A 144179-nucleotide genomic window follows, 5' to 3' on the forward strand; every position below is an offset into this window, starting at 1 on the left:
CATTATTATGGAGATTCTGATTCTCACTTCAGTCATTACCACCCATTCTGAAAGGTAAATACAAAATGAATAAAACCAATGTCGTAAACACTGGCGCATCGCCAAGGCTTCTGCTGTTAAACACATTTGACTTATTTCTACAGTACGTCCTTGCTCCGGACATGATAAATTCATCTGCTCCTGTGCCGCTGATCGTGAAAAGGTATAAAATGGTGCAGCTCTTCCTCTTTGAACTGTTCAATGTGAAACTTTCAGGAAAGATAAAGCGCCGCAAAGAGGAGAAAAAACGTTCCTCGAATTAGATAAATTTTCAGTTGAGGAAAGAATATCTCTATTAGGAGCCGGTGACGATAAACAAAAAGAATTGAAACATCTGGCATCCGTATTAGCACCTTGATCGTTCCCTAAATGTTATCTTGATCCCTTGACCTTTAGGAACCGAAGAAGTAACCCTTGGTTTGAGAAACAAGAACCCAATCGGGCTGCTGATGTGCGCACAAGGACGAAACGTGAGCACAAGCATCCGGGTGAGTCACTTCTAAGTGTTGCTTTTCATTCATTGGTATAACTTGAGTGGCTTGGCGTGGGCGTTAAGATGTCATCCCTATATTAGCCACAGTGTAAATGTGTGTTCGTGCTTCAGTGGGAGGCATTTACTAAAAACATATGCGGCGCCTACGTTCTCTGCGGCGACCGAAAAAACACTGAAAACATGCCTCTAACAAAATGTTAGAACGAAAATATCTGCATGCTGCGTTGTGAGCTGAGTGCAAACACATGTCTACAAATCGCCGGGGTGGCGCAGTGGTTACGGCGCTCGACTACTGTTCCCAAGGATGCGGGATCGAATCTCGGCCTCGGCGGCCGCTTTTCATTGGAGGCGAAAAGCAAGGCGCCCGTGTGCTGTGCGATGTCAGTGCACGTTAAAGAACCCCAGGTGGTCGAAATTTCCGGAGTCCTCCACTACGGCGTCTCTCATAGCCTGAGTTGCTTTGGGACGTTAAACCCCACAAACCAACCAACCAAATCGCCGTCAATTATGGCGTGTTTAACGTCTTGGTATTCGAACTGGAAAAAGACTGCTTGCTTTTGTTTTGCGTTTCGCGTTAAAGCCGACATAGCATCGCCTGAGGATTGCTTTTAGTAACAGTGACCAACGATCCTTACGGGTATAAGTTGTTGGTTGGCTTGTGGGGTTTCACGTCCCAAAGCAACTCAGGTTATGAGAGACGCCGTAGTGCACGGGTATAAGTTGTAGTGTTACGAATAGCACTGTAACAACTAGGCAGTCTTTCTCAAGAATTAGTCCTTTGACCACTAAGTTTATGTTCGCAAATTACGTAAGTACCTTTTTAATAGGTTAATCAGGAAGAACAACCCACAGCAATTTATTTTCTTGCAAGGGTTTGAAGCTGAGAGGTACAATGCAATAATAAGGCTGCCCGCAAGCATATTTTTCGAGACCCATGTATTCATTATTTGATGCTCACTGTCAATTGCCTCTAATCCGCTTGGGAATGAATTTTAAAGCAATTGCGGCTTGAAGCAGTCATCTACGTTCATGGAAAAATTGTGGGCTTGAGACTGTGAAGTGGCGAAGAAATTCTACTGAAATTATTTGAACTGAAAATCTTTGAACCCAGTTTCACGAGCGTTAGCATTACATTAGGCCGCAGCCGTAGTTGTATCCACTGTTGCCTCTTCGATTCTGGCTCGCTTCCGCTTATGGTAAGCTTTTCGGCAACGGGCTAGTGTGGCTTCTCGTTTTCGATGATCACGGCAGCCCGTCTAGCACGTCAGCGATATCTATCTTTAATTATGTGTATGACGTGTTGCCTAGGGTGACGAGAGAGCTATAGGAAACTTCATGAAGAAGGCCATGTTTGCAGCACAGCAAGAGAGTGTACTGCAGTTTTACACGAGGCGCAATCGGCTTCGGTGACAGAATAAGGTTCACGTATCTGTGCACGATGATGGTGAGGACAATATTGACGCGTGCATTAGCAGTAGAAGAACAAGGAGCGCAATCGGTAGAAGTAGAGGACGTTGAAGTGTCGGCTCGTTCCCGTTGCCCGCGTTCCTGGTTCTGCTTTCTCGGTGCCCTCGTTCAGCGGCTGCAATAATTCTTTAGTGTAACAACTGTTACACATTTGGTGGAGTCGTGCTGGTTACGCTTCCCAATCTGCGTGCGCCTACAAGATAAAAACACAGATCTCACACTGGTCCATCAGCGCCAAGCCGCCGCCTCCGCGGTCAGTCATCTGAATTCGGGCCTCTTGCCACCTCGACGAGGACGAAGCAGCCCCGACCGACGGTTCCACAAGAAATAGCCACAGATAGCAGGTGTCCGGCGCCCATCCTCTACCACACGCCACGAACACCGCCATCTTTCCATGGCGATGTGTACGAAGACTCGGAAGACTGGCTGGATACCTTCGCGCGGGTCTCCCGCTACAACGGCTTGAGCGACAACCGTAATCTCCATAACGCGTATTTTGCACCCGAGGGCTCCGCTAGGACATGGTACGAGAACCACGAGAACAACCTGTCCGCATGGAAGACATTTCGCCAAAATCTCCTAGCTACATTCCCCAACGCAGACCGCCGGGAGAATACTGATGCTGCGCTTCACTTCCGTAACCAGCGGATTAACGAAAGCGTCCGCATGTATGTGGCGGACATCACGCGCCTCTTCAAGCTTGCTGACCCCTCCATGGCGAATTAGACGAAGCTTCGTCACCTCATGCGCGAGGTCAAGCAGGAGTGAGTGAGTGAGTGAGTGAGTGAGTGAGTGAGTGAGTGAGTGAGTGAGTGAGTGAGTGAGTGAGTGAGTGAGTGAGTGAACTTTATTAACGGCTCTGGGATCTTTTTCTTCGCCTCTTCAACCGAGGCTGACGAGTGGTTGGCGCCCCCAGTCCAGGGCACCACTGGCTTTCGCCAGTTTGCGAGCTCCTGTGACCAGGTAGAGCTGAGCCTCCGGGTCAGAGCTGGCCAGCAAAGCCTCCCACTGTCTTTCATTTGGGTTTTCAATTTTTTGTAGTTTTGCCGAATTCATAACTGAAGCGACCACCATGGAGACGACGCTCCTGCAATAAGCCCGACAATACAATCGGGATGTAAGCATGCTTAGGCCCACTGTTGCTTTGATGCCGCTAGGGTGTGATGTGGCCGTTTTACGTGATTTAATCGCGGGTCGATCGTCAGGGAGAAATTACAAGCTCTTCTGCTGCCTCTCAGCGCGCCGTCTGTTACATCGCTGTCTGAAGTTGTCCAGAACGAGGTGCGGCTGGCAGTGCAGTTGCAACAGCTCTCTGAGATTCTAGACGGGCTGAAGTCAGACCTACCTATGAATCTGTCTTCTGCCGGCCGCCAGCACCAAGCTACGACGTGAATACCGCGACTCAAGCAGTGCAGCAGTCTGGTCTTGCCCGTGTGCCTGCTCGACCAGTCTATCAGCGGCTACGGAAATGTGATGTATGCGTGCACCGGACCGGCGGCCCCTCTGCTACCATTGTGGTGAGGAGGGGCATCTTTACAGGGCCTGCCCGTACCACCGAGTCGGTCTGCGTGGTTTCGCGCCCGACGACCCTTGCACACGGAACGGCGAGCGACCACTTGAAATTGAAGCTCATCTGTCAGCCTGTCAGAGGCCTGGGACATAAGGCCGCTATGACTATAGATCGTCATCTTCGCTACGGTACTGTTCTTAAAGTCCTCGCCGAGACGCCACCTATCATGAGCGGCGCTCTCCCAGTTCACGCCGGGAAAACTAATTCCAGCGGTCTCCGGAAGCAAAGCCGCTGCGGTCGGGAAAACTGAAGATCCTCTGCCGCCGATACACCGATACGCTGATTTCTCATAGGGGCAGGGTAGCGACAGCATCCGACGCGCTACTTCTGATTTGTATGTGACAATTGACGGAACTGACACGATTGCTTTACTTGATACTGGTGCAGACTATTCAGTGATAATCCACGCCCTCGCTCAGAAATTGAGCAAAGTTTTGAAGCCATGGCTGGGCCCTAGCATTCGCACGGCTGGAGGTCACCTCATTAGCCCGGAAGAAAGGTGCACAGCCCGAACTGGCATCCGCGGTTTTGTTTGCGTCGGTGAATTCGTTCTCTTGCACGACTGTTCGAGAGATTTGATCCTGGGCCGCGACTTTCTGCAGGCAAAAGGTGGTGTGATCGACCTACACGAGGCGCGAGTCACATGTTCGACAAAGCAAGCCGTGGCGCACAGTGACACAGAAGTCAGCGGTCTGCGTGTTGTCGAAGACGACGTAATGCTTCCACCATTGTCCAGTGTGCTGGTGTTAGTGAGGAACGACTGGTTTCCCGACTACGAGGGTATTGCGGACAGTAACCCTTTGCTGTTGCTCGAGAAGGGAGCGGCTATTGCGAGCGGTCTTGTCGAATTGAATGACGGCTGTGCGACAGTTTTCCTGACGAATTTCACACATGAAATTCAGCACCTTGCCAATGGAATGGCTGTCGCCTTTCTCCACGACGTGGATGGGTTGCCGAATCTGTGCCCCGTGGAGGTGAATCTTCACGACGATACCGCACCACGTAACACCCTTCCGAAGCCTAAAATCAACCCGGGTTTGCCACCTCAGCAGAAGAACCTTCTGTTGTCTCTGATATTTGATTTTAAAGGTTGCTTCGCGACGAGCTCCAAGGTCGGACATACACCGGTAGCCGAGCATCGCATCTTCACTAATTCGGCCACACCACCAGTTTGTCAACGTCCTCTACTTCTACCCATTGCGCTCCTTCTTCTTCTACTGCTAATGCACGTGTCAATATTTCCTGCGCACCGCGCGAGTTTGAGGTCAAATGTTCAGAGCCTGATGACCTTGCGGTTTCGCATGGGGCAGTAGAGCAGACGCTCTAATGCCAGCAGTGCCCAGAACAGTTTTACCAGTGACTATGCGAGTGAGGAAGCGCACAAGTAGAGTGTAAGTTCATTGGAGATTTCCCGGACTCCATACCTCGGCAGTGTCAAGCAGGGATCAAGGGAGAAAACTTGCTGGGGATGCCCGCGTTAAGTCCTTCTGAAACTTTAATCTTGCAATTGAAGTTGCATTTTGCAGTGAAAATGCATAATATCGCTAATAACAGCAAACTAGGGAGGAAGCAACTATTTTAACAATTTTGCTGTGGAAACCAAATACCGCTTGATATGTTGATCAATTTCGTCTGCTAATGGGCAGAAGCAGCGATGTTAACTATCGACGGAATGCATGCAACAATTTTATTCCCGTAAAAAAAGAAACCGGTAAACTCGAAATATTTAAATACTACGCCTATTTGCTCATTATACTGTATGCAACAAAAGTATAAAAGTGTATACAAAAATGATTAGTAGGAAGGACTATTAAAGGGTCTTCAACGTATTAGACGTCGACGGCAGGAAGAGCAAGTTGTCGACGTCAAAAAAATTCGTGCGCTTACATGAAGAGGACAGTGGGAAGAAAGCGAGTCGTCTGTTGTTTATTATTGAATACAAATGCAATAGCGCCTAATTAGACACAGCAGGAATATATGATTGGTTCTTTCCGGGGAGCAGGTAATTTACTTGAGCGACCTGCCGTGTCCAAGCATGACTAGCTGTGGATAGCCGATCTCTGCCAGATCTTAGCTCCAGTGTTGCGAATTCAAAAAGATAAAAGAGCCCTAAATCCTCTTAAAACTGTTTAATTAAATATGTACGCCAGAAAGCTACTTGTTATTATTTTATTCGTCGCTTTCGGCCGTAAATATTTTAAATATACTGGAAAGAACTTGTTTCTTTTTTGACTAGAAATATCTGACTGCGAATAATTTAATTGCTACCCTTGTCCCACCTGCCATCCGTAGGCTTAAATTGAAATGGCAAAAGTGTATATTTCTTTCCTGACTAAACTACTGTCTGCAGGCACTATCACTATCGTATAGGGAGCTTGCATGAAGCGATACATGCTGGGCAATCCGCCATGATGTCGCTGGCAGCAGACGGCGGGCACTGCAGCCAGGCTGAATTGAGCAAGTGTCTTGTCGTTTTTGACAGTCCACTGAGCAAATACGCGACTTTTCGTGCGCTGCTCTTACGTGCGTGCAATTGTCGGCAGATTCCTGAGGAACGTATGCGTCGATCGATGCAGTGCCCAAAAAATTGGGCGCGTTGTGAAATGCAAAGCAGTGCGACGCGCACCTAGCTGTTCAAGACGCGAGAACGACTGACAGCACTACGCTTCTTGATCTGGCCGCCCGTCGACGTCGCTGACATTAATTTCTAGTTCTGGCAAGTAGTTTGATACTTGCCCGGATTGGCGTCAATCTCACGTGTGTTGGCCTGCGAGCCATTCGCGTCGGCACCGCTAGAGGAATTCCTTGCCTTCTCTCTCTCGTGCAGACGTATTTTTGGAATCGTGAAGAACCCACAGTCGGCCTGTCTGATCCCGCCAGCATCGCCTGCGCGCACTACGCGACCATGTAGACGAGGCTGTGTGGCAGTGCCGCTGCTTCGTCTGCTGCCAACGACAACATCATGGCGGATTATCCAGCATGCATCGCTTCATGCAAGCTCCCTATATGACTTTGTCTGCTTCATATCGGTTTGCCGTTCACTCTGCGGGCACCTTGTTTGTATTTTATGTATACAATGATGGGTAAAAGCCTCTCCCCTCTATAACGCTTCTTGTAAGCCCTGAAGGTACAAATAAATAAATAAATAAATAAATAAATAAATAAATAAATAAATAAATAAATAAATAAATAAATAAATAAATAAATAAATAAATAAATAAATAAATAAATAAATAAATAAATAAATAAATAAATAAATAAATAAATAAATAAATAAATAAATAAATAAATTAACGACAATACCGTCAGTCCTAGAGAGGATGCGAGCACTGTTACCAATGCACACATCATATTGAGCGGATAGGTGGGGTCACATCTGCAAGCATTTCGCAGTTCTTGTAGCATTTACTCCGGTTTCGGAGCCTGGCTATAAGCTTTAGGAAGGAATTCGTCCTATCTGTTCACATTAGCTTCACTGTTTACAAATGACAACATTTAGATGTGTGAACATGCGTCAAAACTCTGTGCTCGATCAAAACAGCATCACATGGAGGTGGCAAACTCTACCAGCTCCAAGAAGAAATTTTTCTCCGATTCATCCCAGTATCTTCATCTTATAATGCAGCTGTGCTGCCACGGCTATTACAGCTGACGAGAATGTGATCCTTCCATTTCGGCTGACTCGAAGCGATTCCTTCTAGAAATTTAAGGTCCAGCAGCCACACCTTTCAATACTTAAGCTATGATAAAGCAGCCAGCCGTCGACGTGGCATACGGCGTATGTTGCGACGGGGCCGCGGACGTACGCCACGTGGAGAATCGGGCTCCTAACTCTGCACGTACGTGTACGGCAAGATTCACAAGTGTTGGGCGGGTCGTGCGCGGGAATGTATTCAAGCTGACAGCAGACGCGCAGTTTGGCACTAAGAATTTTTTATGGAATTGGTGTATTGAACCAGTTTACCAGAAAGTCCTGTGTCGGTGTTGTCGGCGTTGTGCGAAAAATGTTAAGGGTGTGCCTCCAGGGCTGGGTTGCGTCTAGGTAAGGGTAGGGTTGGCAGGCGATGTGAGCGTGCACAGACTGCTCGTCGGTTTGTTTGATGTGGATACCACATGCACATAAGATGGCTGAGTTGGCAGACCATATCAACACGAATTTTGCCTTTGAGATGAAAGGGTCGTATGAGAACAAGCTTCCCGAGTTATACACGCTGCTCGGGGGCCGAATTCGTGTAACTTGGTTAAACTAAGCCTTTCGTATGATGTAGTAATTTAGCAGCTCGTCTTAGCATTGTATGCTGAAGAGTATGTATGAGATAATCGGGGCAAAATTTAAAGGATTACTGGTTCCGCGAGTGGACTAGGACATCCACGCGAACGATGATACCCATGGTGAGCCAGCAAATAGAAGCCATTCATGATGACGCGTTGCACGCTTAAAGGCGGCGCTTAACTATGCCCTCTGTTTTTACCGTTCAAAAGCACAACTTCTCGGAGTAAATCTGAAAACCGGGAGGTACTTGAAACCTTCACGTTTGAAGTTTGAGCGCCTGTCACATTGGCAGGCGCTGCCAACTTAGATTTCGTGTTTGAGGGTCCGATAAAAAAACAGCCTTCCAGGAACGTGGCATACAAAGTTGGGCAGCTGCCCCTAGCTAGCGCAGGCATGTTTGGTACGGCTGGGTAAAATCGAGGTTTTATATCTTCGTCAGTTCGGCTTTTATTTATTCCGGAAGCCTACTACTGCATTCTAATTAAAAAATATGGAATAAAAAACGTACAAATGAAGTGTTTGATAGCAAAGTATAAGTGCGTGAACTACTAACAGCAAGAGAAGCCGCCAAATAGGGATCGTTATTGGTGTCGCGTCGTACTCTTAAAAACAGAACTTAATTGACTTCCCCCCCCTCCCCCTCCCCCCTCTTCCATTTCAATGTCATCTATTTTTTCCTTATTGTGTGTGAACATAAATGCTATACAACCAGCAAAGAGCACAGAGATGGGCAAAACATCACTTGACACACACCACTAAAACTTCTTCAATGCAGCCAAACTGTCAAACAGGGTCAACCATTCGCGCAGCTCGGGCTCAGCTCTGAAAACTTGCCGCACATATGTAACATTGTCAATGAGATTTTCACTTGTTGAGTGAACATTTTGATCAGCGTGAGTGGCCTGCATTCTTTTCCTTTAAAGGCTGCGCACGCCCACAACAATTATCATGTTGAATAGTGCCTCACCCTCAACTTTATTTATTTAAAAATACTGTCCATCCCTAGAGGAATTCTAACAGGGGTGGGTAAAAAAAAATTTTGAGCAGTAGATAAAATGCCATGAGCCGTGATGGTGTAAATGTTTTTTTTTTTTTGTTCAAGGTTCTCTCAAGGACGTCTAGGTGGAAAATAGCATACCATTGTTCCATCTATCAAGATAATATACGACACCGAACTGGTGCTTTAAAGCCATGTTCACATCTGCTTTTTATATATGAACCACTGCTCTCCCCTTGCCAACCCCCCCCCCCCCCCCCAAAAAAAAAAAAAAAAAAAATCATTCACCCCTCTCTGATAGCTTACAGCAGCATTAGAAGCGAAGTAAATGAGTGGGAAACCGATTTGTGGAGGGACTGTTGCTTTCTCATTACGACGGGTGTAAATAACAATATTCTTCTCACAACTTTGTTGACCCATATGACGCCACTCTTCATGAGAAGCAACACATTGCGCCGTGACATTTTCGGAGGATGAGTACAATGCCAGTCAGGGTGCGCTTCCCATGCCAGCTCTTGTTTGTCATCCAGCTTTATAAATTCGTCAGCACATTCCGTGGCTCAGAAGGTATTGGCGCCCAAGGGTCCATTGGGCTCAATCAAATCGTAAGCGACGTGTTGCTGAAGTGCAGCGAAAGGCGCATCATTTTATGTTTTTTTTGTTTTTTTTTTGTTGGGGTATCTTTTGCAGAGCAAGCATTTCATCAAAGGTATGCAAGCTTAGGAGCGAAACAGTAACTTCAGGCGGCTAACGTTGATCCGGACGTTGAATTTATTTTAACAAAGAAGTTAGTGCGCACGATTTTATACTGTAAGCAGGTTTTCATCTTTAAGAAAGCACTTGTCTTTTAGTTCTGAGTAAACAGCGCCTATTTTTTTTAGACAGCTCAATTTGTTTATGGCGGGTTGAACTGAAAACACCTGTACACAACTTTTACCTCGAGAGCCCGGAGCGTTAGACGAAAAAAGAGGGCAGGAAGCCGATTCTCCATCGAATCCATTTTCTGGAGTTTTCTTGCCTTCCCGTCTCCATCTGCGGCAAAACGAATTCACCACGAGCGCTACAAACAACAGAAGGAAAGAAAAATTCGATGACTCGACGTCATAAATCTTTCTTAAAAACACCTGCCACGTTTTGAAGACTAGCAAGAAAGCCCCAAAAGTGGTGTTCGAACTAAAAGCGATGGAGATAAAAGCATTTTGCCGCACGGATGCATTGGTTATTGTAAAAATATCAAGCTATTTAGTATACTTCAACAAAGGCACATAGGTCTTCTTCAGGGCGCGCTGATATTGAAGGTCTTTCCTTTACGCTTTATTGCTGAGCCTGCTCAAAATAACCAGCAGAATGACGAATGATTGATTCGTGTGCGGCATCATTGACCGCGCACATCGCCACGCTATCAGGCCGAGCACCGACACAAAAGCTCGGCATTTTCATTTTCCCATCGGACATCCTAGAAATTCTTGTTTATATTTGGGGTGATTTTTTATTGCCTCTGTTTCCGCTCTGATTGATACTTCTGTGTTTTATGTACATCATCGCTGCTTTCGGCATGGTAGCAACGTCTCCGCATGTACCCGTTTATCTTTTCCGGGCGCTGTTTTTTGAGTGAGATCAAGGAAACGTAAGGTGAAAGGCCACTTTTATGGCGGCTGTTCTGTATTTCGCTACGGTGCGCTACCGGTCTCGCAATTGAGAGCTGTTTATCAAAGCAGCGGTAGAGGAACAATGGCGTGATTTGAAAATTTGCGGTGCCCCACTCATTGTTTTTGGAGATAGCAGCACTAGGAAACGAGATATGACTACACGAACACAAAAGTCCAAGAAAAGGCCTAGAAAGAGCAACCTGTTTTGAGTTTGTGAGAAGAAGTGGCGGCACAGAAATATCATATATATATTTTATCACGAGCGAGGTTTTATTTGAAGCAGGACTAACGTCGAAGACCCAGCTGTGTCCACTTGCGAATCCGAGTACGAGTCGTTTCTTTGTCGACCGCATCTTTCCTTGCCTCCATTTCTGGCCGTTCTAATACATACACACATTAATTAATTAATTAATTATATATATATATATATATATATATATATATATATATATATATATATATATATATATATATATATATATATATATATATATATATATATATATATATATATATATTGTAGTGTGGTAATCTTCGTCTTCATAGCCACTGCCATGCATCGCGTGCTGACACACTCGAGGACGAAGAAGATGGTCGCTGCCTCTGCCTTGCTGATTCGCCACGCCTGACGCTCCGCAGCGAGGTCCTCCTGAGCGGCTGGATCTATTTGGGTTTACCGAATAAACACACCCCTACAATTAGTGCAGGTGCTGGGTACGTTCCCGTCCACCCTGGAACTAAGAAGCCGCACATTGCCATCTGCTTCCACCTCCTCGCGCTAACCTTTGGAACTACTCTTACGATACCGACCAGCCTTCGCCGAGAACTCCGCCCGGTTCCGACTCTCGCGACAATCAAACATATACCACTCGCCGATCATCTTCCCCTCGTCGCCGTTCGCCATCTCTGCTACGACGTTCTACCGGCACTGTTGAGGGAAGCTAGCAGTCGCAGTTCCCGGGAAAAGAATTGCGCATGGTTGGAACTCTTCAAGTCCTCCGTGTTCTCCCGCTAACGCAATACGAGTGTTTGTCGACGGCGTCGCAATACTCGCTCTTGTCGACATAGGCGCTGCCGTATCCGTCATCAGTGAAGCTCTTTGCCATCGTCTTCGCAAGATGACCACCGCGCTTTACGACGTTTCGCTTCGCACCGCCTCATCACAGCGCATTCATCCCTCAGCGGCGTGCACGGCCCGTGTTCTCATCGAAGACGTCTTGTACACCATCGAGTTTATTGTACTGTCTCCCTGCTCACACGATATCATCCTGGGCTACGATTTCCTTTCCACTCATCGTGCTGTTATTGACTGCGCCCGCGCGGAAGTTTCCTTTTTACCTCTTTGTGATACCCTCTTGTGTGATGTCCCTACTCAGTCTGCAAAACTCCTTGTCGCCAATGACACAGACATTCCTCCATTTTCTGCGGCCCTCGTTCCACTCTCCTGTGAAAGCATTACTACTTCGACTGTCTTCTTCACACCTTCCGACGCCGCTTCAGGCCATCCCTGCCTCCTGCTCCCATTTGCTGTTCTGAAGTTCGAAGATGGCCTTAGTGCAATGTACGTCTCAAATCCATTTTCGTGCCCGTCCGTCCTGCTACGCGGCGAGTGTCTCGATCGTATTGAAGAACTTGATCCTACGCTTGTAAATACTCTTCCTGCCACACCTACTTCATTAGACGTTAATTTTGTCAACTCTTGCGATATAGCGACCGCTTCGACACCACCCGATGTTCTTCAACAAGCTATTGATGCAGATCTTCCACCCACACAACGCGATCAACTCGCCGCTCTTTTACAGAACTTCACTTCTGCCTTCGACCTTCCTCACACCGCGCTGGGTCGCACGTCTGTCGCTACGCACACAGTCGACACTGGTACAAACGCACCCTTACGACAGCGTCCCTATCGCGTGTCGGCCTCTGAGCGACAAGTCATTGCTGATAACGTGGACGACATGCTTCGCCGGGGCATCATACAGCCATCTAACAGTCCATGGGCTTCTCCGGTTGTTTTGGTCACTAAGATGACTCCATCCGGTTTTGCGTCGATTACCGTAGGCTAAACAAAATCACGGGCAAAGATGTCTATCCTCTGCTGCGAATCGACGACGCCTTGGACTGCTTACAGGGAGCAGAGTATTTCTCCTCTTTGGATTTGCGCTCCGGCTACTGGCAGGTACCGATGGCTGATGATGACCGCTCGAAAGCTGCCTTTATAATACCGGATGGCTTATAAGAGTTCAACGTTGTGCCCTTCGGCCTTTGTCCATCAGGCGCTCGAAAATAGCTGGGGCATTGCACTGTTCTTCGTGGACTGAAGTGGCAGATCTGTCTTTGTTATCTAGATGACATCGTAGTTTTCTCTATAGACTTTTCTTCTCATCTCCGCCTAAAGCATGTCATCACGTGTCTCGCCGACGCTGGGCTTCAGTTGAATTTGAAGAAGTGCCACTTTGCCGCTCGAAACCCGATAATTTTAGGCCACGTAGTCTCTAAGGACGGCAATCTCCCCGACCCCACCAAACTTCGCGCAGTTGCAGAGTTCCCGAAGCCAACCTCCCTGAAGCAGCCTCGGAGCTTTATCGGCCTCTGCTCCTACCTTTGACGCTTCATCTTGAACTTCGCCTCTATCATTGCTCCTCTGACCCGGCTCCTTGCCGGCAGCTCCGACCTTTCCGCCTGGACTCCAGCCTGCAATAAAGCCTTAGACACTTTACGCCGCCTTTTGGTTTCGCCTCCCATTCTACGCCACTTTGATCCGCCTGCGCCTACGGAGATCCACACTGATGACAGCGGTATCGGGCTTGGTGCCGTCCTTACACAACGTAAACCTGATTACAGCGAGTATGTTGTGGCATACGCCAGCCAAACATTGACGAAAGCAGAGTCTAATTATTCAGTCACAGAAAGGGAATGTTTGGCCATTATTTGGGCCATCGTAAAATTTCGTCCCTATGTGTATGACCGACCGTTTTATGTTGTGACCGATCACCACGCTGTGTGCTGGCTGGCCTCTCTGAAAGACCCATCCGGTCGCCTTGCTCGCTGAGCTCTCCGCCTCCAGGAGTATGACATCCATGTCATTTATCGATCATGTCTGAAGCATACGGACGCGGACGCGCTTTCCGGCTCGCCGTTGCCAAGTGATACCTCGTCTGACGACGTCTGTGCTTACGATTTGTCGACTCTTGCCACTATCGACATGGCTACCGTGTAGCGGAATGACCCCTGGATCAATGCCCTTTTGGATTTTCTCTCAAGTCCTTCTCCAGATAATTCATCCAAAGCACTCGTCTGGCAAGCCCACCACTTCTTCATTCGTGACGGTCTTCTCTATCGCCGCAATTATTTGCTTGATGGACGGAAGTGGCTTCTAGTCATCCCTCGTCATCTCCGTGCCGACATTTGTGCTGCGTACCATGGTGACCCACAATGTGCTCACGGTGGCGTATTGAAAACCTACACGCGCCTACGTCTGTGATTTTACTGGCGTGGAATGTACCGCTTTCTGCGACATTTCGTACGCTCTTGCGAATCTTGTCAACGCCGAAGCACTCCTCAGAAGTCCCCTGTTTCGTTGCAGCCGTTACCCTGTCCTGCTCGTCCGTTTGACCGCGTTGGCATAGATCTCTATGGCCCTCTTCCTACTACTCCCGCTCGAAACCGGTGGATTATTGTGGCAGTAGACCATCTTATTCGTTACACTGAAACTTTACTGTTACCCTCTGCTACTGCAGGAGACGTTGCTTTGTTCCTTCTCAACAACTTGATTCTTCGCCACGGGACTCCGAAGGAACTGCTCAGTGACCGCGGACGCGTTTTCTTGTCAGACGCTCTTGAGGCCCTACTGAAAGAATGCAGCATCATTCATCGCACCGCTACTTCTGACCGCCCTCAGACGAATGGCCTGACAGAACGCTTCAACCGTACTCTGAGTGACATGCTGGCCATGTACGTCAACGACGCTCATTCCAACTAGGACCAGGTTCTTCCCTTCGTAACCTACGCGTAAAACACTGCGATACAGACAACCACTGGATTCTCTCCCTTCTTCCTTCTATACGAGCGCGAGCCAAGCTGCACAATGGACGCGCTTTTTCCCTACCGCCCTGATGTTTCTGAGTCGACGCCACTCTCGGACGCCGCCCAGTACGCAGAAGAATGCCGTCAGCTCGCTCGTTTGCTTACAAAGGAAAACCAGTGGCAACAAAAACACCATCGTGACACTGGCGAGGCGCCTTCACATGCACCCAACTCCCTGGTTTGGCTCTGGGTTCCTACCACAACCACCGGCCTTTCAAAGAAGCTTCTTGCTCGGTATCACGGTCCGTACCGAGTCCTTCAAAAAACATGTCCTGTCAACTACGTAGTTGAGCCTGTTACGCCTTCTGAGGACTTGCGTCGCCGTGGACGCGAAACAGTTCATGTGAACCGAATCAAGCCCTACTACGATCCGTCTGTTCTTTCGGCTTCATAAGTCGCCAAGATGGCTCCTTCTCTACCCGGGGGGAAAATGTAATGTGGTAATCTTCGTTTTCATAACCACTGCCATGCATCGCGTGCTGACACACTCGAGGACGAAGAAGTTGGTCGCTGCCTTGCTGATTCGCCACGCCTGACGCTTCGCAGCGAGTTCCTCCTGAGCGGCTGGATCCATCTGGGTTTACCGAATAAACACACCCCTACAATATAATATATATATATATATATATATATATATATATATATATATATATATATATATATATATATATATATATATATATATATATATATATATATATATATATACTCACTACCTATAATGAATGCTACATTGTGCAAAAAACACCCCTGTTTTTCATTTCAACCACGAAAAATTATGTCAAAAATAAAATGGGCATATTACTTCCTAGCTTTTACTTCGATCCTTGCATTGATCATTTTTGTTTTTTTTGCCGCTAATGCATGTTCGGTGTAATATTTGCAAAAGAGAGGATATGGCTACAGCCATAAACCTTAAGGGGAATTAATGAACTATCGAAAAACAATGGTTCAATACGGCCCGCAGAAGTCCTGTACATGCACGTTGTTTCAACAGGAATATTGTTACTGGCGAGCACTTTAGCATCACCCCCTCTTCCTGGCCCGGAGCTTCGGCGCCCTGCGACTTCTTGTGCCGTCGGCTGAAGGTTAGGAGGCATCCCATGCCTGTTGCTCGGCCTGCCGGACCCAGCAAGACCTTGACGTTCCTCCGCCCCGTCCCCCCGCCCCGACCACAAGACACGACGAAGGAGAGACTGACCCGAGACGCCACACATGACCACAAGACACAAGAAGAGACCCGAACGACCATATGTGACCTCACTGACCAGGTGTGCCGACCAAAGACCCCACGACCCAGGACACCGCTACACTTGAAGACATCCTCTCCTGCCTATGTCATGCGGTGCGTGCTTGGCCTCCGCCATGGAGGCGTGGCAACGTGTGGCCCGAGAGTGTCCTGGGCCAAGGTTCATCGGGAATCATCGTGCCAGCAAGCCGTTCTTCCTCTTCTTCTTCTTCGTCTTCTTCGTTGATATTTAGCACATACCCACGAAGGGGGATTGGCCAGGGTTCAGTGTGGACTGCCAAATGTCCTACACAAACTGAATTAGTGTATTACAGTAATTGACAACTAAATAAAAACATAAGATTTAAGATCACAAAAGCTATTGAAAGAAAAATATGAAGCAAAATTTTGGAATTTTGTAAATTTGGAATACAATTAGCAAGGTAATCTGTCCGTAGCTGTGATATAGTTATGTAAGTACTGACAAATTTGAGGCAACGCAAATCCTTTCGTACTCGCACCGAAGGAGAGTAGTAGCGGGACTAACAACGTAAATCCCAAGCGTGCAATTGGAGTTCCTAAATGCACCCTCTTCTGATGTGAAAACCTTCGGCAAGCGAGAAGAAAGTGATCAATATTATTAATTTCCCCGCAAGCCTCACAAAGGTTTGAGGGGCTGATCCCGCATCTACATAAAGATTTAGGCGATGAATCCTGCATCTCAGGTTTGTCATCGTTACCTCACACTGCCGTGATTTACATGAAAGAACTTTCCACGAGTATATGAGATGTTGGTATTCGGCTGTAGATAGCAAAGGATCATTGCATGAAACGGCTAGGTATTGATATCGCTGGAAACGGGACATTCCAAAAATGGTGATATTAGGGATAGTACATGAAACAGATGCATCAAGAGCTGATTTAGCCAGGAAATCTGCCGCTTCGTTCTCGAAAATGCCGCTGTGACCGGGGACCCAGATGAAGCGTATTTCTTTCACCCACCCCGGTATGAAATACTTAAGTGAGCGGCTCAACAGAGCATCCCGTGCTGACTCCAGTGACAACAAAACAGAAAGAGTCTGATAGAAACATTATTTTAGATTGACTGCAGGGAACGTTTAGTAGTGCTAGCCCAATTGCCATAAACTCTGCTAGAAATATCGGTGTGTAATCCGGGACACGCACCGAAAAACTCCAGGAAAGAGACTCTCGTCAACACCGTCAACACCACATGATGGATCACAGATGGGAGAACATAGCTCTAACGATTAGACAATCTGATGCGAGTACACTTGCAAGCAGTGGTGATTTTGCCTTCATGCTTTTATGCTGAAATCTAATACAAACGAAGATGTAGCAGTATATTCATCATAGCACAGCGGCTCTCGCATGACAAGCGTGGGAAAAGAAACGGAGGACTGGCAAGCGTATGTGGAGAGCACGAACAACTTTCGTAGATCTCCGCAGGTGCCACCGTGACACAGAGTAGCTCAGAACATCATGACCCCTCCTCATTCCTCCTCGTCGCACTGCAGGCTCCCAAACATTAAACTGCTTCGCCCGCAGACAGGCATAGACCTCAACAATACGCCGACCCGTGTGTGATTGCCCAGTCTTGCAGAGTCACTCACCGTCGACAGCACCGCCCAGCCTGGATCTTCAAATATGAAGGCTAAAGTCGGCCTCGCGAGCTGCAACTGGACGTGTTCTGGAGCTTCGCGTGCGAGGCGGCAATAGTAGCTATTGATCCCCTAGTTCCCCACTCTCAATCATCTGCAGCCTAGAGATATCAATGCAATTAAGACGTATAGAATTGAATTTTTTCGACGCTTCACTTCCGAGCTGGCGCATGGATCACTGCTCTGGGGCTCAGTCTTGCGTAGAAAAGTGACGGTCGCGTAATTACCTTTTGCTATTTATAATGTCACCTTATGATATATGTTAGTTGCATTATTGAGTACCGATGGGATTTAAATGTTTGGGTAAAATCTCGCGCTACCGTTTCGTATCATCTCTGTATGCTTGTGAGATACCGTAAGGGTGGAAGGTGATCAAGGCAGCAACATAAAAGTGTGGCGCGACAATCTGGATGTTCTTCATGCAGAATCTTTAGGTGGGTTATACAAGATACAGCGAAGGAGATAGCACACTAACTCACTATACACTCCCCGCTTTGGTATGACTCAGGAATGAATTTCTAATGGAGAAGGCCTGAGCAATAAGAAAGCATTAGAGTAATATTCTGTGACATGTTATTTAAAATGCCCTATCTCTCGCCGCAGGCCCGCTCGCTTCAACGTAAATATCATATGGCCCATGGCCTTTAGGTAGGAAAAAATATTGTCCCCAGCACCAAGCACTCGCATTCCAATAAACAAGGAAAAGGTGTTTTCTCCCGCAAGCCTAAAATTATGACTTCAGGTCCGGTTCTTCGTCGTTTCAGGGAAAGTTATTTTTAGAACAGCGAATGTTACGATGTGAAGAATGAAGTCACCAAATTGTTCCATTACGAAGAGAGTAGCTAAATGCTGTTGAGATTGTTGTTCAGGGGAATACATAGGTTAGTTCAGGGGGATACAAGGGTCGAAGCTAGGGTTTTATTGTTTATTTCTTATGGCAGTACTGGCAGCCTGTAGCAGCTACATGAATTTGAAATGACAAAACGACTACTCAGAAATGACGCGAAATTCACAAAAAGAATTCATGAACTCTAGAAACTGCAGTTTTTGTGCCGCGCACTGCATCAAAATGTGATCGGATCTTTTACAATTACTTTGTGCAGCGCCCAAACTCACATTGTGATATAACGCGAGTGACAGTGGGCCCATTATTCGTATAAGAACACACTAGATGATACAGAAGTTAAGCCAGAACTGTTTTCATGGGAAGTAGGACTCTTTGTCAAGCATATAATCAGTGTATTATTCAAGTTTCTCCTAGCTTTTTACATAGCCACATTTTATACTCACTAAAATGCCATCGCAATGATTATTATTTTTTTTTGAAATCATCTCGAGCTTTCGAGGAAGTGGTTATGCTTGCTGCAGGTTTTGTTATTTATTGATATAGGTCCAAAAATGTAAGAGAAATACTTGAAACAATAAATAAATATGTTCCTCGAAGACGTTCTAGGGGAAGCGATTTGGAAAACCGTAAATTTAGATTACTCCGACGCGCTATAAGTTATATTTACAACGACAAAGTATTTCACCAAGGGGTATATGTAATTCAAACCTAACGGGGATTTACAGGCAATCTTTCTCAACAACTGCAGTCAATTGAGAAAGTGAAAAATCTCAGCTGGAACGCCTTACCGTCTCCTGTATAACTTAAAGGTGATCTTAGCCTTAGACAAAAAAAATTAAAGATTGAGAAACATTGCCCTCTAAGGCCTTACTTTTGAAGTGACGACCATATTCACCTAAGAAATCTATCAGGCCAGTCCAACTTGGCGCTCTTTTTATTCTTGTACAGCAGCTCCAGACATTGTGAGAGTTAGATTTTAGTTGCAACTGTGGCCATTTTAAATGAATATATAGAGGGTAGCTTTCTTTCTAAGAGCAGCGGATTGCAGCCGCTATCACGCACCGGCTAAACGGAATACAAAGGCCGAATGCTAGCCCCAGCAGAGGCGAGAGGCAGAAATGACCGTGGCTGCTGTGTGATAATAGCAGGCTTCACCATCACTGCTCGCTCTGTATGCCATGGTGTTGACTCCCTTTAGTTTCCTTTGCTTTTGTTCAGAAGGCCGCTTATATATCGCCAGACCCATTGGATGACCACCTCCATATCTTGCCTGTGACGCAGGGCATGAGACGAGAGCCAAGCGGCAAGCTGAGAAAGTTTTGCACAATGGGCAAAGTGACCGAATGCCTCGCCGTGCCATCGGCGGTCTATGGTGTCGGCTGCCAACTACTGCTCCTTGGGTCCTCTTGTGCTCCTTGCTTGCTTGGAATTGTGTGTAAAGCGAAAGAACCAACCCGAAAGCTAGTACTTTGTCTCAAGAGGAAATTTCTTTGGTTTGAAGGAGGTTTGTGTTGGCCTTGATGTGTAATACGAGAACGGCTGGATAATAACCACCGTACAATCAGTGCCTATTTCTGACATGATGAAGAAGTTTACATGGAGGGATAACAACGACCCCACTTAAACCCTGTCATCCCGGTTTCTTTATTCATTCGTTATCAACCCTCGTACATAGACTGGTTGCGCAGGGGCTGCTGTGTGAGTTTAGTCTGCATAAGAGTTTCCTTCATACAACGCAGGCAAGGTAAATATATTTCTTTGTGGCGAATTCTGTCGTGGTATTGAAACAAAGATTTGAAGATATATTCATGGCGGCATCCGTTGAGCTAATAGGGGCCATTCAAATAGAGGACGGTTGGCGTGGAAGATACATATGTTTGGTCACAATACTGAGAACTTCTAGTGGGTTATGTTGTGAAATTCAACTTTGAGCTCAATGTCAAATAATTTTATGTCATCCTAATACTTTAAAATATAACATTTGCGCACTATATAAGACAGTTGATGAAAAAAAAATGCCCAGTGGCTCTAGAACACGCCTCTGCGCTGGAGGTATACGTTTTTCTGTCGAGCCATCTGGTGCTTACGTGTTCTACAAAGAGGGAAGGTTATTTCTGGCCTGTGCCTTGTCTTATCAGATATGAAAAGTCTCTTTGTCCTCAAATATACTCAAGCAAAACAAGTTAATAATCATCATTATCACCGTCGTGGCCATCATTGTATTGTCTTTATCACAGTAATGTCACAATTCTCGTCACAGTCACCATTGTCGCTAACACCATCATCTTCATGACATTCTACAATGAAATAACCTAGGCCCTATTTTTTGGAACGAGGTTTAGTAGCGTAGGATGCACTTTACTGGCTACTTTTCGAACCTGTGTTGTAATCTATAAAGTATGGCCAAATCTCTTTGTTTCGTTCCTCGAATTAGTTCTTTCAAATGAATATTAATTGACGTCAAAACACCTTTCGCCATTGCTTAACGCTAGTAACAATGCGAGCATGCGAGAGCAACAAACGTATAAAGTGACAAGGGCTACAACTTCCTCTCCTTACTTGTATGCTGGAAACGTAGCATACCACAAGGAAAATAGTTCGAAATCTATGGTTCGGCAATTTATTCACGTTTTTAGCCTCGTGTTATTATATCTTCGTGACCATGAAATCGGGGTTACAAACTCTGCAATCCGCTTCTTGGAACGACATAACCCCTTCTCTCACGGGGTACGCACATATGTACGCAATTTATTTCCACCCGCCTTTGGTTACTGCCTGTATATAATTCGACGCGTATGTTGCAACCTTACCTTTTTTTCCTTTTTTTACAACATTCCACACAAAACGATTTTTGTCTGGGCATGTGAAATAAACGCCTATAAATACGTTTATGCAGATTTCTATATGTTTAAAGTGACTAAAGGTGCCTCTTCGGTTCTTTCACTTGCTAAGCACACGTCAGCGCTTCTGTAGTCCAAATAATGGTGTAACTTGGCTGAGAAATGAGTAAAGCTTCGACCTCACGCAAACATTCACGAGGTAAAAAGAAGTAGAATTCAAATCGTGCAACATGCACAGAAATGACGAGAGCATAATAAATGCCGAGTAACATCAAAACTATTTTCAAAGTGGATCGAATATTTGGTTTACTTTCAAGGTCTATAAAAATTTTAAGTTTCAAAGCTTCTGTCCGAGAGCGTCATATTTGATGACAGAATTAAGACATTATGATGATTTCTACCACTTTCATGAACGTTTCTGAGGCCATAGAGCTTGTTTCAAGCCATTTAGAAGCGCTCCTTTGGGGTACGTGTAACTGCCAACTTACCGAAAGATGAGGACAAAACTGCCTATCAGGTTCATTATCTGGAATGACACTGATGGGAAACAAGCTGCACCCTATGACCCAGAATGAAACACTTTAGGTTATTTACGTTGGGTAAATGGCGCACCTATTAAACTTGCGCCTACTAGTTTTAAATAAAGATGGAAATGCTAGATTTGGTTCACAAGAATCAACTTCCCAAACTGATTCAAAGCTACGTGAGAGTTTGTAGTGGGTGGCTCCGGACATTTCGGTTACCAGGGGTTCTTTAAGGTATGCGGAGGTCGGACAGCTCATGGACGCTTTGCGTTTCGACTATAACGAAAAGCTACAGCCGTGGTCGGCGTTGAGCCTACGTCCATAGAATCAGCAGTTGAGCGCCCTGACCATGTCAGCCACCATAATGTGGCAGGAAGATATTCGGGTTCGCGTTAACGGCAGCTTCGATGATTATTTGAGGCATAGCTCTAAAAGCATGATAGCATCATTTAATTTCAGAAACCTCTGTTTCAAAAGCTCGTGAACTATTCTGCTTATACTGCCTGAGAAAACAAGCATCAGTATCTAGTGAGTTCCATTTAGTTACTGTTTTTTACTTCCAATAAATGGATTCGACGCACAAGGAACCGTGTGCTCGTAATTTTCTACTGCACTTGCCAAATTCTACCCAGCAGGAGCCTGTAACATTTGGTAACAGTAAGTTTCAATGCAGTTGTGTGCTGAAAGTTTTCAAAAGCGCTAAGGTTTCAAATTTGACGGGCTTTCAGGGCGACGTGCACAATATGACGACACGCCGCCATGGCCGCTTGAAGGCCACAAAGTTCTCGCCTTTTCAATATTTGTTTTGATCTTGATCAGTTATTGCTCATGCATATATTTAGGCTTTGTGAAAAATACTACACCTTTGGTATTAAATGTTGCATACATAGTGCTATCGTTTACCGAAGACGATACAGTTTTCCTTGAAAATGAATCAAACCCGTTTGTAAAGTTTGCTTTTTTGCATAGTTGCTCAATATGCGGCAGTGCATGCTTTACAGGCAAACAAATATTTGCAGTGAATATTCTGGAAGGGTCACGCTGCAGTGAAGTATAAACATTGTGTAGAACAGATTGCGTTTGCAACATGTTCGGGGAGAAGGTTAGGAAGGACATTGGGCCAGATGTCTTTTCCTGCCAATAAGCATAAACTAGCGTGAAACCTAATCACGCTGCGAACCAGTTCCGTCGCATAGGTTTTACAGCTTTAATAGCTACTAGCCTACACCTATGAACGAGAAAGCGCAGTCATTATACAAACGGCATTCTACCGCTTAAGCACATGTCGAAGTAAGTCAGACCTCAAAATTCGAGCATTATTTCCGCCCTTGCAATCTTGAAATCTGTAGCGAGAGTAAGAAAGGCATAATTCGCCACAAGAAGGAAAAAGATTGAACGCAATCACTTCAATCACAAAAAAAAAAAAGAAAAAAAGAAAGCAGAATAAAGGGGTATTGAAGGAACAAATTACCCAGCAAATATGTTGTGCAAATGGTGATCTGTAGAAAGGTTTTCAGCCTCAAGGAAGATGTTCAGGTTAAGGCCATTACTTTGTTGAAGAAGGGAAAGTGTTTCTAAGAAGAAGAGCCACTTGTGGTCAAAGCATAATCTTACTAGATTTTCTAATTATATAATTTCTTGAAGTATTGAATAGATGACAATATAAAAACATCACTTTATCCATCGTTTTATTGGGTCGAAAAATCTCACAAGTGTTATGCAAAACGTTTAGAGCGCTAAGGGTAAAAAGTTTCAAGCAATGATGGGATTATTCGAATTATTGTTCGCTTTCGGACGGAGTTTAACGTCCGAAAGCGTCTCAGGTTATGAGAGACGCCATAGTGGAAGGCCCCAGAAATTTCAACCCCCCAGGATTCTTTAAGGTGCACTTCATCGAACAACACAGAGGCGCCTTGCTTTTCGTTTCCAATGAAAAGCGGCCGCCGTGGCCGGAATTCGAGTCCGCATGCTTGGGCACCGACGTCGAGCATCCCCAGCCACTGTACCACCATGAAGCGCCCACACAGTTGGGAGCGTTGTTGCCCACTGCATTGCAAAAAAAAAAAAAAAAAAAGAATTAGGGCAGCGATCTCGGCATTTCAATTGTAAAATAATCATTATTCCCTATCAAAATGCTTGACTCCGAATGTGGGATCACTCTCTCTTCTTTTTGGCATTTATATTATATGATGACTTTCTAATGTTCATTTTTTATGGCATGCGGCAGTGACAGGCAGGAACGCACTGCGGAAGAAAAAAAGAAGAGAAAAAAAACCTTGGGTAAACATGCAATAGAGCCAAATTTTCTGGACAACGACCAAGAGAATTACAGCCACATTGATTACAGGAATAGCGCTGAACAAACAGAAGCGAATGCGTCGCTTTCTGTGAAAACGAACTGATGTCTGAGTGTGTTTGTGCCGGAGAGTAATAATATATGCAACAGATTACACCACGTGCTGGTCGGAAAAAAAAAAAGATTACGTCGTGATAAAAAGCAGTCAATCAATGTTTATGAACATCTATAATAGAGTGACGCTCGCAATGCTGCGACTGCTTTTCTGTGCTGCAAAGTAAGACATTTCCCTTTGAATTCATATAATTCGTAACGAATCTATTCTCCGTAAGGGCTGCAAAGAGGATTGCAATGGAAGTAGCTGAAGCCAAGAGGTCAAATGAGAAGAGGGTATTGGATAGCTTTGCCAGGACAATGTGACAGGGCCGAAAGCAGGACATAAGCGTGGGGACAGCATTGTCTCGGAGTTGACGCAACTCTTAAGCTGCTGACTGTGGAATGAAATAAGAATACACAATTTGTTCAAACTAGGCTCACTTTAATATCCGTCTTCACCTTTGCAATTTTTTTTTTCCGGTTCTTGACAAATCTTCACATTTATCCCTTTATAACTCCTTGACGTATTATGGCCATGCCTTTCTGTCCCTCTCCCCGTCGCCCCACACTGCTTCGATAGAAGCAAGATCCAGTTCGACCGACTTTGAAAGGGGAAGGACCGGTTGAGCGCGGTCCTGCTCTCGAGGTAAGTAGGGGCTGCGGAGAACATTCGAAGCTGAAGCAGAACCCATTAGATCGCACCATCATCTCCTCGGCGATTCGCATAGCTCGCGGAAGTTGTACAGATAGTTGGTGTATCAGCGAGCGAGCGCACAGAACATTGGCTGAAATTCCGCAGAGGCACTTCAAGGACGAAACACTCCCCCGCCGTCTCGGCGGCTCCATAACTCCGCCAATTGTGCCTCGCCATTGTTAGCGTAGGTTCTCTTCTCTCTATTCGCCTGTCGGCTCTACTCTAAAACTCCTGCTGTTCGCTAAGGTGATTCTCCTTGCTATGCCTCATCGGAGACGCGCGCACGCGGCTTTCCTCGGGGCCTCCGTTTAACCTAATCAGCATTCCTCACGTTGCACTGCGCACTTTCTCTCCGACTAAATGATAGCTCTAGCTTTTCTCTTCCCGAAAGCTAGTCCTTAAAGACCATTACTAAAAAGAAGTTGTCGTTGGCGTAAGACCTTCCAGAGCGCTTCTTCAATTTTTAAAATACACAAAGTGAAGTGCCCATGAAAAAAAAGGTCAGGCGTTTATTTTCGTGTTTCCATCAATTGGCCAGAACGGACTCATTACCATAGTCACGCCTTACATAATGCCAGCGACTAGGCTTTCACTCTTTTTTTTTTTTTCTTTCAGTCATTTTAAAACGTGTTCTTTACGGTCATGACGACAGTAAAGTTTTGTGGTTTGTTAATACCACCCTTTTTTAAGCCTTTCCTTTCATTTCCATTTCCTTCCTTGCTACTTCTTTCATTCCTATTACCCCACCGTTGTATAGGAGTAGCGGCATTAGTAAAGCCAGCTGTTGCTAGGTGTCTGGGAAAAGGGCTTTTTTTTTTTCCTTTTCTGCTCCTTCATGCTTCCTTACACGTATTTAACGAGTAGTTGTCACTAGCCCTTGTTATGAATCCATAGCATCTGTAGTCATGATTTCTACTTTCTTTCATCCAAACCTTTATCTACCACTGTCAGTTCCCCAAGGCCGAATAATTGCCTCAAGTGTCGGCCTTTCGACACTTAAAAACTGTCCGAAGTTCCAGTGCGCTAGCGACAACGAACTATTAAGACGACTACGACTACGACTACGACTACGACGCAAACGCAATCAATGCACAGAAACGTACCATAAAAAAAGCTAGAAGGCTTACTAATAAAATCGTTGTATAGTAACATGCCTTTCTTCCACTCTAGTACCGCTGAAAAGTTGATTGTCGTTGGAGAATAAACATACAAGTATAACATAGCCGTAACAGAAACACCACCGCCATGTTATTTCATTGCATCTTATGTGACTGCTGCCCAAGTATTGTATACACTGTCGTATGAGCCCTGTCTCTTTTCTATACTTGCGCTGCGCTCCCAAGCGCACAGGGTTCGTTCCAGCAATTCAGAGTATATTATTTTTTTTTTGAAATGCAACAATGCGCATGAGCAAGGATTCACACGCAATGATACCGATAGAAAGCAACCAATTCAAGTCGCCGCACAACTAAGTATTGCATAATGTTAAACCAGATGTGCTGTTTTATTAATGATTTCATTACCTCCCATATCGTCCCGCCGAACGAACATGGATAATGAATAAACCTGTGTGCCGCCTATGTGTTCCCTGGATAGTAGAGAAGTCAATGGTGCCACTTAGTGGGCTCAAACAACTTAATCTGGCGCACATCTGGTCATAATATTATAATTAAAATCACGTATAGACTTAGGGATCTATGTCAGTACACGCATCCGCTACAGCTGTGGTGATACCCGCTCAGAAAACGGCTCTCCATTTCCTTTTAGGGCATAATTCTACCTCCACGGCTGCTGAACTTGTAGCCCTTCGGGAATCTGTTCGCCACAAATGTGGGAAACCAACAAAAATTATTTATAATCACGAACTCAACGACTGCATTGCAAACTTTGGAAAATTGCTTACGCCACAACGCCGACCAGTCTCTGGCACTCAACATCACGGAGCTCCTTACATCTGCCCGAATGCAAGGCCACACGATAATGTTTCAATGAATCCCTTCCCACTGCGGGCTCCATTGAAATAAACAGAACAATGCCGAAGCAAAATTTGCCCTCAGCAGTGACCTACAAACAGCTGTACCGTTTTCAAGAGTGGATACCACGTGTCTTCATATGAACTGCATGAAGAATGCTATGGCAGCTTACGGGGCCCAACCAGACGCCCGACACATTCAAGAAGACTCGATCGAACACTGACATTCTGCGTTCCCCATGAAATTCCGCGCAATCATGCATTCTTGCTGCATAAATTTTGTTTTAACGTGTCTTTCACGCGCACGTACTAGCGTTTAATTGGACAGGCGGATTCTTCGGAATGTGCAACTTGTGGCATCACAGAGACTGTGGACCATATATTATCTGAATGCCCAGTCTATGCGCGTGAACGAAAAGTGCTAGTCGCTTCTTTGAAGCCTTTAGACAAAAGGCTTCTGTCGGAGAAGTTGCTGCTGGGCACCTAGCAGGACCAGAGGAATGGTATCCAAGCAGTGCGGGTTCTTTGCCGTTTTATGTGGAATACTGGACTTGGCACGCTCTTGTAACGCAAGTTGCCGTGCCTGTATATATTTTCATATGCCTTCTCCCACATCGTCCACCATTATGGTCCTCTTTCTTTTCTTCTTCCCCTTTCCCAGCGCAGAGTAGCAGGCCAGATTTTAATCATTCCGGCCAACCTCTCTGCCTTTTCTATCAATAAATGCATCTATCTATCTATCTTTATTCATCAAGCAGAACGTGCTATTTCATCAATGAGCTTTACTGTGCCATACAAACAGTTGGCTATGTAAGTTATAGTGTTATAATACATCGCATTTGTGCACTATAAAGTCGCAGTTATGCACTTTTTGTGTTCCAAGAATCATCCGAATCTAACAATCCATGCTGCGCTCTATGTGTGTATGTGTTTTCTGTCTCTGTCCGTGTTTTTTCGCGCAGTTTAATCATGAACTAGCCCGCCAGAAAATCGTTCTCAATTTTCAGTATCGCGAATTTTTTCACGTCGTTACTTGACCTTTGCTCCTGCTTCGATCGCACGGGCGTGGCCCATTAGCCTGTGCTGCTGTGTCACATTGCAATAATATCGTTCGTGTACGAGCCTCTAGAAATAAAACTACCGCATGCTTTATCATGCAGGTCTTACTTTTATAACGTATTAACAAACTGTGTAGCGAAAGAAGTTCGATGTAACGAAAAAAAAATAAGGATACTGCCATTTTGCCAAAGGATACTGCCAAATATTTCTGATTAGCCTTCTGGTGTTATTAGACCAACAGCCTGTTGATGGACGCGGGAGCAAAGAGCTTAAACACGGCTTCACGCTCAACCCGCCCAAAACGGCGTCTTTTGTTTTGGCACTGGCCAGTATGTTTTCCAAGCAACCGCTCTTGATTGATTTCAACCCTGCATTCTGTAGGGCAAGTGCGCATTTGTATTTGGAAGTTAGGCCATATTCAGTGCCGTAATGTTGAAACTGTATTTCTCGCTGAGACTTGGCACTTGATAGAAGCCAGCGAATGGTCATTTGTCTGGCACGATGCGGTAAATAGTAATTCTTGCGTGCTATAGTGTACCTGCTTCACTGCCAGGGAGATAGATGACACGTTGTTCGTGACAAAGGACTTGTAACTCGAGTTCGACAGTTACTGACAACAGTGCACACTACAATGACGTCCACTGCGCCTTTGGCTTCAGTGCAATATTCCAGCACGTTACCTCCATTTTCCACTCTCTCGCTTATTCCTAAACAGAAGTCTGATCTCGAAAACTTATGCATAGCGTTAAAATAATCCCTTTTACTCGTTTTCGTAGTTTACAAAATAAAGCCAGTTTCTTCATAAAGTGAGATATGGAGGTAATTTGTGAAGCCATATCGCTAGCTTTGACGGCTTATTAAAAGCGAAATTGAAGTTTTATTTTGAGCTCGATGGAATCGTGGATAAAAGGGAAGTGGTTATACTTTTCCAAATATATTTTTACGATTTAGGAGTGATGCAAATGAAAACGGCTCTTTCGAAAGATAAAGTTTATCCGGAAACAATAAATCATATTTCTGAATGCTCGTCGTTCAGCTCAACAACATGTCCTTGCATATGTTGCAAACCCAAGAGAGAACAATATTTCCAGACGGCTAGACGCAGCAGCTAGCGAGAACGTTTTCTCTTTGAAAAGTGCTAATTAAGAAGCCCCTGGGCAAAGTTGTTTGAAACAATTGAGCCCAAGGGCAGAAAGCACCAAATGAACGTTCACTCAACCCATCGCAGCGCTTTGGCCAGAAATAGAAACAGTTTTAACCTTCTATGATGACTCTAGCAAAACACGAGCAAAACTTCAACTTCCTGAAAAAGCACCCCTAAGACTCGGACAGCATCTACAAAAAAGGATCGGTTCGGAAAGCGATTCTTCAAAACTTCCGAAGCGGAGGGCATAACTTTTCGAAATGTTTAGCCTACCTCCCGAGAGCGCCGAGTAATCCTTGAACATTTTCAGAAAGGCCTGGAAGCTACGGGTGTCGCGTAGGAAAAAAAAAAAAAATGTCGTCCGCATATGCTATGACCGTCACCATTTCTTGTAACGTCACCGGATATTCTCGGGTGTGTCGTTCACTTAAGACGCGCCGCCACAGCGGGTCCAGTGAAAGGACGAAGTGAGCTGGCGATAGCTGTCGCGCACCTAAGGTGACGGAGAACTTAATGAGCGCTTCCCCGTTCACGACTGTCACTTGACACTCCCTCGTAGATGTTTCACTGTCGCGATAAATTATTCAGGTAACCCATAGCCTCTTAGTGCCCCGTACAGGTACGGGTGTTCACTTTTGTCAAAGGCCTTGGCCTGGTCTAAAGACACGAACGCGCCGCTCATCCTCTTCTCCTGTTCGTAGGCGAACACTTCTCGCGTGAACGTAAGAGACGCAAACGCGTAGCTTTCAGGTACGGCAGAAGACTGAAAGTGGCTGAGCAGAGTTGCGAAGAAATGACGGAGACGCTTGGTGACCACGGAGGCAATCAGCATGTAGTTGCTGTTCAATAGTAGGGTCCACGCACGGCTTTTATATTTGACTCAAATCCTTACAACCACCACCTCTACGGGTACTTTTATTAGAATATGAGCTCGAATGCTTTGAAAGGTTTATATAGGATCAATAATCTATTATCAATGTTCAGTTTTACGCTACGCTCGCAATTACTTGCCCATTTCTCTTCTTTGCTACAAACTAAGCAGTATTATGACGAGTGCTTGCATTTCGCAAGTCATGAGTGAGGTAAGAGAGATGGCGAGATGGAAATTATCATATGAGGCAATATAGAAAAGGCGGCCATCACACAGCCCATGTGGCCTGCTGTGTGGCCACTGGAGAGAGAATAAAGGTGAAGAAGTGGAGCGACCGTGCCGAATGTATCCTGCCTATACTCGTCCCAGAAAGAAAGAGGTGCAAATGCAGATTTATGCGAAATGGAAAGGCAACTCAAAGTGACATAGCGAATGAGCTGCGCGCACCGACTGAGTTCAGGTCTCCGACGGGATAACGCACGCCGGTTTCTCGTGGTTTTACAAATTATGGAGCTGAGTAAAAGGTGTTTCATTTTGATTTCCAGAAGAGCACATACTATTTTGCGTCGTTGTAAATTTAGAGCTGGCGTTCTGTTTTGAAAGCTAGAACAATACTGAACCCATCGTACCGCTTCTCGCACGCTTGGGTGCAGACTCCATTCTAGTGATTGGCGAGATTCTTCTTGTTACGCTTGATCGTACTGCCAAATTTCTAGCTAAACTTCTGCCGTAGACGACAGCATTAAGACGTTGCGATCTCTTGCACTCCTGTTGAGTTTGCCTTCTTTTCTCCCAGAAGCAGCGATTACCCGGAAATGAGACTCACTGGCACCGGAGAAATAGCTTAGATCCCAGCGAACCGAAAAAAAGGAATTGTTTCCGCCCTTTGCTCCTGAGCCCGCCGACAGAGGAGGTGGCCTGAGTACCGATCGAAAGGCGGCTTCCTGCTGCTCGAGTGGCGTCACTGATTGAACGCGCTAGTCTGGCCTTTAGTTGACACCTATATAAACTCGGCAGTTGAAGGAGGAACTGGACAAGTAATATGCGAGAGTAAAGGCTGTGACTGCGCTCTCGAACACGATATGTTCGCTTCGCCTTGTGATGCTCGAACGAAAACTACACAAAGAGAATTTGTTGTGCACATACAGAAACCACGCGTTACCTACAGACTAATAGCACTATACAAAACACCATAAAGCCCTATACAAAGTAAGCTCAAATACGATTCCTCAAGAGGGGAAAATAATAGAAGAGGGGCGGTTGTAATAAAGCACGACTGATATCTCAAGTCTACTCCCCTGTAAAACGTAGAAGCGCTTGTGCCAGCGCCGCAGAATCAGCGCCTCGCCATCAATTTCTAACCGTCCTGACTACCTCCAGATGACGAGGCGGAGGCTCTGCAAGGCTGGATACGTTGCGCGGGCGGGAGTGCGGCGCGCCTCAGCGAGGCACCTGCGACACCATAACACAAACAGAACCACAGTGCACACAAGATGTTTGAAAGGGCTGCGCAGGCTCCTGACGCCGGGGTTCATACGGACGTTAAGCACCCTATATGTGAGCCGTGAGCCGAAGCATATTGTTTTCACAGCTACACACTCGAAAAACAAAAACAAAAAAAAAAAAAACATGCGAGAGGCTCTCGGGAGCACCGCAGTTGGTATACATACTGGTCATTGGGTGCGATACCTCATCTGGCAAGGCGCTGTCTCGTAGGGAGGACGCCCCAGCGCATAAGCCAGTCAGAATCTCGCACTTCATTTTGCAGCCGACAAGCTGCCCACGTTCGCCAATTGGGGACAGCAGTCTCTCGTTGCTCGTCAGCTGAAAGCCTGCGAACGGCAACTAGTTCGCTAATGCGTATGGCTGGTAGGTCGTCTACATTAGGATCTGACAGATCGGCATCGAGAGTAGACTTTATCTCTGCAACCTCGCGATGTTCGCCTGTGGACCGAGGGGATGTCCGGGTGTAAACGCACGTAGCGCTGTGCTTATCCAGTACAGGATGAGCGAGTGACCAGGGTAAGACTCGTCAGTTGTTAACCTCTACACCAGCCTTAACGCGAGTACTCGAGCCACTGTCGGGATGCATGTCGGACCAATGTCTCCCCTGCTCATCGGCAGGTGTAGGATGTGGTGGGCGACTAGAGCTGTCTTGCCATTCTAAGCAAAAGTCCCTATAATGGAAGCGAGTCGGTTCGTCACACGGCGCGGGATTGTCTCAATACGCGCCACATAATGGTTGAAAGCGCACGGTTGTGTCTTGACGGCGCTGACTTTAGCATCGAGTGTGAGGTTGAAACGCGCTGCGTGCAGAAAGGGTGTCAGTTGCCCTCGACACAACTTCATCCCAGATGCCGGACGAGACCCCACTTGGCTCAAACAGCACGCCAAGTACATGCACGGCGTCCGAAAACGGTACGGCTGTTTAAAAGAAAGTTTTATTAGACATTAAACATTCACATCAGACATTAACATGAGCGGCGACAAATTACAAAAACAGGAAATGCACATGATTCCGAACAAAGGAAAGTGCGCATAAAATACATCCTAATGAACAAACACATCACAAATCCGCATTTAAATACAGAATAAAGTTTGGCTGCTCGTGATGATGATATATACAATTTTGAATGGAAATGTACATGAAGGTATACACAGTGTAGAATAATTTGCCAATTCAAATGTGTTTAGAACAAGTTTTATTAGACACTATACAATGACATATGTGAGGACCAATGACCACAACTGAAAACGTACATGGTTAACAACAAGCGACACTGCACATAACATATTTTATGTCGAAGAAATACATCAAAATTCACTATTTACATTCCAAAAAAAAATAATTGGCTAATTGCAATGATATTGTGAGCTCTCCATGGATCTTCTTTCATTTGTACATACCATCATCTTTTTTCTTTTGTACATATGTACAGGTGCGGACATAAGTAAACGGACCACGCTTTTCCGTTCAAATTAAAATCACGCCTTCAGCACTGGAGATAAGAAAACAATATTTATTAATGCAAAAGGGCACTGGCGTCTACTAACGGTTCGTATATACCACGATTGCTAGTTTTAATTATGCAAAGCGGGAAAAAGTTTAAAAGGAAATAGCGTGCTCCGTTTACTTTTGTCCGCAGGGGTACATTATGTATATATATATATGTGTGTGTGTACATATGTGATGACCAATAAACAAAACTGAAAAGGTACACGGTTAACAAGAGACACTGCACATAACATACTTTATTTCGAAGAAATACATCAAAATACGTCAAAATTCACTATTTACATTCCGAAAGAAATTAATAATTGGCTGATTGTAATGCTATTGTGAGCCCTCCACGGGTCTTATTTCATTGGTGCATTCCATGATCTTCTTTCGTTTGTACATATCATCGTTATCGCCCGCAGCGCTGGCTCTGGCACGCGTCTGGTTTCACGATCGGATTAAACGCTGACACGGCATACCCTGCCTTACCGTCACGAGTTTGCAGTCTCGACCTGGCCTTCTTTCACAAGTGGTGGAGGTGAAAGTCGATCCCCGTGCTGCCTTGTGCCCGGCCTTTCGCTGGATCTACGTTCCGGTCGCCATTTGGCAACAGCCACCATCGTTATGTCAAGCGAGAGCAGTTCCGACCCTGCTGGACCCTCTACCTCGGCTACACCGCCGCCTCCGACTGTGCCCACACGACAACGCGACCCTCCGCTGTTCGCTGGTCGTCGCGACGAAGACGTGGATGACTGGCTGGATACTTATGAACGCTGCAGTGCCTACAACCTGTGGGATGATGCTTTAAAATTCCTCACTCTTTCTTTCTACCTTATTGAGGTCGCCAGGAACTGGCTTATCAAACGCGAGCCCCACATCTCTAACTGGCCCACCTTCAAACAGCAGTTCCGATAGTACTTCACCGACCAGGCTGTTCGAACTGAGATCGCCAAGAACAGTTCGCTTCCCGCCTTCAAGGTCCCGATGAGTCATTTGCATCTTACATATAGAGGCCGTACTTGCACTCGGCCGGCGTATCAGTCCCACCACGCAGGAACATGAATGCGTACACCACGTCTTGAAAAAAAATCAATTATGTGGCCTCCAACACCCTAGTTGCCCATAATCCTTCCACTGTTGATTCCATTATTACGACCTGCCAACGCATCAACCAGCTGCAGTCCTCCCGATTGCAGCCTGGCTTCGCTACTGGCCCGAACTCTACTGACTATGATCTACGAGCCCTGATTCAAGCGATAATCCACGAGGAGCGAGGATTGTGTGAGCCCTCTAAGGATCTTCTTTCATTTGTACACACCATGATCTTTCTTTTTTTACATATCATAGTCATCGTCCCGGGGCGCTGGCTCCGGCACGCGCCTGGGTTTACGATCGGATTAAACGCTGACACGGCATACCCTGCCTTGCCGTCACGACTTTGCCGTCTCAACCTGGCCTTCTTTCACAGTATCTACAGTTTTAAAAGACATTGTAAATGAAATTTTACAGTGTACAATCATTTCATAGTAAATATAGGTACAAGCATATACAGCAATCGCATGCACAGTGTGTATTATGTGTTTTGGGATATATACAGCTGTGAACTGACGTAGATATTTACATTATATTACAAGTACCAAGGTGGACTGAAAACCACCCGGACACGCTCATTCGACACGTAAACGAAAGGGCAAGACCATTGGCGAAGGAACTGTCGCTCCCCAAGGTAGAAAAGTTCCTCAGCCAAAAAGCTTACTACCTTGAACAAATATATAACAGCGCAAAGAGACAAGGACTAGGCGAGACGACAAGGATGGCGCTGAACTTCCAACTTTTATTGCGAACGAATCGCGTAAACATATATACTCTGAAACAATCAGGTGTCACTTTCAATGCATGCGCAAATAAGAGGGTTCTTTTTCAGAAAAAACGATAGAGGCAGAACAAACACATGCTTCTCCCCGATTACATATCAGTTGAGATTCTAGGATTTATCGTTTTACACGTTGTTTGCTTATTTTTCTAATAACAGTGCCAGCAAGATCAGGTGAACAGTCCTTACAAGTAAGGCAGTGGTTGGCCAGAAAACCTTCAAAATCTTTGCCGTCACGGGCATTTTTTACTTTGTTGGCGTGTTCTCTCAACCTATCATTCACACATTTCCCAGTTTGGTCTACATATGTTTTTCCATTGTTTAACGGAATTACGTATACTACGCCTTCTGCGCATTCAACAAAGGGCCGCAGATGCTTTTTGCCGCAGTTCATTTGCTTGGTCATCTCCGGATCAGTCATTTTGCACAGTTTTGACAGTTTGTGCGGAGCAGAGAAGACGACTTTCACGTCGTACCGCTGCGCAACGTTATCAGGTTGTGTGACAGTTTGTGAATGTACAGTATCGCAGCTACCTTTTGCCTACGCTGTGCGTGGGCGTCACACTTATTCACATCGGTGCGCATCTTTTTGAGGAGGCCTTCAGCAACCGAGATGAGAAGGTACTGCGGATAGCCGGCACTGCTCAGCCGTTCGGCTTGATGGTTAAGCGCTTCTGAGATGAGATGCGGGCAGCTTTTGCCGAGTGCGTTTTTGAAGCGAGACGTGGAAGCATGTATTCTGCCTCTATCATTCTTCCTAAAAAAGAACGCTCTTATTTGCGCATGCATTGACAGTGACGCCTGATTGTTTCAGACGCGTAGATAGTTGGGTACTGGTGACGTGGATGACATCTCCATCCGTACATACCTCGTGCCAGTAAGAACAACCTTACGAGAGCCCATCTAGCCCGTAGTGACGGACAGGACTTCGCCATGTTGGCTCAGGACCTGGACGAGCGTTTCGCTAGAAACGTATGACGGCAGGTACAGGCAGGCCACAGTGGTCACTTGCAGCCCTGCCGGAACAATAGAGAGTTTACAAAAGTACGTCTGGCAACCGTGAGCGGCACGCTGATCCCGCGCTAGCCGCCATATTTTGTTCGCTTCATTCGTTCGCTTCGTGTCCGTCCGTCAGCGCTCGCCGTTCTGTTCGCGCTTTTCACGTTTTAACCTAGTGTGCTGTGCTTGGACCTCTCTTCAGTCCCTGGCGGTTTCTGTTAGCGACGCCTAGAAGCGTATTTTGACAGCCGAGACGTGGCGGGGTCCACCGGCCGCGCTGCCGAGCGCAGTTACAAATTGCTCTACGAGTCTTACATGGGCCCCTCTGCAATCCGCAGCGTCATCCCTACCCAGGTACAGTATCCAGTGTTCTGTAATGTGGATTTTTTTTTTGTCGGTGCGCCTTTGCGGTTTCCTTAAACGCCTATGAGAGATCATCGCGAGTTTGTTTGCTTGGTTTGCGCAATCACCGTCGCTCATCCCACTGGAAGATACTTGGTTGGTGAAATGAGCGAGGAGGCATTTTATTTTATGATAAAAGCATCGTGCGTAATTTGACGTAAGTTGGACTAGCGCTTAGCACTTTCCTTTCCATGCTGTCGACGCAGTAGTTGGCATTAGTATCAGAAATAATCGGAGGCTGCATAAAATGAAAAGTGCCATGGTAATTTGTTCTTCCAGTGATTGAATATTGATTGGCGTGCGATAGGCGATGACGAGTTAATAAAATCTCTGTAATTAATTGATCAATTGATGAAATAAAGAAACGAAAAAAAGGAAAAATTGGACAGTAAGAGTTTAAAGGTGTCAGAATGAAAAACCAGTGCTTGTTGCTGCTAAGGAAGAAAAATTAGAAGTAATTGATTAACTGAAATAATTGAAGAATGTGTTCAAAAGTGTCAAATTGCTCAGAATGGAAAGTCGATTGTTGCTGACGCATGCGTATTGGTGTATAAAAATATAAAACGTCAAATAAAATAAAAATAAAGAAATGATATAAATATAACATAACATACATAGTATCGAAATATAACATACATAACAACATATAACATACTAAACTTGTGTGTAGTATGTTACTTTTGATGAATACATATTTCACTGCATTGTATTCTTTTCGCCCCTCCTGCTAGGGCCCAGTTAGGGCCTGCAGTATTTGGTAAATAAAATAAAAAAAATAATAAATAAATAAAAGAGCTAAAATATAGCACGTGAATAAAGAAAACATCGTGCGTGTGTGTGTATGAGAGAGACACTATCGCGTTATACCTTAAACAGCCGAGCTTAAGTGACCCCCTAATTTTTTTCTAACGATATGATATAATATAAATCAGATTTTATGAACACAGCCAGTTGCACAAAGCGCAAACACTTCGCAGTAATGTGAGTTGACTTTTCAAATTTCTTTTCGTTTCAGCCGAGTTCCTCCTTCTCCGAGTTCCTCGAAGCTTCCAATGTCAGCGCTTTCATATGAGATTACGGCTTCAAATGTTTACTTTCTGACAGAGCGAATAAACAAAAAATCGACATATTTAAAAATTCCAGTGAATTTCAGGTAGCTGTGAATTAGCGAACCATCGGGTGACTGGAAAAAACACAAAAATGAAGCGCACGGTTCGTTATTTTATCGGCCGCGTTGGCAGGTATAAAACCTGAGCTGCGCGCTCTGGACGTGGACTGGTCGAAACGGGCTGCACGTGAGCATGTTACAACACACTAGTGGGGTGTCATCTTTTCCTGCTTTTCTAGACGCCGCGGGTTTGGCAGCCGCTTGCTTTTGCAGCTTGAAACACGCACCTCGGGCGCACTAGACAACCGTATTGCTATCTGCACCAAGCACTACCATTTCGTACGACTGTGAAAAGTAGTTTCGGTAATCATGCCCGTGTCTTAAATCCAATACACAATGGTAAATGCAACCAACGTACAAAATGTTTCAAAGAACGTATTTGCATAATAGCGTTCGTTATACATGCATTGCTCCTTCTTCCGTGTACTCCATCGCAGCATAAGCTTATCATTCAAGTTCACAAGGCTCCATAGCGCGCAAAACAACCTTGCTGTTTTAGGTGATAGCACATTCTGTGAGCTAGCTCCCAGTCAGAGGAACGGGCAGTTATGCTTTACATGGTGCAAGTGACTATTGTAAAGCCGATTAGGACTGCAAACGAACGGTCGCATACACGCGTATACCTTGATTCTGTGCGCGTCTACGACGGTGCGCTGGCTGCAGAAGAGCACGCAACAACATGATGGGCATCATTCCGAATAGAGCTTGGAGCTAACAGCGACTGCTGTGATGTTAAAAAATGAAACAATCGCTTGTGAGCATTCCAATGCACCTTTCTGTGCATGCACGGGTTCTACGAAGGCGCAAGTTGACAGCGTACTCGATGGGAGGCGCGGGTGGACTGAACAAAAGCATGGCCGCCGCGCACAGTTTCTGTTTGTTTCACTAGATGGCGGTAACTTTTGTAAAGCCTCTATTGGGATGTTGTTGTTGTTGTTGTTGAAAACCTTTATTTCCACCGAGAAGAAGCTCCGTTTCGGACTCCCCGGCACGCAGGCCTGATGGAGCCTTACTCAGGAGCCTCGCGAACTAACGTCTGGTGAATATACATTGTTGCTTCATGGCCTCAGCCGCCAGGCGGATGGCTTGCTGCTGCTGAGCGGAGTCCTCGCTTCGCGCTTCCTGCCTATGACGAGGCAGCCGGCGTTGACGATTAGTCATGGATGCCAAGCTCTTCACCAACTTGAAACGACTGGGCGCCCATATGCTGCACACAGTAGACTTCAGGTAAACCCACTATTGAGGCCGCCGCGTCAACGACGGTCTCGGGACTGGTCCCCGCAGGGACAACTATATCGAAGACCAAAGTCTTGGATGGATTCCATGGCGTTGCAGGTGCCATGGCGACCAAGTCATGGAACGTCCCCGACGTGAAACACGTAAGGACACCCGCTCAATGCATCGATAAGAATCAACTGTGCAGAGATTAAAGAAAAATTTATTATTTAATGGTACAAAAAAAAAGGGGGGGAGGGCACCGCCCCTACTCGCCTTGTCAGATGGAAGGAAGGATGCACTAGGTGCGATCCTCCTGTGAGGGTACAGACCTCAACCTGCGACCATCAGCATCCTACGGCTACCCCAGGCAAGGCCTCCCGCACCATAAGGTTTGGGGAGTTTTTATTGCGAAGCAATACTACTTTAGCTACCACCTCAGCCCGTCAAAAGGCGCGGCGGTGGCAGCCACGCTTGACCTGGCTGTGTGACGTCATCCATCTGTGTAAGAGTGGGGGCTCAACTCGCGCCGTCGCCTTGAGCGGTGGCAGTTACGGCCTGACTCCGTTCCTCTCACTAGTGGCGCTGCGCGCTGCGTGACGTCATACCATCTGTGTCAGAGCGGGGCTCAACTCGCGCCGTCGCCTTGCGCGGTGGCAGTTACCGCCTGACTTCTGCTCCTCTCACCAGTGGAGCTGCGATCTGCGTGACGTAATACCATCTGTGTAAGAGCGGGGGCTCACCGTCGCCTTGCGCGGTGGCAGTTACGGCCTGACTCCGCTCCTTTCGTCAAGCCATGAGATGCCGCCTACAGTCAAAGCGCTTAGGCAGGCTGCAAAGAAGAAGCAAAAGCGAGCCACAGAGACAGAAGAAGAGCGAGAAGAACGGCTTTCCAAGCGACGAGCGCAAGAAGCAGCTATGCGGAAAAGGCGGTCAATGTCTGCAGTAGCAGAATCGACGATAGAAGCAGGAGAGGACGGTGATGTAAACCATAGCTAAACATAGTAAAGTCAAGCGTCACCATAGCCATAACAGCAAACATAACCGGAGCATCACCATGATGAATATAGCATAGCCAAGCTTGACCACAAGCGGTACATTAGTAGTACCACGTATTGCTTCGCAATCACCAGGCTTAACCAAGCTAAGCCACAGCCATTTTTTTTTTGTTTCGGGGAGTGCGCTTTTCCCAGCCAAGGGGCTCATGCAATCCCGCCTGCTCCCACCGGACCGGGGCACAGTGCCTATGCACCACGTCCGCACTATCCCGGTGGGTCGAAGCCTGACGCAAGCACGTCTTCTAATATCTCACTTCTAGCTTCCCTTTTTCTTCTTTGTAGATCACCCCCCCCCCCCCCCCCCCCCCCCCATGGGGTGTTCCTATTCTTCAAAACACTTCTTGCCCCCCAAGTGGCGCCTCTCTCTCTAGGCGAAACCATAGTTCTTTTCTGATTTTGGCCTTTCTACACGTAGCAACAGCTTTATAGGCGGACAGGGAGCGTAGAAAAACCTAAGTCCGACTGCTCATTTAAACGATTGCAACCATGTCTCAAATTCTTTGCCTTCATATTTCGCAAAAACGTTTAAATAGCCGCTGCCTAATTTCGCGTTACGGAGTATCCTAATCGTCCCAATAATTGTTTATCTTACTATATTGGTACTACATTGGACCGTCTTTAATATAAACGCTGGTGTCATTATTCTTTGACACTTGTCAATTAGCGTGTTATCACTCATATTATCTTATTATAACAGTCTTTACTGGCATTGAAACAACTTGGCTAACCATACCTTGCATAGGCGTTAACACATGCAGCTATCGTGGCCAAATTGTTGCATGCACTCATTATAAAATCAGGTTTGGCTACGCGTTCTTGTGATACTTTTCAGAGCGCAGCTCTTTGGCGCCTGTTCTTGGCTTTCGCGTCGTCGTCGTCGCCGTCGTCGCCACCGTCGGCGTTCTCTCTCGTAACCAGCTCCACTTTCACTTCCACCTTCCTTCCATCCCTTACGGCGCGATTCAGGTGTCCACAGAAAAGAGTGTGACCGATACTGCGCCTTTCCATTCCTGCGAGATCATTATGAAAGGCACGCTTCAGAGCTCAAAAGAAAGACGTGACCATAAATGGTACATACTGCAAAAATAATTCATGAATGATGTGAGCGCCCAAACTGAACTGCAGGGTAACATGTGCAGTAACCGAGAACTCACACACTCACAGAGAAAAGCATCATATTTTGATGTAGTACAGCTACAGCTAGTTACAGCTACAGCTAGATACAACATTCGCTTTTCTCAACAACACTCGCTTTTCAAAAGATGTGTCGAATGGCATCGTTTCAGCAGTAAGCTCTTTGGCGCCAGTTCCTGGGTTTCGCGTCGTCGTCGCCGTCGTCCCTCGTAACCAGTTGTCTGTAACTGTACATACTTGTCTTGCTCGAATTCTTTGCCTCAGTCGATCGAAAAACTGAAACAGGTGATGAGCTGCGCACAAATTTTGCATTAGGAGTACTGTAATCGTCGCCAATATTTGAGGGTTGCGTCTCAATATCAGCGCACGAAGCATGCCTGCGGAAGGAAGTTATCGCACGATCCGGCTTGCTGGCTAAGGCATATATTCTGCACAAAAGAGCTATACCTTCAGATATAAGCAGGCAAGCGCTTTTTCCGTGTAAGTCCTGGCGGCACCTACAGCCAGCAACAAGGAATTCTCCGCTAATCTGGAGAAAATAACTATTCAGCCATCCACGACGGCTCACCGGGAGGGCCACTCGCCTTTTTATTGCGAAGCAATACTACTTTAGCTACAACCTCAGCCCGTGCCATGTCGTGGCCGCATAGCCACGCTTGACCTTTCGCGTGATTGATTGATTGATTGATTGATTGATTGATTGATTAAAACTTTAATTTCCACCAATTTAGGAGGCCCCCTACTCCCCGCTCCTGGCACGCAGGCCTGAGGAACGGGGGCTGGAACCTCCGCGACTAAGGACTGGCAAATATACATTGGTTATTTGCGGCCTCAGCCGCCAGGCGGACGGCTTTCTGCTGGTCAGCGGGGACGTCGCTTCGCAGCAGGGTTACCCAGGCTTCTCTACTTTTAATGTTGTCCCTAGCGCCCGGAGACTTAGGACATTCCCAAAGTATATGGTCGAGGGTCCCCCTCGCTTTGCCGGCTTTACATTTATCATTTTCTCTCTAATCTATCTGGGTGTGAGACAACCAGACAGGGTTCGGGAAATTTCCGGCTTGTAATCGCCGCCAAGCTATGGCCTCTTTATTATTTAAGCTAGGATCCGGTGGCGGCATCAGACGTCTTCCTAATCTATAATTTTCGATTATTTCTTTATAGGTTTGCAAACGTTCGTCCGTTGCCTGGCAGTCGGGCGGCTCCGCGTTTGCCCGGAAGTAGAGATCTCGGGCTAAATCATGGGCCGCCTTGTTGCCAGGGACGGACGTGTGTGCTGGGACCCAAATTAGGGTGATTTTGCAATCGATTTTAGTTGCAGCTTTTAGAATTCGGGCGGCTTTTTGCGAGACCCTGCCTTTTCCGATATTCCAGAGAGCAGTTTTACTGTCGCTAAAGATCAATCTAGCCTTCGTTCCGACGCCTTGCGCGACGTGGCTATGCGCGTTCCTTGGCCTTGCGCATAGCCACGGCCACAGCCTGACTCCCGCTCCTCTCACCAGGGGCGCTGCACGCTATGTGACGTCATACCATCTGTGTAAAAACGGGGCCCATCTCACGCCATTGCCTTGCGCGGCGCATAGCCACGGCCGCGGCCTGACTCCCGCTCTTCTCAAGCCCATGAGATGCCGCCTCCAGCCTATACGCTTCGGCAGGTTGCAAAGAGAAAGCATCAGCGAGCTACGGAGACAGAAGAAGAACGAGAAAAACGGCTTTCCGAGCGACGAGCTCAAGATGCAGCCAGGCGAAAAAAACGCTCAGCGTTTTCGGCAGCAGAATCAACGGCAGAAGCAAGTGAGGAATTTATAAGTTTGGCCGACAGTGTGGAATGGGCATCTCGTTCCAGCACTACTAGTTCCAGCACTACTAGTTCCAGCACTACTAGAACATGCAAGATGAAAACGAGTAACATGTGTGTGTCGTCATTCTTGTCTGTGCGTCTTTACCCATGCCAAACATAGCAGAAACATAGCACAGCCAAGAGTATCACCGTAGCCATACTAGCATAAGCATAACCAGAGAATCATAACAAGCGGTACAATAGCAGAACCCACGTATTGCTACGCAATTACCAGGCTTAGCCAAGCTAAGCCACAGCCAAATTTTTTGTGGTCCCAAAGGTTATTTCGTCACGACATATCGTTTTTCGCACGAGGGGACGTCGGACGTGTTACGCGCAAAACTTACCACCTTGAGGCTGTCGTTTGCAGCGCTGTTTTATATGTAATTACATCGTCTCTTCTTCGCCTGCCATTTTCGTTTGTTGAGCTATCTGCTTTCCGTGGGCTGCTATAGGAGTCTCTGCACGCTGCGCTTATATTTAGCTCATTTGATGACATTTTTAGACTCTTCTTTGATACATTTGTTGTTAAGATCATCTTTGTCACCTTCCTATCTAATTGTTCTCACGCAGCCACATACACCAGAACAGCGGGGCAGCACAACAGCAATGTGGTAACAACAGTGATTGACTCGACGCTACGCGAGATCACCAGCGCATCACCACAAGACTGCACGATATTCGAGGCTGAGGAAGCGGCCGTTGCTCTAGCGACAGCGGAGGGCTATCGATCTAAACGGTCTCTAACAATCCTTACAGACTCACAAACAGCCGCCGCAACTATCTTCGCGGCAGAATCGGACACACAGCGCTCCGCATACTCCGCTCTGGGGGCCACATAACACGACAACCAAACGAAAAACCAATCAAGCATACGATAGTATGGACGCCGGCACACGCGGGAGTAACAGGGAACCAAGAGGCGGAGAGGATAGCTAGAGGGTACACTTATTACCGAGCATCCAACGTAGGCGACCTCGAGGGGAACGAGCCTGTACACCAAGATTATTCGGCGATACTAAAGCATTACAAGGGCTGCAGAAAGCGGTACCCACCACCACACAACTCCCTTAGCAGAGAGGACTCAGTCGCGTGGAGGCAGATACAAACGGCCTCGTACCCGAACCTACACTACTCAACAAAATGTATTCCGCACAGTACACTGACAAATGCCCTTGGTGCCAAGAACCACCCACGCTGTACCACATAACGTGGGCATGTCAGAGGATAAGTGTGGTACCCGTTATAAGAAACCCGAGTGCGGAGCAATGGGAGGGAGTGCTCTCCAGCGATCGCCGAGTCGACCAAAAGGTCTGATTCGGAGAGCATAACTGGCAACATCATCCGGCGGAGCCTTGGACTAAGGGCAACCGACCTTTGTCTTAGAAGATGGACGAAGCTATCTGAAAACCGGAGAAGACAAGCCAATCTAGAGCTAAAGTTTTTCACTCACTCACTCACTCACTCACTCACTCACTCACTCACTCACTCACTCACTCACTCACTCACTCACTCACTCACTCACTCACTCACTCACTCACTCACTCACTCACTCACTCACTCACTCACTCACTCACTCACTCACTCACTCACTCACTCACTCACTCACTCACTCACTCACTCACTCACTCACTCACTCACTCACTCACTCACTCACTCACTCACTCACTCACTCACTCACTCACTCACACTCTCGCGCGCGTAAGGACAAATAAAACTCCATTCTTCTTTTATTTTCTTGTAGCCTGCTTTTTAAGTCAAATTGTTTTGACCACCTCTGCACGTTCACTTCTCGGAACGCCAGTATTTAATATTAATATTCACTACCTCTTCTACGCCAGCTCAATAAACTTACGGCAGAAAACACTTTATGAAGGAAACATGAGGCAAAAAGTTAAGATTAACATGAACGAAGGCAAAAAGGCTTATAACCATGGGGTTCAGGTGTTCTGAATACAGTGTTCTGAATAAGGTATGTCTTCTAAAAACATTTCCAGAAGACCAAGGTGCTCTAAGTTCATAAAACATGCAGTGTTGTCGCTCTTCGTTGCACGAATTATAATGGTTATCTGATATGAAATATGTTTTAACGCAATAGAATTAGGGGTTTTGTTCTATGGAAACAATTTTGGGGCGATTAAGACTACTTAGGCGGAGTAAGGCAAAAGCCCTTTAACTTCTACTTTTCGTTTTTATTTTCTTGCATTAGGGCTTGTTATTTCTGCCTTGTATTTTTATTATTTTTTTTTACTTCAATTGATTTTGTTTATTTTTAATTTTTTCTTTTCTATGACTTTTTTACAATTGATCACCCAGTGTTTAGATAATTTATTCAATTTTCGATGGAGGCGAAACGAAGTGGCGCCCGTGTGCTGTGCGATGTCAGCGCGCATTATCTGGCTTTGTTATGGGCGTGTCTCTTTTTGGAGCATTTCCCTGTCTCCGCGTGTAGTCGTAAAGAGGAAGAAGCCTTCCTGTAAAGATCCCCAGGTGGTCGAAATTACTCCGTAGCCCTCCACTAAGGCTCCCCTTTCTCCCTTTCCACTTTCACTCCCACCTTCCTCCCTTCCCTTACAGCGCGGTTCAGGTGTCCACAGAGCAAGTGTGACAGATACTGCGCCTTTCCCTTCTTCTTAACCAATTATTATTATTATTATTATTACTCAATTTTGCCAATGCTAGCTTGTTATATGACTACTGGATTGGAGTCTGGACTTCTGGATTTGATTTACGACCCTTCTTGATTGGCCTATGGCATTTGGCTATTGATTCCCCAACGTTTAGATACTTGAGCCAATTTAGCCAACGTTGGCTTTTAATGTGGCCACTGTTAGATTGGGTATCGATCTGTCTCGTTTGACACATTCATCATTAAGTCATTATAGTCAAGTAATTATGACCGAATTCGGTATTTCGTTTTTAAGGCTTGTTACGTCTATTATGTTGGATTGGCTTTGGGTCTATCTTCTAGTCACGCATTCCTCGGACAGTCACATAATACTGATGAGCCATAAATGGCTTTTGCCCTAAAATCCGGCTTCGGTGTTGTCGCAGCTGTAAGGTCTGGCATTTGTGCGCAACAAGTGTGGGGTACGGTTTGGTTGGTTTGTGGGGTTTAACGTTCCAAAGCAACTTAGGCTATGAGAGACGCCACAGTAGAGGACTCCGGAAATTTCAACCACCGTGGGGTCTTTTACGTGCACTGACATCGCACAGCACATGAGCGCTTTGCTTTTCGCCTCCATTGGAAAAAGTGGCCGCCGAGGCCGGGATTCGATCCCGCATCCTTAGGAACAGTAGTCGAGCACCGTAACCACTGGGCCACCCCGGTGGGGTGAAGTGTGGGGTATGGCTCGCGGCGGCTGACATTGCCGGGTACTGACTGGTCGTAGGCTCGTGCGACTTCACATGATCTGGCAGGAGCTGTCGACTCCAGCTTATCGATTCACGCGGAAATGTGTAGGGAATCGAACTCTTAGGACCTCCTTTCATACCAAGCCAGACATGCTGCCACCAAGCTACACAGGCATGCTTGTAAAGCGTTGTTAAGGGGCACTCTATATTCATATATAAACGTATATTATTGATAGGATTTGAACAATGCTGGGAGGTCCTTCCATTATGGGGATTGAACGTTCCCTCAGCCCGCATGACGCGACGAACACCCTCTCTCTCTTTTTCACGAGGGCTAGCTCTCATCTAGTAGGCCTCCTTACCCCGGGGATGCTAGCGGATAGGGTGGGGTTGAGAGGCACTGGCGTAGTGGGCCACGCGGCCCCACCTTCCCCCTCCCCTCTCTTCTCCACGAGCAGCCTCTGCATCATGGAAGAGACGACGCTTTGACATAGGGTCGCGCGGATGCTACTCCGACCGAAGAAGAACATTTGGAACTCTAAAAAAAAACCACTTAACCCGCTGGATATATGGATCGGTGCGTCGTTCTTGCCTGCCACAGTTGTGCCCCGAGCTTGCGGCGCTGCGTTTGGCTCTTGAGAGCAGACACAGAACACCGTTAGAACGCTCACAACATAATATTACCATAGGATTTCTACAGTACTCTCTGCCTTTTTACTGCTTCTTGCGTCTTTCACTAGGTGATTGGAAGCTCCCCCGTGGAGAAACCGCCACCATCCATGATACCCCACATTTTCCAACACACCCAAGCTAGCATTCTATAAAACTAGTATGAAATGAATTTTTATCTACTCCCCTCTTGAATGACTTCAGACCTGAGGGTTCTATCTGTGTACAAAAAGCAAATGGCGTACTGATTTGTAACCATTAAGCGGTAGTTATGTTTCGAAGCCGCTCTCCACGCTGTCACCCGCCGTGCTCGTCCAGAGGGCGACGGTCTGTTCAGCTGCTGGCATTCGAAAGGGTTCTCCTCTCAACCGCCGTGCTCGGTTGCGCTGACCGGCGGTCTGTTGAGTTGTACCTGCTGGGCACCTTGGAGTACTACCCGGAGTCGAACCAGGTTTACAACATCTTTATTTTACTGGTCTCTCCTCTCTTAAAATTACCCCTGACAGCTTGTTAAATAGACTCCCTAAACAAAGCCCCTATTATTGCGCCAATAGGGACTCAGTAAACTCTCTGGGCGGGGCCAATAGGCTCCAGCACAGTTCCTCCTCACTCCCGTCATCCTGTACGCACATCACGCGTGCACATTCCAGAGTTCAAATCCGCCGCCGTGGTCACGTACGTCCTTGCCGGACAGCCCGAGTCCCGTGGGAATGAGCTTCCTGGCCTCCTTTACACAAGAGCCCAGCGCGCGCACACACACAAACACACACCCCCACACACCGTGGATGATCTGCGGTTCGAATAGTGCTGCTGGCCCTGCCGACGCGGGACATCCGGAGTCGTCTTGCTGGCGGGGTTGCATCGGCGACTTGAAATCCGCGCCAGCCAGGCGATCCGCGATCCAGGGTCACGGGAAATGAACGAAAAGTCACGCACCGCGCTCCGGCCCTCAAGTGCACGCCCCGCAGCTGCGCTCGCGACGAGCAGGCGCCAGTCCAGAAGCCGACGGTGTAGTATGTCGCGTTGATGAGCACAACAGCGGTGCTTGGTTACTTGGGAGTAAACAAAACTCTGATTGTGGTTACGGTAGCGGCGTTTTTGCGAGTGATGGCGAACGTGACAAGGGTATGCCAAGGGGAACCCGGATTCGGTCGTTCTGTCTGCTCTGAGAAAGATGAAAAACTAAAGGAACAAAACCACGTTTACAACCTCGCTTGCGCCGCAATCACGTTGTGACCGGGGCGCTGGTCTGGCAGGGCGAGTAATTGTGGCGTCGGGAAGTACCCCGAAGAAGGCCATAAAAGGGGGACATAAATTTAGTTATAGTAATAGAAAACCAAACGCTCTTCACTAAAGGTAAAACGATGCGGCGGATTAAGTATACGATATGCATATATGCATGAATATGCACGCAGAAGGGGAAATTTAGCAGCAGTTTAGTTCTGCTTTACGGAGATAAACTAGCCAAGAAGCCAAGGTTAGCTAAGTCTTGCTTCGTTTGACTTCTACCGCTTCTCTCACAGCACCTTCGTTATTAGAACTATACCTGTGGTAGTAGCAGCCCAGCGACAATTAAGTGACTGGCTTAGCGGAAAATCGAAACGAGCTTTATATACAAGCTGTAACGTGGTGTTCACGCACTCACACAATCCAATGTGTTCCGACGGCAACGTAAACGATGAGGTCACTTGGTCAGGAGAACAAGTTTTATTCTGCTTGCGAGAAAGTCCGTGAGAAAAGTCAAAGTTCAAGATCATATTTAAACGTCGGAGTCGGATAATCTGTATTGACGCAGTCCTATTCAAGACATTGAGTAAGGCGATGAAGTAGACGGCATCCGGACTTGAAAGACGGGCAGTTTAATTAGCACCCGATGACTTCTGTTACCGAGGTGGCGCAGTGGCTCAACGCAATGTCCACCGCAGGGGCTCTTTTTGCGTCGACCTGTGTTTGAAACACGCTGGTAGCGAGTTTTTAATGCATAACTTTCCTGCCAGTATGTGTTTAGAACAAGTTTCATTAGACACTATACACTGACATGTGCGACGGCGAATGACCAAAACTGAAAACGTAGTATCCTTAGATTTCGCCGAGAGAGGTATTAAGTCGTCACCGGGTCAACCGCTCGAAACACGTCTCTGCCAATGAATTTAAACCAAGGCCAAGGCACAGGTTAGCTCCGCGGCCAATGCGTCCGACCACTGAGCGATATCCGTAGCTGAGATTTCTTGATGGTAATGGTGATAGTGATGATGACGACGGCTGTCCCTTTTTTAACGGGTCGCCTTCACCTTTAACCTTTTCAACGGGTCTTCACCTGCTGAGCTGCCAGTGTTGTTGTTGTCCAAGTGCCATCCATATATGGCACATATCCACAGAGGGGGATCGGCCAGGAATTGGGTAGCAAAGAAAGTTTTTTGAAATATACTTTTATGTAATAAAAAAAAAAGAATGTGATTAAAGGGGTAGAGGAAAGAAAACAAAAGGTGAAATAAATGAAATATAAGATGAACAGTGATAACACACACAGGAGATTGACACTGGACTTGTAGAATAAATGATGTTGAAATTTTAGCAAGAGAAACGATTTGATTCCAGTAAAAAAAAATTGCATGGTGGTAAAACAGACCTGTGACTTTGTCCAAGGATGGTAACGCCAAATGATAACAGTATCGGGCTACGTAAACTGAGGCAAACTGTTGAAATGGCCTTTCCATCAACTGTCTTCTCAATGTATTGAAGCGGCGGCAAAACAATAAAAAGTTATCTAAGGATTCCTGTTTACCGCAAAGTGAGCAGGCTGGAGAAAGTGCCAGGCCAAACCTGTGAAGACAGAAATTTAAAGGTGGGATACGGCATCGCAGCCTTGTTAGAGAAATCTCAAGTTGCCGTGCGTGACATAATTTCCTACTCCATGGATATTTTAGATGCAAGTAGTGTACGCCAAGCTCCAGATGTCCTAGTCTTCATTGTTTTCAGTTCCCCAGACAAAGGCGCACTAAGGACACAAATTTAAATAAAACAAAGCTTAGCCAAACGAGTGTTAAATTTTGTGTCCGTATGTATATTGTCATACTTCAACCGCTAAGCCGCCGCTCGGAGAAGGTTCACAACTGACTCAACAATATATCCAAGACAAGGGGTATTAATTCTTCAAAATTAACAAAAAAAGTGATAATTTAGGGTCACACAACTGTGAGCACTACATGGATTGCCAAAACAATAAATTTGTTTCTAACATAATTTTAATTAATTATTATTTATTCAAAAAGAATCTGATGAAATAAAAACAACAAAGAAATTAATAACAAAATCTCGTAATGGACCCACTAAAGCGCTGTGAGACTGCGCATTTCCTCTGATCAACTTAAGTACCGTGCATTAAGGGCTTGTTTATATCTGACATAAGAAAACACAGGACAATGCCACTACAAGTCAGTCATTCATATCGCCCACCTGGGGCCACTAAATATTGTAGCCTGGGCATAGGAAGTCAGTAAGATGTCTAACGTAGACGGCTGCACTTAAGTAGTAGAGGAGATCCAATTTAACTAGCAGAAGGATGTGGCATGGGAAGAGAAATTGGATGACACCGCCTCGAATGCTGCACATAGAACGGGTTACGCCTCTCTTTTGGTACGACCTCACGTTGCTTTTTTTTTTTTCGACAGGTTTCTTAACTCTCGTTTAAGGTGGCGCAGTGTCTACTGAACAAGCTATATAGGCTATCGTGTGAAATTACCCAGCACCTTCCATTGCAATGTGGGTGAGGAGAAAAGGCACACTCGGCGACAGGAAGATAGTTCCGCGCTTTGAACTGCGGCCTTTTGGACTCTTGTTACGTGAAAGACACGCGGCTGCCACTGGCTGTCTGGTTCAAGGAATGATTTTAGGATTCCCTAGGAATGATGAATTAGAAATTCGCCCCCGTCGCCTGCCCTGGGTCAGTGCTGAGTCGTATAGGGCGAGTAGGACACCGAGGCTGTGGGGCAGCCCGGTGAGCTCGTAAATGTTTTTCTTGGCTCATGAGGCAGAAGCCCGACTGCAATGTGGGTCGCGGTTATTGCTAAACATTTTATTGCAGAATTAGTGCTTTGGGGCCATAAAGTGGCCCTTCTACATGGTCGGCGTCTCAATTATTGAGCAGTGCATGACGAGGCACGGTGACGCATCCGTTTCATCAAAGCCCATTGAGACTCCAGCGAGAAGCAGTAGAGGAGGGCACTCTGCAATGACTCTCGAGAGGGGAAAGAGGATTTCGAGTACATGCCAAACCACTTAGAAGATGTCGCCGGTAATCCCACAGTGCGGCATTATCTATCCGTGCTGGGATCGTAATGTTTTATGATTGCAGGACAGATGATAGAAGTTGCTTGCAGGCTCCTTAAATTTCGCTCCTCCGTCTTACTGAGCCCATTATAAGGAACCAGGAAAAGGCAGTGGTTGTTTTTATAATGTTTGGTTTGGTTCTATGGGGTCTAACGTCAAAATGTCGTTATAATGTGTTATGATTTTGCTGAAATGCTGAAGCGGCTGGTTTGTCTCCGAGCCATAACTGCTATGGTGAAGAGCCCGGTGAGTTAACGTTCGGGTAATAGAGTCAGTAGCCTCATTACCTCCTAAGACTTGGTGGCCAGTAGTCCAAACATTTATCCGGTGTTCGATCAGTGCCAGCTCCTGTTAGAATTCGACTGCCTAAAGGTGAGATCTTGACTGCAAAGAGATGATCACATGCTTTTCGGGAGTTCGTGATGACTGCCGAATTGAGGTCCGTGGTATCAGACGCTATCACTACTTCCTCGGCTTGCACTGAATTCTGGGCTCGAAAAGAAAGTCCATCAATGTATTTCCTGGTAAACGACAGCGGCCGTGTAAATTCCCGTGGTCGACGACACTGCTTCGTCAACATACCAAACACTGGGATGGTAGCCGTGTTGTTTTACCTGAGCCCGAGTCCGTACTTGCCTTCTTTTGTGCGTGTCGGAGTCCACATTACGGGGGAGCGGGGAGACTCAAGTTGAAGAGGGAACGATGACAAGGCCCTTGCGTCGAAGCAATGTAAGAGGATGGGTTGTTCGGCCCACTGCCGTCAGGTGCCGAATTCTCGTCGGCTTCAGTGCCGGGGAAATCCACAACACGTGGTGAATATCTGCCTCATGATTTTGTGAGTTGCAGACAGGACATCCTGGACGTTGCTATAAATACTGGTATTGGTAAAAAAGTTTTTTTTTTTATTTCGAGCTTCTGCTCCCTTTTATTTATTTTTAATTGGTTTTAAGCCTGGCAAAGCTTTTGCTGGTCCGGGCTCCCTCTCCTTTTTTATGTTTTTTTTTCTCAGTTGGAGAGGACGAATAAAATGGTAAAATGGTATTGAGGCCATGTTCGTGTTACAGCAGGTGTTTGGGCCATCCGTCCGGATCCACCGCAGTGCAATTGCCTGGCGGGTTGCAGAATCTGCAAAGCTTTGCTAACTGAGTATAGTCACGTAGGACCCACTCCATTCGAACGGTTTGTGAGATGCGAGCCGTCAGACGATGTATATTCTGGAAGATTTCTGGGCTGCGACTGACGCGTCGATGTAAACGTGTTGCGTCAAGGGCGTCAGTGCGGATGACAATTTTGGAAGTAGGTAGTAAGGTTATGTCAGATACAGAGAGAGGCGCGTCTTGGACGGCAGCCATCTCAGCACAGAAAGAAGAAGGAGGTTCTGCAAATTGATATGTGGATGTCCTATTAAGTGCCGGCTTACCAGGACAATGAAGTGCAGTTGTCGTTTTCCATCCGTCAATGCTGGCATCTACATATATAATTATCCAGACTTGAGGCAGCTTGGTATCTTGTTTTCTGATCATTTCACGAAAGAATAATTCCGCGTAGGATGTGGTTGGTCGATGAATATCAGTAGGTTTTTTCTCGCTCAGCTGAACAAAATTCCATGTAGGAATTGTGTCGGCTTAAGGCTACGAGAATCACGGCGTTGCTGTACCCGTTCATCTAATCTGGTGGGCTTAGCCTCCTTGTATTGCCACGACTGGTGTGATGCGGGGAAGACAAGTGATGGTTCTCATAGCCTCTCTATTTACTGCTTCCAGTTGATCCCACTGACCTCTTGTCAAGGGCTGAAACTGTGTTTGATTAATGAGGCTTGGTTGTAGAACCACTATCACCAAATGTCGTGTGATGTTGGAGCTAGCGCCACCGGATTTAGGAACAATACTTCTGATTAGACCGAAGGTTTCTATCGCCTGCTTGTTAGCCTGAGAAAGCCAGGCGGTCCCCGTTCCCGACTGATGCATCCACAATCCCAGAATTTTCAATCGAACTTTCGTGAAGGGGGACTCCAGATAGTTGGAAACAGATCGGCGTCGCAGCGAGTTTACGGTTGCCCCAGCGGTTGGCGACTGACGTGAACATAGGTTTGCTCGTGGAAAGCTCTATGCCGATAGATTTGTCCTAATTGGCAGTAGTATCCCAGGCTAACTAAGACCGCCGCTTGTGTCAACAGGTGGTGGTGTGTACTCCACACCATGATACTGTCTGCATAGATGCAAAAAAAAAATCACTTCAGAAACATTATGTCAGCGCCATGCAAGGGAATGAAGGCAATGTTCAATAACATTGGTAGCAGTGCCGAGCCCTGGGGTACACCGCGAACAGGGACAAATGATTCGATGGAATAGCCATTAAGCCGTATTGCAAATTTTCTGTTTTCAAGGGATAATTTTATGAAACAGCGTACCCTAAGAAGAAAATGCGGTGTCTCAATACAATTCAAAATGGCGGCATGGATAATGTTATCATACGCCTTTTGGACATGCATCGCGAGAATAATACGTGCATTACGACTGCTTGTTGACGAAAACACTTGCGAGGCGAAAACAGTCAGCCCATTGTTGGTACCTATGGATGGACGGAAGCCAGATTGTGCGGGAGGGGGGGGGGGGGGGGTGGGGGGGAGGTGTAGAAACCGTGGTGCTCCAACCACCAGGACAATCGGGTGGCTAACATATTTTCTTTTAGCGTGCACAGTGTTGACGTTACAGAAATAGGCCGCAAGTTGCCGAGGTCCGTCGGTGGCTTCCTTTGTTTTGGAATTGGGCTCACAATGACTGATTTCCATGTCTCGGGTACAGAGCCATCTATCCATACTTTATTAATGTGTCCAGAATTTGGAGGAGTACAGCGGTACTGAGTTTCTTGTACACTTCGTGTGGAATGTCATTCGGACCGGGTGATGTCTTTTGTTTAGCCTCATCGATTGCCTCAAGCAACTCAGGCATGGAGAAAGGACTGGCAATACTGTCGATGACGTCTGCTGTTGGCAGTCTGTAGCAGAGTGTAATGAAAAAATAGCTCAAGTTGAACATAACGTTTCATACCTTTATAAGAAGGTAGATGAACTTGAAAACAACAGTCGTAGGTGTAACATCATAATTTACGGCTGGACGAATCAGCTGAAAGCCTTGAAGAAGCCGTTATCATGAAAATCTTCTAAGAGAAACTGCAGGTCGACGTCGCAGGCATTGAACGGATTAACCGTCTTGAACGAGTGGCAAATGCTGATACTCAAATCAAAAGGCCAGTAATTATGACACTTCTTGACTACTGAGATAAAGCCAATATTTTTTGAAGTCATGCTCAAAGTTGACAGGCTCTGAATACTCGATCAGTGAAGATTTCTCGCGTTTTATCAGGAAAGTTAGGAAGAAACTTTAGGACAAACGAAAGAAAATCGTGAGCAAAATGAGAAGGTCTACCTTACTTACGATAATGTAAGCAATAATGGCCAGCTGTAAAAATGGAATGGGGAGTTTAATGATATGGTTGAAGTGGGGCAAAAAATTTAAAAAAGGAAGAAGAAAAAAACTCTGTTCCAAGCAGTACACCAAGACAAACCACTCGCAACCGTCATCGATAACGCCCTTAACCATAAATGCACGTTGCCTTCTGAATAAGTAGACCAGTTGGAAGCGATTCTTATCGCGCTGCATCCGGATGTTGTTACAATCACCGAGACTTGGCTACATTCAGGCGTCTAAGATCCCGAAATCGCCCCTCCTGGATATACGATCGTCCGCAAAGATAGGGAATCAAGAGGTGGGGGCGTGGCTCTGCTTTTAAAAAAAGATTTGTCTTACTCGATTATGCTCGAAGTTCCCTGTGTGGAAGCACTGTGGTGAAGACTACGACTAAGAACGAGCTGCGTTAACGGGGGTGTGGCCTACAGGCCACCAAATGCTGACACCGCTTAACTAGATGCTCTATACAGTTACATGCATAAATATATGTACGGTTCTAAGATCATATTAAGGGGAGATTTCAACTGGCCAACTATTAACTGAAGTTCTGTACATGCAGTCGACACTACAAGTAACGCCATTATTAATTTCTTGCTCACATTTGACCTTGTACAAGTTGTTCAGGAGCCTACACGTCTGCAAGGAGCATCTAATTCCACATTGGGCCTTGTTTTTGTTAGCCAAATTTTTGTAAAAGACGATTGTACTGTGGAACTATTAGAGGAAATTTCTGACCATCAAATGGTACTATGCACGCTATGTCTGCCAGGTGCAGTCCATTTGCGTGGGCCAACAAAATATGCGCGTGCATTCAAAAGAGCCAGTGATGCAGCTGCGATGACCTACCTTGTACATGAATTCAAAGATTTTTATGATTTATACAAAAAACACAAAACAACTGCTGATGATTTATAATTACAGTTTAAAACACATGTCACACATTGCATTGCAACATATATTCCTATGATAAGGAAGATCACAAGAAAGCACAATCCATGGATAACGCGAAAAGTATTCCATATGAAACGTAAGGTAAAAAGATTACGGAGAAGAAACAGGTGTCATGCAAACCCAGAATTACGTGATAACATATACGCTCTAACAAGAGCTGTTAAAGAGAAAGTGCGTGAGGCTAAAAAGCAATTTTCTAGCACTACACTCAGTAACTTTAATAAAGATCACCTCATAAATTCTGGAGCTATATCAGTAACAACTCCAGCACTTCTATAGGTTCTGACGTAGAAGGAAAACAAAATGCTGACTACTTCAACTATTTCCAGTCCGTTTTCACTGAAGATAATGGTGTTTTGGAGACCCTTGTACGCCGCAATGATGCGTCGATGCACTTGCCAGGCACTCCACCATAACCGCGCCTGGTATTCTTTGCCTGTTGGTGAGCTTAGATTTAAAAAAGAGGTGCGGTCCTGACGGCATTCCAAACTGCTTTTTGAGGCAATATGCAGAACCAGTCAGTGAGTACCTTTACCTGATATACTCTAAATCAATTGAAGATAGTTGCCTCCTAGCTGAATAGAAAATAGCTAAAGTTGTTCCTATTTATGAGTCAGGTGATGCATCACTGCCATCTAATTACAGGCCAATTTCTTTGACATGCACTTGCTCCAAAATTCTAGAACACATGATATTAAAATACCTCCGAGATTATGCTGAGAGCAAAGGCATTATCCATCCCAATCAGCACGGTTTTAGAGCAGGTTTGTCCACTGTCACTAAACTAGTAGAACTCTTTCACGACCTAGCTCAGGGGATTAATGAGCAAAGCCAGACAGACATAATTATTCTTGACTATTCAAATGCCTTCAACCGTGTGTCCTATGTTAAATTTCTTTTTAAGCTCAACCATATTTTTGGTGATGGACAGATTGCTAAATGGATAGCCAACTTCTTGTCAGAGCGCCGACAATTCGTGCAGTATAATGACCATGCTTCGAATATGGTACCGGTTACCTCTGGAGTACCGCAACGAACAGTACTAGTACCTTTTCTATTTATTTTGCATATTAACGACTTAGTAAACCACGTGGACGTAAACATACGTATGTTCGCAGATGACTGCGTGCTCTATCTATCACACAATAAATAAACCAGAAGATCAAGTGCGGCTAAACGTGGCCCTTAACTACATCGTGCTGTGGTGTAGTAGCTGGAAAATGGTCATTGACCTAGAAGAAACAGCCGCGATGTCGGTGACAAAAAAGAAATCAAAGATTAACTTCCCTTAATTATGGTATCGGCAATGTAATTTTGGAAACCGTATCGAAAGAAAAATATCTAGGCGTTGTTATCTCTGAACACCTTGCACCTAAGGCACAAGTGGAAATCATAACCAAAAAAGAAATCAACAGGCTTCTCTTTCTTAAGCGTGTCTTGCGTTTTTCTACTTCCCAAAACAAGCTGCTGGCGAACAAGGCTCTTGTACGACAAATCTTAGAATACGTGAACGTTGCTTGGTACAAAATGCTTTGGTACAAAATGTACGCCCAAAATGAGACAGCTATGCTTGAATCAGTGCAACGAAAAGCGGTTCGTTTTATCTATAATAGATACCAGCGTACAGACTCTCCCTGAGAACTACTTATCCGAGCAGACCTAGCAACGCTAGTAAGCCGCGCAACCTTGCACAGACGCAAGCTTTTATATTTACTTATTCATCAAGCTTTTAACATGATTCCTACTGCATATGTAAATTTCAACCACACCAGGGGAACACGGCATAAGCACGAATTTACGCTTGAAGAGTACACTAGTGCCTACAATGTATATTACTTTTCGTTTTTCCCACGTGCAATACTCGAATGGAGCTGTCTTGATAAGCTGGTTTCTTCACAGCCTTCAATGGGAAAATTTGAACAGTTTGCTGCGACAGCAGTGCTATCAATTAGCCAAAATTGATTTTACTGTTGTCTTTTCTTTTGTTACTGTGCCTTTTATGTTGCTTGTATAAGATTGCCGTGAAATCTTCTTTTTCATTTGCTTCAATTGTATGTCTGATTATGTTCACATCCTGTATATATCAACCCACTCCTGTAACGGTTCCAGTTGAGACTGACAGTATATTCAAATAAATAAATAAATCAATAAATAATTACATAAAAAAATAAATGAATAAATAAATAAATGCTGGAATCCCTACAACTTTAGAAATTGTAGTTAAGGGAGGCAACACATCATACTTTGAAAACAACTTCGGTGCCGCTTCGCCGCTTCTCTGGCAAAATCTTCCGGAGAGAAGTTAGCTGTGAAGTATGCAGTAGTCGCTGCGTCGAGGCGACGGCGACCTTGTTCCATTGCCCATAACGTTTGCCAGAGAGATGCATTTGATGAATTTGTATTAAACTGCTCACAGCAAATATGCCACTGTCGTCGTGCTAGGTCCCGTTCATACTTTCGATCCTTAACAGTAATATGGCTCATCCTTGTACGTGCCTGAGCTGATGAAGAGTCTCGTGAAGCTGTCAGCTCGATTTGTCAGCGAGCAGCCTAAAAGTTCAGCACATCGATGTCAGGAACCGGGCAATCGACATCTGTCCATCTAGTAGTAGCCCTGTCTAACGCGCATTGTATGCGGTCAACAAGCAGTGCTGAAGACTCTACAGGTAGACCTTGCAGAATAGTGCGGAAACTATCCCTGTTGACCACCGTGCATTTACGGCGTAACCAGCGGGCTCATGATGGATGGGCACCGATTATGACTGGGTGATGGTCACTCCCTCAGCAATCAGGTTCATTGCGCCACAAGGGGGCGCCAGGACCAGCCTATCACAGGAACATATGTGGCAGTGCGGCTGTTGGAAACAGCCAGCGTTGCTGAGCCGGGATTGATTATAAAAGTAAATAACGCATCCGAGAAGGCATGGCGCATACGCCTACCACGAAGGCTTGAAGTAGGATACTCCCAATCTTGGTGTGGACTATTGAAATCGCTTCAAATTAGAATAGAGAAATCAGGGTAATTAATACGCACAGTCAACAGCCAGCCCAGATTAACACGCGAGGGAGCGCCACCAGCTGGCCTAACGTGAAAACACACTACCACAACAGTTGCCTTTGGCAATTCAACTGCAACTGAAACTACCTCCTGGTATGAGGTGCACCAGTTTTCAAGAGAGGCACACGTGAGGGAAACATGTCTAGACATACACCACCGCCTTTCCTGTAGGGGAAGCAGTCTGTACACGACGCTAAATTATCGGTGGAGGCACGTAACCACAAAAGCCTGGAGTAGTTGGCAAGGCGTTGGTCTCCTGAGGTGACAGGGCCCACACCTGACGCTTGTGCAAACGAATGCGGGTTTAGAGCTCCCCCATTTTAGCGGAGAGGCCTCTGCAGTGCCATTGGATCATACACGAAAAGCTTGTGAAAGCCGTCTTTCGTCAGGAGTCTAAGCGTTGCAACAGAACAGATGTCAGGTTGGACAGCTGTGTCACCATGAAACGGAGCAAGGATGCTGTTGTTCGTCGCAGTTTGTGCGTTGCTTTTTTTTTTCTGGCCGCCTTAACAATAATGGTACGGTACATACTACGCGAGGACGCTCGTCTTTAGCACATTATTATATTCTTTCGACGTTCCGATTTGACCCGGCCAAAACATAAAAACGAAAGGAATAATGCATTGGTGAAGGCCATAAACCTAAATCCAACAAGTCAAATCCAACGCGAAACCACGCAAAACTAACTACTAAGCATAACAAGCAAAGAGCGTTAGGCGTTGGTCCGGTCTTGTCTAACTGCGCACTAACCAGCGAGTACTTGTTGCTTGATGGCTGATCACAAGGGCCTTCCATTCGAGCCCGGCAGAGGGCTGAGCTAAGCTGCTTGATGTGAAGTGCATTTGTAAGGAAACATTTCTCACCTTGCTAGAAGCTGCCGGGGTGTCACAAACTGGCTGGCCCATGACGTTCGCACCGGCGCCTGTTCACGAACTATCCAAATCAAGAAACCGGCCGGCGCGGTTAGTCTAAACTGCTTGAAATGTAGCATTCCGCTCCGAGGGCGAAGATAGTAGTAAAAATACGCGATCTGTCCTCACGAACAAACACGCCATCCGCGTAGGCAGCCGTACACTTTCGTATTCTGCTTTGGTCTGCGCCGACGGTGTCATCCTTTTTAAGGGGCTGTAACTACCACGTTATCAGTCATGCGTCATTTTATAGGGCGAGATTTCGCTGAGTGTCCGCTGGTTACCAAATCCTTCCTCTATGATGCCACTGCTATTGTAGTTGCTGCTCACCATAAGCTGAATCTGAAAACATTACAAACATGGAATTGTAAAAATCTCTGAGAGGTTTCCCAAAATTAAATTAACAGGCAGTGCTCAGAAAATAAAGTATATGCTCTTATGCCCACTGAAAAAAATCGCTGCATTCAACTAATATTACACTATCTATTAACTAGACGTAGCTTAAATTAACACATATTTTACCTTTTATAAACGTCTGCACTGGGAACATCACAGTGATTCGACTAGCACTTTGACTGCCTCTGGCAGCTACACTCTTTAGCCACTACAATTTTTTGACAACAATACTTTGCACGTATTACACTTGACATTAGTTCATAGTCAGCTTCCACAGTATCAACAACCTATAAAAGATTACAAATGCAACCATCAAGAATAATTTGATTTTCTTGATCCACTCTACACATCAAGGCAGTATTTACTAAATTGCGCATGATACCTTATAGTTTTTTTTTTAGAAAATGAGTTGCTAATTGTTTCCACAATGTAGTAATAAATAACATCCCGTTAGGTGAATCAATATTTAACATCCTGGAACTTGCAACATGGAGCCGCGCGTACTGCAATAATAAATTATCTCTGAAAAGGAATGTAGAGAGGGAGTGTGGTCTCCTTGATTTTGCGCGTGTAACAATCTGGACCATTTTACACTATGCCGTGAAAAGTGCGAAAAAGTTTTCCTTTGCAATAAAAAAAAAATCAATAGTTTAAAATGAATGACGCACTTTGAATGTATACTTCCACTTATTGCTTTATTTCTTTTGGATATTTGCCTGGTATTATATGCACGTAGCCCCACACTAATACCTGCATTTATATGTAAATCTCTGCTTTCGCACTTATTGTGGAAAGCCTCTGTACTGAAAAAGTGTGCACAGATATCCATTTGCTCTTCTCTTCAGTGTTGTCTCATTTTGGTGCTTTAGAGTGAACCACTATCTATTTTCAGAGCGCAGACCTTTGGCGACAGTTCTTGCGTTTCGCGTCGTCGTTGCCATTGCCGTCGCCATCAGCGTTGTCCCTCGTAACCAGCTCTGTAGGCAGGGCAGCCCGTGCTCTTGCCGCCACCGTTCGCCGCTACGTGTACCCCGCTCTCTTCCTCCGTGGCGGCGACCGCGCGTGTTGGATTGCTGCGCGCGCCCCTTCCGCCATCGTTCCCCGCAGCGTGTATCCCCCCCTCCCCCCCCCCCCCTCTTTTTTTTCCGCTTTGCGGCAACGGTGTTCTACGGTTGCCGAAGCGCCGGCTAGGCGTCAGTGGATCACGGTGCGTGCATCCCAAGCCGAAACTTAGCCACGTTGACTTGACTCGCGTCAGCGGCATCAGTCAGTGGCTGCTATCTCTTCGTCGCGCAACGTTTCTATGGGCCCACGCGCTGCCTCCTGCGACTTCCCGATAACATAATTGCTCTCTTCGCTCTTTCTCCAATGCCATCCCAGTGCAGCGGCAATCAGAGCGCCGAAACGCCTGCCTAAACGTTATCTGTAATTGCACATATATGTCTTGCTCGAATTGTTTACCTCAATCTATTGAAAAGCTGAAACAGCTGATGAGCTGCGCTCAAATTTCACATTAGGAAGTATCGTAATCGTCGTCATCTTTTTTCCCTAAATATTTATCATAATCTAATTTTTGTCTAAGCCCCGTATGCTTTTGTTTAATTTGTAAGTTCTCTACGTTTTTTTAAACAGTGGTTTATGTAGGTATTTTTTGTCCGTTTGTCAATACACTTACTAGCGTTAAAAGTGGTGTATGACCTTCTATGCCTCAACCTACTCTAATGCCTTCAACTCTGATCTATTGTTGCCTGCATATCGATATACTAATTTTTTGCTATTGTACCCACTACTTGATTATCGGCCCGAAAATTGTATGCATATATTTGCAGAGCATCAATAAAATAATGTTCCAAGAAGTCTAAAGTCAACTTCCTGTCGGCTTCTGACATTTACATAGAGACGACCGTGCAGTATGGTTTTTAACGGTACCAGAGGAGATACAAGGAAGAGGCTTGCTAGAAGCGATGGTTCGCGTTCGCGGCGGTGAGCGGTAAAGTGCCGCAATGAATATCGCATGGCGCGCAAACTGGAGCGTACGCGACTGGGCCCCATCCATCTCGAGCTTCGCGCCTCGGATGGCTGCCATGCAGCGCCCTGCCGTTTATCAGCGCCCGTTCAGGTGCCGTGGTTACGAACCATTTATAAAAATGCTCCCGACACGACACAGCGCAGCGCTAATGCTTGAGTGCCGCACTATCTTGAGACTACCACTCAGAACTAGGGATGGTAGTAAAAGAGAAAATGAAGGAGCACGGAAGAAAAAAAAAAAAAAAAAAAAAAAAACAACGTATGTGAATAGTGTTCCATAGTTTCGTCATGTGGGAACCTGTACCGTATCATGGGGTTAATATTGCGCAGAGTTTACCCGGGTCTTGTTTCCATTTCATTAATGCACTCGCCTTTAACGCCAGCCGTATGAGAACTTGACAGGGCCTGAAAATAGCTGTAGATAATATAGGGCTTGAATCACTTGTTCTATTCAAAAATAGAAACCTTTATAAACGTTATGCATGATGAAGAATTAGAAATAAAGAGTATTGCTGCATTCGCCATGTGTGTACATCCAGATATGACAAGTATAGATGAAGAAAAAAAGTGTTAGGGGAATCCCGAGGTAGAAGAGCAGACTTCCGGCTTCGAACCTCGCATAAAAACGATGTTTGGCTTCAAAAATGATGTAGTTCTGAAAGCTGTATTAGTTTACTTTTTAGGCTATTTGATCCTCTTGGGTGGACGTTAGTGAGTGATCGCTCCCGTATTGATAGCATCTGTGCTTATTCACTTTGGTCTTCACGATGAATTTGAGCAACCAATCTTCATTTAAACTCGACATCTTTCACATTTTTGGGCTGTTCGTGCCTTTGCTCAATGCAATGAGGTATCTTATGCAATTTTTTAAAATAAAACAGTTGTGGAGGTTCAAGACGAAAGCTGTGAGTGTTGCAGCGAATTTTTCCGTGGGCACCTGGATTTAATGTGCCGCCGTCATAATGTTCGAACGAACCTCCTGTCCTAGCAACTCGCTGTTGTTCGCCTCTACCAACTATCAAGTTTTCTTTCTCCTCCTCTTCCTCTTGCTGCTCTTTCCCCTCCTCCTTCTCTTCTTCCTCCTCTTCTTCATCCTCCTCCTTCTTCTTTTTCCTCGTCATCCTCTCCACTCTGGCTGTTCATCATAGGTGTTCAATGAAATAAATTAAGGAGCAGAGCTCGTGGCTCTTTTTTCATTTCTTCCGAGAAAGTTTCTTTGGCTCATGATTATTTCATGGTTCATTGCTCTCTTTCTCTCGGTTACACCGTCAAAGGCACCAACATCGACCGGGCTCTGTCGCCGAACAGGCTCATAAGAGCTACACTCCAAAGCTTTTGTGCTCATGACTAAAATACAGACAATAGTACCTTCAAAAAATTATTCTAGTATATTTACAGAGAGAAGAACGCAGTCTACAAAAATGATACATAGTAATGAAGGAGTTAGGAGATACTAGGAAAAGCATTGATGCAGCGCCTTCTAATTAAAAATGAACAGAAGCGCTATGGGCACTAATCACCCACGGATGAGTAACGCAGAGATAGCACAATTATAACTTTTACGAGCACAGTATAGATATTTCTCGGGGTTAGCCAGTGCGACACTGAAGAGCTATTCGAAAATTATATTTACAGAGGTGTTCTATAGGAAAGTTATCATCCCGTGAATATGGACAACAGCCAGTATAGTTCACCGTGAAACTTAATTTCTTTACTTGTGCAACAGTATCCAACTATAATCGTAACCAATGATAACACACAGTGCATTAATGTATAAAATCATCTAAGTCCGAGAATAATCAGTTTGATTACAATGCCAGTTTTGTCCCAGGCTCAGATCTCGTAACAAGGTACTGCAGCTCAAAACAATGCATCGTGATAAATTTTAGGCGCAATTGATTGATTAGATGAATAAGAGATGCGCATATGATAGAAAGACCTCGGGATGAAAGCATGAGCACACCCTGTGAAACGTTCGCCCAAATAGAATATATCGCCTGTGTTGTGAACGTAGACACGTGCCGCTTCTCTGTTTATATTTTAGTTTCTTACGTTCGATTTGTGTCCATTGTTTTGCTCTTCCCGCCGCGAGCAGGTCATTTATACCGGCTGACATGCCTATGAAGGTTTCAGTTGCTAGTCAGCGTTGTGCTGGGTCCTGGTTACTCGACCTGTCTGTTGCCGTTAACCGACAGAAAACTGCAAAAGATAGTACTAAAAAGACCAAGGGTACACTGCTCTCGAGTCGATTTGCGTATTGCCAATTTTTGCCCTCTTGAGGAAGCGCATGTTTGTTGTTGGGCTAGCTGTTTTGATTCCATTTTTGTGGGACGTAGCGCACAAGGATGAGACACAAGAACAAGAAGAACAACAGAACGACAGAATGCGCGTTAGTTTTTCCATTACAGTGGCGGGACAAATGATCACTTCTGACAGCAGGTTAGGGAAACTCATGATTAATTTATCTACCACTTGTTTGCCGATTTTTGTCAACCCCGTTTAAATCAGTAGTTTGTCGCTCACTCCTTGAAACAGAGTTCAATGCAAGTACACAGAAAGTTCACTCTTTTCTGGGCTACTTTTCTCCCTGTCGTCAGTCATTTCGTACTCTGGTATTGGAGCTTCTTGTTTTATAATTATTGCCACATTATTCGCTGGTAAAAAAGGCGTAACTCGGCAGAGCTACATAGAAGAGAGGTAGAAAATTATCATGACGCAGACAATCACCCCAACGTTTTTTGAACGTTGACGAACACTGCAAGCATATACAAAGTACCAGCATAACAATAACGCAAGCTCCACAGCTATTAACTCTGCTTGGGCGCATTAAGCGTACTTTCATTGCAATAAATTGATAGAAGAACATCTATTTCGCTGCCTATAAGAACAGGTCAGAAAAATCAGCAAGAATGGCTCCGTCGCACAGATGTACGATGAATTCAGCCTGCGACGTTAACGCAAATTGATAAAACAAGACGCAGCAATACCCCTATTCTGCCGCCACCCCCGAAAAACAAATTAAGTTAAGTAATTCATTCGGCAGGCAAGATTATAAACGAAAATGAATGGCAAGATATGGCGTTTGTCGTCTCCATCATCATCATGTAGGCGCGCTGAACTTTAACTCAAGACAATTCACTAACACAAGACAAGACTGGCACGTGCGCGAACTTTCATCTGTTCATTACAAGTACTTCTCTCCTTATATACACACATACAAAGAAATCATGTACAAACACGTGTCAGAAACAAGTTTGTAGGTGCAATTCATCAAACCGTAACCCCTGAAGCACCGCTTTCCATCACGCTGCCTGTTAACAATTGGATCTCTCTGCGGGTCAGCGCTATCGACGGATCGCTTACGCATTCCGTGGAACCGGCCCGTGCCATTTCATATGCTTCAAAGATTATTTTCGCGCCGGTCTGTGAAATGTCCGATTACAGCAGTTTCTTCGAATATTTGGATGCAATTTTTGCAGCTATTAACGTTTTTGGCGAGGTTGCTTGGGTCGTTATTTTTGCCGTAGTTCCTTTGATGTTCACGCAATCTTATGTTTATGCATCTTTCGGTCTGGCCCACGTATCTCCTGCCGCAAGACAGAGGAATGCTGTACACAACACACTTATCACAGTTTATGCTCTTTTTTTGGTGGTCGATTCCGCATGTTATGCTAACTCTCTTTTTTCTATCCCGGGAGTCTCCTCATGGTAGAGCAAATACGGACCTATTTTTTTATTCTATACGCTATTATTACTTTTGCGCTTGTTTGGGTTCTTGCGGTGCCTTATCCTGTAATACTGGGTCTCTATCCCAATGACAATCAATGCAAGCCCACACTGCGTTGAAAGGTACATTTTTATCACTACCCTGCCATCCTCTATCAGATGAGAGATGCTTTAAAAGTTACTGTGCTCTGCAATAATGAGTTTTCTTGTGTGATCGTGAAAAAACAGTTGCGCCGATAGTGCGACACATAGGCTACTATTAAGTTGAGATTAGCAGGATATAATTTTTATTCCTCAGTTCAATGCAGTGGAGACAAAAGATGCAGTACAATTCACTAGAATTTCTCCGTTTCTTACCGCACGATCTCACAGTAGAAATCCGATATCATTTTTGTTTACAAAGAACCAGGCTAAGATGAATATTCTCAGAGATGAAATCAGTGATTTCAGTTTAGAGAAACTATGCAGGATAGGGAAAGAGGAGTTATGCTGCGTGGAGGACAGCGTTTGCATAATCAACATTCAGTGGCTGTCTAAGACTTGTAAGTATTAGCATAGTCTGTTTCACCAAGGCAACCACTCTCATCGGAACTATAGATATATGCTGGCGCTAATCCTTAATTCCTCCATTTGGTAAGATTGCTTGGGGTCTTAGAAAAGTGCACGTTGTTCTAAACGCACAGCGCAGCACACGACAGTTAAGAAAAAAAGTTACGCCGAAGTGCTAGCTCGAATGTGGGTGTGGATTCATATCGCACATGAAACTCATGCGTGCTATTTAACATAACTTGAGCTTGGGCGAGATGGTGCATAGCTGTTGGTCAGGGGAACAAGCGCCTAAAGGACACGCAAGGAAGGAAAAAAAGACGGGACAGGCGCCTGTCGCGTCTTTTCCTTCATTCCGTGTGTGTCTTTTGAGCGCTTATTGTTCCCCTCACCAACATCACGAATGCTGGACCCGTGGTAATCGCCTTATCGGCCACCCGGGCGAAGAAGCGCTACTTTTTGGTAGTCTGGGAGCTATACGTTCGGCTTTTATAGAAAATTGTAGGGGACTGCGTCTTTCACTACTTATTACAGATTACCATACAAAAAGCCCTTTACATGTACTTAGTGACACGGAGCAGGATTCGTTTAGGTTTCGGAGTTTTTATTGTTATCGTGGTAGCATATTAGAATACTAAGTGGAGAAACGGGCATCTTTCTCTCCCCTTGCAGAAATGTGGGGCCGGAACATCGTTTTCACAGGAATAACTGCTCCTCTAAAAAAAAAAGATAAAACAATTGATGAAATTGATAAAGACTACACTATACTAAATTACTAGGAAGGGCTCAACAATGAATGGGGCAAAAGTAATTATCTCTTTGCTCAGCAGATTTGAAGGAAAAAAGACATTAACTGCCGAAGGAAATTCCCGGCAATGTAGTCAAGCGACTATGGTCAAAACGTAGCAATTTTGAGATAAACAATCACAAGAAAGGCGTCGTAATGTTAAAGTACTTTCATCACATAATGATAATGATGCCTCTAATGTTTAGTCACACCGTTATAATAGCCTGTTCTATACAAGTCCCTGCTGTCTCATATCAGGTATAGGAGCTCTTTTTTGCTCAGATGGCAAGTTTTCAGTTAAAGAAAGCGAATATTGTATACAGAAGCAAAAAAAATAAGTATTGAGATGTGTCGGGCGGCAAGGCTTAGAAATGCCCTTCTTTCTTTTTCCTATCTCAGTATTTTATTGCTCCTCCATCCTGGCCTTCTCAGCCAATTTATGGCCGGATAAGTGGACGTTTCTTTTGCTACAGCTGTAATCCCACTAAGAAAACCTTAATACCTGCAGGGGAGTTTCGCATAGCTTTTACGTAAACCAAAAACCAAAGTGTACGCCGCTAATGCATGACGTAGCACCTCTCAGTGGACCTTTCGCCAAATCCTCGTGCTCGTCTCCTCATTTTGGTGTTCGTTCCCTATGAGCCCTCCATAAGTGTTTCCACATTCCCGTTCTACTTTTGTTCTCCCCTTCGTGAGCGCGCGGGCAGTTTAAGCCCCTTCCACAGATATATATAAAACATATCAGCAATGTGGGGTAGGTGCTCTTTTTTTTTCTCTGGATGTGCAATCCTCAGTTTCGCACGCTCGAGGAGACACAGATGTGGCTGGCGCAGAAAGATGCGAATCTTCACGCCTCTGGCGCAAACGCGCAAACGCCTAGAAGAGGACCGCAATTTATCTCATTCATCGCCTTGCAATCAACCTGTACACTCTGAACCATCTCCTTCTGCTTTAGATGTAGTTGTCTTAAGGCAATCGCTGCCCAAAAGATTTGCTTTTGTTGCTGTTGATGTGTCGCGCTTGCACACTTTTCTCCGTTCTTGCTGTCGTCTTCCGAATTTTTGTCCTGTGCGAAACGCTGAGTGCCCGTAGGTCACGTGTAATTAATAGTTGGCAGCGCTGTTAAGTAAGAAGCGCAAGCGCGGGAAGTGCTGTGAAACACCGCTAAATGTTTAGGTGAACTACGTTGCAGGGGTGCGTTCCAGAGCTCTCATATAGGTGCGCGGTGTTGCAGTGCAAGCAAGCAGACTGCACAAGCCCTCATTTTTTCTGTTGACTTTTGTCCCTGATTAATCAATTTCACACGAAAGTGGTACTAGGAGAACGCCGTGGTGGACAAGCATTGGTCAAAAATTGCAACGGGCTGCAACTACGTGCGGCGGAAACAGCGTGCATTTGTAGCACAAGAGTGCGTTTCACTCTTTCGACTGTGCCTAGCGCGCAAGCCAGCTGCTCCGGTTGTGCGTTCAGTCAGCAATGGATCCTTCTTCTTAGATGTTTTCGCAATGTCCTCGTATTCTTCCCCCACACCAACCCTCTACTTCAGCGCCATCATCTGTCACAGTGGTGAATGGGAGGCGGGGTTACATACGCTTAAAAAATATTATTCTCAATTGATTTTTATTTACATAGGCTTTGTTTACATCATTAAGAATGTAGCCTAATGCTCAGTATAGTACACTCATGGCCCCTTATTGTATGGTCTTGGAAATAACTAAACGCCGATCAAATGTTTGTTCTATGCTTTATTTATTCAACTCAAAAGTTTAATTATAATCCGCAAGCATATGCACACATCAAAAGATTGACTACTGTTGACTTTAACAATACGATATCAATCAGGAGCAATCATACTGTCCTGTCCGTATGTGTGGCTCCTTGCTTGCTTGAAATTGCCATACAGTTGGAGAGACAGCCTCATAGGTGTAGGTACTCTCACGCCTCGTGAGAGAGGTGAATTCGGGACCTCTACGCGAAAAACAACAGCACCCGCTGCAACTGCCATATTTTCGTCAAACGATGACAGCAAAGAGGGGGCCGTTGATGTAGCACAATACAGTGACCTTCAATAACGATGAAGTCTGCAAAAACTCGGTCACCGTGAAACCGGCTTCCGACGAGCACTTTCCTCGAATACTTCCGCTCAATGCCTTCACGGGCTATTCGTCGTAGGAAGCGACCCTATCCCTCAGTGCACCAGGAAGAAGAAAGGACTGGGGATCGAGTGTGGTGTCCAGGATGAGGAGGTTGTCGTAATTGCATTCTTTCTAGGAGGCGAGGAGCTCCCACACTTGAGCCCATTCAAGTCAACCGCTGCTATAACGCTGAATGCAGACAGCTTCTCATGCTGTTTATACTCCTTCGCGTCCCCCAGATCAAGGGGACCCCAACCCCTTGTTCACCGCCACAACCTTCTTTCTCATATCCTTTTCTGCTCTTGTTTCTTCCGACATCCACAGCTTCCTCTCTTGACGTCCTCCGGCGCTTCTTCCACCTCGTGTTATCGTCTGAGGCCATTTTGAACGAACATGAGCTCGGTGGCTGCTCTCTGCACCCTCCTCTATGCAACTTAGCTTGCCCCAAGGCAGTTTACTTCCAGACCTGTGAAGTTTGAAACTCACTTCTCTAACGCCCATGGCGTGTGAGTCTGTTTTGACAGTTGCGCCTGCCTCTTCAGATCGTTTGAAGCCATTACCTGGGGAACATATTTTGCTTGCTTTTCACTGGAAGCCGGATATGCACACGTCGCCATGGCGGATCGCCATAGAAGTTACACTGTTTGTTTATTGTGTTATTTCTGGGATGCTAATGGTTAAGAAGTTTGTTTTTATTTCTTAATGCTAAACTTGCCGACGTATGATATTAGATAAGAGTCAGGAAAAGGAAAATATTAAAAGGTTAATGCATTGCCCTCCAATATATTGCAGCTCAGTAGTAGGGTAGATAATGCCAGACCTTATTCTTTTACTTACGAAGTCTTCTCGTTGACGCCTACCTACAGCTTTTTTGTGGACAGGAAAAGGCGTTTATGTAATAATCAGAAATCGGAATTTTTGTTTCGTCATTCAAAGTACAACAAAAACTTTCTCAACTTTTTACACTTCTCTATCGCCTCATTGCATTGTAGGAAGGCGCAATATTCACGCGATCATTATTACCTCCTTCATTTTTTGAGACTTTTATTCTTCTGCCCCACAGTCGCAATTATAGGGCGCTAGGCATACACTTTTTGTGCGAGAATGATGCCGTCATTATGGTACGTGAGTGTCTACTGAGGTTTGTTTGTTTGCTATGGATCGAGGGGACACTGAACGACGTCACAAGTACCGCGCACTATCGACCAAGATACAGTGATGCCGCTGCCACCTTGTACGCTCGTTCTATTTAGATGTGATTATCCATGCAGTGACGACGAAGCTGCTAAATTGAAAAATCATGTTGTGTTGCATCATGGGGTCTGTGTTTCGAGAGAAAACATTCGTTTCAACCATATCCTGGCGAATTTAGTGCTCCGAAACTTCAGGAACGAACCGTAACACATCGCTAAAGGCACCACAGTCGTGTACTTCAAGTGCAACTCCGAAAACCACAAGTGCCCTGAATTTTGAGTCAAAAAGCCACGTCTGAGCCACGTCTAAACGTTTTCACCGATGTGCGTCTGAGTTCATCAGCAATCGAGAAGAAGGCTCATGCGCCAATCCAAAGATTACTCCTCGTTCACGATAACAGTCAGACTTCTCAAAGAGCATCACAAAATGAAAGATAAAAGTGCACGAACGCTTCTACCAACTTTTCTTCCTACTGTGGTGTAGGCGCGAATGAATAGCGCGTAAAATGTATGATAAACTGAAACATTGTGTTATGCACCCAGCTAGGACTCCTTCAGCTTCATTGGGTTTTAATCTAAACGAAAAATGTGCAATGTAGAAATTTCTGTTCCCATCATAACCCTAACTATATGTGAAATGGCGCAAATGACACAATGAGAAATAAATTCAATTTTGTGTGCTGCATGAATATGAAGTCTAAACAATGTTAGAAACAATGCTGTCCTTTAGTGGCCACGGCTGATGCAGTCGCAAATAATTTTACTCATCACTCTGAAAGAGTACGATAATTTCGACGTCTACGCATTCAGAACCAAAATATTGTTATGTCCGGGTGCAGTCGTGCATTAAAGCCGTGATGAGGACTTTATTTTCCGTTCTTATTATTGTTTTGTTGGAAATGAAGTCAATGCATTTACTGAAGCTTAGGATGATGCCCTCGCCATAACGATAGCCATCGGGCTGGTGCTCATCACGATGCCAATGTGCCACGCTTGTGCACTGTGTGAAGTGACCATAGCTTTGCGCAATTCGCTTCTTGGTTCTTTTGGCTTTTCTTTTCAGTTTTGAATACGTTCCTTGTAATTCCTTGGCCCAGTTTTTAATTGAGAATATGAGCAGTCTTAGTGCTCGTACTTTACTAGAGACGAGGTTGCATGGAAAGTGCCTACGCACTCGGAATGAAATGCGAATAGCACCTGTCAACAATGCAAAACATTTTTTGTTTAGTTAAAGCTAGAGCATGCAACTAGTGAGATCGATATTTCTGAAAAAAGTGGTGTACAAAAGGATATATCCATAAATCAGTTGCAAACGAACATTGTACTGCTAAACTAAGAACGTGCACTTTATGACGTTTCATCCTAGCCTGAATAAACCATAGATATAAGAACCTCGCCTCCAAGGCGCCAATGAATGCTTTGAGTGCAAGATATTGAAATTGCTACGTTAAAACAAGAATGGCCTCTACTCCCGTGAACAGGGACGCACTATAGACTCTTGTGAGGCTCCGTAAAAAAATTGAAGTGAGAGTTTTTCTCTTAAAAGCTTGTTTGGTGATTGTTACGGCGGTAGGGCTCCGTTTTTCACACGTGATTTTAACAACGTAAAGTAGATAACCTTTCTGTGAATACAAAAAGCAGAATGATTTCAAAAAAGGCTCTTCAGATGCATATTAATGTTTTTTTTTTTTTCACATGACGATTTATATAAGTTCGCTCACATTTCGTGGAAGTTGAAACTCGCATCAGTCTATGCACAAATGGGGAATTGAATTTCAGACTACGCGGCGTGCCATTTGATGTGATAAACTACAAATTTCCTACACTTTGTTTTTCAAATTAAATTACGAATGGTAGTTGCGCTGCGGTAGGCGTCTTATTTCCTCTCATAGAAGGACAATCTAACTGCAGTCGGGACGCTGTAAAATTTAAAGTCTAGATAAGATTTGACTGCTCAGGCGTATTTCTGTCTGTTTTACAGCACACAAAGCGCAGATTTCAGAGTGTTTACGCTTCCTAGAAAACCTGAAGCTGAGAGGCTATAGCGAAATAATTCTTGCTGATTTATATCTGTTGCGCCACATGTCTTTGTTAGCTACCCAGAGAAAGAAGTAACAACAGGGAGAGTCGAAAGTAGGGTGTAGAAGCGAGTGTAACTTAGAAGTTAGCACTCCTCATGAACAATTAAGAGGAGGTGGCACTTGCATTAATAAACCAGATATATTTTCCCTGAAGGAAGTAATGTTTGGGACAGCCTCCAGTCTTCTAAAAAACATTTCGGTCATTTACGTTTGGAATAGCTTCATTTTTGCATCTATTAACAGAAAACGCCAGAGGTATACCCGTAAAATGCAGGGTGGAATGAGAGAAATAATTGTGCTACACACTATGAAAGCGCACTGAATAAGGATTCACCGTCCACCCTGCATTGTAGTTTTTCTTATTGCGGTCGCTTTTGTAGCGAAAGCTACATTGGTCACGAACTAGCGATTTCGTTGTGGCGGTGCTCCGAGGAGGCAAAGAGCCTCTAATAACGGGGATTATTTCTTAGCCATGTTTGAAGCACTCATGGCAAAACCCTTAAAGCGTATGTGTCTGTAAGGTAATGAGAACTCTAATTCTTGACTTTAAAGACGTTTGGTTCTAGGTGTGTCGTAAGGACGTCGCTATATCCCAGTTGAAAAAACTGCAGAAAATTTTCTGATGTTATGACAGGATTTCTGTGCGGTGTTTGACGGGAAACCTGTTGTGACAACAGAACATTCTGTAGTAACATCAGAAATTTCTGTAGTTGCTACAGAAAGGTGCTACAAATCTACAGACAACAGAAATATACTACAGAAAAACTACACAACTACAGAAAAGTACTACAGAACTACAGAAAAATTTGATAGTTTCGACCGAACTACAGGATCTTTTGTAGTATTTTTGACACAATTCTGTAGTTTTTTTCGACTGGCTGAGAAACCTGCCAAGCTGCCTAGTTGCTTTTGAAAGCGACACTGCAGTGACGCGCTCATTTTACTCATTGTTTACCTTTCAACGTATGCAAACATTCTTAAAGGGTCTTGCCATGGCAACTCAATATATTACAGTTTTGTAGCCTTGTATATAATACTGGACCTTAATTTTCTATTTCCGAAATTTGAGCCCCCTAGACGCATTTCTTATTTTGAAATAATTGGCTAAAGTTAACACCACGGAGCTCCTCCCAACGACAACAGTCACCATGTTGAAACGCTTGGCGACGTCACAAAGCGTCACCGGCCAACGCATTCTCTGCTCCTGTGCTGACGCCAATAAGCTGCTAATACATTGTACTGTGTTCGCGATTGCTAACATGACTCCCAATAAGTGCACTCCGCATGCTTCGGACAGAACACAGACTGCTGTGAAGCACGATTTAGTTCTTGCCCACGCATCTATCTTCCGCGCGACTGCCGCCATTGTACGGCCCCCACGGTTGTAAACACCGCAGCGCCGGCCGCGCCGGCCGTGCTTTCCCCGCAAGCCATCTACGCCAGAGATATACACGGCGGATCCCTTGTGCCAGCATCAGAAAAGCATGCTAAAATTTGTTTTTCTCGTAATAATAATAGGCCCTCGAAAAAGGAATATTAGAAATTATTGTTTCTTGTGAAATGCCGACACATACGGTGGAAGCTTTCGCTCAGAGCCGGCGCGTTGCCAGTGTTCCTGTACGACAGCTCCGCTGCTAATGCGTCACCGAAAATAATCATTTCCTTTCCTTCGAAACAGTGGGGTTGAGAGTAAAGACGTTTTATGATTGAGTGGCTCATAGACTAAAACGCCTCGCTGACCTATTGCAAAGTGCCGTCCGCTGTGGCTTTGATGCGAAATAATTTAGGCCTAGCGATGATTATGGAGAAGCATGACAGCCAGACCGCCGTCGTTCTCCGCGCTCGCGGGTGGAGCGTTGCTGTAAACTTGCGGAATCCATTGCTGTGAGCCTTATGAGCTTATTGTCTACTTTCATGATGCGGCTAGCGCCAGACTTGAACCTGTCAAGGAGCAGCATAAACGATGTTGCTAAGATGGGATAGCCGGGGTATTGGGAGCCCAGATGCAGTGCGCCGCACCCTATACATTACTCTGTTGCGCTTTCGGGCGGTACTCGAAGATTGTGCAAAAGCACCGCCGGATGGCGCTATATACATTGCGCCTTTTATGTGTTGCTTTTGGGACGTGTTTCAGTGTACAATGTGTACGCTGTTCGAGCGTGTCATCTCATGCTGCTTTTGTACTCGGGCGCCGACGTGCACCTGAATCCCGCCCGCAGATGCTGCTATTGCCTATAGGTTAAAAGCGCTAACAGAAGTCGCCGAAAAGCTCAGTTTGCGGTAACCTCTGTAAGCGGCATGACTGCTGTTTGGCCGGCATTACCACGGCTTTACGTAACCGCGGTTGCCGCTGCTCGTGCGGAGAACATGGAGTAGACGCAGTGGCAGCCTGTGTTCACGAGCATGCTGTTAACAAATAAAATAAAATAATAGTTTTAAAAATATCTGCAACATTAATGCAGCTAGAACTTTGAGGTTTATTTGCTTGGTACATCAGGATTAATATACAACAAACAGTTTATGTTCCAATATTGGTGTCATCCCCCCTCTAAGTCCGTAAGTACTTTCATGACATAATGGGATTTACACGAATTTCCTGTCTCCATTTCAACGACAGCTTGTAATTATCACGCGAGTTACGCACGCTGCTAGGAAGGTTGGTGGAGGAGAGGGCACACTAGCTACCCCACTGCCTCCTTGTCCTCCGCAGCGACGCTGCCGTGGGTATCCCTCTTTCCTCCTGGTGTAACCCGGAGACCTTCTCTCCCCGGTCCGAGACGAAGAGCGCACACGTCGCAAGTCTCTCGGGACTTTTCGGTGGTTAGTCGTGCATGCGCATGGTTCAGTTTTCCGCTGGTGAGACCACCGCTGTCGCCGAGTCGCCCGGTCACCGTACTCACCTGCCGAAACGGGGCGGGAGCGCGAAGCCACGCTAGGTGAGCAGAATACTCCTTCTACCTCCTTGGGTCTAAACTCGAACTCACCTTAACGGACGGTAGGCTATTTTTTATTGTGCAATTCGATTTGTTCACTAAACCACTGCAGGAATTTCGTTAAATTGTGAGCAGTCTGCTTTCATCCTGTTCTTAATTATTTATTTACTAGTACCTCAAAGGTCCACGAGAGGCATTACATGACTCGTGGGCTAACATCAAGTTATTTTCGTTAAATTGTGAGCAGTCTGCTTTCATCCTGTTCTTAATTATTTATTTATTAGTACCTCAAAGGTCCACGAGAGGCATTACATGACTCGTGGGCTAACATCAAGTTATTACATATTCAATTACTGATTTGAAACACGCGTTGTCGAGAGGAGTCACAGCTTCGGCAGGCAAACAGTTCCAATCTTTTGCTGTTAGAACAAAAAATACCTTCAGATGAGCTGATGTAGATGCACAAGGGTGTTGAACTGCTTGTTGATGGTTGATCCGGGCTGAGTGGCGATACGCAGGGATGATATCGGCATTGTGGAGGGGTGAGTAATAGAAGTTTTGGAGAAGGCAGAGCCTGGCAGTTTTACGGCGGGATTCTAGGTTTGCAAGGTTAACTCTGCTTTCTAATGATGAAGAACTTGTGTGATATAATATTCTGAAAAAGTGAATCTAACTGCTTTGTTTTGAATGGATTAGAACGTTTTTTAAGGTGTGGGTCCGCGATCGAGCAAGCATATTATAGTTTGGGGCGGACTAAGTTTAAATAAGCGGACAGTTTTACGTGAGGGGGAGCAAGTCGTAATGTTCGTCTAAGATAACCTAAAACACGGTTAGCTTCGTTAGTGATGTTATTTATATAAGATGTCCAGGCAAGATCTTGAGTAAATGAAAAGCTTAGGTATTTTTATGTAGTTGCATGCAATGTTTGGTCACCGCATAAAGTATAGTTTTGGTACGATATGATGCACGACGATGAAAAGAGACTAGAAAGGTTTTGTTTACATTTAGCTGCATTAACCAATTAGTGCATTATGTTTCAACAAGTTTTAAATCACACTGAACTTTATATGGGTTCATGCCGTTTGCTATTTGACTGTAGATAGCGCAGTCGTCGGCGAACAAGCGAATGGTAGAAGACAGGATTTGATTGTAGTATTAGACGTCGGGTTTCTGAATCCCAGAGTAAAAAGGCTTTCCTCCTTGGGTCACACGATAACTTTCGTACGAAGCTTGCCTATTTGCTAACCATTTACGTTTTACGGCTTTTTTACCGATTAGCCAGCCTTCCCCTTCCTTTGATGCCACAATGTGCTCTTGATTGCAGCGCGTGACGAGAAAGTCTAAGAGGAGCTCTGGCTTAGTACAGTTCACGAAACCATTGTTACTAAAAAAAATAGATGAAGCGTCATGATAGTGACGTCACTTAAAAAATAAAAACACGAGCAGGACTCCCGTAACATTCCGCTTGGTACTAAGGATGAATGCATTAACGAGCAGGCATCGAGGTCTTCGCCATGAAGACGGAACAGGAGCCATCCGGGCCTTGCAACAAAACGAATCGCCTCTCTAACGGTTTTCAAAGCACGAGTAACAAAAAAAAAAGATATGTAAGGATGGTGACAAAGAGAGCGCATTGTTGGATGGCGTGATCGTCAAAGTGATATAGTAAAATTGGGGAAACAAAACGAAAGAACATCAAACAAGGTGCAGTATTAGTCCCACTTCCTCGCTAGCGATGGCTGTGCTGCGGTGCATTTTTTCAGCTGTGCCGCGGCGGCCTTGCACTGAGCTTCAACGCCACGTAATGTAATTAAAAAAGTGCGAAGAGAGACTTGGATGGTCGCGTAAAGAGCTTAACTCGTCCCACTTTTCATGCTTCTCGACACGCTTCTAATGGGATCAGACGGATCTCGGGCTAACAAGCGGTGCTTTTAGCGCGATTCCATATTACTAACAACCCACCCAGTATGCACGATATACGATGCTTATCTTTTCGTTTATTCTTTTCCGGACTCCTGAAGCGAGGTTCCCGAAGGGCTGAAGCACAGTGTTGCACCTCTCTGTCCCCTGCTGGTTGCACTGCTGCATGGCGTTTTCATATTTTCACTCTAAAATGAATTCAAGACGTACATTGTACTAAGGCCATCTTCGAACTTGAGAACAGCAAACGGGAGTAGGAGGCAGGGATGGTGTGAAGCGCCGTCGTAAGGTGTGAAGAAGGCAGTCTAAGTAGCAATACTTTCAAAATAAAGTGGAATGAGAGCAGCAGAAAATGGAGGATTTATTTATTTATTTGTTTATTTATTTAGGTTGGGGCAGCGCAGTGCAGGTACTTTCTACGAAAGAACGTCATCTTTTTCGCTAGACAAACAGGAAGGACTGTCGAATGCTGCTTGTTGAAGTACTTTCGCTAGGATGAGTAGGTTTCGCTGTATAAAGAGACAATCATATCTCTCATTGGGAACGTATCGCGAGTAGCAGTTGAAGTTATACTAGCGGCTCCATCATTGCACTCATACATTTTTTTTCACTAAAAGTGTACTCATGTAGCATTAACTGTGCCGCCGGGCAACGAAAAACAACAAGACGCGACTGTACACTGCGCCTTCGATTCAATTGCTCTTCCCTGGTGAAGCGAATTCTCGCAAATAATGAACAACATTTGAAACAGGAAATTTTTTATAGTGCTGGTTTTTGAAAATAATGTCTTCTTTTTCGAAAAACATTATCACTGCACAGCTATATCCAAATAATTTGAACGAAGCAGTTGTGAAGTTTTAATGGCGCCTTAATATGTGATCATTCTTCGCTCTTTCCAGATATGTAAAACAGTAAATACGCCCTCGAACCACAGGGAAAGAACGCAAAGAGAAGTATTTTCACTGCTGAAAATTAAGGCGGAAGGCAGGGAAGCTCAACTGTAAGATCGTAGATCACCTGTCGTATATATAGCCTTGAAAGCATCTTAGAACTACCTCTCGGACGAACACCCCGTACTCCCCGTCAGGTCAAGTGTTAATTTTTTTTTTTTGCCAATTAGTAGAGTGAAAGGTATGGCGTTTCGCAGGCTACCACGTCTCCCGTGCAACGCATAGCAACTGCTTTCACATTTATCTCTTAGCAGACAGGAAAAACAAGCGGCAAACTGATGTCATGTTGGGTCCGTCTAAAGGAAACAAAAAGAAATTTTGTCTTGACTTGCGACCAATGAAATCAAGCTAAAATCAATGAAAAAAAAAAACTTCCAAAAATAAATACTTATGACTGAGAATGCACCTACTCCAAGGCCGACCGCTGCTATGGGAATGTTGACTAATGGCTACAGTAGTGGTCGCATGTTTGTTGTGGTATTTTGGGTTAACGGTAATATTAGCCAACAAAGATAGGAGGATGCCGATGGAGATAAAAGCTGTGCTATGAGGTTTTCCCTGCTACTATCTTTGAAAAGGCATTAGTGAACTGGCTGTCGAAGGCTAGCGGTTGGTAGTACTAATTGTTAGGTAATAGTGACCTTTTGGTGTTTGTAACACCATAACAGTAGAAAATATAGGGCGAATGTATGAACACAACAAAGATATCAAATATTCATAGGCGGTTACTATAAAATCTAAGACATTATTCGGCGTAAGATACTGCCAAGATATGCCTGTAAAAACGTGCAACCCTTTTTGAACTCTCTATATCATGATTAAAGAACAACACCACTTTATTCTTGCACAAAGCCGCTGATGAGCCAATTATGCGATTGTGTCCCTTCTTTAAGGTACAGGTTTTGATATTTCTTCTTTCGGTCATAGTCGAAACATTGCTGCTTGCACTGAAGACAGCAGGCTCATTTTCATCCTTATATTGATGGGCAGGCAAGTGATATTGCAGCTTAGCTGCTATGCTTTTTTGCAAGCGGTGGGGACAGAATTTTATTTTAATGAATTAAGAAGAACAAGAAATAATTAAGAGGTATTGAGAAAAATGTTATTATTTATTAAGATAAAATGAAATAGATATAGGAGCAAGTCAATAAATTTGTAAGGTAAATTGAGAGATAAAGTAAGACGAAGGTAAATGAAAATAAACAAAACAGTACTAGCTAAACTAGGTGGCGCCACAGTGAAAAGTTTCAGCAAATGAATTGGTTCGCCGTAGCTGACAACGGGCGAGATTCAGTATTAGAACTTAGCAGCAAATCGTTTGCAACAAAATTTTGAACTGATTTCCCGTGTTTGAACTTATTTGCCCCTTTCACTCGTAAATTTGTTTATTTTGTACTCTTTTGCTTCCTTTCTGCGTGCGTTGTTTTCATTCGTGCTTATTTTCATTCTTTTCGTGACCATTTCATGACGTAACAATTCACGTTTTTTACATTTTTAACCTGAATTATCCCCAATTATAATAACTCCTTCGGTAATCATAAGCATTAATTTCGCTTATATCGAATTCCACACAAATGCGGCATTTTTTTACTCACTTTGTGAAATCTCACTCTGTCTCGACGGCGTTCCGCCAGATGTAGCGTCATCCAAGTTTTCTGGCCCAATTACTCTTAATTGCACTTTCTGAATATAATTCGATTCAATTTCAGGTTTTCTGCCTCCATTTTGACGTTTATTGTACTATTTCGATGTCCATGCTGTGATCATTTCCGCTGACTATATAGATGTCCGGCGCTAATAACTAATTACATATTATATTAATTAACTAATTACTCTATAGTCATCAAAGTTGGATCTAGGGTGATTTTTTGTCTCTCCCATACTATTGTTCTTTGTTTCATATATTTATTCGCTCAAGCGCTAGCAGGGGTGGACTGTTCGTGCGGACGCACTCTTACTGCGGACACCCATGAGCCTGGCTTTCACCTTAAAATCTTGATCACAGACACATTCGTTGTTCTGTCCACAAAAAGCGCTCACCCGATTTACCTTCATCACACGCGAGGGAATCGGGGCTACCGGTGACAGACCAGCTTATTGATACTTTACCTCACCACTCTCGAAATAAAAAGAGGAAATTTTGGAGAAAGAAAAACACTTTTTCCATGAATTTTCCTGAGGCATGGAACACCAAAAAAGAAAACCATCGAGTAAGATGCCTTTAAAGAAATTTGATGATTTGTGCTAAATAATCGATGACGACTTCCGAATAAAAAAGTGCACTATCAAGGCTGGAGAAGAATATATATATATATATATATATATATATAGCCTGCTATATAGGCCTACATGGCCTAGCCTGCTCTCCGCAGCTGTGTGTGTATGTGTGTGTTGTGCGTGTCCGGCTGACTCACCTGTGTGTGCCCATATTGTTTGTATCACCTCTGGCCAACCCTATAAGAAGACAAACAAGAATCATGTACCATCAGTCTTGAGAAAGGCAGGGCTCCTGCCGAAACGTCGACTACAAATAAACTTGGAAACAGTATGAAGCAATTTTTCACTTTTATGTAACCTCTAGCAACCAAGTACGTCTATTTACTTATCCCATATATATATATATATATATATATATATATATATATATATATATATATATATATATATATATATATATATATATATATATATATATATATATATATATATTTAGTTTTTGTTGCACAGTTTAGGCTTACTTGAGAAGCGTCGTGAATAATACTTAATCTAATGAAGCAATTTAGTATTCCGAAATGCTGCGATTTTGCTTTTCCTTCTTGTGCTGAATGTCGGAAGGTGAACATATGAAATGTAGTTTCGTTTCGCTTATTTGTATTTCGAATATAGTACAAAAAGAAGTTAGTCAGGTCACCGTGTCATCGGCGAGAAGGTTCCGTTCAAGCGCCGATGTCGGATCATCTCATCGAGCGCCCATGCAGTGGCTGGTAGTTGTCGCGCTTCGTTGCGTCATTGATAGCACGTCATGCTACTGTGGCGCCACTAAAATTCACGGATACTACTTTCAGCTTCATACGTCATTATTATGGTGCTAACAATAAGCCTCAGTCAGGAGAAAACGAATTTAACGTCTCTTTGGAACTCAATTAAGATAATATGTAAAAAGATTGTGGTGCCCAGAACTTGGTCATGGGTTGCATTATATATAGATGAAACAAGTAACAAGCTTATCTAGCCTCAAAACTTAGTTTTTCAATCACTTCAAAAGCAACATGAGAAAATTTGAACGCGCACAAAATGAACTGGAAGAAAAAAAATGAAACTCCACAAGAACAGATTAGAACAATCTAGGAAGGAACAAACACAAAACCAACCCCAATGCTAGAGTGCTTTACCATGTCAATTATTCAATAAAAAATGCGATCAACTTTAAACTGCATAACATATATTATAGAAAAACGAAGGAAAACGAACAGAACTGGCAGTTCACGTGCGTCTATTGTATAGCCTTGAGCAAACTGAGAACATACGCAAAAAAGGCCAGCATTTTTTTATACATGACTTAATGTACTAGAAAAAATGTGGTAATTTTTAACAACTGGAATTTCACGGAGGAAAAAGTAGCCGTTGACAATAAAAGACTAGAATATAGCTTATAATGCTGCAATGATTTGGTTTGGTTTAATTTATTGCGTTTAGCGGCCAAAAGCGACTCAGACTATAGAGACATCGGAGCAGAGGGCTGCGGAATTATCGACCACCTGGGCTTCTTTAACGGGAACTGACAACGCACAGAACACGGGCGCCTTGCTTGCTTTCAGATCCGTGGCACTTATTTTCGCGTGGCTTACTTGGAGGAAAATGTGGTCACTTTGAGCTGCACATAAGATTCACAAAAAAATAAAAATAAAAGCACGAGCTAGAGTAAGCATTGATAAAAACACAGAAGGAGCATACAGAAATGTTGCCTGCAGAGTTTTAGATTTCGTAACCTGTTTGATGTAAAAAAAAAAAAGGATAAATCTCAAACAGTTCGAGATAACTCACAGAAATATAAAAAACAAATTTGAACGTAAATGTAAAACTAATTAAAAGTACCTAATTAGAAAGGCCTAATTGCCTTATGATTAATTTGCAAGAACAAAAGATATTGTATAGATCGAATTGCGCTTGATATTTTGCTGAAAAAAAAACATCGCAATTGAAAAAAATATGTGACGAAGAAAAGACAGGCTAAAAAAACGGAGGCATGGAAATAAACCCAGAGCTTTGCACACACGCACTATTCCAAACAAGCTGCTGCTCTGATTTCCGGCGCCGCTCATCAAACTAGCGACATTAAGCTGTATGTTAGAACGTGTGAACTAAGCTCCTGTATCCTATGCCCCGTGAGCCTTTTCCTGCACTTGATGTGCTCATAGCCAAATTTGACCACTTTTTTTCACATGCAGTAGGGGAGGCTGCCATACATATGATAGTAATCTTCTAGAACCATCAGAGGTTTCATTTATGTATTTTTATAACCACCTAAAAGCGGTGAAACATTTGCATGAGCAGCAAACTGCTGGAAAAAATCCTGTTTACTCTTTTAATGCAGTTATACTTCTTTTGTTGATGTTTTTCAAGTTTTTTTCAATACTTCCTGTTTTGTTTTTTAGTCTTCAAATTTTTCGAAACTTCTACATCCCTCACCGTTCGTCCCTTCCAAGGATGAGCTGGAACAGCAGTGAAAAGTGCATGCGATTGACTATTAAGACGGCGCAGTTTGGGCTTGTTGGTAACACATGTCAAACAAAAATAGCACAGGGACAGGACGTGTGTGCCTTCTGTCGTCTCTGTCCAGTCCCTGCGCTATTTTTTATTTGACATGCGATTAACGGTATCGAAACATGACAGTCCACACGGTTATATTATTTTGACACATTTAATTACATGCAGCAGTACCACGCATCTTCAGGCACAGGTGTCCAATATGTCGGAATATCTAAACCGTGATGATATATAATTCGCCTATCGCGATTCACCATTTTTGCATCGCAAACCGAGCATCCATCTCGGATAACGTTCCTACCATCTCTCCTATTATTTTCCCATTCCTGATGCATCGCATAACAGCGACCTAAACAAAATAAATAGTCTTGGTGTTTGGTGAAACTTGATATCGCAAAGGACCCTATTACCTAAAGCAAATGAACTTCCGCAATATAAGCGCTTTGCGAACGCGCGTTATCGGACCAGAACAATGTGAGTTAGGCCTCCATTCCACGCGCAGCGTGCTTCGCTCGACAGCGGTTCAATTTTCGCGGGATTGATTAAGCAAACAAGCTTCACTGTCGCAAGTACATGAGGCCTTCAGGGGGGAATCTCCTGCACCGGCGTCACCTCTCGTCTACCTGAGCACACAAGGCAACACAAAATGGAAGCTGGGCAGTGCTGTCCGGGAACGACGATGCGATTTCTCTCGGCGCAGACAGCCGCTGGCGGAAATGGGAAGCCGCAGCCCATTCCTCTTCATAACCAGATAATCCCGACCGCTTGACGGGCGCCGCCTACCAAAGAGGCACCGTGAACTTTTGCCCCATATATTGCGTGCTCGTATATTTATTCTACCGGGCTTAGTTCCCCCCCCCCCCCCCCCCCTCCTTATTTTTTTACTTGTTGACCTGTCTTTTTTTTCTTGTTGCCACTGCCCCTGTTGCGAAGCGATGAGGAATCCTTAAGGAAAGACGAAGTACTAATCTTTATTTGTAACCCGACGATTCTTGGCCAGGGGGTTTTGAAGCGGGATCATGGGACTCATGAAAGTTTGAGTAGTGTCATGGTCTTGCATTTTTTCTGCGTTCATGGAACATTTATTACAATCTGGAGTGTGTTCCTATAGGTATCGGAAAACCTGATGCTTACCCTATTATTGATTTGAATTTAGGTTGTCATCGAGTTGTGTATTGTAAATTACAAATATTATTCTCAAATTTTCCCTTTTCTTTTTCCCTGTTACTATCCAACCCCCGCACTATCTATCCAAACCTCTGCCACTAAAATGTAGCAGGGTACTGGTGTTATATATTTCGCGGCTACCCATGGCGACAAAACGTATGCTTTTAGGCAATGTCCTAATATGAATTGTATGCAAATATTCATTTCTTCAGCAGCAGCAGCAGCAGCAGCAGCAGCAGCAGCAGCAGCAGCAGCAGCAGCAGCAGCAGCAGCAGCAGCAGCAGCAGCAGCAGCAGCAGCAGCAGCAGCAGCAGCAGCAGCAGCAGCAGCAGCAGCAGCAGCAGCAGCAGCAGCAGCAGCAGCAGCAGCAGCAGCAGCAGCAGCAGCAGCAGCAGCAGCAGCAGCAGCAGCAGCAGCAGCAGCAGCAGCAGCAGCAGCAGCAGCAGCAGCAGCAGCAGCAGCAGCAGCAGCAGCAGCAGCAGCAGCAGCAGCAGCAGCAGCAGCAGCAGCAGCAGCAGCAGCAGCAGCAGCAGCAGCAGCAGCAGCAGCAGCAGCAGCAGCAGCAGCAGCAGCAGCAGCAGCAGCAGCAGCAGCAGCAGCAGCAGCAGCAGCAGCAGCAGCAGCAGCAGCAGCAGCAGCAGCAGCAGCAGCAGCAGCAGCAGCAGCAGCAGCAGCAGCAGCAGCAGCAGCAGCAGCAGCAGCAGCAGCAGCAGCAGCAGCAGCAGCAGCAGCAGCAGCAGCAGCAGCAGCAGCAGCAGCAGCAGCAGCAGCAGCAGCAGCAGCAGCAGCAGCAGCAGCAGCAGCAGCAGCAGCAGCAGCAGCAGCAGCAGCAGCAGCAGCAGCAGCAGCAGCAGCAGCAGCAGCAGCAGCAGCAGCAGCAGCAGCAGCAGCAGCAGCAGCAGCAGCAGCAGCAGCAATAGCAGCAGCAGCAGCAGCAGCAGCAGCAGCAGCAGCAGCAGCAGCAGCAGCAGCAGCAGCAGCAATAGCAGCAGCAGCAGCAGCAGCAGCAGCAGCAGCAGCAGCAGCAGCAGCAGCAGCAGCAGCAGCAGCAGCAGCAGCAGCAGCAGCAGCAGCAGCAGCAGCAGCAGCAGCAGCAGCAGCAGCAGCAGCAGCAGCAGCAGCAGCAGCAGCAGCAGCAGCAGCAGCAGCAGCAGCAGCAGCAGCAGCAGCAGCAGCAGCAGCAGCAGCAGCAGCAGCAGCAGCAGCAGCAGCAGCAGCAGCAGCAGCAGCAGCAGCAGCAGCAGCAGCAGCAGCAGCAGCAGCAGCAGCAGCAGCAGCAGCAGCAGCAGCAGCAGCAGCAGCAGCAGCAGCAGCAGCAGCAGCAGCAGCAGCAGCAGCAGCAGCAGCAGCAGCAGCAGCAGCAGCAGCAGCAGCAGCAGCAGCAGCAGCAGCAGCAGCAGCAGCAGCAGCAGCAGCAGCAGCAGCAGCAGCAGCAGCAGCAGCAGCAGCAGCAGCAGCAGCAGCAGCAGCAGCAGCAGCAGCAGCAGCAGCAGCAGCAGCAGCAGCAGCAGCAGCAGCAGCAGCAGCAGCAGCAGCAGCAGCAGCAGCAGCAGCAGCAGCAGCAGCAGCAGCAGCAGCAGCAGCAGCAGCAGCAGCAGCAGCAGCAGCAGCAGCAGCAGCAGCAGCAGCAGCAGCAGCAGCAGCAGCAGCAGCAGCAGCAGCAGCAGCAGCAGCAGCAGCAGCAGCAGCAGCAGCAGCAGCAGCAGCAGCAGCAGCAGCAGCAGCAGCAGCAGCAGCAGCAGCAGCAGCAGCAGCAGCAGCAGCAGCAGCAGCAGCAGCAGCAGCAGCAGCAGCAGCAGCAGCAGCAGCAGCAGCAGCAGCAGCAGCAGCAGCAGCAGCAGCAGCAGCAGCAGCAGCAGCAGCAGCAGCAGCAGCAGCAGCAGCAGCAGCAGCAGCAGCAGCAGCAGCAGCAGCAGCAGCAGCAGCAGCAGCAGCAGCAGCAATAGCAGCAATAGCAGCAGCAGCAGCAGCAGCAGCAGCAGCAGCAGCAGCAATAGCAGCAGCAGCAGCAATAGCAGCAGCAGCAGCAATAGCAGCAATAGCAGCAGCAGCAGCAATAGCAGCAGCAGCAGCAGCAGCAGCAGCAGCAGCAGCAGCAGCAGCAGCAGCAGCAGCAGCAGCAGCAGCAGCAGCAGCAGCAGCAGCAGCAGCAGCAGCAGCAGCAGCAGCAGCAGCAGCAGCAGCAGCAGCAGCAGCAGCAGCAGCAGCAGCAGCAGCAGCAGCAGCAGCAGCAGCAGCAGCAGCAGCAGCAGCAGCAGCAGCAGCAGCAGCAGCAGCAGCAGCAGCAGCAGCAGCAGCAGCAGCAGCAGCAGCAGCAGCAGCAGCAGCAGCAGCAGCAGCAGCAGCAGCAGCAGCAGCAGCAGCAGCAGCAGCAGCAGCAGCAGCAGCAGCAGCAGCAGCAGCAGCAGCAGCAGCAGCAGCAGCAGCAGCAGCAGCAGCAGCAGCAGCAGCAGCAGCAGCAGCAGCAGCAGCAGCAGCAATAGCAGCAGCAGCAGCAGCAATAGCAGCAGCAGCAGCAGCAGCAGCAGCAGCAGCAGCAGCAGCAGCAGCAGCAGCAGCAGCAGCAATAGCAGCAGCAGCAGCAGCAGCAGCAGCAGCAGCAGCAGCAGCAGCAGCAGCAGCAGCAGCAGCAGCAGCAGCAGCAGCAGCAGCAGCAGCAGCAGCAGCAGCAGCAGCAGCAGCAGCAGCAGCAGCAGCAGCAGCAGCAGCAGCAGCAGCAGCAGCAGCAGCAGCAGCAGCAGCAGCAGCAGCAGCAGCAGCAGCAGCAGCAGCAGCAGCAGCAGCAGCAGCAGCAGCAGCAGCAGCAGCAGCAGCAGCAGCAGCAGCAGCAGCAGCAGCAGCAGCAGCAGCAGCAGCAGCAGCAGCAGCAGCAGCAGCAGCAGCAGCAGCAGCAGCAGCAGCAGCAGCAGCAGCAGCAGCAGCAGCAGCAGCAGCAGCAGCAGCAGCAGCAGCAGCAGCAGCAGCAGCAGCAGCAGCAGCAGCAGCAGCAGCAGCAGCAGCAGCAGCAGCAGCAGCAGCAGCAGCAGCAGCAGCAGCAGCAGCAGCAGCAGCAGCAGCAGCAGCAGCAATAGCAGCAATAGCAGCAGCAGCAGCAGCAATAGCAGCAGCAGCAGCAGCAGCAGCAGCAGCAGCAGCAATAGCAGCAGCAGCAGCAATAGCAGCAATAGCAGCAGCAGCAGCAGCAGCAGCAGCAGCAGCAATAGCAGCAGCAGCAGCAATAGCAGCAGCAGCAGCAATAGCAGCAGCAGCAGCAATAGCAGCAGCAGCAGCAGCAGCAGCAGCAGCAGCAGCAGCAGCAGCAGCAGCAGCAGCAGCAGCAGCAGCAGCAGCAGCAGCAGCAGCAGCAGCAGCAGCAGCAGCAGCAGCAGCAGCAGCAGCAGCAGCAGCAGCAGCAGCAGCAGCAGCAGCAGCAGCAGCAGCAGCAGCAGCAGCAGCAGCAGCAGCAGCAGCAGCAGCAGCAGCAGCAGCAGCAGCAGCAGCAGCAGCAGCAGCAGCAGCAGCAGCAGCAGCAGCAGCAGCAGCAGCAGCAGCAGCAGCAGCAGCAGCAGCAGCAGCAGCAGCAGCAGCAGCAGCAGCAGCAGCAGCAGCAGCAGCAGCAGCAGCAGCAGCAGCAGCAGCAGCAGCAGCAGCAGCAGCAGCAGCAGCAGCAGCAGCAGCAGCAGCAGCAGCAGCAGCAGCAGCAGCAGCAGCAGCAGCAGCAGCAGCAGCAGCAGCAGCAGCAGCAGCAGCAGCAGCAGCAGCAGCAGCAGCAGCAGCAGCAGCAGCAGCAGCAGCAGCAGCAGCAGCAGCAGCAGCAGCAGCAGCAGCAGCAGCAGCAGCAGCAGCAGCAGCAGCAGCAGCAGCAGCAGCAGCAGCAGCAGCAGCAGCAGCAGCAGCAGCAGCAGCAGCAGCAGCAGCAGCAGCAGCAGCAGCAGCAGCAGCAGCAGCAGCAGCAGCAGCAGCAGCAGCAGCAGCAGCAGCAGCAGCAGCAGCAGCAGCAGCAGCAGCAGCAGCAGCAGCAGCAGCAGCAGCAGCAGCAGCAGCAGCAGCAGCAGCAGCAGCAGCAGCAGCAGCAGCAGCAGCAGCAGCAGCAGCAGCAGCAGCAGCAGCAGCAGCAGCAGCAGCAGCAATGCAAAACCTCTGCATGTCACTGCAATGCAAGAACCTCCGCTGAAAACTGTTTGTCAAATTAGCGGATTTCTTGCTAATCTTAGCTGAGTTTTAAGCTGTTTAGCAAGCAAAAATGTATCACGGAAAGCGAGATATTTAGAGGTTTTTTTAAGCTCCATTGGTTTTTTGTGAGGCGGCTTTTGATGGTCCTGCATATTTCGATACGAATAGCGCTAGTTCTTTAAAATTATTTTTGTTCCGTAAAAGGAAACTTTATGGGACGTCTATGGGACGTCAAGGTGGTAAATTTCGGAGCACCCCTAATTTGCCTTGAATTGATTTATGAGGGATTTCTTAATGCAATCATCGAACATGCTGTGACCGAGCATGCGATTCGGCGGACTGTTACCTATTTTAGGAAAGAGTGGCTGTTGGACATTAAGTTTCGTTGGACATTAAGTTACATTAAGTACGCTCTCTGGGTATACTTAGGGTTATTTTGTGCCCTTTGGGAATTTATGAGTTTAAACTTGAAATAATCCATGCATTCAACTGCAATTGAGGAAGACCATTCTGGTGTGCTAGAACAACTATAGAAATACAGTTTTTTTATATGACGAAGTTAACAAATGGGGAGAATTTAGACAAATGCTCCATCGAGCGAGCCCAGTTTTCGTTCCTTATGATAATGCTGCTCTGGTTGAACGCAAAAATGGAACGTATGTTCCATCAACTAAGCTTGAACATATATAAAGCTTGAATCTAAAGGGAACAGAGATGACGCATTTCATACTTATTATTCGAACCCGACTCCTAATTCAGAGTAAATGTTGCTTAAACTACAAACTGCTCCAAGATGTGATCAAAAAGATATGCTGCCATCACGCCTGGAACTAGAAAATACTCGGCAAATCAGGGTCAAGCAAACAGCGTCTATTTGCGCGTAAAAAATGCCTAGAATTAGTAGTTTGCACTCAGCAAACAAAAAAAAAACAATAAAAGAAGGGCAAGCTTTGTAAGTTTAATATAAGCCTACAGAAGGCATCCCGAGTTTCCAGTTAAAAGTGAAAGAAGTGTATTCTATAGTATTTTTAAAGTTGAGCATAATGTTTACTGACAAAATAGTAAGTTCGATAACATAAAAATTTCTTATTTGGCGAAAAATATATTTCAGCGGTTTTTTACGGATTTTGGGGTGTTGCTGGTTTTCCTTTCTTTAGTTGGGAACGTTGACTCACATATCCCTCCAAATGATCTATTCCTTTGCCAACTGCATCCACGCGGCCCCAGCAAACTTCCTAATCACCTCCGTCCACCCTATTTTTCTGCCGCCCTCCAGTACGCTTCCAAGGCGCTATACATTTAATCAAGATGAAGAGCATGAAGCTCTGCTGTTGGCGCTTTCATATTATTGAATCAAGGAAAAAGTGATGCTTGATTACGTACTATCCTTAAAAAAAAATGTTCGACCTGAAAAATCTCAGGTTTGCCAATTCCCCGAACAGCTTCTTGAAAATACCGAAATCAAAAGCAAAACATGCAAGTGAGTTTCTATTTACCCTTAAAACCAGATATTAATATCCGAGAGCAGTTGAAAACGCAAACACGGCAAAAAAACTCGGACACCTTTGCTAACCTAGAGAGCGAGTGATCAACTTACAAAAAGAAAAAAATAATACAGCAAGAATGGCGGTAACCATGTTATAGTGTGTTTTCACCACGAGCGGTTCCTGCTAAAACTAATTTGCTTTCGACGAAGTTACTCGCGCTTTCGGGCAGCATATCACAATTAAAAGGACGAAGTTAAAAGGTCAGTAGGCGGCGATAAACTCCGTGAACCAGAGACACGCTCTTGCCTGTAATTTAGGCAGGGGCATAAAAAAAAACAAACAAGAATGATATGTCAGCTATGCTTACTATCTTCAGTATCTCTGCGAATTTCTTTTTTTTTTCCTTTTTAGAAGTTAGCCGTGCTGAAGAAATAGTTTAGTTTTTGTCTCATGGCATATAGCACGAGTCACAAGGACACTTTCTGCCTAATTTTTGCAGACATCTACATATGAAAAAGTGTACCTTCCAAACTTCGCGATTCAACTCCAATACCAATTTCTACAATGAGCTCGCTCCTATCTACAGTCTTCTAAAAGCCCTCATCCGCTCATATTCTGCCTTGGGTTGGAACGTTCTCAAATATAGGGTCTTCATGGGTTTCAAAGCTCAAGTTTCTCAGTTGTCTAAGTATAACACCATGCACACCAATGCAGAACTCAATTTGGAGCTGTATAACAACATGAAAAGGTTTCCAATAGGTAAATATCATTTGGCACCATCTTTACTTGGGGCACAAACACGAGCATTTTATGAGTATCGCATAATGGTATCCACGAGCTTCAATGTCTGTTCCCAAACAACATACGACAGATACAAAACCCAATAACAAAACGTCATATTTATTCTGTCAGAATATGGGTCGTTCACGTCTCTCATCCTCTACGAACGAGCCCCGCAACAAACTGGTGCACGCCCCGGCAGACTGAACGGTGAAACACGGATGTGCTTTTCGACCCAAGACTTCCCTCTCTGAACCCAATCAAATTTTTTACATTTAATAGGCTTATCAGCACTAGCTGCCAAATGAGTGCTTATAACTCTGGGTTATATTTTGAAAGTTACATTTCGTGTGCACATTCATTGCTTGTAATTTTTGCAAGCTGCAGAATGCAAAAAAAAAAAAAAAAAAAGCTTTATTCCTGCTTAGTCTTCAAGGCTACACAGAAGCTCGCTTATTATTTCAGCAGAGCGATGTAACTCTGATTTGTAAATATTTAGTTCCACTTTTCATTAACCCCTTTGCGTGGTTCCCCAGGAAGATGTTTCTTTTTAAATATCCTGAGCAGATCCCTATTCTTCTTTAATGTACGCGTAGATTTAATGTACGCGTAGCTATTTCGGCTCTTAAGCCGAAATAGCTGAAACTTTCCCAAGCAAGACACTCATATATATTTGCTTCTAATAAATTTCCGTGCTTCATGCTCTTGTACACCATAGCTGAAACACCGCATACAAAAGCAAGCAATGGTTAACATGCTGCAGTTTTGCTTTTTTTTAGCGTCATTATCGCAAAGGCCATCACTAACTATAGTCGACAGAGTTACTTTGCGCTCAGACTCAGCCGACTTAAATCGGAATATTTCACCTTTGATGTAAAAATTAGGGCTCCATTTGCTGCACACAGTATTATTGTTTGTTATATAAATTTTACTTCTTGACAGATGCAGTTTTCTCCAAAATGCACAGATGTTTTTGAGTGAACAATATGATTTTATGAAATAAAATGCTTTAGCGTGGCGAGAATTTCCTAGCCTCAAGGCTATTTTGTGGGGCCTTTGTTTTGAGGTCTGCTTCGCAAAAGAAAATTACTATTACTAAATCCAACTCGAAGCGTACACATACGCGGTGATGTGTTACTGCTTCACACTCTTAATCAATCAATATTTAATATGCGCATCGAATGCTGTTAGCTCTAACTTCATTTTTTCTGACCAGAAATAATTAGATATCTGTTTATGCATGCATGTTTCATTTCTTTTTACTTGCGGTGCCCATCTGATCTCAAATTCTGCTTTAAAGATCAGCACCATTTGCAGTTACGCTGTCCATCCCTTCGGCGAGTGCAATATAATACCTTTTGTATCATCAGCACTGCTGTCGAGTTCAAGCATGGAGAGAAAGAAAACAAGCTTTTAGCCACTTGTAAGCTATTGGAGTGGTAACAGGTAATGCTTTATATAAGCTAGTCATACCTCAGCTTAAAACTGTTCTGCATTCTTGCGTTATTGGCCAGCGCTTAGTACCTTCCATTGTCTCTTTTTTTTCTCTTTAAAGCGTAACAGGCGTCCAATGGCTCTTAGCAGTCAAGCTTTCTCACTGTACCTCTTTTCCATGAAACCAATAATTATTCCTCCTTGGACCTCTTCACGTGTTTTATTACCGTAAATTCCGTTGCTACACTCCAACTTTGAAATGCTATTGAAAGAAATCAGTCCTGCATTTGTTCCCATTAACTTGCGTGACGTTCAATATGGTTCGCTCGCGAGCTGAAAAGCGCTCTGCTCTTTGCATTCGTTGAAATAAAGCAGGAATGTAACCTGCAACATGTTTATTAAAGTCGTACGCGCATGAGTTTCATATGAGGCACAAGAGGTCATTTTTTTTTTTAAAGAAAACCACTTTCTTTGATGCTTACCAATCTACGAGCTTCCGACATCTCTGTCATTGTGTCCATGCAGTGCTGTCTTATAACGCCAAAAACGCAAAAAAAAAAAAACTTGTTATGCGTGACTTTAAACTGAGAAATGTCGCTGCAAAAGAAAATGGTTAAGCATGTATTACTCGTCCTGCAAGGTTGTGACAGATAGACTGCGGCTTAGGTCTCTGACGGAGCTATGACAGACGATGACTGCTCGTAGAGAGCCCCGCAGAAAATATACTTGTTTCGATTTTCTTTGTTTCTGCAGATGCCATATGTATTACAAGAACAACATAGAGATCTCTGAAATATAGGCGTTGATTATCAGAGGAATTCCCGGGGCAATCGACCACGGGAGAGGCTGAAGGAGACATCCGGTTGAGCTGCTTTCTCAGACGCCATCTGGAACTGCGCCCGCCATTTAGACCCTTGCCCTGCTCTGCGATAATACCGGCGCCGCCTTTCGGAAACCTCGTACTCACCAGCGACATAGATAATGATGCTGCTCCCCTACATCGCCACTGGGCCTTCCAGTGAGCTACCCCGCCGCTTAAGATGCCCGACTACGGCGCCGGAGTACCCGGATTTGGATCCCTACCACCAGCGGCTGCGTTTCCATGGAGGCAAAATGAAGAGGCGTCCGTGTGCTGTGCGATGTTATAAATAATAATAATAATAATAATAATAATAATAATAATAATAATAATAATAATAATAATAATAATAATAATAATAATAATAATAATAATAATAATAATAATAATAATAATAATAATAATAATAATAATAATAATAATAATAATTGATTCACAGGAAGACAAAGGAGCAGTATCCGTCACACTTGCGCTGTAGACACCTGAACCGCGACGTAAGCGAAGGGATGAAGGTGGGAGTGGAGTTCCACGCCGACCAAGCTGGAGAGCGGACGTGCAATCGATGGGCTTCATCGACCACGAACGCTTGCGCTCTATTTCGGCCACTGGATTTCGGAAATTTTCTGGGATTCGACTCTATTCAGGAAGCGCTCACCGCGGATTATCAAGACTCCAAGGTGGGCCGATTCTTTCGCACATTTTTGAGGCTTGGAAGAACTTCGCAAGCCACGGGGGACACTAGGCCTAGTTAGGCCTAGGCAAACAAAGGCACCCCCGGCCGTTTAGAATTTTGGCGAAAATGATGGAAACCGTGGAGGGAACGAGCATAGACCCTGCGGAGCTGAAAGAACCTGGCCAGTTGTTTATTGCCAAGAAAAGAGGAAAGGCGGTGCCACTTGAGAACGAGGGACGCAGCGTCACCGATGATCAAGGGAGAGAGCGAGCCGCGTCCAAGCTCGCCGGGAAGAGATTGGCAGCAAAGTCGGTTGAAAGGCAATCGATCAAGATACCTGACGGAACTGACAAAATAATTCTCCGCCCACGGGGAGGAGTCAGCCGCCTACTTAAGTATGGCAACATTGAACTTGCGGAGTTGATCGCTCGCACCGCAAATATAAACATCAGAGAGGCCGCGGAAGACACCTTCTCGGTCAACACAAAACAGCAGTCTATCCTCATCGCAACAGACAGCGAAGACCGGAAAAGAAAATACGTCGCACTACGCGTCCTCGAATTCGAGGGCCAGAAAATTGAAATCACGGCGTACGTCGCTATGCCCGAAGACTGCGGTAAGGGGGTGGTACACGACATTCCCCTTCGCATCACCGAGGAAGAAATAGTGCAACGGCTACGCACGATCAAAGGCAACCCCCCCGTGCTAGGATCCAGGCGCCTGGGCAGGAGCTCAACCACCGTGCTCATACTGTTTGAAAAACCAGAGGTGCCGAGGTGGGTGAAACTCTCACTTACATGGCAAAGATGTGTCTTATACAGAAAGAAATACGAGGTTTGCAACGCATGCGGGCGCCTAGGGCACCGCGAAGATGTCTGCCCAGATCCGAATAACGCTAAGTGCAGAGGATGCGGAGAAGAGCGCCCAGATCAGGGACACACCTGCGAAATAAAATGTCAGCTGTGCGGTAAAGACCATCCGCTTGGCGACAAGAAGTGCAGAGAACTCTACAGGACTCCCTACCAGACCAAAAAACGTCAATGGGAGCAGAAAATTGCCGAACAGCAGCAGCAACAGCAGCAGCAGCAGCACAACGAACAGCACCAATATCCCAACACCACACCTGAGAGCGGCCGCAGAGGACGCTCGAAATTCAGAAGAGACCGCCGTGACCAACGCGGATATTCTCAAGAAAGGGACGGAGGCTTCCGGGCGCAGAGCGGGGACTTCCCGCAGTTGGAGGACGCCAACCGACGTCACCGTTCAAGCTCCCGCAGCAGCAGGGAGCGGTCCGGATCCAAGTCCAGGTCGGGGTCCAAATCCAGAGTCACGGCTAACTCCAGGGACCCAAGGAACCCGTCGGCCACCCAAAAGCGAAGCCCGAGCGGGGACAGTAAAACCGTGAGTTTCAGCAGTGGGGTTCCCCAGGCTAAAGATGAGGAAAACAAAGAAAAAGATAAAGAAATAGAAAAGTTAAGAAAGGAAGTTGCGGAACTGAGGGAGATAATTAAGAAACTCACTCAGGACCAATACCAATCTAAATCACAGCCAAATTCCGGGGCTCCCCCGCCTCCACAGGCTCTCCCCGCAAAACAAGTAGCCAAACCGACACCTCCACCTGCGACGCCAAAGGTGCTAACACCACCCGCGGCGTCAGACACGGAGGAGGACGCTATGATCACTGAACAGTGCAGGCCACCTCCCCCGCAGAAACGAAGAGGCGGGGAAACGGATCCGCTGGCGGCAATAGAGCGTAGACTAGACGCCAAATACGGGGCGAGACTCGAGCGGCTTGAGACAGGCATGACCAATATCATAGGCGCCCTGAACCGAATTCAGGAACAATCTAAACAAACAAACGCGGCTCTTGCTGCTATGGCAGAAAGGCAAACAGTGAGAGAAGAGATACTTGACCGATTCCAACATGGGCAAAACGCAACCAAAGATTAATTCGACGGTATGGCAGTGGAACTGCCGAGGATTCCCGCGCAAGCGAGCGTTAGTGCAACAACATCTCGAGCAAATAGTTGAAAAACCTCTAGCCGTAGCCCTACAGGAAACTGGCAAAGGAGTAATTAAATTATCAGGATATCAAGCGTTTGCTAGTGGCCGGGGAGAAAAATCCCGGGTCACTACATTCGTCAAAAGGAACGTAGCGGTGATCGAACATGAAATTAGTTCTCGCGACATTGAGGCGGTTTTCGTTGAAATCATCACGGGCAGGAAGAAGGAACCCAGTATTTTCGTCCTAAACATATATAGCTCTCCTCAGCAGCGCAAAGTTAGGTTCAAGACATTATTTCGCAAAGCAATGAAGGCAGCCGGAGCTAACCCCCTGCTAATTGTAGGAGACTTCAACGCCTGCCATCAAGAGTGGGGATATAATAGGCAAGATCCGAAGGGCAGGCAGTTATGGGAAGATTTTCACGAATTAAACCTCACCCTGCAGACAGACTCTGGCTGCCCGACGAGGGTGGGAAACAGTGTGAGCAAAGACACAACCCCAGACTTAACATTTACCAAAAACATAGAGGAGCTTAGGTGGAACAACACAGAGCTCAACTTTGGAAGCGATCATTACGTCCTCGAAATAACGCTTAAACGGGGAGTCAAAGTAAGACGAGAAAAGATCATCAGCGCAATCGAATGGGAGAAATTCAGACAAATTAGGGAATCTGCCAACATGGACCAAAATATTGAAAATATCGACGATTGGGCAGAAACCCTCATGCACCACGTTAAATCCGCTACCATTACCCTAGAGGGGGACGATGCACCGAAAACAGTCGACAGGAAACTCCTACACATGTGGGAAGCAAAAAAAGGTATGGAAAGACGCCTCCGGTGTCAGAGATGGAACCGAAACCTAAGGCGAAAAATAGCCAGGCACAATAAGGAAATTGAGGATTATGCAATTAAACTCTGCGAGCAAAACTGGTGTAACAGGTGCGATGAAATGGAGGGCAACGTGAGCCTTTCAAAGACGTGGAGCCTGCTACGATATCTTCTTAATCCCGACAGTTCGAAAACACAGTCAAACACAACAATAGCAAAGGCAAGACACGCGTTCGAGGGGACTGACGCGGAACTAATAACTAAACTCGTAGACACATACGTCGGCGATACAACATCCCTCCCTCTTAGGCAATACGCGGGCCCACCGAACGAGGCCCTCGACGCGCCCATCTCAGAAGCGGAAGTTAGAGCCGAAATCCTTAGCTTAAAGACGCGATCAGCTCCCGGCCCCGATGGAATAACAAATAAAATGCTACGAAACCTAGACGACGCTTCCATAACGGCACTCACCAACTACATGCAAGAAGTATGGAGTAGCGGTCGTCTTCCCCAGCAGTGGAAAACTGCAAACGTTGTGCTAATTCCAAAACCTGGCAAGCCCCCGAAATTGGAAAACCTCAGACCTATTTCTCTAACCTCATGCATTGGAAAGCTTATGGAACGCGTAATCCAAACAAGGCTAACTAATTTCATGGAGCAAAACGACCTGTGGCCGCATGAGATGGTCGGGTTCCGACCGGGCCTGTGCACACAGGATGTAATGCTCCGATTACAACATGACATAATTGACTCGAAATCCAGAGACGCGAAGGTAATTCTAGCACTAGATCTAACAAAAGCATTTGACAACGTAAAACACCAGGCAATTCTCGCGGGACTACAGGAATTAGGAGTCGGCGAGAGGACATATAATTACGTAATGGATTTCCTGACAAACAGGACGTTGAAACTAAAGTTTCAGGACCTTGAATCCCCCACTGTCCACCTGGGAAGTAAAGGAACTCCGCAAGGCTCAGTGCTCTCCCCCTTCCTTTTTAACGTGGTGATGAGAGGCCTTCCTGCCGCTCTTAAAGTCATAAAAGACCTGAAGTTCAGCATTTACGCGGACGACGTTAATCTCTGGATGAACAACGGCAGCGATGGCAGCATAGAGGAACGCCTACAGGCGGCGGCGGACACCATTGTGTCCTACGCGGCCGAAAGGGGTCTTTCGTGCTCTCCGCAAAAATCCGAACTTTTCATATATAATCCAAAATCAATGAGGTGCAAGGGCGACTTTAACGTAGAAATAAAGGTCGACGGCAAAACCGTACCAAGAGTCCAGCAAATCAGAATCCTCGGACTTTTTATTCAAGAGGACGGGTATAATGACGGAACGATAAAAAAACTCACTACCTACGCGACGCAGGTAACAGGAATATTTAGGAGGATTGCATTCAAAGGCAGAGGCCTCAAAGAGAGAAGCCTCTTGAGACTGATGCAGGCGTACATAATAAGTCGAATATGCTATGCCACACCGTTCCTCAACATCAGGACCAATGACGTTGCGTCAAGAGGGCGCTGGGTCTACCCATCTCCTCTTCTACGGAACGCCTGATAGAAATGGGAGTGCATAATAGCTGGACGGAACTTGCTGAAGCGGTAAGAATCGCCCAACATGAAAGATTAAGTAGGTCGAGCACGGGTCGAACCATCTTAGAATGGGTGGGTCGAAAAATAGATAGGGGCACAGCCGACAAGGTTTTCCTACCACCACAATGTCGCGAGAACATCATTGTCCGTCCTCTCCCCCGCAACATGCACCCAGAATACCACAAGGAGAGACGGGAGAAGAGAGCAGAAGCACTGGTTAAAAGTGCAAAAGAATTCAGAGTAAAAGAAGTTGCCTACGTAGACGCTGCAAGCGGCCTATCAGGGGCGGCAGTCGCCGCGGTAGTCGATGGTAGCGGCGCACCAGTCGTCTCCGCCACCATCCGAAGTAGAAACATAGACACGGCTGAAGAGGTCGCAATAGCGCTCGCTTGCGTCGGAACGAAGGCTAGATTGATCTTTAGCGACAGTAAAACTGCTCTCTGGAATATCGGAAAAGGCAGGGTCTCACAAGAAGCCGCCCGAATTCTAAAAGCTGCAACTAAAATTGATCGCAAAATCACCCTAATTTGGGTCCCAGCACACACGTCCGTCCCCGGCAACGAGGCGGCCCATGATTTAGCCCGAGATCTCTACTTCCGGGCAAACGCGGAGCCGCCCGACTGCCAGGCGATGGACGAACGTTTGCAAACCTATAAAGAAATAATCGAAAATTATAGATTAGGAAGACGTCTGATGCCGCCACCGGATCCTAGCTTAAATAATAAAGAGGCCATAGCCTGGCGGCGATTACAAGCCGGAAATTTCCCGAACCCTGTCTGGTTGTTTCACACCCAGATAGAGGAGAGAAAAAACGATAAATGTAAAGCCTGCGAAGCGAGGGGGACCCTCGACCATATAATTTGGGAATGCCCTAAGTCTCCGGGCGCTAGGGACAACATTAAAAGTAGAGAAGCCTGGGTAACCCTGCTGCGAAGCGACGTCCCCGCTGACCAGCAGAAAGCCGTCCGCCTGGCGGCTGAGGCCGCGAATAACCAATGTATATTCGCCAGTCCTTAGTCGCGGAGGTTCCAGCCCCCGTTCCTCAGGCCTGCGTGCCAGGAGCGGGGAGTAGGGGGCCTCCTAAATCGGTGGAAATTAAAGTTTTAATCAATCAATCAATCAAAGGTGGGAGTGAAAGTGGAAAGAGAGAAACGGGTGTCGTAGTAAAAGGCTACGTAGTAATTTCGACAACCTGGGGATCTATAACGTGCGCTGACATCGCACAGCACACGGACGCCACTTCGTTTCGCCTCTATCGAAACCACACCGTGATCGAAACGCAGCCGCCGCGGTCGGGATTGAACCCGGGAAATTCCCAGGTAGTGGAAATTCCTCCGGAGACCTCCACTACGCATTTCCTTCTCTCTTTCCGCTTTCACTCCCGCCTTCCTTCCTTCCTTTGCGGTGCGATGAGGTGTCCACAGAACAAGTGTAACAGACAAGGGTGGAAGAACGGGCTAGTTGGTAATTCATCTTGGAAATCAAACTAGCGCACTTCAGAACAAAGACACAGGAAGAGAACGACAACACAGCGCTGTGTTGTCGTTCTCTTCCTGTGCCTTTGTTTTGAAGTGCGCTAGTTTGATTTGCAAGTGTAACAGATACTGCGCCTTCCCTTTCCTATGAACCAATTATTATTTATATTCCACTGAGCCTGGCACCAGTCACAACTTCTGCAGCGGACCTTGCTCAAACCTCGTGTCCATATGCACGCTAGTTTATTACTAAATAAAGAAATCTCATTCAGAATACATATTTCCGGTTGACTTGTCTTAGTGCATCAAATCCCGGTCTCGGCAGCCACTTTTCGATGGTGGCGAAAAGCAAGGCGCCCGTGTGCTGTGCGATGTCAGGGCACGTTAAAGAACCCCGGAGTCCTCCACTACGGCGTGTCTCTAATCCTGAGTCGCTTTGGGGCATTAAACCGCACAGACCACCAACCACTATTTTCCAATGAGTTGAGCAAAAAGCTCTATGGATCTGAATACCTCCAAGCAACGGATTGGCAATATAATACGAAATCAATATAAAAATAACGATACTAATATTAGGCATGCCAGAAGCTAGGGTTGGCTTACGAATATTGTGGTGCCAATGAATTTGAGAGCATGAAATTATTTAGAATCGAGTGCAACATCAGGTGACAAATGGTATGTTAGCCGACAAATACGGCTGGTTTGCTAATATAGAACAGCCAGTCAATAGGAATATATATGTAGTTATCGGCTTGAAACTTCAAGACCAGGATCGTAGGTATGCTGGCTTTTTCAACGGCTAAATATAGGTCCCGCATCTTTTTGCCTGACCTGTATATTGGCTAGGACTACATTTGGGTCGAATGCCAGTAAAGGTATGACATTTGTGCCATTCTTTTTGCGATACTGAGCCGTTACTGGTTCAATGCTGTTGTGCTATTTGGGTGAGAATATGGCGCAGCGAGGCTGCGGAGTCATTGGCGGCAGCGACAGCGACGCAACTCTGACATCACGCGCGGCGCTCTTGTTGCTCCGGGCATGCGCAGTAGCGGACCTTGCCTTTACATGGCGTAGTGAAGCTTCAAGAAAGACCACTCGCAGTTTGTACTGCTTCACTTGACTGCGTGTTAAAGTAATATCCGTATAACAACACATGAGCATTTTTCAGACTCCTTTGGGCCTCACTAGGGCACCTATGGTTGTCCTGTAGCTTCGGTGGACGGAACCGTGACGGATAATGCGAGTTAAAAATGTGGCGTTAAGTTATTCGTGCATTATAACAAGGCGCAAATTAGGATGGCGCAGCCGGTGTCATGCCACGGTATCGCTAGCGCTTCTGAGGCCTGACGTCAGCGTACACAAGACCTAGGCGGTCTCGCTGGCCGCCGTGCTGAAAGCTGATGGACGGTATTACAAGACCGAATAATACTGGTGCAGGAAGAGGACGAATCCCTCGCAGCATTTAACCTTCAGGATTTGCCTCAGGTTCAGGTTAGTCTTAGAGAGCCATGCTGCGGCACAGGCAAGGTTGTTCATTATAAAACGTGAGCGTTGAGGGTCCAGTTACATAAACTTTACAGCGTCGGCGTTGTGAGCTTTGAATTCATTAGCATGGCGCTGGCAGGTGGCTGGTGGCAGCTGACATGCCCGTGCATTGATTATTCAGTGTCTGCGCGATGATATGAGAATGTTGTGAGGAGCTTCCAACTCGGGTTGCTCAGCTGGGGTGGGAAAGTGGAATAAGAATAAACTTCCCAGTGCTCCTGGATGCCGAATCAGGCACGCTACTCCTAGGGTACAAAAGCACTTTCACAAGGCATGGTTAAAGAATGGCTTTATATCTCGTGTGGTAGCCTACGTTACCACGTCGTATCCCTTTTTGATTATACTGAGTCTTACCTATTTTTATACACTATGCTGCCTGAAAGGTTTCATAGAATATTCCACGAAGTCTTTTTTACGTCCCTACAGTACAAATAGTCGACGTTTCACATTCCGTGTGATGATACAACACAACTGAACAGAACTTCTACAGCCTGTAGATGAAAAGATAGCCGCGAAGACTACTCGAGAGTATTTCGTGACAGCCTGAGCAGGAAAGTGTCACCATGAATATAGAATGCGAAGTAAATTGAGTCGGACAGGCCGAGACTCCATCCATCTTCTTCTACATTGAAGTCAACCTCCGGCCATTCTCTCTGCGGCTTGTCATTTGTTAGGAATCTGAATATTTCCATGGCCGTGATACCCTGGAATTATTTATAAAATAATTTAAAATTAGCCTCATTGCTCATGCTATTGTTTTTATGCAAACATGAGGACAACATAACAGAGAAAGAGTCCTGAGAAATCTGAAATAAAAATGTGGGCACGCCAAAAGACGCATGATGTCCACGCACTATAAAAAAAGAAGAAGAGATAATAATGGGAAAAAAGTAAATAGCATATATTAAAGCTCTTACCCAAATGGAGAGTTGGCGCGAAGTAGACCAAACGAAGCAATTAGGCCAAAATAAAAGACCAAATCGTTGGACACCAGAATGAAGAATCTTAACGGTGCACATTGCAAAAATCGTAGCACGCACCTTGTTCGACGTGCCATAATCAACCTTCTAAAGCACTCGCATCAAGATATGTGATACTTATAGGGCACGCAAGCTCATGCCTCAAATAAAAATAAACACGCAGGGACGACGTTACTTATAATATTTTACCGGCGTCCACTACTGCGTCTCTGATAGCCCGAATCTCGCTTCGGATGCTACAAGAACCATATACCACATTGATTTTAATGCACATCTTGAACGAAACAAGAGAAAGCGAAATGACTTTCTAATAGTCTCTCTAAACTGCAAACTCTAAACCTCTGAACTGTAGACGGTAAAAAAGAGGACGTCAGCAGCAGAATCTACCGGGAAATGTAATGTTTGCGAGAACGGGTAAAAACAGAATCAGCCGCGACTAGCATCATTGCTTTTATGTAATGTTGGTTCAGTTGTCTGCTGAGAAATATGTCCTTGCTATTTTAACTGCTCCACCCCCTTTTTCGTAAATGGTTGCCTTTCAAAGTCTGTGTCTCTTTTGTTCTCTCTCACACTGTCGTGTCCGTTATAACCACTGTGGTTTGTACTTCACTTGTAGCCGCTATGTATCAGAATTCTGCTGAATCCTAGATAATTAGGTAAATGTACTAGTATAAGCTGATGAAATGGCTTATTTTTTCCGCAAATAAGCCTAGCGTGGAGAAAGTTGTTCGCTTGACTCAGGAGTTGGGCACATTTTAAGCTCCAGATGAGTCGTTCCAAGATTTCCGGTCTTAGGTTCATATTATGAGGATCTGTGGCGAAATGAATACGCTGGCCAGCATGAAAGTGTGTGGCGCCTAAGAACCTTAGCTTCCCTTAAGGCACATACCTCACAGTAAAGACAATCTTAGGAAGAGTGCGCAATGGCTGCATATCACAGTGCGGTGACACTTGGCATAGATATGTATTAATATCAGGCATGGCCACCACTTTATTAGGTTTCAACAACATATATTTATTATGTTTTGCATAATAATTCTCTCGGCTTGCTTTTCGCAGCTTCCATAGAGTATTTCCAGCTGTTGTGAGACGTGAATACTTTTTCCACCTGTCACCGCCGGCGAGATAGTTTAGCCCAACTTTCAGCGCGAGAGATTGCCGCTAGTATTATGTTTTTCCGTGCACTTGTTTAGTCATTCAAATCAAATCAGTTTATTCAAACATCCTATGATGCTTAGGGGCACGGACAAAAAGCCCTTGATGGGCTTGACGAGGTCCGTGCCCCCTACAAGGCATACAGTGGACAGCGTTTGATGCGTCAATAGCAGAAATATACTAGCAGGACGCAGCTGCTCATAAACAGAAAATCATAAAGAAGGATACAAATATGATACGAATAACAATGACAAAATTTAGGTTATGGAACATGACAGATATGATGAACGAAAATTACATAGCACTGGAAAACACAGCTGAATGAGTACATATGACATGGTCAAACAAAGAAACTAACAATATTACTATATGTATTTGTGCAAAAAAATAATACGCAAATCCTTGAATGATTTGTCAGTGACGTCGGTGACATCTTCTCCGGAAAGCTCGTTAAGAAGGGATGGCAAGCAAAATTTCAACATTTTCCCGTAATTTGTACGGCAAACGTCAACTTTCCATTTTTCCGGTTTTCGCGTACAATACAGAGGATCGTTCGCCGAGAGCCTGGCTAGTTCAGCTAATGAATTATTGAGTTCGATTTTTTCCGATTTGTAATAGCCGATCAGTCTGTAGGGGTGTAGACACTGCATACGGATAATGTTAAACGTTTTGAACAATTCGGCTGTGTGTGAATAAGAAGGCACTTTACCAATTATGCGAATTGCAGTTTTCTGTACAAGCAAAAGTTTATTAATATTTCCGAGTGTAGTAGTTGCCCAGACAAGTGCGCCATAATTCATGACTGAGGAAAACAGGGAATTGTATAGCAATATATTAATAGAAATGGGAAACAGTGAACAGTGGCGGCGTAAATAGCCAGTTGTGCGCGATAGTTTCCTCACAAGGTAGGTAACGTGGTCGTCCCATGACATATTCTCAGAGAAAATTATTCCTAAAGTTTTAAATTACGAAACTACTTCAATAGGAGTGTTATTGATCACAAGGGATGGAAGATGAAAAACCTTATGACGTGGATGGAAGATAACTGCTTTGGTCTTATCAACGTTAATTTTCAGTCCGTTTTCAGTTGCCCAAGTGTTTATCAGCGCCAATGTCCTGTTTGCTCTTTTGGCTAAAGTGAGGCTTGATTGTCCGGAAAAAAACATGCTTGTATCATCGGCGTATATAATATAGTCAGCAGACTTATCAATGTTAACAATATCATTGATGTATATTAAAAACAGGAATGGCCCTAAAATACTCCCCCGAGGAACGCCTGAAGCTACTGATTTCACGGCTGAGCAATATCTGTTAATATCAACGAACTGTGTACGGTGTTGTAAATAAGACGATAACAAAGACAGGACTTTACCGCGAAAGCCATAGTGTTCCAACTTTTGAAGGAAGATTCGGTGGTTGATAAGGTCGAAGGCTTTCGTCAACTCTAAAAAAAATGCCAAACACAATGTTTTTATTTCCAAATTTTGTAATATCAGCTCCTTTTGAGCAAGTAGAGCTAACTCGGTTGATTTGTTTTTTTGGAAACCATACTGTGCCGGAGGTATTATATTATGCTTGTCGGAAAAGGCCTTTAAGCGTTGAAGAATAATTTTTTCGAATCCTTTGGACAAGACAGGAAGAATAAAAATTGGACGATAATTTGATAGATTATCTCTGTTGCCTTTTTTATAGATTACGGCAACTCTGGCAGATTGCATATTGCGCGGGAACACACCTGATGATAGGCAAATATTAAATACATGCGTCAGATAGGGTGCGATTACGTCAATGGCGTACTTGATTGGTGTAATTTGAAGGCCAAGTGCATCTTCCGATTTGCTGTTGCTGAGTGACACAAACGCTGCAATAACTTCATCCTTAGTGACTGGTTTTAAGAACATAGTGTGACCATTGTTTGGCTCCATGTAACATAAATTATTATTCATATTTCTATTTTGTGCCGAAGCCACGGAAAGGAAATAATCGTTAAATGTATTGGCTAGCTCAGCCCCACTTAATTCTGTGTTATCTATCGTTACCTTTGAAACTGTTTCGGGAGACTGCCCGGTTAGAAAATTCAGGATCTTCCACACATCCCCCGATCGCTCAGTAGATGCATTGAAAAGATTCGTGTGGTAATGCCTTTTGGCTGCACGTAACTCTTTGTTAACGAAGTTTCGGCATTCTTTATATTTGTTCAATGTTTCAAGGTCTCTAGTACGCAGAAACGTAGCGAACAGTTTGTCACGTTTTTAATAACCTTAACTATATCGGTTGTGACCCATGGCTTACGAGATTTTTTAGGCCGCTTTAACATAACTAGTGGAAATGAGTCGTAGTAGACATCCATAATTTTTTTCATTAATTTATTGTATGCGTCTTCGGGGTCAGTCGACGCAAGCACGTCAGCCCAAATTAAGCCAACTAAACGGTCGCGAAATGACGATAGCTTTTCTGGGTTTATAGCACGGTAATAGATAGGTTGTCCGAAGTGTTTGTTAGTGTTGACAGTATGCTCAATGGACATAAAGATCGGAAGATGATCACTTAGCGCGTAATTAATAACACCACATTTCGGACGGGTTATTTCGAAGTTTGTGATGAACAGGTCTAATAGAGTCTGAGAAGTAAGTGTTATTCTTGTGGGTGACTCTATAAAATTCCAGCATAGGTGGCAGTTCAGCAGTGTTTCCAAACTTTGCTTGACACTGTTATCAGCAGGCCAATTTATGTTGAAGTCTCCACCTATTATTACGCGGTATTTGTTCTTGTTAACAAACTCCAAAATAGCATCCAAGAAAGAAAAAAACTGGCATGTGTCTCCAGAGGGTGGACGATAACAGACGCAGAAAATGTTTGAGTTTGATCTTAGCACTGGCGTTTCGTAATCTGGTGTGACAGTGCAGAAGTCTGGAAGCAGTTCACAGTTAATGTTATTTGAAGTTAGAGCACAAACACCGCCCCCTCGTTGGTCACTACGATTCATGAAATATGATCGGTATTCGGGCATTCGGAACACATTTACCTATACCGATTGCCTCCTCAGACTTCTATGATCACCTTTGGGTTTTGGTGCTTTAAGTTTTCTCGCTAACTGTATTCCGACAGTCCCCCTCTTCTTTTCTGGGAAGAATATGGTTCGCTCATCGGAGGGTGCCTTGACGCCCACGCCTCTGCTGCGGCGTCATCAAGACAAAACACTCTAGCCAGGCGAACTGCTTCAGCGATCAACTACAGCAGTGCAGGAAGAGCATGGTGCACAAGGCGACCCGCGTTGCATTACAGTCACTCGAATGCCGGAGGGCTTCCCGGTTGTTTGCAGTTAATGCTAATATGAATTGGTTTTAAATAGCGGTAACCTTCCTGGTGCTTTTGGCGGACAAAATGTAGACGAGTGTGCGTGGTTACATCAGGAGCAGAACAAACGTTGTCATGCCTGTTCAGCATTTCTTGGTCTACTATTATTGGCGCTGCAGTGACGCCATTTCAAAAGCTGGTTACAACGTGTAGAAACAAGCTTATTGTTTTGCAAAAGTCTCTCGTCCCACATATTGTCACCCTCATCGTCATCCATTAATTTACATGACGGACGCTTTGTGTGTGTCTGATGTGCATGTATTTTTAGACAAAAGAAACAACACGTGTTTCTCTATGGAAACGAGGATGTGGAGGCCAGCTTGTCGTAGCTCAGCTCTAATCTCTGGCAGAGGCGCCTGTCCTTCTACCACGTCAGAACTGAGTTGATAGAGAAAAGGCAAGAGCAATAAGAACACTCGCTTTATCTTCGTTTCCTACTTTGTTGCTTATGACACACAAAAGTGATCACGTTTACGCGCTAAATTTAGCCGCTCGCTTTCTTCTCCTAATGATGAATTTGTCAGCAAGCGCAAAACCAAAAAAAAAAAAATTAAAATCTCATCGCCAATGCCGTGCTTTAAAATCGACCGATAGGAAGCCATGCCTGTAGTTAAACAAAGGACAGATTGTCTCAAATTAACGGCAATAAATTCGTTTTATTTTCCATGCATCATTCCTCGTCTCTGAGCATCATAAAGGTAGCGCATATATGACCTTCCACCCCTTTCTATAGTTATAAAGTTTGGTGAGCAACGAATACGCTTATATAGTGACGCTTATAAGAGGATTGATATACGTCTCGGAAAATTCGGAATGAAAAACCAAGCTCTGCCGCTCTGAACAGGTAAAGATACCATAGTGCTAGTAAAATAATCAATAAAGTATAGAACCGAACACTAAGCTACCCAGGTAGATTCAGTTGCGTGCTTGGGTTTTTTTTTATAGCATGTGGCATTTAGGGCAGAAAAGCTACCTAACCAAGAGCGGACAGCTGCTGAATAACACCCAGAGAGCATAACACTGAATGCATAAAAACTGGAACTATAACTTGAAGTCAGCAAAAAGTATTCAGAGAAGGAAAATGCAGGGAGTGGAGTTCTTAACTTCTGAAGAATATCATGTATGGTTGCAGAAGTCATCGTATCGAAAGCAGTGGGCAGCTGAGTCGAGTTCAAGAGACATGAACTACCATTGAAAGGTGCTGCTTTGATCAGAGAAAAAAAAAATGTATCGTCAGTAGATGTTGAACGCTAAATAAAGTGCAGATACGAGGAGCCGAGATACGAAAACTGCCAGTTTACTTCTTTCGGCCAAGGGCTCAGCGCGCCTGAACTTCTCTGTAGACCCAAGAGCATGCACTCCATTTTCGTGTCGATATGAGAGCCTTGCCTTCTCCATTCCACCAGTTCCAATATGTATGTAAAGCAAGAAGCTCGAATCTTCACCATCCGTAGAATGGCCCGTTGCCGCATTTGATCTCTACGCAACAGTTTCTTGAGGCCGCTGCTGATCCGTGAACACCATATCAACTTTTTGGTTGGTAGACAGAATCCACCATGTGTTTACGCAGCCCTGAATTGGCATTTTATGCCATCTAGAGAAGGTCTTGGTTAGACAAGATGATTTCGTTTTTCGTTTGGTAATCCTTTTCTTCTTCGCTCTGGGCTTTCTATAAGGTTTCGTATTTTATTAGAAAAAAGAAATAAATCAAGTTCCAGAGATATGCATTTAACTTAGTGTATGTAGTGTCACATTTACTTTTGGCATTCAGAATTTCTCCGAGCTTGGCGAAGCCTTGAGGCGATGAACAAATGCTATCAAGACATCAAATTCAACTTCGGAATGCCTTGCAGTTTTATTGGCCTATCTTGAGTCGTTCTGCAGTTATTACTACTTGGGCGTCGTTTCCTGGCCGTCGAGGGCAATCAATGAAGTGCAGCAGAACGCCATTGACAGTGCCAGAGTTCTGCTACAGTGGTGTAGTTGATGCAGGTTAAAACAATTGGCCCTACTATGAGTAAAGCGGGGGTTTATCTAGGTGTCGGAAGATCTTTCGCATAACATGGCACCTTACTAGTGCATGCTAGTGAGTATGTCGGAAGTGGCAGAGAGACAAAGTATCGAAAGACAAATTAAAGATTTTATAATTTTATAATTATAATTATAATTATTCGAATAGCAAAGTTCATACGCGATCAAGGATTAGCAAAGGCTGCCGCAGAGGGAGCCTATTAACGCTTTTACGCGAGATCTTTAAAGGTGGAGCTGTGCAACGCCCATTTCGGAAGACGTTATAACGTGTCGTTGCTGTTTTTGCGTTTGAAGATTCACAGTTGATGTGCATGGAGGGAACTCGATGTCCGGGAAAGGAGATGATTGCAAGGTAAGAGGCTCAAGAAGAGAGGCAGGGGGCAAGAGAGAAGAGCTTAGAGGAGGTGAGAGTAATTATTGCAACCCGGCCACCACGGAGCCCGAAAAAAGGGGTAAAGCGGCAAGCAGCAAGAGGCAGCGGCTTTGATACACCGAAGAAGCATCTGCGTATATCGCGAATGGTTGGCACGGATTATCTCTAATTTTTTTGAGGTCAACCTCCAGGAATGTGCAAACATCACAGATTGGAATCGAACACACATCACTGTGTTTCAGGGAACACGAGAGACATTTTGTCAGATAATTGCTATGGGTGTAGTATAATTTATTTGCCTTCTAATTTTTGTCTCGTATACATTTTTCAGTCAGAATAATATTTTTGAAGATGAATCGCTACTTCTAGTCAATTTTAAAGCTTAATGTGTTTTCACTTTCGGTGCTCTTGGCAATCCAAGCTACTCCTGAGTGATTTGGCATGCACGGTTTTCACGAGATTTACTGCTGGAAATCTAGCTTGTTACGCTCGTAGAGAAGATCTTTTTCTATCAGCCTCCAAAAACTCTAGGCTTTGTAATCTTGACACCCTATCTGCTCTATTCACACGTACGATTTTCTCGCATGAAGTTTTTGTCATTCCCAGGAACTAGACCAGGCTCATATCTGCATTGGGCACCATAGATAGGGTAAAATGATTGCGTGTGAGTGACTGAGTAGCGGCTCCATTTGTCAAAGGAATGTAAATGTTTCATGCATCTTGCTGTGACAATCAGTCGTGAAATTTGATTTGGATACTTACCGCTGGAGCTATGCTCCGCTATTTTCTGCACTCTGTTGTTTGCGTGGACGGTACGGAATGAGATGTCAGCGATCATTGCTATCAAGTATTAAGTAACCGTTGTACAATGCGTTGAGTCCGCGCACGTGGTGTTTTGTTTATTCATAAGGTGTGCCCGTGGTATAAGTGGGATGTGTGGAAAGCATAGCATTGTTCGGAATAGCTCAACATAAGCAATTATTTTACAAGAAAATGTCTAATGCAAATAATACAATTGAAGTTCTTTTCAAAAGGTATAGTATCCAGAATTGGGATATTTTGTTATGTTGTTCTTTTCTGTCTCCCGGAAATTTTTACGCCTGGTGAGCTGGTAAATTTCTTTAGCTTCCATAAAATTCGAAATAACGTCGTTTTGTTGTGCGAACTGATTGCGGCTCAAATGATCCTGTACGTGCGATCGCTGAGTTGCCCATGAAATGATAATATTACTCTCAAATCATACATCATGCTATCTTTCTGCATTTGCCAGATTTCTTGAAACTTTATTTTGGGCAAACGCCTATAATATATAGGTAAGCGCGTAGCCTACTATGTTTAAGAGTGAGAGCCTCAAACACTGCGGCCAGTATTGTTCTAGGCTCCAAATTCGTTGATTTCTTTAGCCCATTTAAAAACGACGACTGCATGGGCACTTCTGTCACGTCGCCTGTGCGCATGCTTGTACTGTGTAGACAAAGACTCGTTTAGAACCTTGTAGTTATCAATGACTCTCTTTGTTTAACTAATTATTTTGAGTTAATCTGGAATGAGGGAGATGTCTCGAAACATATGGCGAATCAGAACACGTTGAAAACGCTGAGCTTGAATCGCTAGTTGTAGGCACCTTTTTTCAGACAGAACCGATGGCCACTTGTCTCTCCCCATTGCATTTTGTGCACACCCACAAATAAATGTCTGCTTGTTAAACTGAACGCTTACACGGTATACGTTGTTCGAAAAATTGAAACTCATTCGTTAGTTTCCAGATTTATGGCAAGGAATCATCCTCCTAGAAAAAGAAGAGAAGACATGTGTGCCTATGTCGAATGATTTCCCACCGAACCAAAAACAAGGCAGATAGCGATGGCGAAGACTGCAGTTGCCGAGTGATGAAAACATGGTCGGATAAGAAAGAAATGTAGGCCTCAAGGTTAAATTCCGATGTGAACTTCGCCCTCACAAAATTTTCACTGCTTCAAAGCTTTTAATGCGTTAAAAAAACAACTGTTTCTAAATTAACTGAGCTTGCAAAATTATCATTTCTATTCTTGTTTACTATGCGTTATCCAACTGTGACAGCGTATTTTGGGCGTCGATAAGAGCAGCCATAAGCCGAAAAATTTCATTCAAGAAACAAGTCTCTAAGATATTTTATACGACTCCCAAAGGGTATATTTCGCACCTTGTAGCGAAAGAAGATAAATCATGAATTAAAAAACAAAACAAATCATGAGTGAAGCATAGAAGAAAACAAAAGCTCAAATAAGAAAGGTTATGATGGCGCTAACGGCCGTACATCGTCGACGGCAGCGAAATTTTACCGTCTACAAGGAGCGGCGAGCGGCACGATATCCCCTTGTCGGCCGTCCTGCTAGTGCATGCAAATGCACTTGCTCTGAATTAGGCAGAGCAGACATTTCTGCTTAGCAGTACAAGCTCATTTGCATGAGCGAGCTGCTGCCTTGCCTTGCATGCGCGGAAGTCGGGGCCGACGTTCTCTCGCTCTTGCTTGGCTCGACCGGCCGCCGCTCTGAGATGTCCGTGCGCTGGCTGGTCCTCGAGGCCACGCACTTCCTTATTTAAGACAGAACGTTTCATCCCATCCTCAGCCGGCTTTAAGTTGCAAGCAGCAAAACAGGTTGGCGATGAACGCGTGCATTACGCAAGCTTATGATTGGCAGATAAACGCTGGGCTCGAATTCAAAGAATGACAAAAAAATAGAATTCAAAAGATGGAGACAGCCATCAAGGATATTCAACAAAATGAATTATTTCACAACAAAAAAGTTAGCGCGAATCACGCGCCTGCTCATATCGCAGACCTGCCACACATTCAGATTATGCCAGAACGAGTAAGTCCCAATCGTTGTCGGTTTGCCATCCGAATTCTTTTACCACTCCACATCCTTACCATCATTATGAAGTTGTGGTAAGGATCACGTCCTCAAAACGAGGCGTTGAACATTATAATTAACTATGTTCTCTCACTTTAGGCAGCTTATCTAGTGCTTAAAGACACGTTATAATTAGGCAAACGAGAGACGCTCAGTGTGCGCCTGGTATGTTTCCTGGCGACCTCGCCTGATCGCGCTGCTACACGTACATTAAAAGGTGTACCTACTGGTGCAAATAAGTAAAATGGCTGTTAACGTCCTCTACCGAGTTTTCAATGCTGGACTCTGCAGCTCAGACGGTAGATTCCTTCTTCGGATTTTTCCGCAGGGTACGTTGAAGGCTACGACACGATGTTACTTGTCGGTTTTAAGGAAAGTATTGTGCGTATAGTGTACAGTGAGAGATGTACAGTAGCGTGATTACTACAAAAAATGCGGTGAGTCAGCCATGATCGTTTTCTATAGGTGCATTTGTTGTGTCTACCCAAGATAAACATTACCTTTAATATTGGGAGGAGATATTAGTTTCCGTTATTTAGCTGAACTAATGTCACGTCACGTGCACAATATTAATTTTTATCTCAACCCGGCAGCGTAAGCTGAAACGTAAGACGAAAGAAAGGAAGTGGGTTTAGAATATATATTTGACTTTTCTGGACTTCTGTCTTCCCTCTCTTTGAAATAATTCAATATAAGGAACATATAGAGCGAATACTCGAGAAATAGGAGATGACACTTCGTCATAAACTTTCGAAGACACACGTGCATCTTTTCGAAAGCCTGAAAGTAAGGAGCACGTGATGGGGTTTGTAAATGAAAGACTTTCGCATGTTTATGCCAAGTAAACCTGTTTTTTCAAGCGTAAGCATCGTTAAGCACGGCTACATTGTCATACTGGCGTTTCGTCTCTATGCGAACATCTCGCACTTTGCCGGTCACTGACTCGAGCGAGCGATGACGCTTTTTCTTCGCTGCTGCTTATCATCGTTCTATATCGGCTGGATGATAAAACTCAGCCTGACACCTGTGCTGAGGTATTGTCGCTCTCGCACCGGCACGCACCTCATCCATTGCGAGTCCGAGCAGCTAAGCGCCGGCCAAGCAGTCGTTAAACCTCCGCATAGTCACTTGGTGTCCGCACGGATCCTCGTGTCCACAATCGGGAAGATTGTTCCGTGGCCTCGGATAGTGCTACGGACGAGGTACATGAAGAAGCGTGTAGGAGCGTGGACAGTCCGGCGGCTCAAGATCAAATGTGCAAATGAATGACCTTGGGACTAGCACTGCATAAAATAGGGCTAGGCTCTATAAGAAGGCGATAAAAGTTTCCCGCATGCTCTAAGGTGAGATGTTATTCGGCAATGCCTGCCAATAAAATGCCAAGCTATTTAATATAGCAAAAAGCGTAAGCTTTGGAGGCCTTGCTCTCCGTAAAATTCAACATAGTTTTTGTCGGCTTCGTGGGAGGAAAATCACGAGTATGCCTTTGGCCGGTGATAGTTTCTAGGTGACATGGCGAGGAAGAAAGATCGCTTTTATAGCAGCCCTCCCCCGTCTCGCTATGGGGTTCCGCCGATCCAACTTCTGGGAGCTTACTCAGAGCAGAGGCGAAGAAACACTGGCGGATGTACCACTGCGGCTTAAACAAAGCTGTAGTTGGTTCCCAACGCGAGAAGCGCGAGAAGACCCATTAGCCACGAAAGCCTGTCTCAAGGGAAGGACCTAGCTTTGTGCGTATATCAAGCAAAATATAATGTATGTGAGAATGCAGGTTTTTAATTTACTCAACCCACATTATTGGCTAGCAGTGGCACGGAAATAAATTAGTGCTATTTGAAAGTTCTGCTAACACGAAGGAGTAACTTAAAAACAGGACTACAATAATTATTATACTATTTTTCGCCCTTGTCTTCATATTAGGCTGAATTTAAAGCTTGCTCAGTTTACCCCACGTGACCGTACACATCAGCGCCCATTCGATCAGAAATTAATGTTCGCTTGATATGTAAACTAAATATCTTTGACGCTTTTCTGTTGGGTAGAGAAAGGACAGCCATACATTTGTTCCCCTCCCCTGCCTTGTTCTTGAATCATCTTCGTTTTCGTTTTTTTTTTAAGGTATCGATACTCTTCATATCATCCATGCAGAAGTCGGCTAAGCAAGCATCGTTGGAAAGCAATGAAGCGGGGACATTTCAGTTCACCGCAATTATGTTGCATTGAGTTACTTTGTTTTTTAGTTTTGAATAGAAGTATCATGACGTGTTCGTAGAGTTAGTGCTTCTGGCAAGAGCATGTGTGGGCAGCCAAAGAAGCTGTAGAGGCTCCGACCTGACGAAAACGACAATTACGACGGCGATGAGAACACAATGTGCCAAGATAATAAAGTCTATCCACAACAGTATTAGTCCTTGAAGTGTCGAAAGCGGATGGAGTTCATTGCCAGCCCCAATATCGCAGCATAAGAGTAGCAATATACTAGATGCACTGCTGAACCTTCTTGAGTTGGAGAATAACGAAGGATCAGGGATTATAAGATATGAATGCCAGAGCTTTTACCGGAAGCTGTTAAAGTGCTCGATTATCTCAGGCTTCCGAATCGCGATAATAGTCCCTGCTCTGTGAGAACCTAGGCCACCAGCTGGGTAATGAGAACAGCATAAATATATCTCAAAAAATTTACGTAAAAAGAATAAAATATCGTCCTCGACAATTAGGACCTTTACTGAGCAGAATGTAGATTTTACCAATTGCATCCTTTTCTTTCTGTGCCGCAATTTCCAGGTACCTTCTATCTACCCTTGCATAAATATTACTTTCAAAACCTTCTTTTTTCTTAATCCAGCTGGAATTAAGCTGACAATAAAACGCATTTTTGATAATTACAAAAAACTAAATTGCTCTGAAAATAGTCCCCTCAGATTTATATGCACAGGTTCATGGTAAAGTAGTTCGTTCTTATGGTATGGCGCATGCCTCCGCAATAAGCAATGCTCGATATAAAAGACCCGTTTGGAGCAAATACGGACTCATATTTGGAGGTATGACGCATGGTAAGAATATCGACGCTAACTCTATTACAACTCGGTGAGACGCTAACAAGCTTGCGTCTTCAGCTTTGGTTTTCCGTCTTTTCGCTTTTTATGGTATAATGTAATTGCTGCTTCGCTTTAGTAATAAACTTGTCCAACTATCTTTATTCGTCAGCTATTACATGGGTAATCATACTAAACTAATAAAATCCACCTTTCTTCTTTAGTATTTTGTTCTGGCCATATGTACATAACACTTTCTATTACTAATTATCCGCGGAGCAGATGCTTTCATGATCGCGCAGTCCTGGTTTATCGTCCTCTCATTATGAGCGACGAAGTTATTTCTGTCTCGCAGTACCTGACAGCGATTCTCCTAGCAAGCTCTTATGCACATTATGCTCATTACTCTTAGCCTGATCAAGGCTGTTTGGCTGAACGAGCCTTGGATACTAATCTTTAATAGCTGTTGCTGACTGTTCGTTCATACAAGGTGAGAATGAGGTGTTTTTGGTGGTTTGGGGTACTTAACTTTCCAAAGCGACTCAGGCTATGAGAGGCGCCATAGTGGATGACTCAAGATTGATTGATTGAAAACTTTATTCAGTGCATGGTAGTTCTCGGAGTTGTGGGTTGTCCACCTATTCCGGCAGCCCAGTGGCCTGTGCCGCAGCGTGGGCCCTGCGAACCAGTCCTCGTTGTGCAGAATGGCCTCCCACTGCTCCAAATTGGGATTAGGAAGTTTATGGATAAAGGGATTTAATTGGCATGCCAACACCATGTGAAAAGCCGTAGATATTTTTCCACACTGTGGATGACTCAAGAAATTTCGACCACTTGGGGTTCTTTAACATGCAATGACATGGCACAGCGCAAGGGCTCTTTCATATCGCCTCCACCGAGAAGCGGGTGCCGGGAACACCTCCTGGATATACAGGGTGTTTATCTAGAGGCTTCAAAATGAAAAAATATGCAATATTTATTCCAATGTATTTGCCCTAGAGTGCATTTCAGTATATGGCGGGCATCACGCACGAAGTACAAGGCCTTAATTGCGTTGCTAATTACAAAGATGTGAAATTACTTTTTATTTTATGGCTATGCTGCATTTTAATAATTACGGCTTGTTCTCCCAACAGCATAGCCGACTAGAGCGTCCTGTGTATGGCACCTCACGTCGTAAAAACCTGGTTTGTAAAAGTAACTAATCGCTCAAGAGTACACAATCGCAACAGTACAAAACACTTATAGATCGTTTGCAGCACGCTTGCTTCGAACGTAATTAAAGCCGCCCGTTTTCAATTTTAACATTAAGATTTTGACGTTCCCGACATGGGACATGCGCGCTACATTTTTTGCGTTTGCTGTTTTTATCATATCTATCAGATGAAATCCTTTCATGCAGTTTGTTTATCAATGATTATGCTTGTCTAATTAAACATAACAGCTTCGTAATTTACCTCGTCAGGGTAATCCAATTCTTTTGTAAGGTTGGCATCTTTGCATTATAAAGCATGCTGTGGCAGAGCACGCTTTACAGGCAAAAACACAAATGCTGAATTGAACGCATTTTTTTATTCAGGTGGATGCAGCTAGCACAGGACCAAGTATATTGGAGTAAAATGCAAGAGGCCTTTGCCATGGGGTGGGTTTAGATTTTTGGATTTGGATATGTGGCTTCTGTTTTGTAACGGTTGGTCATTACGAAAAAACTTCCGCAAGTGTCCTAGCCGAATTACGTAGGCGTCCCTACAATGTATTATTCTTTACAGATCTTTCCCTAAGCAAAGTAAGTCGTCATTTTGTTGTTTTCAGTTCCTTCCACATCCCCAACCTTGTTGGCTGTCTCCTATTACCACTGCGTCTCTGGCAGTCAGATCGTCATCAAGCAGGCAGTCGTCGGGGCGGGAATTCAAGGGCCTGTTCGAAAGGGATTTCGGCCTGATGCTGTGGTTGGAGCAATGGACGAAAGAGAACGTGTTCTGTAGTTGATTTTTCTTGCTGACAAACCGCACACAACATGTCTATTCTGTATGCATTCCTTCCTCCTGACATCGGCTACCAACGCTTTGTCCATAGCACCCCCGCGCGGCCTTCATTAAGCAATGAGCTTCCCACGGAGTTGTCATAGAACTTCCCCTGCTTGATCTTCGTCTTCCCGGCACGATACACGAGGACCGGCATCCTCTCGACAGTCGTCTTCCATCATTGTGGCGCTGCCGCTGAGACCCGCTCAGGCTTGTGCACTCCAGGTCGCACAAAGCCGGCAAGGGTAATTCAAATTTGGCTGATAGCTCACGCACTCTTTTTTTTTTCTTCTCAGACACTCCGTAGTACAGGAGGTAATGCTGTACCGGACTACCCAGCGCTCTTGATCAACGCCATAGCCTCCTGGGCCTCGAACGAGGACCATCCTATGTTTCCCTGCACCATCTCCTTGCGTGTCGACCGATGGGCTTGAGAGCGTGTCTTCCCACCTCACGTTGTTGCCGCTCAATAACCTCCTGAGTAGGTGTCGACAGGGGAAGCACCACATTGGGGAAACTGAGTGCAGGAATCATAACTGCCTTCCAGAGGCCCGAACCACTTCTATGCGCCTGAAGGGTCGCAGCGCACGCGGCTTCAGTACTCATTAGTCTCACAGTGCCGATCAGTTTATCTTCCGGGATGATGGCATTTCCACTTACGTGGAGCTGAATTCCCAGCTATCAGTATGACTACACTAATGAGATTACCCTGGCCCTGTCCTGCAATCATGTCTGTCCAGCCCTTTCTGTCCTGCGGGACACCAAGGTCATTACTGCACTCTTGGGATTGAACAGTTGCCTATAGTCTTTTTGTCGCACTCAATAATAAACGCTCCGAATAATCACCCACAGTACTGCACAGCGACAAGGGATAATCCATAAAATTCGCTTTTCCTTTACTGTTGTATGTACGCGGGTCAACCAAGTAGAAGGAACGATTCCTGATGTATATGTAGTATCATTGGAAAAGCTCCCAAGAGCTCAGCAAGGTAACAGTGCTTTAGATATTGCACAAAAGCACACAGGCATTCCTTGTTGTCGTTACATTATCGTATGCCATTACTTTGAAACGAGCATTTCGAAGTTCAACCGAGTTCTGAAGCTTTCATGTCTTTCAGTGTTGTCAGTCTTGACTTGCAGTACGGCCGCTTTGCAAGGCACAAGCCGCACATGCATTGTGCGTGAAGTGTAGTCGTAGTGTGACCAACAAGTAACAACAAAAATATAACTAGAGTTCTTATCAAAATTGTCACGTAACGTTTACCTGCGCAGCGTTTAGGGTGTTGGAATAGCATCGAGCCTACTATTTGGCCTCCATCTGCTGGTCAAGTTGCACGCTAGTTGGTGATAAGGATGCAAAACGACAACATATATGCGCTTTCAATTGTACGCCATTAATACTTAGGCGTAGTGGCCATTAAAAAGAGAGACATATACAGCTCATTTTAAAGCGATAGAGTTGTGGTCGTCGTGCTGTAGAAATGCCTGTATCGGCGTAGCAGTTGTAACAACAAAATCAGAAGAGAGTAAACAATAAAGTTTCGCGCAAACCTGCGGAGTCGAACACGGTTCTTACGTTTTGCGAGGAGAGCACGCAACCACTCCGCCACAAAGGCGCATTGCTTTTCTCCTAACAAAGATGGACCTAAAGTATTTATTGCCTTTGACTGTCGGGTAATGTTTAGGTGCGTCATTAGAAAGAAACAAATTACGGAAATAATAGTTAAGGGAGTTGCAAAGAACATTTAAGCTTTACTTACCTTTGATGAGCCGCTCACTGGAAAATTGCTTCGATCATACTGCGTTACCGCAACAGACGGCGCTAGCCGTCGCCCGATTCAAACCCTTATACATCCATGCATCGTCTTCAAAGGAATGTTTTGTCTTGAGAAGTAGGTCGTTGTCAGGCTGAAGAGCACGAGAAGGCATTGCGAATGGGGCCCGACAAGGCTATGACGTTGAACTCTTTAAGGCGACGCTTAAGCACCCTTTAATTTTTGCTAGCGTTAATACCAAACATGATAATGGTATTTGGCACTATGCCAATCTTGTGTCAATCGTTTAGCGCTAAACCTCAAAATAAAGCTGTGCCAGATGATACCAACCGCTGCTTTTGCGCGTCTTAAACGGTATTAATGGAGCTAAACTCCCGCTGATTGTTATTCATCCTTGATAATTATCCATGAAAACGTAGTGGTGTTTTCTTTTTCACCCAAGCGTAAAGTGCAAAAAACAATGTCCAAGTTTTTAGAAAATACCTGTTTAATTTACAGCAGCATTCATATCTTTTCGTTTTCTTTTATTTTATCGTTTCCTTACAAATCTGAGAAAAAAAGGAGGAGCGAATCGGAGGGTGGGGGGGGGGGGGAGGGGGGAAGAAAACAAAAATAGAAACTTGAGCATCTAACCTTCAGTCTTTTAAGCATGTCACTTCCATTACAGACGTTAATCCAGCGCCCTTCCTCTAATACAATGGTGAAATAAAAAATATAGATAAGTACTCACCAGCATAACCGAAGACAACCCCCAAATGAATGAGCCATGAGCCTCCTGAAGTAACACCACTGCGCTTTCATTGTTCCAAGAGAGTATTTATCAAGTTTGTGTTGGCAGAAAGGTACGATTGCACAAGCCGTGTTGCGACCCTCTCGGAAAGGTCACTAATGCTTTGTGTATGTGTGTTATGCTCGTTCCTGTCCTTTTCATACCATCACACAAGTTCCTTCCGCCAAGGATGGAAAAGAGGCGTTTACACTTCAACACGACCAGAGTTGCGGTCCAACTCATTCTTGTAAATCACTTAGGGCTAACGTGAAGTAAATGTAACAAAAGGGCATCGGCTATATTTGTCAACGAAGTCATTAGTCAAGGCTGTGTATATAATTACGCGATCCTCAGAGGCAAGTCATCCTTTGCAGCACTATAAACTGCAATGCAACACTGAGGAAAGCTGGCGTAATTTAGCTGCCGTCGCACTCTGTCCGACCTCGATCGTGGTTATGAACATGATGTTTGTATACAAGGATGTTCAAAAAAAAGTTAACCTGCTGACCTGTAAAAGGCTATATGCACAAATTTTTACAGCGCGGCATGGCTTCTAAGATATAGTATAGAACACAGTACAGAAATGTAACAAAAAATGTACAAGTGTTCACATGCGATGAATCTGCGTTGGCAATGTTGGCTTTTTGCCAGTAAAAAGCAAGTCCAAAACTGGGTCTCGTAATAGGACAATTGTATCTACAATCGCCTGTAACAAACAAACAAAAAATATCCGAACCTTCCTCTTACGCTACCGAATGACATTTCATTTATTCAAATTGACCAGCTCCTTATAGTCCTGGCACACAGTCTGATTTTACGCGAAGCATGAGCAGCTAATTTGGCCGAAAACTCATCGCCGTCGAAGCCGTGGTAACCCAAACTGAGAAAAACTTTGTTAGAGAAAACACATAGGTAGTTCCGTATCAAGGTATTGTGCCTTAGCCTTACCACCCTTTGCGCAGGAGGAATTCATGTGATTTCCCTTCCATCTAGCAAACATCATCTAACGAAGTAGCAGGCCAGTTCGCGATATGGGTCCAAACCGAAGCCATATACACATTTGTCAAATGTTGCATGTGTCCAATGAGTAGTGTGAGACTGAACGTTCCTTTCCTTAAAAGCAATTCGTAGTTCCGCTAGCTATTTTCAATTGTACCATTAGGCGCTTGTCACAAATGCAATATTCGCATGTGAACCAAATTACCCCACTGTAGCTGCCGTCGCCGGAAAAATCTCGTACATGGCAAAGGGTAGAGGTCAGTCTGTGGAATGAAATATCGCGGTATATCTGACGTCATTGTTTTCTGTACTCTAAACCGTCCCCGTAAAAATATTCGCATTGCTTCGAATACCGTATGTAAATATGCATTTTGTAAACGTGATCGTGAAGAACTAGCGCCTCAACGTACTTAGATGAACATCACGTTGCGGAAATGCGAAATACAAGCAGTATACAAAGAAGAACGCTGTGACTGGTATCACGTGAGTGGTCTGATGGTAGCTGCCGTATTTAACTTCTTCCACGTTATAAAATAGCGTTATAAGACATTTTGACACTCTATAAAAAGGGACCCACAAAACAAAACAAATTCTCAGTGCTCACGACAGAAGTTTTGTCCCTGTTAATGGTATGCTCAATTCCACAGGCATATAGCTTATAAAAATAAAGCTCTAGGTAGAGTATAGAGGCGCAAAACACAAGGTAAATGGCTGCCCAGATTCCCTCGGGCAGTTTTTTCGTCGTTCGCAGGCCAAGCATACCAGACAGAACGTTAATATTTAGGGCAGTGTTACGAAGTCCATCCCCCCCGAAAGGAATGTAAATGATATCTTCAGGTTCCGTTCCCACGTGTCAGCTGTAAGGGGTAAAATATTTTACACAGCTTATCGCAATGTAGTGCTTCGGAGTGAAAAGTTAGTCTGTGAATATGTAGGCTTCTCTTGTTGCGAGGTGAGAGCAGAGATGAAATGCATTGACGCGTGCACCAACTTTAGCGGCTCTGTTTCTCAGGACGCGAACAGTTCTGCATATAGACGCCGGCAAATGAAGTTTCACTGCGATGAAAGTGTTCAATCTTCCTCCGAGTTGAATGTGCAGCTTCAATCGCTCAAGATTTTGTAATGCATATTACAAAGTACCGAATACGGAACATTAATTTGCAATAACAGGCAAGATCCCAATGATTTTACTGTATCGTGTTTAGAAAAAAAATTACCAGATAAAACATTTTCAACATTCATAGCTTTTTCTTACCTTATGTTGTTTACCTACGCATAGCATAATTCTAATGACTACCGATAAGTCTGCCAAAAGCAATACATGTGCAAATAAAAAAGGAAAACTCTAAATAAAATAAAGCAAAATGTTTCTCTACATGAAAATGTGCAGCGCCTTCAATGGTTTATTTGGGTAGCTTCAGACTCAATTAAATGGAAACTTTATTCTGAATACTTTCTTTCAGTCAAAAATATACATAAAACAAGTACGTTGCTTGTAACGCAACTTGCATTGGGTAAAAAAGAAAAAGAAAGCCTCGCTTATGTTGCTGCCATAGCATCGCGCAAATTTTCTAAATACATCCACAGCTAAGAATTGCGCGCAAAATGAATGACTAGCGCAGCCACGCTAAGCTGTTTGACATCAGTTTGAAAATAGAGGATAAAATTGGGGAATATAGTTCCAAGCCTTCCGTGCAGTTCAGAGTAACGCAGCAGGCACACTTTTATTTCATCACAGTTATGGTTCTTAATAATAGTGCGCAATATTTCAGAGTGGAAAACCCTGAGAAATTTTAGGCTTCAAAGTTTCATATATATATTTTTTGTTGGTTTCTCGTGCAATATAAGCGGCCAAAAACGGAAGGCTTAACGGTCGACAAAATGAGTTGCGTTGGTGACAAATCGCCTCTGAAAACTCCAGCGTGCCGGCTGGGGGCAGCGGTTGGAGCATTTGCGGTAGTACGTTGCCTTATCCCGGGAATGATGATAAATCAGGGCGTACTTATCGCGTGCACGGTAAAGACGTAGGCTTTCGCGGTGGTGCCTTCGCTTCTGCCTATTTACCGGATAACAAACGCACAAGAAAGCAAACGTGCGCGCACACACGTACACGAACACAACCTGTTGTCCTTTCTCAAGGATTAGGGCACTGAGCTGCATGGACAGATCACCCTCCTTCACTGCCGGCCATGCCTTAGCTGCGGTACGACAATCATGCACATTCAAAAACCCCTCGGTTTAAAACTATTCCGGTGGCCACCACTAAGGCGTCGCTCGTCGTTCATAGCACATGTATCGGTTCGGGGCGTTAACCTCCACTATGGATATTTTTTATGCAACGGACAGGAATCAAGTCACTGGACAGCTATTTTGTACATGTTAACCGCTTCTTACATGTTCTGCTGCCATTTTGTAGCGCACCTGATTTGGGCTAACTACACGCCCTCACGCAGCTAGCGGTCAACAAACTGCCGACTGCCGGCCTTCTCACCTTATTTGTGTGTACACTTAGCTTCGTCGAGTACCTAGCATTTAACTCCTTTAGATGCGTATTGTGATCTACCATCGAGAGAAATTTGAAAGTTCATGTGCATATATAGAAACTTCCATCTATATCAGAAACAGCATGAATTGCTCAATAATGTCATCATCATCATCATCATCATCATCATCATCATCATCATCATCATCATCATCATCATCATCAGCCTGATTATACCCACTGCAGCGCGAAGGCCTCTCCCATATTTCTCCACTTAACCCGGTTCTGTGCTAGCTGCATCCACTTGATCCCTGCGAACTTCTTAATCTCATCCGCCCACCTAACTTTCTGCCGCCCCCTGCACCGCTTTCCTTCCCTTGGAATACAGTTTGTTACCCTCAGTGACCATCGGTTATCCTCTCTTCGCACTACATGTCCTGCCCATGTCCATTTCTTCTTAATTTACACTAGAATGTAGGTAACTTGAGTTATTTCTCTGACCCACTCTGCACGCTTTCTATCTCTTAATGTTACCCCTACCATTTTTCGTTCCATAGCCCTCTGGGTTGTCCTCAACTTAAGTAGAACGCTCTTGGTTAGCCTCCAAATTTCAGCCCCATAGGTGAGTACAGGCAAGATGCAACTGTTGTATACTTTCCTCTTGAGCGATACCGGTAATCTGCTAGTCATAATCTGCGAGTGCTTGCCAAATGCGCTCCATCCCGATCTTATTCTTCTTGTTATTTCCGTTCCATGGTCCGGATCTGCGGTTACTACCTGTCCTAAGTAGACATATTCGAGTATTACTTCCAGTATTTCGCTACCTAATGTAAACTGCTGTTCCTTCCTGAGGCTGTTGAGCATTACCTTAGTCTTCTGCATATTGATTTTCAAGCCTACCTTTCTACTTTTCCTGTCTAGGTCATCAATCATTATTTGCAGTTCATCCCCCGAGTTGCTTAGCAAGGCAATGTCATCAGCAAATCGCAGATTATTGAGGTATTCTCCATCTACCCTTATCCCTAACTGCTCCCATTCCAAGTCTCTGAATACTTCCTCAAAACAAGCTGTGAATAGTACTGGGGAGATTGTGTCTCCTTGCCTAACACCTTTCTTTATGGGAATTTTGTTACTTTCTTTATGCAGAACTATGGTTGCTGTGCAGCCACTATATATATCTTCCAGCACTTTCACGTACGGCTCGTCTACCCCCTGATTTCGCAATGCCTGCATCACCGCCGAGGTTTCAACTGAGTCAAATGCTTTTTCGTAATCAATGAATGCTATGTATAAGGGCTGGTTATATTCCGAGCATTTTTCTATCACCTGATTGATGATATGGATATGATCGATAGTAGAGTACCATTTCCGAAACCCTGCTTGATCCTTTGCTTGATTGCAGTTTAAGATTGTCCTGATTCTATTAGCGATTACCTTAGTAAATACCTTATACGTAACAGACAGTAAGCTGATTGGTCTGTAATTTAGAGTCCTTTTTTAGGTCCTTAGAGTCCCCTTTCTTGTGAATGAGAATAATGTTTGCGTTCTTCCATCGTTCCGGTGCCGTCGATGACACCAGGCACAGCGTATACAGGGTGGCCAGTTTTTCTAGCCCGATATCCCCCTCGTCCTTCAGCAAATCTGTACTTATCTGATCCTCTAAAGCTGATTTTCCCCTTTTCATAGTTTCTAGTGCTTTCTTGATCTCGTCCTTCGTCACTGGTGGAGCGTCTGACTGTTTTTCCTTACCGCCAATCTCATTACGGTCCTGACTACTTTGGCTACTGTAGAGATCTGTATAGAACTCCTCGGCTACTTTGACTATCTTGTCCATATTAGTGATGACGTTGCCCGCCTTGTCCCTTATCGCATACATCTGGTTTTTGCCTATGCCCAATTTCTTCTTTTCCGCTTTAAGGCTTCCCCCGTTCTTTACTGCATGCTCAATTTTCTCCATGTTATACTTCCTTATATCGGCCACCTTGCGCTTATTGATTAGCTTTGATATCTCGGCCAATTCAATCTGGTCTGTTGGATTGGAAGCTTTCATACTCTGGCGTTTCTTAATCAAATCTTTCGTCTCCTTAGACAGCTTACCGGTATCCTCTCTAACTATACCGCCTACTTCTACCGCGCACTCAGTAATCATATCTCTGAAATTATTGTTCCTTGCCTCTAGGGTAATGTCGCCATCCTCAGTTAGAGCTGAATACCTGTTCTGTAGCGAGATCCTGAATTCTTCTGCCCTCCCCCCTACCCCCACCGCTAATTCGTTGATGGATTTCTTTCTTACTAATCTGTTGCGTTCCTTCTTCAGATTTAGGCTAATTCAAGACCTCACTATCCTGTGGTCATTGCATCGCACTTTCCCGATTACCTCTACATCATGCATAATGTCGGAGGCTGAACAAATTATGAAGTCGATTTCATTTTTAGGTTCTCCGTTAGGACTTTTCCATGTCCATTTCCGGTTCTTATGTTTGCTGAAGAAGGTATTCATGATTCGTAAGTTATTGCGCTCTGCACACTCAACTACTAACTCCCCCTGCTATTCCTAGGACCAATGCCATAGTCACCTACTGCCTTGTCTCCTGCCTGCTTTTTCCCTACCTTGGCATTGAAATCGCCCATTAGTACAGTATACTGCGTCATTACTTTTCGCATTGCCGATTCTACATCTTCATAGAAGCTTTCAACTGCCTGGTCATCATAACTGCATAGGCCTGTACAACCTTCAGTTTATACCGCTTATTAAGCCTAATTGCGATGCAACCCTCTCATTAATACTATAATTCATCTATATTACCCGCTATATACTTATTGACAAGGAAACCTACTCCTAGTTGTCGCCTCTCTGGTAAGCCTCGATAACTCAGTAGATGCCCATCCTTCAGTACAGTATATGCCTCATTCGGCCTCCTAACCTCACTAAGCCCTATGACATCCAATTTCACGCCCTCTAGTTCCTCTAACAGCACTGCTAAACTAGCTTCACTAGCTAGGGTTCTAGCATTAAACGTTGCCAGGGTTAGTTTCCAATGGCGGCCTGTCCAGCGGAGCCAGGCTTTCTTAGCACCCCCTGCTGCGTCACAGGTCTGACCGCCGCCGTGGATGTTCCGCAGCCGCTGGTGACTGATGGCCGGGGTTTTATGGAGCTTATCTTAGGAGGTTGCGGCCAATTATTGCACCAGGGTGGCAAATTCCTGTTCTGGTGAGGGAGTGCGTTGCCGGAGGTTTTCACCGGCATCAGGTCGCACACCAAACCTGTGTATGCAATTCCATCGACACGCGGATTTTTTTTTTTTTTTTCATCCGGTGGAGAATTGCGCGGTACCGGGATTTGAGCCCCGCTCCTCTTGCATGCGAGGCGGATGTTCTACCGCTACGCCACCGCTGCACCGCCACCGCTGCTCAATAATTTAATAAACAGAAAAGTAATTTACGTGCAAATTTGTGCACGTCGCGGATTGATGACACATATGCCAGAAATCAAACTGGTCTAATAAAGAGGAGACATTTTGGACTTTGCAGAGATCATTATTATCAATTCTGAATCTCTCAAGTAAGAGGAGAAGATAAATTTAAAGAAATTATTCATTTACGACGTTCACAGGACGAACCAGCACTTGCTGCAGCGAACACAAGAGAGAAGTGCAGCCTGCCTGCTCATCATCGTTAACCTCTAAAATAGCTGTAGAAAGCTGCAATTACCGAAATAAAGCTGAGTGTTTACTCACACTTGCCATGTGATCAATTTCAGTATCGTCATTATCAGAATATTAGACACTGCTCAATATTGATGTGAAGAGCAGAGAAATAATTTAATTTAATGCACTCCATGGTTCCTTCATTGCTTTTGGATAGCTACATGAACACGTTTATATTTATATATGTTAATGGGCCTAATGGCCTACTGAGAAATGGCAGCGGACAAGGCCGCGTGTGCATGAAATTGAAGAAAATGAGCAAAAATGTAGAAGCATGCGAACCTCAGTTTTGTTTTCGAAACAACTGTTATTTAGAACAAAAATATAGTTTTACTGTGATCACCATCTTATTTGAGACTCAGACAAAGACTTTTAACCGCATCGCACCGCCTCGAGAAAAACAAAATAGACTGTATTTATTCGGCGCGATAGAGAACGTTGGTACTGTCATCGTTTTTTTTGGATTTTAACAAGAAATTCGCATTTTGTAAAAAATGTAGCACTACCTGTTTGTCAGGCAGGAATTTCAAATGTGAGTTCAATCGATGAGATGCGGGATATTGTCGTAATTCCTCGGATAATAATTATGATATATTACGTATACAACTGTAGACAACGCGCAGTAAAGCTCTAAATAATGAGTCATAGTAAGATGCTATAGGGAGCTTTTGGAGTCTCGCGCGTATAGGATGAGCTCTTTCAAGACTGCCTCTCGTGGCCTGACAGCAACTCCTTATGCTCTGAGCTGGATACAAAAGCGAATTGAAAGGCGTTTAGCTCTGCGGCTGTCTTCTCAAGAACGCCGAAAATTCTTTATTTAATCCTTTGAGTATCGGCACGGGGTAATAATGCTCCAGATATATTCATATATTCACTAAGATGTGCTTTCTTTCCACACTAAATGTTGCACTCAATTGCCGTTCAAATTATTCTTCCATATACCTCATTGTATCAACAAACCTCAAGAACGAAGTATGAAACAATATTTAGTGAAACTTCCTAAGTTTTTATGTGGTATGCAGAACGTCATTCGTAGTTTTAACTTCGACATATATATGGTGTGTTACAATGGTCAAGATTGTGAACTGTCTCGCTGCGACCTGAACTCCTGTGGGCGCGTGTGGCGTTTTGGTGGTGGCTGTTTACCATATCTAGATCGCATCCCACCATTGTGGATCCCTCGTTTTCATTGAAGAAGAAACCAGGACCCACTTTTTTGCTGCGTCGTGCCTTTTCGAGACAAGAGAAAGAAACAACGCTATTATTACAAAGTGCTACCCGTATGCCGATTTTGCACAAGGGTTACCAAAACCAACTGGCCTGCAAGTTCATCCAGGGCTGATCCCCCCCCCCCCCCCCTTCCCCTCTCCCCATCGCATCAGATGAGCGAGTACAATGAATTGAGGCATCGAACGGAAACAGAGAAGGTTTCTGATTAGCGTAGGCTGCGGGGCAAGTTGGGCTCGCGGTGCGAACAGATATAGATGTACCGGAGAATCTCCACCTAAGTGAGTCTCGAGAACTGCCAGGAAGAAGAAACTGTACGATAGGAGTGCCTTTCATATCACAGTGCAGACCGCTATAACTTCGGGAATTTTCTGTGGGAGACCGTCGCGTATATTTTCTCGAACTCTCGAACCGGAACTGCTCACACTGCAGCTGCTTTATTTCTTATCTGGTTTCATTTTGATAACCTCGGATCATGGGTCTGCGCTTCTCATTTGTTCTTTCGTGTCCCATCTGTACCCACGATCGGCTCGACCTTTCTGTTTCTCTTGACAGCGCAGAGCTCCTCGACCGTGTTAAGTATATCATCCGACTTCTCTCCCGCTTCCTGCCGATTGAGCCACAGAGCAGCGTGGTAACCAAAAGATCCGAAGACGATTACAATATTCCCTAATACGAAATTAGCGTGAAGCTTTTTACCTTGTTTTGTTATAAATTTTACACCTTGCAAATAATTACTCAATACACTTCTGATTAAATGAGTACCAATGTGCATGTAGGCAAACTGAGATTCGAAAAGCGATCAGATCACACTTTTTAAAGCCAAAGCCTAAAGGTCACCAACCTTTCATCTTATTTGTATCTTTAGTAATTGATATCATACCTCTGTTCGAAATACAGATTAAAACCACACCAGACCGCACTCACAAGTGCGGTTACTTCGTGAATGAGCACGAAATGCCACCCCTTTCGCGTGTATTACTAGTCCCGATGAGTGTCAGTGTTCATTGTTAAGGAGCTGAAAAAGAAGACCGCAAAAGGGAAGACGACACAACACAAGCACTCACTCGCAACTGAACCTTGCAAGTGTGCGCTTGTGAATCAGTACCAACTAGTCCAACCGATGTTATGTTAGACCTTAACACGAAAACTGAGCTTTGGCTGTTGACGAATAAGCAGCAGTCCAAGGCGTCATTGCGACGCAGAATAATTATAGTTATTAAGCGTGCTGTGGTTGCACGAATAGATTATGCATAGCCTGGAAGTTTTGTGTGTAGTACCATTCACTGTTCGCTACTCTAAAAAACGCTTTACAGCTTCGAGAGCAACGGTCGAAGCATCGCTTTACGAGCTTGCGTGTTTAAAGAGAACCCTGCGTGAAGGAATTTAAAATCGCAACGCTTTATAATTAGTAGATAAGCACTTATCGCGTAGTGTAGATTCATAATAAATAAAAAGGTATTTATGGGAGCCACGCGGTACGGCATAATAATTGCCGCCCACTAAGTTGACGCAAGCGGTAAAAGAAAGAATCAAGGCCTGGGCCCTTCACTGCCTCTCGTATCGATCTGTTGTCCCATAGAGTGGTTCTTAAAGGAAAATGGCTTCAAAAAAACAAAAAGATTAAGCAGACAATGCGGTGGTTATGGTGATGTGAAGCCAATTGAAAGAGAGCGCCAAAGGTGTGAAGTAGGCATATATTCCAAGGCTCCGAAAAATTTAGAAAAAATAAGTAATGATATCATTTCAATGTCTAGACTGTGCGTATGCAGGCTGACAGACTTTTGTAATTTTCCAATATATGTACCGGTGCTACAAGGTATATAGAGATTACATCATGGCTACCTTAATAATTCTAATAAAACAATATTATTTACAATGTTTACCCTCTCACCCTCCTATGTCACTCACTTATGATCCATTGTTATAGCGCGGATATTATTCTTTTGTCTTTGTTCGAGGAAAATTGCCCACCTCATTTTCTAGTGTGCTTTGTTAAGAATAATATCAATTAATAGGGGCTCTAGCTAAACCTGTGCCCAGCTGATTTCCTGTCATTTGCAATCTTTATTGCTTGAAGTAAGGTGCATAAGATAGAAGAACGCGAAATGACTGTGCTCACAGCGGAGGCAATTTTTGCCACGTGCGTGTCTAGAATCCAAAAATGAGGACTCAAAGCGCTGAATTTTTTTATATTATATTGTTGCAAGTCTCTTCGCAGTGAATTCGGGAACATTCACTTCTTAAAGGAAGCAAGACGAAAATGTAGTAAGAACCACCAAGACCAAGAATTTCACATCGCTTCCTTTTTAAAAGAAAGATCACGAGGCCGCATCTGTTTTACAGCGCTTTTAAGAAATTCAGTTTGCTTTTAATTGCCCCATGAAGAGCGTTTCTATTCAGAAGATAATGAATCACACAAATGTTTCTCAGACACGGCAGTCAAATATTTATTTTTTTCTTGGACAGTGTATATCGTTTAATCCCACGTATTTTCTAAGCTTACGCACAAGAGCGAAGCCCCAGTCGAGTGCAGTCTGCTTCTAGCTTTGTGTTAATAAATAGGCATTTAACCACATTACTGTTTTCATAAGACAGATACCATCTTTCGTATTTAATTACTGTCTCTTGAAAAACCTAAATTATCTTCAACAAGACATCCTGATGACTCTCGAACGTAATTACTCTTGACGTACTATATCCTCGTCCCCTTTATAAATGTTGAATGTACCGCTGTGGTTTCCCAAAATATCCCGGCCAATTCTAGCGAACGCGTCTTATTCCTTCTTGAGACCATTTTTCCTTAGTGTACAAGAAACAAAAGCAGCCACTTGCGCATGCCTTCTGCAAAGGGAAACGACTCAGTGTGTCTGTGGTTCCTGCGATAAGAGCGCATAAAAACAGGCAATGTACTCTGTAATCTGCATGACTTCAATTTTTTGCTACCAAGAAAAGTTCTTTAAAAGAATACGAAAGCGCCCGCTGGTTCAAGTGTAATTATGGAACAAAACGCTTCAGTCTCTTGCACGTGTCTCTCTTTTAAAAAAAGAATGATAAGCGGATTTGAAAACAAACAGTAAAAAAGTGCTGCCGGTATTCAATAAACCCCGCTATTGTGCCGAGATAAAAGAGAAGCCAAATTTGTTTCTAGGTGAATCTTAAATATTGCCCTGAGACCCGGCATGTGTTTATGTCGCAGTTTTTCATTAGGCATTTCATTAGTAGGATTTATGATTCGTCAGTATGGAAATTCGCTCTCTGACAATGAGCAAGAGCGCATCGTGGCCCACGCGTTTTTTGTCGCGTTAATATGAATAGTGGTGGAAAAATGTTTTCTTCTCAACCAGATGTTTCAGTTGCTGCATCTTGAGTGTACGCTAGTCGCGGGACGCAAAAAGTTGTAAATGACTTAGTTGTGACATTTTTCTTTTGGTGCTTCGTGGCTTGCAGCTTGAGGTTCCTCAGTCAATGCGTCTTACCATTTTCTGTATTGTGTGAATCATTGATGGCTATGAGAAAAACTTCTCCTGCAGCTTGTGCGCAGTAGAAAGCCGAATTCAGTCGCTTTTAGCTGACTGAGTGCCGATGTCATGAAAGTGAAGAGTGGAGATTATTATTAAGAGAATAATCACTCATTGACATCTATCCAAGCGCAGCCATACGGTTACAAAAAAAAGTGTATTGCTTTGTCAGAAACTCCGTAGTTTCAAATTTTCTTTTCAACTGCAGGTAGCTTCACAAGCCACCACAAAAGGCTGTGGAAAGCCAGTGGAGGTGGTGTAGTGCAGCTAAAAATCCTTACATTTCACTGGATTTACGCTTCTTCCCCTCATTACATCCCTACTTGACTCGTCGTCTCCTGATGCTCGTACCTTTTCTTTGATCGCAACAAAATTGTTTCGAGTAAGCTGAAACAAACAGCTGAAACAAGGGCAGCGTTGGAAATGATGCGGCTGAGTATCTGTACTGAAACACTGGTTGGCGGATAAATTTCGACGTCAAAGCACAGCCCACTAGGCTGGACTGTCACATCCTCGGGGGGCTATAGAGCGCGGAACAGTAACATGGTTCCACGAGGTGCTCCATCAGCGGAGAGCGATAATTTGTTGATGAATTCTAGCCGGTAGCGTCACCGTCTCGGGGGCTACATCTCTTCGCCGAAGGTATTTTATCGTCATAACCAAGGACGGTCTGCTTGAAGACACCTCTCAGGCCACCCGCTAATTGCCGTGCTGTCCGATCATGTCGTACACCACGATCTCCAGTTAAACTTTTGATTAAAACACAGCGTCAAGACATCGCGATATCTAGCAATGCTCACAAAGATACTTCCAGAGATCTGACCAGCGCAAAGTATCTCAAAATAACACTCGCCGTTGATGACAAAGCTTCTTCAATTCTCTTGAAGTCCGAGTAGAGTCGTGTGTTTCCACTGTTTTCTCTTGGGCCCACGGAGGAATCCGGCGGCTTTGGCAGTGACCGAGAGACCACTCATCGCCACTCGAGTGATCATAAAGGTTTGAGCTGCAAGGAAAAGCAAAGAAAGTAAATGTGTTAGTTCATGTTCTAATTACACTATTCGCGTTTGATGCTGAGAAGAATGCTGCAATGCTTTATCTGAAGCGTCCACATAACATTGGCATTCAGTTAGCCTAGTGCAGAAGAAAGTGAGACACATGTACTGCGTTGCTGAGTGCCTATATAATATTTCCTTTCCCCTTTTACGAGCTGCAGGGCCATCACGACATGAGCTCTGCAGCGACATTAACCTGCATTATCCTTTCTTTCTCAACAGTCAGTGCTAGCAGTGGACAAGTAAGCGCCTTTGTAACTGTCTTCAGGACATGAAGGCTGAAACATCTATATATATATATATATATATATATATATAAATATATTGAACGCAGTAGAGTTATTCTTAACTAACACTTCACACTAGAGTGGTAGAAAGACTTCTGTCAGCTTTTCCGTGTGTTCATTGAAACTCTTTTCACTCTACTGAATTAAATTGCGATAAAATTCAGCAACAAGCGGCATATCAAGAAACACTTTCTTGGTAAACAGACGAGTACCGCACATTGTACGAATGAACTTCCAGTGGAATTTCGTTTACGTCTGCCCACCAGGGACACAACTCCAGTTCCTACACGGCTACCGTCAAAGGAAAATAATAGCCCTGGAGGCACGTGGTGCAATACCTTTTACACAGTGAGATGATCATATTTGTGCGCTTTATTATTTTTCGCTCCTTTAAAATAAATCAGCAACCCTGCTTCTTTTTCTGTTCTTTTTCACTCAGCATTTTAGCTTGTACTTTTTACAGAGACGTCAAGAGGTTCAAGCAATGAATGAAATTAAACATCCAAAAAGGAAAGTGGGCATGGAAGCTTCATCTCCGTCTCTTATAGACACAGTCGCTTTCCGTGAGACCTTTCCTGCATGCACAATGTCGACGCCAGAGTTTCTGGTGAATAGAACCTTTAACACTGTCGCTCTGAAACAGTGCCGTAGCAGACGAGTGAGCAAGGTTGCAGCAAGCGATAGCAGCAATATTCACTAAATAAAAGAGGGAATCATAAGGCGCACTAAATCCCAATTAAAACAAAGTGAGTGAAGTATTCAGAAGGCGCTCAAGGCTACTCACATGCGTGAATCCGAAACCACTATAGCCCCGTCAATGGAGCGTTTCTGTGGAGGTTTTGAATGTGTAGAAAAGGTATTTCTATTGGTATTTTATTCGGTTTGTATAAGAAGACCACGCGGCCATGCAACCCTTCGCACAGACACTTAAGGATGCTATGGCGTGAGCGCTATCGCGACTGTGTCCTACTGTAGAAGTTTGATGTAAGGCTCCTCTATTTTTTAAAGGTAGCGACAGGTCTTGATCCAGCCGCCCCTCCCTCCAATAGGCCGGTTGGCAGCACGTGACCTCTTCGCCGCCAAGCTCCGCCCAAAGGGTCCAGCGGTGCTCACTGCGCCGCTGAAATGCACTGCGATCTGCGCTTGGCAGCGTGATATTGGCCGATTAGTTAAGCAAAAAATACTTCACACACCTCTATTGCATATTTAGGAGTGTATATGTGTGAAGAACATGTGAGAATTGATCAAAGACGAAGAAAGGAACGAAGAAAGGAGAAAGAAGAAGAGAAAAACGTGGAGGGTGGCTCGAAGAGCGCGAGGCACGAGCAGGGGAGAACAGGCGAGCAGCGGAGCCGATCGGCTGTTCATGGAGCTCGGAGCGGTGCGTCTTCTGCCAGGCCTGACCCGGGGATCCAGATCTGGGGCCTGCCGGCCGTATCCTGTCCTGTTCTCCTGTCGTCCACAAAACTCGGAACGGTGGTCGGGCCCGGGAGTGCCACAGCGCCAGCTCTTCACTGGCACGAGCGTTCGGCGCCGTGCTCAGCCCAGGCACGTCGGGGAGGCCCAATGCATCGGCCGTGGAAAGGCAACTCGAAGCCTCTTGCCTCTACTGGGCCCCGTCCGGTAGCCTAGCCTTCCGCTGGGCTTATCGAGGCCCTACTGCACCGACCCTGCAGAACTCTGACTACCCGGAGCGTCTGCACCGGCTTCTCCACCCAACGAACTAACTGGTGACTGTAGATAACTTAGTGTTAAGTCTTTGACCCACTTGATCGTTCTACTCTCGTCCCGTCCATGTGTACATAAAAGTATTCGTTGTTAGCTTGGTCAGTCTGGTCGTCTATTTAGATTACTGTCTCGGAATAAGCCACAGAATAAGGTGGCCAGAAGATCTAAAGAAAAGAACCTCACAATTTCTTTCTCCTTTCTTCGTTCCTTCGTCTTTGATCAATTCTCACATGTTATTCACAATATGCAGTACTTAATGCTTAAGCTAACGCAAGAATTACATCTCTGAACTTAAATTTTGAAGCGCACGCATGACATGCGGCTGCACCGGGCTGCTGTACTTTCGGCTGCCGGAACCTTGCGCAAGTCATTTTCCATTCCTCGCGGTGACGATAATAGCAACAGAAGGAAGCTATGGCCTCACAGGATCGGGCGTAAGATTTTCATGGCCACAGAAAACACCCGGCTATGAGAATTGATTTCTGTCTGCTTCAAGAGCCGTTCGCTTGCCCGGGATGACCTTTTTTTGGGCATATGCTATTTCATCAGCAAAATATCAAGGATGCTATGCTATGTGGCCATTACTTCCACTGTGGATGTCTAGTGAACACTCACTGCCGTTTCGCGCCCCCTTACTTTCCCCGAACAGATCAGAACTGCAATATAACGCGTGGAATCAATGGTATCAAAATGCTCAGAATGAAAAGGAAATGCTTGATAATGCTTATTATGATAATTTATTCCGAACAATTGATCAGTTAATTGATATTGTTACGGGGTAGTTCAGCTTGTAGCAGAGGGCGGACACCGAAGACAAGGCTTTCAAACAGACGTTCTCTGCAGGCACCAGCCGACGCTGTTGAACGTCGTCTTCTCTCAAACTCACGAGAGTCTTCTTCTTCTTTCCTTATGCGTATGCACCGCCTAATGTGACACTACCCCGCCCGCTGAAAAGCACCGTCCCGGTGCGTACTAGCGTCCAAACCAGGGTCCATGTAGTACGGTTTTAGGCGTGCAACATGGACCGTCTCGGTGCGTGGTGTAGAGGCATGGCGGACGGGATGCAAGGGCGCAATTTCGTATGTCACTGGTGTCACTTGTCGTAAAATACGGTAGGTCCTGTATAACGGGGCAAAAGTTTTTCCGAAAGGCCAACGCGGCGAGCTGGAGTCCAAAGCAGCAAGAGAGAGCCGCAAGAATACTCGGTGTTGCGATGACAGGAATCATAGCGACGTTTCTGGGAGTGCTGAGAGGCTGCGAGTCGGTTGCGAGCAACAACGCGGGCAGCATCAGCTCGGGCTATGGCGTCACGAGCATATGAGCTGGCAGTGGTGACAAACGGGAGCAGGCTTTCAAAAGGAAGCATAGGTTCACGGCCGTATAGAAGATAGAAGGGAGAGTAGCAGGTAGTGTCGTGACGCGACGAATTGTAAGCGAATGTCACAAATGGCAGCGTTATGTCCCAGTCACGGTGGTCATCAGAAACGTACATAGACAACATGTCAGTCAGTGTCCAGTTAATGCGTTCGGTAAGCCCGTTCGTCTGTGGATGGTAGGCAGTCGTGAAAGAATGACGAACGTTGCACAGCCGTAGGATCTCGACGACTGTACGAGCCAGAAAGCAACGGCCACGGTCGGTGAGCAGTTGGCGGGGAGCTCCATGGACGAGTATAACGTCGTTGAGGAGGAAAGTAGCGACATCAGTTGCACAACTGGTTGGTATTGCTCGTGTGACCGCGTAGCGTGTGGTGTAATCAGTGGCCACCGCAATCCATTTGTTCCCCGATGCGGACAGTGGAAAAAGCCCTAGAAGATCCAGACCCACTCGAGAAAATGGGTCTATGGGGATGTCGATTGGCTGCAGAAGTCCAGCTGGTAAAACTGGTGGCTTTTTCCGGCGTTAACAGCGGTCACAAGCAGCTACGTAGCTGCGGACTGCGCGATATAGGCCTGGCCAAAAGAACTGACGACGCACACTGTCGTATGTGCGAGAGACGCCTAGATGACCCGCTCGAGGAACGTCGTGAAGCTGTTGAAGGACGGCTGAGCGTAGGTGCTGAGGGACTACTAGTAGAAGGTGGGGGCCATCAAGTCGCATATTGTGCCGGTATAAGGTGCCGTCGTGGAGCACAAACAAACGAAGGGAAGGGTCATGGCGATCGGCGCTGAGGAGATTGATAATTTCGCGAAGCTGAGGGTCCCGACGTTGCTCACGACGAATGTTGGAGAAATCAGAAATAGAGAGAAATATAAATGAAAAATGAAACATTGGAAAAAGAGGAGGCTGCAAATGGGTCAGAATGATCTAAACGGAAAGTCAATATTTGCCTATGCTAAATATCGATATATAAAAGTAAAAAAAAAAACACAAAGAACAAAAATTTGTACAATAAAAAGCGTAAAAACATCCGTGTGTGTGAAACGCTACTGAGCCATTCTTTTGACGGAGGAGTCTCGCGGCGTTGCACCGAATGCAAACAAGTTCCGCTGAACGCGCACAGGGACTCCTCAAATTCAAGAGGCGGCATCCAAGATTACTGGTGACATTATTGTCCGGTAGGCTATAAGGAAAACAATATTGATACGGGGCAGAAGGCTAGCACAGGAAACCACAGCAGGTGATGAGCAAGTATTCGCAGCACAGCAGAGCAGAACACAGCAGGTGTTCAGGCAAGCCCCAATGGTTTCTTCAGCTTCGTCGTCTCTCACTCTATTTCCTATCGTCGTCCTCTTCGGTAGCATATGCGTAACAATATAAAGCAAATAAAGAATAGAAAAGTGAGAAAACATTATCCGTGAGCTCTGCATCACATCATACCCATTTTTTTTTATAGTTGTTGAAAGATACACATGCACTGGCAATGCACACCTGCTGAGAAACTTACTTTTTCTCCAAAATAAAGCTATTGAAATACTGTGTATATAAAATAAACTCGAGCCAAAAAAGTAGGTAAAACGGAGTGTACCCGAACGGTTACAAAAGCAATGACGCCCATTTTGCATTAGAGCTCCATGCGCAACGACGTTCCCTTTTAAAAAGTTGCAGAAAACTCGCAGTCTAAGTTTTTTAGTAACGAACCAAGCTCAATACATTTAGTGAAATATTGTTTCTACTTTAAGTTCGCTGCTAATTTCAAAGCATAATTAATGAACAGTTTCCTAACCGCTGTACTGAGGCGAACGGTTCAGAAGAATGAGCTAGCTCGTTTAACGCTCGCGTTCTTTTTTTTTTTTTTTTTTGACGTTTATGCTGCACACGCATGTCTAAGTTATTATTCCTGTCTTTTGAAGCTTTTTGAGCAGGATAGGACACAAATATGTTGAATTAAACAGTTTATGTGTGCACCGAGCACGGCTTCATGAGTACGCGGTATGCACGAAAGAGTGCATTCCACTTGTTCGAGCCCTAGAGGCCATCCCTTCTATACGCGTGCTTGCGTATGCCGATGATATAACCTTATGGTGCTGTCACTCAGATACGTCCGTCCATCAGGCGGCCCTCCAGCATGCGCTGGATGTATTGACATTTCGCCTCCCTCCTTTGGGCCTAACTCGTTCGTATACAAAATCCTGTTTCATTCGCATTGCAAATAAAGCTGGCTTACGGAAAGCTCCCAATATAAATTTTATGATAGATAATACCCCAATTCCTCAGGTACAAACCGTTCGCATTCTTGGTCTTCTTCTTCATTCCTCTGGGACTGGCACCCCGTGGCTGACAGCCATCCGTAAGACCGCTCACGCTACTTTAGGTCTCATTCGTCGCATAACTATGCGCTCTGGCGGCGCGCGTGCTCACACGGCCCGCCAGCTTGATCGCTCTGACCTCGAGCCACGCATAATATACCAAGCACAGTTTCAACGTCTCACCCGCAGACAGCCGGACTCCCTTGAGGCCATCAATCGTGAGGCTATGCGTGCAATAACATATCTTCCCCGCCTAACACCCATACCAGTACTTCAGGAGTATGCCCAGATAAATACGCTCACTGAACTCGTTGATCAGCGGATGGCAAACAGCTCGCAAACAGTCTTTACAACTACATCATTTAAAGACACTACCTCCATGGTCGTACTGTCAGCTCACGGACAGTCACCCCACTGCTTCCCCGTCGGTATCATCCGCACATCTGCCTGAAGGGTGCATATTATATACCGATGCATCACATACTGCAGAGCGAGGAGTTACTTCTGTGTATAGTCCCTCTCAGCCGCATCTCAACACTCACGTGACATACCGCGGATACGTGCACCCCCCTGGCACTGGAACTTCAAGCAATTTACAATGCCATACATTCCATTCCACCAGTTCCTACATTCAATGCAGTTCATCTTTACACAGACTCTCTCACTGCCCTTAAACAGCTTAAGGCCGTTCGACGCACATTCCAAATAACAAAGTCCATACATTTGCTCTGTTCAAAGTACCCATGTCCTACTCGCATACACTGGATTCGCGGCCATGCTCGCGATCCACATAATATTCAAGCGGATGCTATGACGCATATAAACACATCAGGCGATCCACCACCTTCACCTCTTCCCCCAGATCCGTTCCTGTCCCACGTTTCCGATTCGCAAGTTCTGCGCCAGCGAACACGCGCTCTCATTCCTCCGTATTCGCACCCTCTCCCCCGTAGTCTTATTCGGCAGGAGGAGGTGACAGTGCGCCGGATCCGGGCAGGGGCGGCTCTGACCCCATCTGTTCGACATCGATGGCGGGAAAAGGATCTACCAGTGACTGACAGGTGCCCTCACTGTGACACTCCACCTGACGTCTGCGATGTGCGTCACTTGTTGTGGACTTGTCCATCAACGACTCGCATTAGGCAACGGATAATCATGAAGGTGGGCCTGCGGTGGAATCGCGATAGTGATTATGAGAAATGGACAATGAACAATCGCTATACTGCCAACCTTCTCAAATACATAAGCACAACTGGACTTCACTCCTTCTTTTAACTTTCTATCTCCTGCATCCTATTCCCCCTTTCTCAACTTATGCCTTGTGGCAAACTCTTCGAACAACAAAAAAAAAAAAGAGTGCAGCGCGTCGTCTGCTAGTGCTGCCCCATGGACCGCTCGAGAGGGCGCTCGTGTAGTTGTCGCTATCTTTAAAAGAATGAAGGAGCCTTAGTTTGATGCGGGCACCTGTGCCCTCTGCCGGTGCTTTCCCACTCGGGGCACGCAGTCCGGTAATTTCATGGTCTCTTTTTCTTCCCGCGACATCTATATTACTATTCGTGCGTGAACCGCCTACCTGCTGTCTGATCCGGCGCCATTTACTCCCCTAATTCCCTGCTTCAGAAGCTTCAAAAGCTCCGAAACTACGGCTGTTGCTTCCCTTTCTACTTCTTAATGCCATGGACGAAGCAAGAAGTGGCGAAGAATGTATTGTGTCATGACGCCGACGGCAACTACAAATTTCGTAGTAATGGGAAATGGGATACCTTTGTCTTAAAAAAGAAGAAATTAAAACGCTGCCTACGCGCAGGTTTTTCTAAAAACGCTTTTCTCAGTGGAAACATTCACATTTACGTCAAGACAACGCGTTTCCGAGCTACTTTAACGCGTAATTGCTGCCAGCCGTTCAGATGTTGTGTATACAATTTCACCGCAATCTTTCCTGGGGTCAAAAAAAAAAAACAAAAAAAACATACGCACTTATGTTTCGATAGCGGTCAAGTAAGCAAGTTGATTTTGCCACTGTCTTTAACCTGGAGCCTACAGTTTGCAGAAACTTTGGGAAGGTTCTAATTTTTCGAGACATATTGGCTAGACAACATTGAGCAGACAATATGAATAATAAGGCTGATTTAAAAACCAACATTGTTAAGGTATTCTTTGTGGACTCTGAATAATGCAGTTCGCTCAAAAGAAAACGTCCGACAGAAGTATATCCGTTTGAGAAATTTAAGAAAAAGGTGACAAACGTCCACCAAGTTCTTTTACGGGAAAACACGATGTTTTGGAACCAGCACCGCTCTTTCTTCATAGTGTGACTACGGGCGAGGCGCAGATTGGGTTTTTAAGCACGCATGTTGACGACCTCCGGGTCTGTGGACGAATACCATCCATGTAAGAAGATGGAAGGGTCCCTGGGGAGGGATTACCATTTCCCCGTGTTTGCTGAAGGTACCACGACTCAAGTAGAAATCTGTTGCACGAATTAGCTTCGGTTTCGAGTACAGCAGCTCCGTCAAAGTCAATTTTGTGGTTGCATGCAATGCCGTTCTCGGTGCGCTCGTTCAGCCGCTGCAGTAGTTATCTGCACTTCTGCGGAACAGTCTGTTACTGTATGAACGTGCCTCTAATAATGATTTATAGAGACACTGCTCATGCGCCGCCCCTTTATGTCAGAGTGGCAAGCATCGCCGCCTGTGCCATCTCTTGGTCGAATGTGTCGCTGAAAAAAACAAAACGAGATGATAAGCGGAATGAAATAATGAAGCCTTTTTACAATACCAATGTTATGCGACGCAAGGCAGGCTAAAGCGCCTTGTCTCTCGTTTTATCCGACCAAATCAAACAGTAGGCAGAAACAGAGACACTAATCGATTGTGTTGGCCATCTAGGAACGAAGCCAGTATGAAGCCAAAAAACCAGGCCAGGAGGCCGAAACGCAATAACGCATTGAACTGTTTAGCAAAAATGCTTACGATGATGGTGATTTCGAAATAAAATTTCTTCGTTCTTTCGTTCATTGTGTCCTTGTTTTCCGCGGCAGTAACTTCTCTTGATTTTCCTGGGCTGCTAAAATTATCGGTCTCACCGGCAGCAGCTCGCTGGAAATACTGGAGCGGATGTTGACAGCGCGATTGTTATGGCGGGCGCCCAAAGAAATCGGTACAATGGCACAACGTCAACAGCAGGATCAGCAGCAGAAGGGATGCCGTCGGTTCATGAACGACTCTGTCGCTAGTCGGCCGATATCGAGAGCAAGGACAAAGTCTACACTAATGCTTCTTATTGCAGAAACACCATTGAGGAGAACGAAAAATTAAATGTTCAATTGTCATGGTACGCGGTGCTGAAGAGTTTCCCGTTACAGCAGTATAGCTTTGAGTTTACCCAACACTACGCGTTGGTACAACAATGTACAGCAAAACGCATCCGGGAAGCAAATATTTAACTCAATCTTAGCATTGACCTCTTCTGCTGCTTAAGCTGACGTATTTGGTGTCGCGTTCTAGCCATTTGCACTCACTCGAGCGTTCATCAGCGGCACATTATTGTTCAATGTGTGGTTCAGTGGCGCATAAGAGTCTATGGCAACCTTCTTTTTCTTTTCGCATTTGCTTAATACATTGCAGTAATGCGGTAGAATGCACGCGCTGCGGAGACAACATGCGTAACTAAGCATGATTTCTTGTTTTATTCCACTCTTTCTCGAGTATCCTACCTATACTATTTTTGCTATATAGATATTGAGAAATATACTCATAACTGCTAACACGTGCATATCTTTTTTGTACCTTTGCATACAGCGAGGGAGTTCAAAAAAGTTTGGTTATAGCCTTCTCTCTCTCTTATGGTCTGAAACACACAATCTGACGACAACTGGCTAAATGTTCCATATCGGGGCAAGCAAAGAGAGAAAGAATACACTTTCGATATTTCACATGCGTCGCTTCAAAAATATTCATCTTCCAGTCCACCACGCAACGCTTTTGTCACTATTCAGGACCGAAGCTCTCACACATTGATTCCCAAAACAACTGTCCAAGTCAACGACTACTAATCTGTCGGTACAGCCAGGTTGTCTACCTTGGTGAAAGTGTGTTTTTATGTAAGTGTCATTCGTGTCATAAAATATTCAGCACGAACACAGGAAACTAGCGCACGAAGGAAGTTTCTTTTTGTGTCTTCTATAGACTGCATACTGTTTTATGTAAACTCAAAATGAGTTTATTGTTATTTCATGTGTTTTCTTGTTATGATATTCGGAGTATCTAGAGAAAAACAGCGCAAAGCGCTGCTTTGCGTCGTCTTCAGCCCGTATACATTGAAACGGAGAGGGCAACGTCCAAGGCGACTAACATAAAAATTAATTACAGTCATATGACGTAACATACGGTACCTAGAAGCAAACGTTCTGCGACATACACAGTCTTGGAACAAACATAATGGTTGGTTATGGCAGCGCACAAAGACAAGGACGGCCAGGACGGCCAGGACAGAAGACACATATAGGCTCCAGTTATATCCTCTCCTGACTTTGTTTTCTGCCAGCACCAATAATGCAGTAACCAAAAGCTAGACAGAGAACGAAATTGAACCATATATATAGCAAAAGCTGTACGAAGGAAACACTACAAAAAGATGGTGAAGTGAGAAAGAGAAGTCTGCGATTTCACGTGTCACATCCGCATTTTATCACAAGATAAAATCATATATATAAAACGAAATCAATCAAAGAAATTAGGGGAACACTCGAGCTCAGCCTCGAGAAGCAGCCTGGGTTCACCTGTGGGTGTACAGACTTATTAATATGCATTTGTTAGTTACAGCGTTACGTGAAGCAAAAGGCAACATACGTACATACATGCAAACTCCAGCTTGCTTCCAAGCAGTACAGGCGAGCTTTGTGTGATCTATACTACATATGCAACGCGTGTAGCTGGCAAAGGAAATACCATGAATTAGAATCCCGCCAAGGACCTGCACATAAATCAAATCAAATCAATTACTCTATAAACCTAGATGACTTCAAATGTAGCGCGACGTTTGTATCGCATTACATGTTGCATTTTAATTACTTTCATTGCACGAATGGCGTCCTAGGAGGATATTTAATACTGCTAGAGTGGAGATGGCGCGGCAAGCAACAAATGCCCCGGATCCCCGCACGTTAATAGGTGGCATGCCGTTTAGCACACAGTGTCATGGTTTTTTTTCGCGTAAAACAACGTGTTTGTAAACACGAGCTATATTAAACCCCGACGCAATACGCATGATTGAATCATGCGTAGCATACGGATTCACAAACTTTGTGAACTCGGCGCCAAGGAGAACATTCCAGAGGTGAGTATGAGAGAGCTGCTATTTGAAGTTGGCGTGGCGTCCGTTTTAAGCGATAGCTTATAAAGCTCGTTAGGTCGAAAAGCGGTCGCCGTAGTAGTAGCAGTAGCGGTAGTAGTCGGAACCGCGTGCAGGAAATAATCGCGGTTTGCGTAAATAAAATTGTGTCATGGTATTTTTGTAGTCTAGAGACTGATGAATTATAGATAAGTGATAGGAGTTGGTGAGTGAATGAATTCAACGTAATTGATTGATTTATAACATAAACAAAAACAGAAAAATAGAAAAAGTGATTTTGAAGGAGTCAGAGTTCCCAGAACAAAAAGGGAATAATTCATGATGCTAATTAAGAAGCTTTAAAGAGTGTAATTGGTCAATGTATTGTAATAGCTTTGACATAAAAATACAGTGGTTCAAAGAAAATCTTAAGAAAACTCATTGCTTGGGGATGCCAATTAATAAAATGCATGTTTAATTCGTCAAACATTGGAACTCGTTGAAAAATTGAAAACGAAGATGAAATTAAAAAAACAACAACAGAAAAAAGACAAGCTAGCGAAAGTAAGTACTGCGAAACATATGCGGCAAAGAGATCATAATCAAACGCATCCTTTCTTCCGAAAAACACTTTAAAAAATGGGGGGACACTTAAGCTTTGTTGTTAAGGGCATGAAGCCATAGCTCATCTCTCCCAGAAACGATGTTTTTCACTTTTGCATATTTGCAACCTTTTATACTTGCTTCCAAAATTCTTTTGTAATGGGTTTTTATTTCTTTCATTATTTATAATGAAAGAAATCACAACTTTAAATTTACGGCCGTAGAGGTAAGGTCGGAATTTCATTGTGGCCCAAACGACGGCGAGACACTCCTTTTCAGAAGTTGAATAGTTTGATTCTGTCCGAGAAAGGGTGCGGCTGGCATAAGCGATCACTTTTTCCTCGCCTTGCTGGTGCTGGACCAGAACAGCACCCAGACCGACATTGCTGGCGTCGGTGTGAATTTCGGTGGCAGCGTCCTCATCGAAGTGTGCAAGAACGGGAGGGTTGT

The sequence above is a fragment of the Amblyomma maculatum genome, chromosome 4 (assembly GCF_055883805.1).
Source record: "Amblyomma maculatum isolate TAMU_Amacu chromosome 4, ASM5588380v1, whole genome shotgun sequence".
Classification (NCBI taxonomy): Eukaryota; Metazoa; Arthropoda; class Arachnida; order Ixodida; family Ixodidae; genus Amblyomma; species Amblyomma maculatum.